This window comes from Artemia sp. Qi Xiang Cuo, chromosome 3 (assembly GCF_049724085.1).
Source record: "Artemia sp. Qi Xiang Cuo chromosome 3, ASM4972408v1, whole genome shotgun sequence".
Lineage (NCBI taxonomy): Eukaryota > Metazoa > Arthropoda > Branchiopoda > Anostraca > Artemiidae > Artemia > Artemia sp. Qi Xiang Cuo.
Window position 1 is genome coordinate 33,297,521 of NC_142796.1, and position 144,179 is coordinate 33,441,699.

At 35.2% G+C, this 144,179-nt stretch overlaps 2 protein-coding genes across 2 annotated transcripts in view; both read right to left on the bottom strand.

The window, feature by feature from the left end:
• Window positions 1-14,401, bottom strand: part of CSN7 (COP9 signalosome subunit 7) — a 23,367-nt gene extending 8,966 nt beyond the window's left edge. Inside the window, exons 1-3 of the mRNA XM_089086889.1 lie at window positions 14,261-14,401; window positions 3,197-3,346; window positions 244-402 (exon numbers count right to left, since the gene is read on the bottom strand). Of these exons, the coding sequence (XP_088943015.1) occupies window positions 244-402; window positions 3,197-3,346; window positions 14,261-14,266 (315 nt within the window). The 5' untranslated portion in view covers window positions 14,267-14,401. The remainder of the gene's footprint in view (window positions 1-243; window positions 403-3,196; window positions 3,347-14,260) is intronic.
• An 8,461-nt stretch (window positions 14,402-22,862) lies between these two features.
• On the bottom strand, window positions 22,863-93,653 carry LOC148954026 (caspase-2-like). Its single transcript, XM_089086890.1, has 8 exons — window positions 93,513-93,653; window positions 56,598-56,764; window positions 43,046-43,138; window positions 36,719-36,971; window positions 32,389-32,571; window positions 27,901-28,130; window positions 25,267-25,424; window positions 22,863-24,065 (listed from the first exon to the last, which is right to left on the bottom strand). The coding sequence occupies exons 1-8, from the start codon at window positions 93,645-93,647 to the stop codon at window positions 23,848-23,850; spliced, it is 1,437 nt and encodes a 478-aa protein (XP_088943016.1). The 5' UTR covers window positions 93,648-93,653; the 3' UTR covers window positions 22,863-23,847.
• Window positions 93,654-144,179: the final 50,526 nt, after the last annotated feature.

A 144,179-nucleotide genomic window follows, 5' to 3' on the forward strand; every position in this document is an offset into this window, starting at 1 on the left:
GAATACTCTTTGATCCCTTTTCAACCAGTAAAATTGTTAATCAGTTACTGACGACCACCACGCATTTTAGGAAACACGAGCGTATCCGCTTGATGTAATGCTGCAACATCGTCAAAGAAGTAGTGTTAGAACCATTTAACTCATTATGAATAAAAAATGACATAGTGACTTCTGATTCTAAATAATACGTGGAATTTGTAGTTGCTTATGACCTTTTTTTACACCTTAAAAAAACAAAATTACCTTCTGTTGACTAGCTATAGTTGCAATAGTAAGTTGTCTTAACTTCTTCGTCTGAGGGGATGACAGTTCGGGAAGCTTCATTTCTTTGTACTGGTTATAAGTGCCGTAAGCAAATACTTTCAAAGTGTCCAAAGCAGCTACATTTCCGCTACTTTCCAACTATTTATAAAAGAATAATGGATCATAATGGAGCTTTAACTGACGAATATAGGCATCAGTGTTGCCACAAGTACTTCAAATTCTTACTTAACTATTAAGTATCAATTACTTCGATACTTCCTATCTATAAAGTATTGAGTTCACGTACAAAAATATATTTGAGGAGCACTTGAGATTGGAGAATATGATCTGTCGCTAAGTGATCTTTGAAGTCCTTTATAAAATTGATAAATAAAATAAGAAGGTACATTTTTATTCATAAGCGTGTAGAAACACCCGAAACTACTAGAACATTATAAACAACAATAAACTACTCAATTTAGTTTAAATTACTGATAAATAACAACTGATTGTATGTAAGATTAACCATTGCATGTGCAATTTCCTGTTATAAAGGTATTTTTTAAAGGTAAGCAAACAGCCAGTATTCCAGATCGATTCATTTTTTAGATTTGTGATCGATGGTTGAACCTGGGACTACATGGATATGGCCACTATGAAGAGGGGTTTCCTAAGGCCTAAGGCCACTATGGCCACTATGAAGGGAAGTTTCCTAAAGTGCAAGGCATCGTTTGTGCTATTAATCTTTTACTGCTAAAGGAGATGTTTATCTAAGAGTTTCGTTATATATAAGTCGACTTTTTATATAAAATGAAGAAAATAGGTTAAAACGTGAAGGTGGTAGTACACTGGAATATTCAGTTATTAATATTTCCTAAAAGAAAAGTATTATGTTTCATTTTTTTCTATTTGTTTCACCAGTTTATTCAAAATTAATATACGAGGGAGTAAAAGATGCGTTTTAATGTGTTAGAGAGGAACGGAGGTGGGATTTATTTTTTTTTAAAAAGCGAAAATAGATAAGAGATTATTTTGCTTTCAAAGATTTTATAACTGTGTATGTATGTTCCATATTACTACAAATTATCTAAATAAAAAAATACACCATTAAGAGAAAACTGCGGGGAGAAATTTTGTTTGGAAATGCAGATGAAACACAAAAAGTTTGTAAACAGCATTAAATAGATAGATCCGGCAAACTAGGGTAGCGCACAAGAGGAAGTGTAGCAACTATTTGCAGTTACTTCAGTGAGAATATGTAATCAAACAGTTCGTGGTAACGAACTGTAAGTAAGGAGCGACCCGGCTCAACATGATAAAAGGTCGACGGCATTAAATTCATAAACATTCAGCCTTTGTATATTCTTAAACGTTAACAAAAGGCTACAATAGTTGCGCCAGTACCAACCATTAGATCATTAAGATAGTGGTTACAAATATATAGCCCTTTAGGACCTTTTTAGCAGTACCTCGAGATCTCTTGCCCTTGCTTGTTACAAAATATTGAAAATTTTTTAACATCACATTTATTTAAAATTCAAATATTTTCACCGAATTCAATTTTGGACTTCCCTTCCTTTTGTTTGAAGATTCTTTGCCAAGTCTGAACAAAATCAAAGCCAAGGTAGCATAAGCACAATACTTGTGGCATAATCATAGTACATTAAACAGTACTACAAGTACTGTGCGTGAAGTACCTCCCAACATTGATGGAAATATACACAAGAAATACTGCATAAAAAAGGATTTGTAGAATCTTTGATAAAAACGGATTTGTAGAATCAGAAAAATCTGAAAACATAAACCATAGACACAAATTTCAGAGGAAATAAGCCGCACGCGCTTTGCCCTTGGGAACTCGTGGCCTCTAAAAAAAATCCCAAAAAGCAGGTAATAAGCAAAGCTCCAAAAGAAAAAAGTAAATGTGCAACCCTAACTGGCCGATTGCACACCTTCCCCAGGAAAAATGATTAGCTAAGCCCATATTCGACGGCCAGAGACCCCCCCCCTAAAAAAATCCTTGGGGGGATGGAGTGCACAAACTAAAAGTTGAAAAGTATTCTACACAATACGTACAGTACTTAAGCATTTTAGAATCGAGTTAAGCTCAGTATATTCAACCCCAGCTTCTTAGAAAACAAAAAAAAGGGTATGCCTACGGCCATAACAGAAAGACAATGCAATAGTAACATGTATGCACACTGCACATGGGTGGATTAGGGGAAGTAGAATACCCTCCCTAAAAACTTACCAAAAGGCATTGAAAAAAAATTAAGATGATAATTTTGATTATTGGAACTATAAATACACTCTTTTCTTCAAGCATCAAAATCACTTACATTTTTGTAACTCATTATCTGAACATCAACATGAAAAGCCTGTTCTCCCAGTTGCCTTTTTATACTTTTAAATTGAATTTCATGAAATGTTTTTCTCTGTAGACCATTATTATTTATGAAAAACCAAAAAAGGAGCAATATTATTTCAATTTTCTACACATGTGGGGTGTATAAAAGTAGTCAGTAAGAGGAAAAATTGACTAAGTCTTTTTTTATATTCCATCATTTTCAATCAGAAACTAAGTTTCAGACGTTTATAAGATTCCCCAAACATAAGAATTAATAGAAAAAAAGAAAGATAATCATGTCTCTAAAATCTGTAAAAAATACAGTGTAAAGCGAATTAATAGGGTTTCAGATTAGTATTTCGATTTTGGGAGCATCTTTTGTAATTTTTAGCATTGCATTACTATAAATGCAAGTTCAATAATGTTTCCAGGTTACAGCCCTTTTAAGAGTAAAACTTAATCTTATAATATATTAAACTATATTAGATATTTTCTGAGCTAGAAATTCTGAAAAAAAAAAAATTTATATCAATTGTGACTAGTCTCTCCACCTCTTTATTGAAGTAAAAAAACTTCTGCGTATATGACAATTGGATAAAGCATTACCTCTTTGATATTGGGACTATCCAAGAGTTCTCCAAAAACAAAAATATTTGGAGCTTCTGTGACCTGCCTAATCAGTTCAGATATAGCAGAGCCTCGAGCAGATTTAGCGAGCAATAAAAACGGCTCTAACACACCAGCTTTTTCACTCACCTGCAAAATAAGACAGAGATTAAGAACAAATATTAAATATTTGGGAAAAGCTATTGGAATCCTTTTTTGAGCATTTAAAGCTAATTAGAAAAAAAAAATAATAAACAAGAACAGAACAACATCGAATAGTTTTGCATGAATCACAGCACAGGTAGTAATAGAAGTCCTCAATTAAAACAAATTACCCTAAAATTGCACTACTGATGCGTCAAGGTAAAAACATTAAAGCTTTTCTCAACATGCTCAGGGGCACTATCACAATTTCGGTTCAAATGCAACTTCTCCCTAAATTCTACAACCCTGGTTCAATACAATCAATCCTGCTGAAGAAAAAAGAACCAACCATTACAAGAAAAATGACTAATTTCGTGTTCTTGTAGATAGGGGTTCGAAAAACTGTCAATGGGTTCTTGAGCAACCACATTGTGATTGTGCAATTCGAATTTAAATGAATTCTCCTTTGTTTAAGTAGATTTTCCCTTTTTTCTAAAATTATGCAATTTTATTTATGCATAAATCTTAAAAGTTTGAAATGAGCATAGAACGGAGACTCTTGAATGTGTGTATTGTTTCCAAACTTCTGTTCCCTTTTGTTTACTAATGGCATGGGTTCAGCCTATTGTGACATGTTTGATTATACATTTGGAATCAGCATAAAATGCAGTTTTCTTTTATGTGGCCTATAATATGCTTTTAAACTTCTAGTTTTTAGAGTTTTGTTTACTACTGGTTGAGGCCATTCTTCACTTATAGTCTATTACCATTAAATGTTTAATTTAAAATGATCTATTTGTTCTTTACATGATGTCATGAACATTCATGGCAAGTGCTACTCACACAATTTTATTAAGTCCTTGATGTATCCAATTTATTTCTGTACTTAGTTTTAATGTAAACCATAGCCAAAAATTCAGCTGCAATAACTGTTTATGATTAAAACTATTCTTCAGTGACGTATCTTCTGATAAATCAATGAGTTCTTCACTTGCTTTTGTTGACGTACTAGTTGGTAAGTCGTTTTGATAGGGCTTATAAATCCAACTCAACGAATCAAATTTTTTCATCTCTTCCACAAAATAGTAGTCAAAATTATTATTCAATAGTGAAACATAACTGGAAATTTCAGACAGTATATTTATCTTAGGCTGCACTTGGTTTTCAATAATAAAAGTTTCAAGTGTTTCAAAACAATTGTACTTACCATTATCAATGCAATTTTTCCACAGGATAAGCTTTTTCATGAAAACTCGAGTTTCCTGGAACTCGAGTTTTTTCTTCCAAGTAAATTGTAACTTCATTATGCAATTCCACTAATTGTGTCAGTACTTTTCTCCTGGATAACCAGCAAACTTCTGTATACAGAAGAAGAGATGTATTGTGGCTACCCACTTCTTCACACAGTTTTTAAAGTACAAGTTTTTTTTAATATAATTATAATTTTCACAGCTGTATCAAGCACTGTTCAAGGACTACAATTTTTCAAGCTGTATTGAGGACAGAATATATTGATAAGAGATGGAAAGAATACTTCAACAAAGTACTAAATTTTCCTCCCCCTGTAAATCCCATGGGGCCTCTGCCTGGTGTTCTGATCTTCAATCTTGGAATCAACATTGATAATTGAAGAATTGAACAGGTGGCAAACTGAAATATTAATAGCGTTCATTGATTTCTTAAAGGCATTTGATTCAGTACATAGGGAATCACTTTGGAGAATACTGCAATATTATGAAATCCCAGACAAGATTATTAGTATTATTGTTGCTTTATATAACAACCATCTAACTGCTCTACAAACCAACAATGGAGACCTGGCAGAATGGTTCCAAATCAATTCTTCTGTATGATAAGGTTGTATCCTCTCTCCTGTGCTCTTCACTATTCTCATTGACTATTTACTTTGGTCCTGTCATTTTGTTGGAGGGATACAGTTGAACAAGAGGGGTACTGACTTTGATGGTGATTTTTCTGATGACATTGCGTTCCTCTCTCATCTAAGAGAAAACCTGCAACAGAACATCACCAAGCTCTTGAACAAAGCTGGGCGAGTTGGATTGTCAATTAGTACTCAAAAGACAAAGGTTATGTGTATCAATGTAAATACAACCCTGGCCTGGCCACTGAATGTTGATTCAGATGAGCTAGATGAGGTTACAGAATTTAAGTATCTGGGAAGCCTCATCACACCTGACAGAAGTCTTGAGCATGAAATTACTACATGCATTACTTGTGCAGGCAATGCTTTTACCAAATTAAGAATAGTTTGGAAAAATGCTGTATAATCTCTGAAGCTAAAACTCTGACTCCTAAATAATAATGTCCTCTCTATACTAACATATGGATGTGAGACATGAGCACTGACAAAACAGCTTGAAAAACGAATACAATGTTTCGAAAATAACTGTCTTCAGTGCACCCTGGGAATCCACTGGTCCGAAAGAATTACGAATGCCACCATACATGAAAGGATAGAACAACCACTAGTAGTTGAAAAAATCCTAAGTAGTAGATGGCGATATTGGGGTCATATGGTCCATATGGGTAATGGAAGGGCTCCCCCATGATGTTTGGTGTTGGGTCCCCCCAGCATTAGAAGACATGGACGACAGAGAATGACGCTTGGCCAATCTCTAGAGAAAGAGGCTACTTTGGCGAGGACATCTCTGGAAGATCTGTGGTCCCAACCTCTTCAGAGGTTGTCACGGAGAGGCACCATTGTCACCTTATGTTCCAAACGGCGTGAGAGCAACTAAGTCTAAGTAAGTAATGCTTTGGAAACCAGTGCTTCTCTATGAAGGCTACAATGTGTTCACAAAGCACATGGACTTTGTTCAAGAACTTCTGTAACCACACTGTTGTTTTTCCCACACATAGCCTATGCACTGTCAATATACATACTGACACAGTTCTTTCACTGGAAAGCTTTTTCTTTCATATGGGAATCAGCTGAAAAAGACAACATCAAGGTTTACCTGAAGAAGTTCAGAGACTATGCAGCCCCCAAGAAGAATCAAGTATTCTCTTGCTATACATTTCAGAACCAAGACTAGAAGGATGCTGATAATACTGACAGATACATAACAGAGCTTAAGATCCTAGTTAAAGCATGTGGATACTCCAGTGAAAGTGAAATACTAAGAGACAAAATAGTGTGTGGAGTCAGAAATCTTAAAGTACATGAACAACTAGTAGCCACTGGTGACAGCCTTACACTAGCCCAGGCTGTCACCATATGCAGAGCTCATGAGTCAACCCAAGCACAGCTCAAAACTTTTAACAAAAGGAAATTAAACAAGAAGTGGATGCAATTGCACATAATAGATTGAGATCCACATAGAAGAAGACAGAGTGCTACTTCTGTGGTGGAAACTACCCACCCCAGCATGTATGTCCTGCAAAAGGAAAAACGTGAGCCAAGTGCAAAAAACAGAACCATTTTGCAAGAGTATTCAAAAGTAATGCTGTACACGCTGTTGGAAATGAAGCCACAAATATTCTATCATCCATCAATGATATGCAAAACCAAGAAGAAACAGAGGTGTTCCTATATGTCATCAATGATGACTCCAACAAAGATGAAATTTTTGCTGAGAAATTTCAGCAAAAAATCAGTGCGGACAAATCCATATCAACTTCAAAATATACACAGGTGCTAAGGTCAACATCCTGCCTTCCCAATACCTGAAAAAAATGTTTGCCAAAGCTGCAGCCGCTAAAATCCACACAGCAACTCACCGGCTACTGTGAGTTAACCATACCTCATCTAGGAGTCTGCAACATCCCTTGTTGCTACAAAAATGGACCAGTGCAGTCACTTGCCTTCTATGTGGTTGAATCAAACACCACTCCCATAATTGGTTTCAAGGCAAGCAAAGACATGAATCTGATCAAGCTTGTCCTGAACATCAAACAGTCACCAGTAACCAAATATTGCAATGTATTTAAGGGCATAGGGAAACTTGAAACAGAATGTGAAATACATCTGAAGGACAAAACAAAGCCCACAGTACATCCAGCTAGAAAAATACCACTAGCTCTGAAGCAGAAGCTCAAGGACTAGTTAGAACAACTAGAAAGTCTAGACATCATTGAAAAGGTCAGTGAACCAATGGATTGAGTTAATACCATGATAATGGTTGAATAAAAGGATGGAGGCATAAGACTCTGCATTGACCCTGTGGACCTGAACAAGGTGATAAAACGCCCCCACAAAACAGTCCCAACATTTGAAGATGCTGCTGCTGAGCTTGATGGTGCAGCAGTATTCAGCAAGCTAGATGACTGCTCAGGCTACTGGATACTCCCACTCTCCATGTGATCTTCCTACTACACAACCTTCAGCACCAAATGGAAGAGATACCCCTGTGGTCTGGTGTCTGCAAGTTCAAGAGGAAAATGGAAGAGGCATTTGAAGGATTAGAAGGTATTAGAATACTTGTGGATGATATTCTAATATATGGGAGGAGAAATCACAAAGAGCACAACCAAAGGCTTAAAGCCATTCTTAGAAGAGCTAGAGAAAAAGGAGTCTGATTTAACAGTATAAAATAAAAATTTGCCAAAGACAAAGTCAAACATTTTGGACACATTATTAGCAAGGACAGGATAAAGCCAGACCCAGAAAAGATCAGGGCCATAAAAGACATGCCCAATCCCCAGTCTAGAGACATTGTTAGGAATGCTCAACTTCCTATCAAAGTACATACCCAACCTATCCTCCAAAAATAAACCACTGAGAGATCTCACTAAAGCCATGGAATTCAGGTGGGAAGTTAATCAAAAATCCTGCATGAGAGAGATCAAGAGCTGTATATAAAAAAATCTAGCATTCTTTGACCATGAATGCAGAACAGTTGAGCTCATGGTTGATGCTTCAAAGCATGGACTTGGAGCCAAGTTATCCTCAAACGGGAAGATAGTTGGTTTTGCATCTAGAGCCCTTAACAAGCCAGAACAGAATTATTTGCAGCTGGAAAAAGAACTCTACACAATTGTGTTTGGGTGCCAAAACTTTCATCACTATATCTATGGGTGCAAATCCATCATAACAACAGATCATTGCCCACTAAAGACCATCCTGTCATGTCCACTCCATGATGTACTAGCACAATTGCAGAAAATGATGATCCAGATCCAGCTGTATGACCTAGAAGTAGACTACAGCTCTGGATCAGATATTCCGGGACCAGATGCACTCTCTCAACTTCACTTGCCAGATACTGATGCCCAAATGCAGAATGAAATCAAAGTCAATGTGCATGCAGTCATGAAATCTCTGCCAGTAACCAACTCCAAACTAGAGGAGATATGCCATGAGACAGAAAAAGATGTTCAACTCAAAACACTCATGGAACTCATACACAAAGGATGGCCTAACACACACCAGTCATGTCTAACAGAAGTTATCCCATTCTGGAATATCAGACACAAGTCAGCAATCCGTTATGGGCTAGCTCTAAAAGGCAAAAGAATTGTTATACCCCATCCTCTCAGACCCAACATACTTCACCAGCTCCACTTAACATGCCTGGGGATAAACAAAACCAAACAGCATGCCAGAATGATTGTGTACTGGCCAGGAATGAATACAGACATTGAAACCTTTGTCCAAAAATGTGAAGCATGTGCAAAATTTGCAATGAACAATCAGAAGTAACCATTGATTATTAACCAGCCACCCTTACTACCATGGCAGCATACTGGCATTGATCTATTTGAGTGGAACAAAACCTGTTATCTCATAACTGCTGACAATTACAGCAGATATTTTGAAATAGATGAACTACCAAGTCAGACATTGGCTGCAATCATTGACAAACTAAAAGTTAACTTTGCATGTTTTGGAATTCCTCAGTTGATAACTTCAGATAATGGCTCTCAACTTTTCTTTCAGGAGTTCCAAGACGTTGCACAAGTAGCCTACAGGGGATCAGTCTGAAAACCTCCAGTCCCATCTATCCAAGATCAAAATGTCTGGTGGAAAAATTAGCACAAACCTGCAAATGGATACTAAAAAAAGCAACAGAAAGTACAAGTGACCCATCTATTGCACTTCTAGAATATAGAAACAGCCCAGTTGATGGTCATGCCTCACCTGCCCAACTCCTAATGAGTTGCCAGCTTTGGTCTGTCCTACTATCAACATATCATAAGCTGAGACCCAAAACTATCCCTCTCCATACCTTTCTACAACAAAGGTCAAAGGTACAGGAAAGACAGAAATCCTATCATGATAAGTCCATGAAACCACTACCTGAGCCACAACTGAATGACCAAGTTTATGTCCACTAGAAAGCAAACAGCCCCTGGACAAAAGCAAAAATCATATCCCATCATAGAAACCCCAGATAATAAATAGTGGAGACAGAAGACAGTTCCAGACTAAAGCAAAACAGAGTCCACATCTCCTGGCATCCCTTTACCCTGGCTGAGGACACAGTCAGGATCCTACCAATAACAGGGGATGAAAGTAGCTACTCCTCCTTCATTCCCTCAGGCAAATCACCTCAACCAAACCCTGCAAAAATCAGAACTCCACCAAGAAGTCTCTCAATCCCAGGAGAAAAAAGCAAGCCATCTTTCCCTCCCTTCCCCCACCAAGCATTGTGTGTATATCCCAAAATTCAGCATCTACTTGCCCAGCCATAAAGACTAAACCCTCAACCACCACACCAAAGGTCATGCCACATACCTGCAGTAGCAGAGTGATTAGACTACCCTTAAGGCTGGACATGTAAGCAGATATTCTTAAATAAAAGGAAGGGAGATGCAGCATTATGAACTAATCTGCTTGCTTTTGCTATTATGCTTGTGCTTATATTATGCTTTGCTATTCGCTTTTGCCTATATTATACTTTGTTATTTGCTTGCATGTGCTTATATTATACTTTTGTTCTAGGTGTTTGGGTTTTAAGTAAATTATAAATCAAAGAATTCTACAGAGAACAAGATATCTTCATTGACAACATTTTGTGACATATAATGGACAAAAACAAGCAGTTATGATAGGCCTTGCATGTTGGTAGACTCATCTAGTTGTAGAGTATAATATATACTACCAACTAATCTCTGGATTAATTCAATTCATCTTCCACCCATTCAGCCATTTTGTCAATTTGTTTTGCAACAGTATAAATGGATAGTGGTATGCATAGCAAAGAACTCATGAGCAAGTGAAGAACTCATTGATTTACCAGAAGATACATTGCTGAAAAATAGTTTTAATCATAAAAAGTTATCAAAATTCAGGCTCTCATTTGCTGATAACTATCCTTGCCTGTTTTATGAAGCTATGAAAGTCCTCCACCTCTTTACTAGCTAATATCTATGTGAGGTCAGATTTTTGGCTATGTTTTAATTAAAACTAAGTACAGAGATAAATTGAATATACCAAATTCACTGCAATTACAAGTAATTAAAGTTGAAGTTGGTGCTGAAACTGTAATGAAGAAAAATTGGAAACAAATACATCCTTCCCACTGAAATAATTTTGTGAAAAAAAACTTGCAGGTGTAGCTATGTAAGTAATAAAAAAAAAAAAAATCTACATTGTGTTTCTTATATCAACAGTCTTTCATTCATGTTGATAAGACTTATAAATTTGTTGTTGATATGTTTTTCATTTCAATTAGAACAAACAAGTTCTACTATTTGCCTCTATGGAACCAGGGCATTGTCAATATCAATTCTTGCAACAACAACAACCCACTCAATCTTTGCTTGCAAACCTGTAGTTTAGGAACCCCTGAATTAGAAAATCCTTTATCTACCTAACAGGCTAGAAAATTTTTAACAAATGAATATATCTTATGAATTAAATATTGAAACAGAACTGATGGTAAAATCCTAGATGAAGAGTTTTTGGCTATCTTGGAAAATAGCCTAGTTGAGTTAGGCAAACTCTCAGGAATGTATCCAGAGCTTTGATGATTTTACTTTGTGACATTATGTTCAGCATTTCTATATTTTGTTTAGGCCTGTCTATTGGGCTCTATCCCATAACTCAACTACTTTCTAAGATAACAAAAAGCCCTTCATCCATAATTTTGGGTAAAATTCTAGTTGAGGGGCTTTTTGCTGTCTTGAAAAAGGTAAAGATGCAGAGTAGTGGCTCTCTAGAAGGAGGCATGCCAAAATAAAAAGAGAGACATTTTTACATTGCTTATTTTATACTCTGTTTTGGTTAACATTACATATTATACAATGGAAACAACAACAAAGAAATATATTATTAAGGTTATATATTGGTCCATCAGGGAGAAGGGGTACATTGTTGGGGTAATAACCATTATACTGGAAATGAGCATATAATAAGGAATCAAATGGTCCTAATTTTATTTTATTAAGATGTTTCCTCCTAGAAAACTGTCATTATGCACATTTACCTTGAAAACTTGTAGAGTTAAGTTAGTAAGACTTTCAGGAATGAATCCAGGACCATGTTAAAAGTAAAAGTCTACAATAATGGGTCTCTAGAAGGACACATGCTGGAACAAAAGCAGAGACATTTGTAGATTGCTAATTTTAAGGCTTTGTCTATGTTTTTAACAATCTGTCCCCACTCCTGTCTCACTATTGAGGGAGTTTATTAAAAACTCCTTAAATTAAAATGTCCCTCAACTAAGTAAGATCCTGTGATGGTGCTGTTGAGCAATAACAATGACTCAAATTGGCTGCAACCCACTCTGTCTTCCTTTTGTCTTAAATTGTTAAAAATTCAAACAAAACCATGGACTAAAAATTAAATAAAATTTGTTATCTAGAAGTGTCACTTTTTTCTGGCATATCTCTTTCTGAACAGTCACTATTCTAGACATTTACATTTTAAAGCAATATAGATTGGGATAAATCAAAGATATGAGGCTCAAAACCCATGGGTAAAATTATACTTTAGCTACTTTTGGCTATCTTGGAAAGGGGTTAGGTTAGGAAAATGAAACTTTCAGGGATGGGTCTACAGGCTAAAGTGTGTCCCCCACTCCTTCTCCCTCTAGAGGGTCCTGAAATTTGCCTACATGACAGGTCTAACCTATTGAAATTTTGACAAAACAAAATTTTACCTTAATTTTCAGTTATCAGTTTCTTTTTCTCTGGCTTTAGTTCTGCAAATTTAATGCTTGTTATTTGAGTAGAATTTTAAGCCATATCAATATTTTTTTTCAAAATTTAGAAAATGTATTTCCCTATCCTTAAAACCTTATAAATTGGGATTGAGAAAAGTTGTGAAGCTGAAAACAATTTTGTTGTACATCATTTAAACATAAGATCTATTTTTGCAAGGTTGCACTTTTATAACACACCTGTTTTTAAAGGTCATCAAAGGTCAGGACCCTTTAGAGGGAGAAGGAGTGGAGGTAGGTATTTAAAAATATCTTCCCGGGACATACTTTAGTCTGTAGACCCATCCCTGAAAGTTTCATTTTCCTAACTTATCCCCTTACTAAGATAGGTAAATTTTTACCAAATCATATTATTGATTTACAAATAAAGTGAATATACCACTCTATGTCTTTTTTTATGTTCTTTCCAAATATAATAATCATTTTTGTCAGAAATTAATTTTACCCCCACCCCTATATATACCAATTCAGGGTATATATTTGCACATTAGGGGGGGCAAATTTTATTTCTGATGTAAATGGGAGGTAAGTTTAAACTTTACCCCAACCCCCCTAATGTGCAAATATATACCCTGAATTGGTATACAGGGGTGGGGGTAGAATTCATTTCAAACAAAAATGATTATTATATTTGAAAAGAGCATAAAAAAAGGCATCAAGTGGTATATTCACTTTATTCGTAAGTCAATAATATGATTTGGTAAAAATTTACCCTAAGATAGCTAGCTAAAGTAGAATTTTACCTTCTTTTGTTTTTTTAATAGGCTACCCATGTATCCCAGATCTAATTCATAAGGTTTTACTTTTATAGTACAAGGATTACAAAAGTTCACCAAAAGTCAGTGCCCTTTGGAGGACAAAGGATTGGATATAAGTATGTCAAAATACAGTAATTTTTTACCAGATCATATTATTGAGTTAGGAATAAAGTGAAAACACCATTTGATGCCTTTTTTTATGCTGATTACGAATATAATAATCATTTCTATCGGAAATGAATTTCAGCCCCTCCTAACCTACCCCCCCCATATGTGCAAATATATATTCTGATTTGACATATATAGGGGGGGGGGGGCTAAAATTCATTTCTGATAAAAATGATTGTTATATTTGTAATAAGCATAAAAAAAGGCATTGAATGGTACATTCACTTTATTTAAAACTCAATAATATGATTTGGTAAAAATTTACCCGAAATACATCCTAGGCCTAGTGGATCATTAAGGCTCTAAATTTGTTCCTGGGAGTCTTATTCACCTAACTCAATTACTTTCCAAGATCAACAAAAGCCCAAAATTTTCAATTTGTATCAATATTACTAAACTATTTTACTTTCAGATTCGGAAAGTCAATTAGGCCTAGTTAATTTGGCCAGTTCTAGTAATGCCTTTGCTGTCTACTGATGAACCAGTCCAATAGCCATTGGCTAGTCCTAGGACAGCCATTGCTATTGATAAAAAATTAAAAAAATAACTAAGTATTTCTGGGCAAAGTCTACCATTATGGGTTTCAATGTTTTGTTCCCTTGATAGTAAAAAATAAAACAATGAGATTGATAGTTCAAATTTGCTGCTATTCGATTACCATTGCCTATTATAAAATTTTGTGACCAAAAATTACTCTTGGCAAGGCCTTTTGATTTTCTCTCTTGCACTCACAATTCATTTATAAGCCTGGACAGAATAGTGCTTTCACTATTCTGACATTTGTGTAAGAATTTTTTTACCTTCAATTTTTCACAGACGAAATATTATAGCATAGCTCAAAGCGATCATTTCAAAATAAAAAGTCCTACCTCCATCAATCCTTGCCTGTGCCAAATCTTTATTCTCTTACTGTGTCAGACAGAGGAACTAAATCTTCTTTGTCACTGTCAACTTTCTCTCTTTTCCTTTTGACCGTATTCAACCTCCCCCCTTATCTCCCTGTTCAGTTTTGTTCATTTTCATTTGCTCACCCATTACCCATACAAGCACAGTTGACATCTTTCAAAGTGGACATCGTGACAAACATCTTTCAAAGCTGTGCCAAACACAGACAAAATGTAACCTACGTAAAACAGACGTCCAATGGAAATAATTTTATGGTACCAACCAATTTGGTGCTTGTCTATCCTCAGTTTCTCAAGTTGATAGCATGCAATGAATGAACGTCATCATACAAAGCTTAAACGCATCTGGATACCTGACCCTTTGTCATTGTAAGATAGGGCACATTGACATCTGTATCATATACTTTTTGTGTTATCGAACTATAAAATTTATGGGATTCAACAAATTTCAGATCCAGTAGTAAAATTCTATATTGTATGCTATACTCTGAATCAGAAATCACACTTCATTATGTATGTCAATTTTGTAAATTAAACTGCACAATAAGAGAGCTTACCCTTTATTATCAGATTAACATGATTAATCCTATAAAACTTACAAAAAAATACTAATTTACATTAGGAAATAATTGTGTACAAACAAATGTGCATGTCTACTAAAATCCTCTAGACCTATGAATTAAAATCATAATATGAATCAATCAGGGCGGGAGGACGTCTTTAGGAAAGACTTAAGGGAAATGGGAACTTCCCGGGGGGGGGGGGGTGTAAAGAGGGAGACTATGAATAGGTTGAGATGGAGGAGCAACGTGCGTAGCTGTGTTGCCTTAGGCGGCTTGGTGCTGCGGTGAGTTGTTAGTAGTAATTTATGAAACATGAAAATATTCATTAATTTTTTTTTGCGGTTTTAACATTGCTGAAATGTGAGGCATTTGTTTAGTTGTCAAATAGTTGCAATAGCATCTTCGTCATCTTTCTGATTTATTATGTAGAACTAAAAATACCTTTTATAACCTCTATGCCAGATATTTTATAGAAAATATTTTCCTCTATATCCATTACACGACACCAGATTTCCAAACCTTCCGTTGTGTTTCAATAGAAACTGGCTCCAAAATTATGCTAATTTGTGGATCATCGCTAGAAGCAGTGATTATATCAGGCCATAACTTTTTCCAAGATGATGTAATAGTTAATTTAAGTAATAAATCCTTCGATTGACAAAGAGCAAAAACCAAATCTTTAATATTACGTTCTTTACAAGTTTTTTCTATTTGATGGTCTTTTGATACCTACTTCAGAAGCAGGCCACATCGCTATCACATGTAGTCAAATTCAAACTAAGCAACCAAAACCGAAAATCAATACTTTCACTTCGAGCACAATAGCACTGGCGCGCACAAGTAGTAAACTGCTCAATCATACATTATTTAGATAAGCGAAGATTGTCAAAAGTGTTCTATAATAATAGACATGTCGGATTATAGGGGGTTCCAGATTAGACAGGGGCCGGATTACTAGGAGTCCACTAAATGTGGAATTACAGAATTCCTACCTTAATAATCCCACCTCCCAAAAAAATATTGCGTCAATAGCAGCTGGGTTATTGATGCTCCCCCCTCGGGCGTGGTATTTTCAAGTAGGGCTTGTCTGTCTCTTTATTTTCCCTATATAGAGGAGCCTTGATTGGTAGTGTCAAGGTGTCCACTATTATGTTCCCCCACGCCCAGGACCCCTCCCGCTAATTTCAGAGCAGCTTGGACAGGCAGCATTCGTCCCTAAAAAAAGAAGGTTGAGTCACCTCCACTCACCAGCGATCAGCGGCAATTGATCCTCACAGTCAGTCCTAGCAAGAAAACTTCTTCCTCCCACCTCGGATTACTCCCTAAGGGTTCTTTCCTTGTGTAACGGTCGGCTCTTTACATATCCAGAAAAATTAACCCCTGTCCCCGGGCATGATTTTGACAGCTACCACAGGCTTCAGTTCATCCGATTTTAGCAGCGTAATGCAAAATATCCCGCCTCGTGGTCAAACGCTGGGTAGGACGCCCATTGGGTGGATAGTGACTGAAATTTAGGAAAGGTCGTATAATTACATTTCCAGAAGTTAAGTGTTAGCAGTAACTATCTTCTAAGAAGTTATGACAATGGTAGACTCTCCAAATAGTAGAATACTAAACTTGAGCATAAAATTTGACAAAGTAAAGGGTGGATGGAATAATCTTAGTACAATAGTTCGTGAAGTAGCATAATATGGTGTGTTTTAGGGTGGGAAGTTAGAAACGCGGCTACGAATATTACTGAAAACGCTTTAAGTTTAAAAGAAAAGACAAGGGGGTTTGTACAAAAAGTATTTGAGTGATAGATCATATGAGAATAAGAGGAATATCAGGAAAACTTTAAAATATGAATTAATGGGGTATAAAGTGGAGGCCATTGAAAAAACTGCTAAAGATCTGGAAGATGCAGCCAGACGCCATAATAGTAAAATATTGTATTGGCATGTTAAAAATTTGAGAGGGAATAGTGAATCTGGACTCGTACCACCTAAAGATAGTTCCAGGGCCTCAATAAGTGATAAGGAAAGAGCTAAACAAATAAGAAGAATATTTTGGGAATCCATTAAACCGTGATAAAGTTTCAAGAAATGATATAGAAAAAAATAAAAAAGTTTGAGACACTTTGGAAATGAAGAAAGATTTATATTGCGATGAAGAATTAGAGATAGTACAACACTAAAAGGATAAAAATTAATAAGGCCCAGGTGATGATAGTACAGTAACTGAGTTTTTAAATATGGCGTTAGTGGAGTTAGAGATAAATTACTGAAGATTATGGATATTAAAAAGCAGAAGTACCTAGCGATTTTAGGAAAAAATTAATTAAGCCCCACTATAAGAGAGGTGATAAAAGAGGGTGTGGTAATTGCAGAGGTATCAGCTTGGTTTATGTAAGAAGCAAATTACTTAGTATAATGATACTTTTTAGAGATGCTGAATATATAGTTTTAAGATAAGAATGGCGTGCTTTTAGGAAGGGGAGAGGATGTGGCGAAAAAAATTTCACTCTTAGATTAATAATTGAGAATTGCCCGAGTCATCAAACCCCCATAGTCCTCTGTTTTATAAATTATGAACAAGCGTTTGATTCAGCCGATAGAAGAGCTTTAGCAAAGGTCCTATTCTTGAATGATATACTAGATAAATACGTTAAAATGATTAGTGCTATGTACTAGAACAATATCGCGGCTAAGGTAGGAAATGCGGTTAGAAGCTGGTTTCGTGTTGAATCAGGAGCAGGGGCGTCGTTTGGGCGGGGGGGGGAGGGGGCAGTTGCCCCCCCCCCTCCCCCAATAATGTAGAGAAAAAATTTATTATATGTCCCATGCCCCTTGACTATCCGGATCTTCTCCCCTCCCATTAAAAATACTGGAGATTCGCCCCTGAACAGGAGTTAAGCAGGGTCCAGTATTATCCTTATTTATATGGTTTTGAAATGGGGAATTTCAAAAGACGGCGAATTCGTTAGATGTTTTCCAGAGGAATTGCCTATTGATCCTTTTGGGTACTCGTGGGACTGGCCGTATTGCAAACAGTAAGCTGTGTGAAAAATGTGAATCTATCCCACTTTGTAGGGCAATAATAAGAGTGAGGCTGAGATGACTAGGACACATTCTGCAGATGAAGAATGAGAGACTGCCAAAGATGTTTTTTGTGGGGGAAGGGGGATTTCAAGAGGGAAACATGGCATAAATCTTGAGTGGAGGGATGACACTTACTGGAACTCTCTTAACTGCCTGGCGCCAAAGCAACTTAATTCCTATAAACGTATTTGGTAAAATGTTCAGATATTACCTGAACAACAAACTAGCTCAATTTTAAAGATGAGATAGGCGATACTTATGATGGTAGGAGTATTTAACTCATAGCTAAATTCTGCCACAATATTTGTTTGGAGCAAGAAAATAAGCTCTGGCCGAAATTAGAAAAAAATCAGCTGGTTCAGAAAAGCTCGAAACATAAAACAAGTAATATAATATTGACATATTTTATTGAAACCCTTCAAATTGTATAACATTAAGAAATAAGATATATGGTACGAACTGTACAAATATGAAGAAAACTTAACATGCTACATAACAGAATATATGCTTGATAATCCTAATATGGCCACCATAAGCTCACACATATGTAGGGGCGAGACTTAGACCCCATCGATAATTAAAAACCCTCCACCTTCTTTCCCCACTACGAGTGCAGCCATGGTGGTCACTATCCATAGTGAATAGTAAAACAGAGGATATATAAAGGGTGTTAGCTTACAAAACTTGAATATTAAGATTCCTTTCATTCCGGCCAAAAAAAAAAAATGTTTAAAAGAATACATTAGGACCAAAGAATACATTATTGGCTTAACCGTGGTTCCTGAGACCTCACTCAGTTAAGATACTTTAAAGTAAAACATTACAATCAGAAATAAACAAAAATAAATATTGGTATATTCGTAAAAGGTTAAACAGTCTTCAATTGTTTCTACTACGAGTATTTCCAAAGAAATTATTTTTCAAGGATTTTATAGCTACCAATAGTGTCACCACTGCAGAAAATGATTTAGTCGCAAGTTTTCAACAGGATCATCTACACACTTTCACAGCCCCCATCCCCTCAATTTTCTAATTTATGCATGGATAGTTTTATTAGAAATCATGTTTTTTTTTCTATCTTCTCGACCAATGTAATTTTCAGCTCAACTTAATCGTTTAGTGCGTGTCTAGGTAGTTTTACAGACTTTCCAAACTAGCCAAATAATAACAACACAACTCATACCGTACTTTATTAACCTAACTTCATTTAATGTTTTCTGTGAAAGTGCGTTGGAGTCCCACTCTCTTTAGTTAGTTAAAATTAGTTTCAAAGTTCGTTTTTTCATTCATTTTCGACGTGCATAACTTTAGACCATAAGGGAAAATGGGCAGAAGAATGTTAAACTCTATTAAAGTATTCAGAAATAATCAAGAAAAAGTAGATTAAACTACAGGCGCCTATAAAAAAAAACCTAACAATAATAAAGTTATGCTGGTAAGGACATATTTGTTTTATTGTTATTGTAGCTAGTTCTGAAGGGGAGCGCGTCTGTAAGATAATTCAAGTTTACACAAAACAGGGTCAAACAGCATTCACTCTGTGATCCTTGGAGTCTTTCACAAAAAAAGAATACAAAATTGAGATAAAAAAGTTATATTGTTCCATTAAGCTTTAAAATCTCACACTCCGAATATACAGAAAACTAAAGTAGAGTTTTGATTTACTTTTCAAGTATAAATAGTCATAAGCTCCAATGCAGCATTTTTTAAAGGGTACCGTTGATGTTCCAGACGTGGCATTGATATTCACAACACATGGCTCTTAAGAACGTTTTCCCTACTGCATTTCTGTATTTTTTTCGAAATTACCGTGTATGCAACATTTTTTTATATCTTTTGTTGCTTGTTATTTGTTTTCGAAATCAATACCATGCATTTACGTAGGTCGCTTTACAATAATCTACAAAGGAATTTCCAAGGGCAAACAATAATAATGGTAAGAAAGCAATATTGAACAAAACAGGCATATCCTGTACCATGCCCCCCTCTCGTTAATTGTAATTCTATTTCTTTCCTTACAGTAATTCAAGCTGATCGGACTATGTTTAGCATACCACAAATTTATGTCAAGGACTATCAAAACGTACTTTTAGAAGATTTGAAACGCAAAATGGGTCGTTAAGAAACCAAATCCATTAGATCAACTTATTAATTTTTTTAAATTTGAGCCAAAGCAAAGAAGGAAAGGAAAACTTCAACTTCAAAAGGGTTTCTAAAAGAATAATCTTTCATATTTAAACCTTCGAAATTGCTATTTGTGTTTAGATAAATGAGAGGGTAGATTCACTTTCATTTGTAGAAGAATACAAGATTCAAGAAATCTAAGGACATTTGAGTTTGGGTTTTCCTCAATGCACCAGACTTCACCAGTTTTTTTTAAAAAGGTTTATGCATCATCAGGGTTCATCAACTTGATAAATTCTGCTATAGAAATTTTCAAACAGCTATACATTATCATAGTTGAAACTCTCTCATTTTTAATACTTTTTCATTCTTCTCTGAAACTACTCGAAGGCCGTCGAAATTAGTCTAAAAATTTAGCTTTATAATCTTGTTTTATGGTCCTACTTAATTACAAGCAAAAGCAAGAAATAAGTTTTATTATCTTGATGTCAGAAGCCTGCAAGTCAAAGATACTTTTCTCGTCTTAAATCCTTTTAATACAGAGCCGAACAACTATTAAGAAAGAGCTATGTTTTATGGAAACACTAAAAAAAAAAAAAAAAAAAAAAAAAAAAAAAAAAAGCTATAAGTCCTCTCCATTACCCCCCTACCATCCTGGCAGCATCACAACGCAGTTTTTAAGGTACAAACGGAAAGCAGCTCCAAAACGATAAGCTAAATATTTCACAGATATTCCCTAAGAGTAAGGCAATGCAATTTTTATATTCAATCACTTGCTATATGTGCCAAAACACAAACTGCTTTCAAAAAACTAAACTAGCAATAAACTTCTAGGGAAGAACATTCCCAAAGATTCCACTCACTTCCAAAAATAATTAGCGATCTCTAAAACTTGTAGTCAGACTCTTTCGAAAAACATAAAAAAAATTACAAAATCATGTTCAAACAGTGAAAAACCACGTTCAAACGATTGAAAATTACGATTGATATGAACAAATACCTTGAAAACAAACTTAATGTAATTTCAGCACTCGAACAAAGGCAGCTACTTTTCAAATAACTTTAGAGAAAACATTCAAAAGTTCGAAATCAAAACTAGCGCCAGGAATTGACATTTTTGATGATAAGATAAAATCCGTCATCGTTTTCTTAACACAAAGAGCAGCTTCTAAACTTTATTTTAAACTTCATTTAGTCCATCCTTACCTGGCAATAGTACTTACACTAAATTAGAACTGGAGAACAAACGTTATTTCAAAGTATTATAAAAAAAAACACTGTTTAGGTTCTACTGCTAGATTTCAATTTCATTTATCATTGACTCAGCCTTGCAACAAATAATATCTCTGGGTTCAAAAACACACAAAACTTTTTTGTGTGTTTTGCACCTTCAACTTCTATGTTTTGCACCAGACTTCACCAGTTTTATTTTAAAAGGTTTATGCATCATCAGGGTTCATCGACTATGATAAAATATTTTAGTATAGTCACAAAAAATGATATCCAAATCAAATTCTAGAAAATCCTTCCATGCTAGTGAAAAGTGGAAAATAAGAAAAAATTAAAAGGTCATCTAAAAATCACATAATATGTTTATTTTTGATGAAATAAAACTATCTAATATTTTTCATGTTGTTTTCTTCTTCATTGAAAATATAATCCATTACAACTATGCACAAAATGAAATATTATCTTAATATTCATTATAAGAATGTTGGGAAGCATCAATTAAGTTTTTTAATTTTCAATGATTTTTCATCAGTGTTTGAAATCTTTAGTGGTATTTAACATATTTCGAATCGTCATATAAATTAAATTTCCAAATCCTGAAAGATAACAGCATGAACATCATTCTTGAAAAAAAAAGTTTAGTATTTACCCAGAAAGGTTTACCCAGAAATTATGCATTTTGGTCAAAGTGAAGTCACTAAAACCGATATTCTTCGGTGCGAACTTGTAACAACACCGTAACTATGAATGGTTAACGATACTACTCAAAGTTAAGCGACATTTATGGCCAGAATTGAACCATTTTTATGGACCCATATATATTTTCAGATGAAGAGAGGTTATAAGGTAAACTGGCCACTCAAGTAAATATGATTAAGATATATGGACAAGAGCTTAGAACTGCAATCTCACGACGTAATTCAGGCCCGTGAATCCATTCTTGAAAATTTGATTAACCTAGGAAAACTGAAGAAAGACTTCTTCAGGAGTCGTTCGCCCTTACTAGTACCATCTTTTCCAGTTGCAAGAATTCAACCCCTTATATCCAGGTGCAAAACCATGGTCTCTTGAGACGTTATATGTAAGTATACAAATGTTGACTGCCGAAAGAGAGCGGCAATATTCTTGTACACTATTATTAAAACACTAGAGCCCTTTCTTCACAGGTACTTTGGACATGCAGTAAGAATGAATTTTGAACAGTACTATTTAAGGTTAAGAGCCTCTATGACCACCATTGAGCCATACCGATGGGTTTTACGTTAAGTTTCACAAACATTAAAAAAAAATACTTGTACAATCCAAATAATCTCAGCACAAAATTTAGGTTCGGACTTTCTTTTTCAGAAAGCTCAAGTAAATTTTAAAGCACATTTAAGTCGAGATTCATATAACTAATAACCCGAAAAGAAACACAAGTTTTTCTTAGCATAATTTTAATAGATCATACTCTCAACTAAAGTACACATTGACGACATCCCGGACAATTTTCACCTTAAAAATAGACACCTTATGTGACCTTTGAACAACCATGAAGCTGGTATATCGTCTATTACAAAATATCAAAGACAGTTTCAACACAAGTTTAATCTGTATCTGCTTAAATAGTTCATGTATTCCGACAGATATGATATAATACACTCATATATCATTACAGCTTCTTGAGGACTATCTTTTGGGAAGAGTTTGAAGTCTAGACGTACCCCAAAGGCCAGCCCTGTCCCCTCTTACATACTGTCAGGTACCTTACTAATAATAGATCAATAGAGAAATGCCAAAAACTACAGGGGCTACGAAAGCCATGTGGTCACTTACAAAAACATTAATTATAAACCGTTTAGACCTATATAAGTGTCCAAATCAACCTAGCTATTCGACTCCGTAGAAGTGGGACAGATCATACAAGTATAATCCCTCTGCAACAGTACCTTTACTTTGAAGCCATTTTTAAAAATGATTTATTCAGGAGATTGAGCTTAGCCAATAATGCCTCTTTGTCCTCAAAGTCTGGAGATGAGATTAGAGTATACACTACGTAGGTGAATAGCAACATCCCCTCCAAAGGTCATATCAATGGGCTAATCACGCCTAAGGGGGGTTTATCCCTACATTGTAATGTTAGTACTCCGTATCTCTTGGTCGGAATTAGTCTTGGTGATGCACATTATGATCAAATCAAAATAAACTACTATTCAAACTTCAACCAGAAACCTCGTATACTAAACAACCGTAAATAGGTTTATTTTCGCAGTTAGGGGATAAGTGGAAGATCGTTTCTAAGAGAGCCGTCTACTCTTAGTTTTAGTTTGATGTACCAGCTAGATGAAAAGAATGCATTGGAAAGGTTGGCAGGAATCATTAGCCATCGTTATAAGTCTTCCAATACAAACCAACCCATCAACCCATCTTTGCTGTTTACTTTAATGAATGGAACGGATAGAGGGGGTTTTGAAAATTTTCCCGGTCTTGCTGAACTTTTTACACATGAGCCATTATATCTTAGTCAAAAAATACAGGTGAATGAACCCAGGATATTACAGCCTTTTCAGCTCCCTCATAAGCCCGGATAGAGAAACAGCTCTTTATTCATTCCTCTGCTGATAATTTCTGCTGTTTGTCGTTGATTTTCTGAGCCTTTTATACTTTTAATTTTTTCATCTGTTAATTTGAAAAGAGTATAGACATCTTTGTCACAGGCTTTTTGAGCGAACACGTGACACAGTGCCATGACCAACCATGATCCATATTTTTCTTCACGGTGTGAAGCGAATCCTGAAAAATAATTATAGTTATAACTAGAGTTACCCTAAAAATTCGCCGTATAATTACAAATAATATTTCAATTTACAATTTTGTCACGCACAAAACGTAAGCTAATCCGCTAGAGGCATTTATAAAGACATATCAATTTCATCGGAGGTAGGCCACATTATTCAGCTACACACTTTGAGCTAAAAAAAAAACAAACTAAATTATGACCTGAATGAAATGTTGGTTTTAAATTTATTGTTAGATACGTTGTTTCCTTTCGAAACAACACAGATGACCACCATATTCTCCTTGTGAGTCAATGATTTTTTACAAGTACTGCCACTTGCTTCTGAGAAATTTCTAGTTTTTAAACTGAGTAAAGGACAACAGGCATGTCTGGCACTTGATGCGCCGGGCGCTACGATGCATCTAAGTTATCATTTTCATGGAGATTAGATGACAGTAGTTTGTTTCATAGGAAATAAAAAACCAGAGTAAAAGTAGAATCCCGCACACCAAAGCAACATTAATATGCTATAGAAATGTTGCTCCACATAGAGAAGCGACCTTTAGTATTTTTCAAACTTTTCTTCATTTTTTAGTTTTTGCTATCTTGTTTGAAAAACCTCAAGCAAAACATTATTTTCCTGTTTATATTTTTAAGCTTTAAAGGTTCGTGAAAATCAAATCAAAGTGCTAGTTTACTTTGGTGATTAGTTTTAGTTCCAAGGTTTTGGTACTATCTCTTTTCCAAGACTCATTCGTCAATGCCAGGAGACTGTCATGGAGGTATTTGAGATATTTAGGAGAAGAAAATAAGAAAGTATGCGCAACACCGCCATGAGAGACAGAGAGAGAGAGAGAGAGAGAGAGAGAGAGAGAGAGAGAGAGAGAGAGAGAGAGAGAGAGAGAGAGAGAGAGAGAGAGAGAGAGAGAGAGAGAGAGAGAGAGAGAGAGAGAGAGAGAGAGAGAGAGAGAGAGAGAGAGAGAGAGAGAGAGAGAGAGAGAGAGAGAGAGAGAGAGAGAGAGAGAGAGAGAGAGAAAGAGAGACAGAGAGAGAGAGAGATAGACAGAGAGATTTAGAGAGATAGAGAGAGAGAGAGAGAGAGAGAGAGAGAGAGAGAGAGAGAGAGAGAGAGAGAGACAGAGAGACAGACAGAGACAGAGACAGAGAAAGAAACTAACATTGACACGTGAGGCATAAATAGAACGAGAAATATACCTGGTACAGTAGATTTGAATATAGTCATATCATCCACAGCTCTATGTAGTTCATCAGCACTTTCATTGTTGCCGTCTTTATACAGTCGGGGCTTTTTGTACGCACCTTCCGGAACATAGGGTATTGGATGTGCAACGCCTCTATCAGAAGTATCGCCCCTGTCAATTCCAATTAAACTCGTTAAACAATGTTACAGGTACTTCCTTTAAATTTATGAAACAGCAAAAAATAACTCATAAGTTCAGGGGAAGCCAAACAGAAAAGGCTAACTTCAGCTATGTCACGGATCTCCCAAGAATAATACAATTGGATAGTAAAATTTAACATTCAGATTAAAATTTTTGTACCAATCAGATTAAATTTTGTAACATTCACATTTAAATTTTAATTTGAAAATTCTTTTATTTTTTTGCAGTTGTTCTTTTACAGTAAACATTAGTTTCAAATTTTCATTGTTTTAACCATTCTTTTTTGTATGCACAAAATACGCCTCATTACTTATGTAGGCAAAATATTTGCAACACCAGTTTGAATTTAAATCTTTTAGAAATTGTTATGAGACGGCAATCGCTAATGTATCTGCGGCAAACATAAAATTTTGCCTAAAACTATCTCATATTTTCTTTCGAAAATGAATTAGAAAGTGCGAAAAAAAATAGAAGGAAAGAAGGACCCAAAAGGATTTGGACGAAAAATGTTTCAGGAATCCTCCTCTGGCTCAAAGACTGACAAATACAATTTCGTATTACTCAACTATAATTTCTTTTTTCTTTTATTTATACCCTCGGCAACAAAGAAACTGCTCCTATCAAACACTAAAAAGGAATTTTCGCTCACACTTGAAGGGGACCAAACACCATTATGCTGAGTGGTATGGAAAGTATGCCCTGATAATAATTAGTTAAAAGCACTGAAAGACTTTTTTGTGTCACGAATCACAAAAGCATACTTAGTAGTACTATTTAGCCTCGACCGTATTTACCTTAAACAAGTTAACAGAAATTTTTAGGTGGAAACACTGCCCCAGATAAGCATATACAGTTGAGTCTTTCAGTTTCACCCAGCCCCTGCTATTCAAACCTACTACAACTTCTACTGTTAACAACTCACCGCAGTACCAAGCCGCCTGAGGCCAATACAGCTACTTAAGCTCCTCTTCCATCCCAATCTTTCCTTACATCCTGTCACCCCAACCGACAACGACCTGCTTTTCGTTTAGCCCTAGACGGTTGGCCGAAAAGGACAATCTTTGGCAATCTGTCATCCTTCATCCACAGAACGTACTCTAGCCATCTCAACCTTTCTCTCATTATAGCCCTAAAAAGCGGGATTGAACTACACTTTTCGCACAGTCTACTATTTGAAATACGGTCAGTCAGTCGGGTAGACAAAGCCATCCGTAGGCGATTTCTCTGCATAATACCTAGCGAATCTTCATCTGTTGTTCAGAGCGCCCATGCTTCAGAACCATGCTTGACCACTGCCATCATTGTAGCTTCCAATATTCTAATCTTGATTCACAGACTTATCTTCTTATTCTTCCAAACTTTTTTCAACTGTGGAAAAATACCCTAGGCCTTGGCTATTCTATTTCTAACATCTTCGCTTCATCCACCATCTTTACTAATAATACTACCTAGGTAAGTGAAGCTGTCCACTTGATCGATCCTTTTGTTACCCGACGTCACCTTTTCATTTTTATTAATTCCTAACCTTAACGACTTAGTCCCTTTAACATTAATTTTTAAACCTATTCTAGTACCTGAACTCGTAAAACCTTTAAAATCTCATTTATTTTGCTCACACTTTCATCTAGAATCTTAAATCATCGAAGTCCAGAAAAGTTTTACTTCCCCATTTGATTCCGTGTTCTCCCATTGCCTTTGCTGTGCTTTTCAAAACAAAGTCCATCAAAATGATCCATATAAGTGGGGATAGAACACTGTCCTTCTTAACCCTTGATTTAATACGAAACCAGTTAGTAACTTTATTTCCTACCGTAACCGCAGCAATTGTATTCTCGTACATAACACTAATCACTTTAATGTAGTTGTATGGTATACCTGACAAGGATAAGATCTTCGCTGAAGGTCTTCTATCAGACGAATAAAACGCTTGCTCATAATCTATAAAATTGAGGACTAAATTCTCAATTATTAATCTAAGAGTGAAAATTTGGTCGACACGTTCTCTACCCTCTTCTCTTAAAACTTTGTCTACATCATCTCTAATCATACTAAGTACCCTAAGTACCGTATCATCATACTAAGTACCCTGGAAAACCAAAATTCATATACGAAAAATCCTAAGTGTTATAGTATTCGGAAGGAAATTACACCTTTACAGCACAAAATAAGATGTTTTCGAACTAATGCCCCCCCCGCTCCAACAATAATTTATGTGGACACACTGGCCACTCTAGAAATAGAATTATATACAAAATAAAGTATGCAACAAAGCTTTGATGCTCGGTTCTTTCCCCCTTTACATGTCATCATGTGCAATCTCTTAACGAATTCAATAGAGTAAAGTGTCTTTTCCGAGGAAGAGGAGAGCATGAAAAAAAAGGCGCCTTCAAAGCTATGACGGCTACAGTGACATAAATCTGAAATAGATAATCAAAAATTAATATACCTGCAAGCATTTATCACGATGATCTTGGGTTTTTCAATCAGACTTTTCGCTTTTTGATTTGAAAATTTGGCAATTATTTCTTCAACATCAATTTTGATTCCATCTTTAGCAACAATACCCCAGTGGCCATTTCCCAGATCAGCCCCGTGAGACATTAGGAATACGAAACAGGAACTATATTCCTTATGGTCTTCTCTCTGAGCAAAAGATTCAATTTCCATTATAAATTGCTAAAAATAGAATCATTATTAGAAAAAAGACTTCCTTGGAGACAAAAAGGAGGAAAAAAGGGAAAGAAAAAACATAAATATCCTGAAGTTATACGACGTTTTTCTTTTTTACATTCAATAATGTTTTTTTAATATTAATACTTATTAAATATTATAATTTTAATGCTTTTTATATGAACGTAAATTTTGCGAGCCACCAACATTAATGCGACAATTATCATTAGACTTAGTATATCCCTTTAAATTAGGTGGATCACGGCGGAAAATATTATTTTCTTTATTAAATATAAAATATTTCTTTATTAAATATTATTATTTTATAGAGTTTATAAAAAATAAAAATTTTGCATGCCTTAGGTCGTCACATATTAGCACTATAGCATATTTTACAAAAATTGAAGGTCTTTAATAATAATAATTTATTTTTGACCCACAATACAGGAAATGAAGTGGAGTAACACAAGAAAAAAAAGCACAAAAATACAAATTATAATTTTTTCCATATTTTTATACATACATTTATATTACTAAATATATGTATTTTTAATACTATGTTTTTTTTATATATATTTTAAATATATATATTTTTATATATATTTTTATGTTTTTATAAAACATAAAAAAAAAAATACAATTTACTTTATTACTTAAATAATAAATATAAATAGTATTCTAATAAAAATATATAATATTTAATTAAGAAAAAAGCACAAGCCTCTTACAATTCTCTACTAAATGAGAAACTAGGGAACATATCAAGTCCATGAAAATTATCAAGTTCTTTCTTTAATGAATCCGCATCAGGACTATTTACAATTTCGGAGGGCAGACTATCGCACTTGCTGATGACTCGGCTGGAGAAGGCCCATCTTTCGGGGTCCTTGAAGAAGCGTCTATCTTGCAGTTGAAACTGCCGACATCGTAGACTTGAAGTACTAAATTTTAGAACGTCGGTGGGTGCAACGTTATCATAAAAGGTTCCTTTTGTAGATATTGAAAGCTTCAATCATGTCGCCACGATAAAGAAAAAAGCAAGCCAAAGTTGGTAAAACAGTTGAAGCCTCCAAAGCCTCGCGGACGAAATTTAATCCTCTAAGGTAGATGTCACAAGAGTAGCTATTATCCAACTAGTAAATTTGCTGATTGTTTGTTGTTCGTATAAAAAGTATGACTCCGAGCATGTTGAAAGTATTATAGAGAAACGTCTATCCTTAGAGACACGCCAGAAAAATTCTAAAGAATAAAAACCAGCAAGGTGAAAATCATCTAGATGGCTTTATTATGATAGCTATCAAGCTAAATAGTATAGGCGAGAGGCCCCTGCCCAACCAAGACAAAATTATTAGCTATTAATCTGAAAAATGAGTGTCTGAAAAATGTGCCTCATAAGCATGCGAATCTTTGTTCTACTTCTGTCAATTTTAGTATAAACGTAACAAAAAAGGATATATTTTTTTTTTATTTTTTTTTTGTGTACCCCCCCCCCAAAAAAAAAATCCTGGTGTAAAACACATCCCGAAAAAAAAATCCTGCATACGGCCCTGGCTACAGGTGAAACATTGGTTACATTCTTGTCGCTGTTGATCAAGCTGGTCACAGTGCTGTCTTTCCATTTTAGTTGTTATAGAAACAAGTTCCTGTGCGATTTTCGTGTCGGAAAAACTAAATTGCAAAATGTCTTTTTGAATTATAATATAAAGTACTTAGTTTGTTTGCTATGTATTCCTAAACAGATGCACAAGTAAGCTGAAACTTGGCACATTTGGCCATCTCTGGAAAAAGAAGGGCCAGAGGGAAGGGGAGTTTTTCGGAGGGGGGGTAATCAGTGGTAGAATTATGTTGACACTGATCAATATGTTGGTAATTGGCCAATGTGAAAGGGAGGAGAATTGGAGTGGACCATAATCAAAGGAAGAGGACAAGGACCTACCCGGAGGATTTCATACGATTGTTTAACACATGGACTGACTTGGCTGAAATATTGCAGGCCAAAAATTATTTAATTGATTTTTTAATGAGAACAGCTTTACGACGAGAAATGAAGTATATGAAAATGTGAATAGCTCATTTCAGCACAAAGCTAGTCCGACGCGAGGACAAAGCAGTGCTTTTTTGGCTATATTTACCTAAAGGGTCGACAATTCTTGAGGGAGATGACCCTGTGAGAGGCTGTTTTAAGCTGCAGTCCTCTGAGTCTCCATATATGCCTGCATCTGCTACCCATTGGGTATTACAAGCACATATGCCTAATTTTGGCTGCATATTAATTTTGATATGATATTAATTTACGTTACACCTCAAGATTTTCTACAACTTTCATTCAAGATTTTCTACAATTTTTATGAAAAATTCGACATATCATAAGTACCCTATATCTTATAGATAATATTTTTCATCAGATTTGCGAGCCAAAACTAGAGCCAGTTTTAGCCTTCGCCACTTGGGACCAAAACATGGAACTATTTACCATTACCAATTCGAGAGTGCACTGATAGGATTAATTTTTTTAGTGTATTAAATAAAAGAAACTTTATTTTAACTGAAAGTAAGGAGCAGCATTAAAACTCAAAACGAGCAGAGATTATATATGAAGGGGTTGCCCCCCTCCTCAATGCCTAGCTCTTCACGCAGAAATTTTTAGCACCTTTAAAAAAGATTCCTATTCTAATTAACGGTCCTAGTGTTTCAGAAATCGTTCTTAATAAATTGGGACAAATAGTCAAACCTTAGCATAAAGAGTTAGGTATTGAGGAGGGGGGCAGCCCCTTCATATACGGAATAATTTCTCTTCATTTTAGTGTTAATGTTGCTCCTTACTTTCAGTAGAAAAACCTTTTTTTAATTTAATTTCTGACTTAATTTAATTTCTAATTTAATTTAGTTTTTCAAATAATGCCGGTAAATCTGGCTCACCCTTCATGAAAAAATTCCCTCTTCTCACGGGGAAACTTCTCTGTGGAAAGTTCCTCCCAAATAAAACACACGAAATTTCCCTCCTCACGGTAACGTATCCCCATGGAAACCCAATCCCAGCAGAACCCCCCCCCCCAAAAAAAAATGTCTGAATACTTCCCAAAAACAAATACTACAAGTAAACAATGGGCAAATCTTATAACTTGAAGGCCTATACTTAACGACTATAACTTATACTTAAAGACCTCCAAGGAAATGGAGGGGGGGTCATGTTGTCTCCAAAGGCATAGTCTTGAGAATTTTTAACTATGCTGAACAAAATGGCTGTCTCAAAATTTTGAACGGACGGTTTTGGATAAAATAGGGACGTGGGAGGGGGCTAGTTGCCCTCCAATCTTTTTGGTCACTTAAAAAGGACACTAGAATTTTAAATTTCCGTTCAAATGGGCCCTTTCCCGATGTTCTAGGACCATTGGCTCAATACGGTCACTCTGAAAAAAAAACAACAAAAAACATCCATGATCTTTGACAAAAAATACAAAATTTAACATTTTCGCAGATAGGAAATTGAAACCTCTTAAGTAGGGTTCTCTGATACGCTGAATATGACGGTGTGATTATACGCTGAATACAACGGTGCCTAAAATTCTTTGACTTTTAGCGGGTGTTCCCCCTTTTTTTCAAAAATTAGGCAAATTGTCTCAGGTTCGTAGTCTTTATGGGTAGCACTAAGCTTACTGAATCTTATATATTTAGAATCAGCATAATAAGCCGATGCTTTTGATACACTTATTGATATCAAAATTCTGTTTTTTCAAGTTTCGATTACTATTAAGCCGTGTCGTTCCTTACTTACAGTTCGTTACCACGAACGGTTTGATTAAAGAAATACGTTGCGACTTTTTAGTGTCAGGTTGTTTTTGTTTTTCTTGTTTTATTTTGGTAAGATTTACAAGTTTAAATCATTAAAAATGTAGTCTGCATGATGATTTTTCCTGTTCTTTGTATAAGGTAATGCGCTCAATTATACTATAAGACATTTGCGTTTTCGTTGATTAACAGTGTTTATGTTTTGTTGTAAATGAAAAGTTACTCTACTCTCTACTCTACCTGCGTCTTATACAAGGTCTATAAAGTAATTAATAATAGTTCCTTACAAATTTGATTGGATAAGTAAGACACTTATTTCCGATTTTTCACTAATCAATAGGATTAGTGAAAATTTCAATCAGATTAGTAAAATAAGACTAGTAAAAATTTCCTTAACCAGTGGCAATATTAAGATCATTTGAACATTAATACAAAAACTAGTAAAAGTCTTGAAATATTCAGAGGATTAACTCACTTCGGCATTGACATCTTGTTTCAGGGTAACAATAAAGTTCAACTGCTGGAAGAGCTTGTCCAAGTTACAAACGTCCGTTTCTGAGCCGGCTCGTGCATCGTAGAGATTGTTGTCAAACGAATTGATATTGATGATAAGTACTCGACCTCTTTTCTTATTTAGAGTAACGGGGTAGCATTTCATCTGTCAAAAAAATCAATGGCTTTGTTAACCTTAGGGTCATGTCAAACTTATATAAATCACTCTTCTTGGCAATTTTATTTTGTTTTACTTTAGCCTCAACCACGGAAACATAGTTTGGGGAACCAAGTATTAAGAGAGGAAGGACGGGGAAGCTTCAGACCAATAACAAGCTCTAACAACGAAGAAACCGTACTGATGTGGCTTATTCTTCAGACCAATAACAAGCTCTAACAACGAAGAAACCGTACTGATGTGGCTTATTCTTCAGACCAATAACAAGCTCTAACAACGAAGAAACCGTACTGATGTGGCTTATTCTTCAGACCAATAACAAGCTCTAACAACGAAGAAACCGTACTGATGTGGCTTATTCACAATCGACACTGAAAGGAACAAGGTCACCTTTTTTTCTTCTATTCAAAATGCAAGGCAGCTGGCAGCAGAGCTAGCATCAGAACCTATCGGACGACAGGCGTAAAAAAGAAACAAAAAATGTAGCGTATACTCTTTTGTCAGGAAGCCTAACCCTTTGACTATAATGATAAATACGTGCTAAGTAAGAAGGCTTCAGGAAATAGCTATATAGTGCCACACAATTATTCACAAAGCTGAGAGCTGCCTACCATAGCCAAATATGTTGATAATTCGGTTCACTTACCAAAAATATATACATCAATAATTATGCCCAGAGACAAGAACAATTCAATTGAACTAAAGGTAAATAAAGACTAAGAAGCTGACTTTACTCTATTTTCAGACACTAAAACCACACAAACACACTGCCAGCCGTTTCCCACCCCCCACCAAAAGAATAATAGGTCAAACGACTTCAAATCCACGCAATTTGAATAATTTGCGAAATTCAGGTAGAGCATTATAAAATTTACCAGTAGATTGCACGTACATACATCTAATACATGGAAATTTGTTTTGTTTTTTTCCTTTGAATAGCCAGAGGATAATAATAACTGAGGCATGAGGTGTAACTAGAAAAAGGTAAATCCTGTGAAATTTGCAAGTTAGATTTAACTTTCGGTAAAGGGGAAATTACTAATAATGTTAAACCTATAGATCGAATGGGAAATCGGGCCTACAAACGAAAAATTCTTTTGATTAGAGTTTTCCTTTGGGTATCTTTCGATAGCTAAATAATACCGATACCTGTTGTTTTACATATCTTCTTTTCTTACAGTAGAAGCAGTATTTGAACTAACTAACATTCAACTAAGCAGGTTATGCTATTGCGAATAAGCCAAAATGGATCTAATATACAGGTACTCAGAAAGAGACCTTTGGACCCCTCGCAATATTTTTTACACTGTTTCCAATAATTCCTATCTTTTACAATGCATTTCGTTTTTTTGGCCTTTTTTCAAATATGTTCCCCTTCCGTTTATTACGAAATAAATTTATGCATAGAAAGGCCTTTTTGTAGGCTGTATAAACCATGTCGAGGAATCTTTGAGTAAGAATATAAGAAAAAAAAATTATGTATAAAAAACAAAACAAAAAAAAAACTGCTGAACCACGACGCATTAAGTTTTTCTTCCATGGGGAATTGGGTGAGTAGGGAGTTGAATGGGAGCCATGTAGGAATGTTCACCAGACTGTCGTTCTCTGGTGGCTTAACGAAGTAATGATTTTGAACAAGTAGTATTTCCAACAGAAGTAAGAAAGACACTAAAATGCTGGACTTGAAGAACTTCTATTTTTGTTTCAGCTGATCATCGTGATTCTAACAACAGATTTAGTCCAATTCCAATTTACAACACTAAAAACTAGCTAGTTCAAGTTGAGGAAATCACTCATTTTAGGCTTTTGTTGATCATTTAGGCTTAAATGTCTCAATCTTCGTTTATTTTAACGAGCTATTCCAGAAGTTCCCCCTTGAGGGATTCAGCGTTTAAAAGTTAGAATCCCTTAGGGATAACTCTGGAATATACTTTTTAGGATAACTAAAGGAAAACTTTGGTGATGAGTTTATCTATCCTTACCTTTTGTAAGTGGCGGGAGGAGGGGTTGGATGAGCCAAAAAAGGATCTCGTCTTTACAAAGTATTTTAAATTTTCGGTTACTAAGGTTACTATAATCGCTTTGGGAAAATCCCTTTGGAATAACTCAATGATAACTTTGGTGATGAGTTTATCTATCCTTACATTTTGTAAGTGGCGGGAGGAGGATGAGCCAAAAAAGGATCTCGTCTTTGCAAAGTATTTTAAATTTTCGGTTACTAAGGTTGCTATAATCACTTTGGGAAAATCTCTTTGGAATAACTCAATGATAACTTTGGTGATGAGTTTATCTATCCTTACATTTTGTAAGTGGCGGGAGGAGGATGAGCCAAAAAAGGATCTCGTCTTTGCAAAGTATTTTAAATTTTCGGTTACTAAGGTTGCTATAATCACTTTGGGAAAATCCCATTGGAATAACTCAATGATAACTTTGCTGATGAGTTTATCTATCCTTACATTTTGTAAGTGGCGGGAGGAGGATGAGCCAAAACAGGATCTCGTCTTTGCAAAGTATTTTAAATTTTCGGTTACTAAGGTTGCTATAATCACTTTGGGAATATCCCTTTGGAATAACTAAATGATAACTTTGCTGATGAGTTTATCTATCCTTACATTTTGTAAGTGGCGGGAGGAGGATGAGCCAAAAAAGGATCTCGTCTTTGCAAAGTATTTTAAATTTTCGGTTACTAAGGTTGCTATAATCACTTTGGGAAAATCCCTTTGGAATAACTAAATGATAACTTTGCTGATGAGTTTATCTATCCTTACATTTTGCAAGTGGCGGGAGGAGGATGAGCCAAAAAAGGATCTCGTCTTTGCAAAGTATTTTAAATTTTCGGTTACTAAGGTTGCTATAATCACTTTGTGAAAATCCCTTTGGAATAACTAAATGATAACTTTGCTGATGAGTTTATCTATCCTTACATTTTGCAAGTGGCGGGAGGAGGATGAGCCAAAAAAGGATCTCGTCTTTGCAAAGTATTTTAAATTTTCGGTTACTAAGGTTGCTATAATCACTTTGGGAAAATCCCTTTGGAATAACTAAATGATAACTTTGCTGATGAGTTTATCTATCCTTACATTTTGTAAGTGGCGGGAGGAGGATGAGCCAAAAAAAGGATCTCGTCTTTACAAAGTATTTTAAATTTTCGGTTACTAAGGTTGCTATAATCGCTTTGGGAAAATCCCTTTGGAATAACTCAATGATAACTTTGCTGATGAGTTTATCTATCCTTACATTTTGTAAGTGGCGGGAGGAGGATGAGCCAAAAAAGGATCTCGTCTTTGCAAAGTATTTTAAATTTTCGGTTACTAAGGTTGCTATAATCACTTTGGGAAAATCCCTTTGGAATAACTAAATGATAACTTTGTTGATGAGTTTATCTATCCTTACATTTTGTAAGTGGCGGGAGGAGGATGAGCCAAAAAAGGATCTCGTCTTTGCAAAGTATTTTAAATTTTCGGTTACTAAGGTTGCTATAATCACTTTGGGAAAATCCCTTTGGAATAACTAAATGATAACTTTGCTGATGAGTTTATCTATCCTTACATTTTGTAAGTGGCGGGAGGAGGATGAGCCAAAAAAGGATCTCGTCTTTACAAAGTATTTTAAATTTTCGGTTACTAAGGTTACTATAATCGCTTTGGGAAAATCCCTTTGGAATAACTCAATGATAACTTTGGTGATGAGTTTATCTATCCTTACATTTTGTAAGTGGCGGGAGGAGGATGAGCCAAAAAGGATCTCGTCTTTGCAAAGTATTTTAAATTTTCGGTTACTAAGGTTGCTATAATCACTTTGGGAAAATCCCTTTGGAATAACTAAATGATAACTTTGCTGATGAGTTTATCTATCCTTACATTTTGTAAGTGGCGGGAGGAGGATGAGCCAAAAAAGGATCTCGTCTTTGCAAAGTATTTTAAATTTTCGGTTACTAAGGTTGCTATAATCACTTTGGGAAAATCCCTTTGGAATAACTAAATGATAACTTTGCTGATGAGTTTATCTATCCTTACCTTTTGTAAGTTTCGGGAGGAGGGGTTGGGTGAGCCAAAAAAGGATCTTGTCTTTACAAAGTATTTTAAATTTTCGGTTACTAAGCACTAGGGTTCGATCAACGTCAATTAGTACTTACACTTTTATTTTTCTTGGAATAAAAATCTTGAGAGGCAGGTTTTACTTGGAAAATCAGGACTCCATTATCTTCATGTTGTAAATCTTCATTTTGTTCGCTATACCTCGGTTCAACAGCCAATGCTGGTTGACACAGGGGAAATTGGTTGACATAAGGAGAGGCAGCTGTGTGAATACCACTTGTTAAACCATAGCTCGTCATTGGAGTGTCTAAACTGCTCGGGCTATTGCGAGGCCTTGGAGGATGATATAGTCTGCAATATTTGGTGAAACTATTATCATATTCTTAAAATCGAATATAATGTACACCTTTATCATAGTCTTTCATTCTGTACAAACATTTTATAGAATACATGGACAAAACATCACCAAAGTGCAGAACAGTGAGACTAGAGGAGCCTTTTTTTCTAACTAAGGAATTTGTTCCACGAAATAAATAAAATTAAAGGACAAATACTTTTCAGATTACCTCCAACCATCCCCTAATTGTAAGGCTTGAAAGATTAATAAGAAGACTTGAACGATTCTAAACTTAAAAATCTTGATTTTCTTTTATATAGGTCTTAGATTAACTTCTGCAACGTAATATTTTTCCGGGTGTGGGGTGGGATGGTTGGATTTTGAAAACACGATGGTTTTTTACGTCAAAATATCTTCGGGGAGGATATTTTTGAATATATCTTGAGGAGGGGGTCTGTTGTCATTCTGGCCTTTCCATTCAACAGCTCATTCTCTGCAAAATGGAAGTCTCAAGGTAAATAACCTATGAGGCTTTTCTCTGTACAATTTTTGTATGGACCTCGTCAACCATAAAGGTTATAACTGGGGTAAAAGCGAAATATGGATCATTCCCAGTTAGCTTTTCTTAATTTTCAGATGAACCATAAGATTAAGGGAAGAATTACCTGTAATAATGTCTTTAGAATAGATTTAAATAGAAAAACACGTTTTTTCAGCTGAAAGTAAGGAGCAACGTTAAAACTTCATACGAAAAAAAATTATTCTGTATATAAAAGGGACTGCTCCCTTCTCAATACCCCGTTCTTTACGCTAAAGTTTGATCTTTTGTCTCAATTCTTTAACAACGGCCCCTGAAACACAAGGGCCGTTTTATTAGAATCAGAGGCTTTTCTAAAACTACAAAAAAACTTTAGCGTAGAAAGCAAGGTATAGAGGAGGGGGATGTCCCTTTCGTATACGGAAAAATTTCTGTTCGTTTTAAGTTTTAACGTAGCTCCTTACTTTCAGTTGAAAAAAACTTTTTTTTTATTTCTGACTGTTTTTCAATTAATGCTGGGAAAGCCGCCTCGCTCTTCATGGAAAATTTCCCTCGTCCCCCACAAAAGTTTCCTCCATGTAAAGTTCTTCCCGTGTAAAGTCCTCACCCCCCCCCCACCGGGAGAAAATTACCCCGGAAAATTCAATCCTCGCTGCAAATTCCTCCCAGAAAATTTCTTGTGGACGATTCCGCCTGAAAAATTCTCCTTAGCATACTTTCTCTTGAAAAAAGACGGTTATTTATGTTATTTCTGATCTTTTTTCAAGTCATGCCGAAAATACCCTCTATGTGGAACATTTCCCCCTTAAATACCCCCCCCCCCATGTAAAGTTGCTCCCAGGGAAAATTTCCGCAAGGAGAATTTCTTCTGGTGATAATTCCCCCATGGAGAATGGATGCCACGGAATAACCCCTGACCCAACCCCTCAATAGCAAAATCTCCAAGAGAAATCCAACCCCGCTGAAAATTTTCCCAGGACAGTTCCCCCAGAACATCTCCACATGTAAAATTAAGTCACCAAAGAGAAAAGTGAGATAAATAAAACGAATTTCGTATATGAATTCAAGGAAATCTCCCCCCCCCCATGTAAAATTTCACCTTTAAAGCTCAACCCCAAGAAACTCCCCCCAAACAATAATTTGTCCCCGTTGAAGATCCTTCTGAAAATTGTCTATATACTTCCCAATAACAAATAGGCAACTCTACGTAAACAATGGGCTAATTTCATATCTTGCAGCCCTTTCACTGGGGGCTGGGAGGGTCATGTCATCCCAGGGGCCTATTAATTGGACCTCTCAACTATGTTGAACAAAATGGCTATTTCAAAATTTTGACAAGATAAATTTAGGGAAAAAAGGCATGAGGGGGGATAGTTACCTTCCAATCATTTTGGTCACTTAAAAAGGGCACTAGAACTTATAATTTCTATTAAAATGAGCCCTCTCCTGATGTTCTAGTACTATTGGTTTGATACGATCACCCCTGGGAAGAATACAAAAAAATAAAATAAATAAACACGCATGCGCTTTCTTCTGGCAGAAAATTCAAAATTTCCCATTTTTGCAGACGGTAGCTTGAAACCTCTACAGTAGTACTCTCTAATATACTGAATCTGATGGTGTGATATACAATAACATTCCCTGATTTTTTGGGAATGTTTTCCCACTTTTTCAAAAATTAGGCAAATTTTCTCAAACGCGTAGCTTTTGAAGGTTAACATTAAAATTAATGAATTTTATATATTTGGAATCAGCCTAAAAATCCTATTCGTTTTATGTATCTTTTGTTATTAGAATTCTGTTTTTAAGAGTTTTGGTTACTATTGGGCCGAATCATTCCTTACTTACAGTTCGTTACCACGAATTGATAAAAAAAAGGAGTACCCCCAATCGCTTCACGGGTTCCAACAGCCCATTTAACGGTGAGAATAACCATAGATAGAATGTTTAACTCAAAAACATGCAAGAAATAGGCTGAGAAATGAAAGGATATCCCTGTATAAAGATTTATTAGTAATCTGCTATTCGTATACGATAATATTTGCCCCTTTCTTATTTGTTTGTATTTCTGACAGCAATCATTCAGTAGACTTCCGTTTTAAACTGGAGCACTATACCAATGGAAGGATAAGTCAAAATTATAATTTTCTATAAATTAAGAAGACGTTGTTACTAGCAAAGGCATATGAAATCTGCAAAGCATGCTTAGCAGTAGAACCCAAGTAAATCACAGAAAGCATTTTTTAATCTCAGTAATTATTTGGTTGCCTTACGTACATATATAGCTTTGTTTCTAAAGATCTTTCATAGAAACATAGACCTCTAGGTGGATTTATATATCTGTAAGCTAGATAGGCGTTTTTTTATAGGACCCCTACTACTAACAGCTCACGTCAGAACCAAGCCGCTTGAGGCCAACACAGCTACGTACGCTCCACCTCCATACCAATCAATTCAAAGCCTTCCTCTTTACACCCTCCCAGGAAATACCCATTCCCCTTAAATCTTTCGTTGTGACATCCTCCCACTCGATTCGGAAGTGACCTGCTTTTCATATGGTCCTAGACGGTTGGCCGAAAAGGACAATCTTTGGCAATTTGTCATTCTTCATCCACAGAACGTATCCTAGCTATCTCAACCTTTCTCTTATTATAGCCATAGAAAGCAGGGTTGAACTACATTTTTTATACATCGTACTGTTTGGAAATCTTTGGGATACGGTCAGTTAGTCGGATACCCAAATCAATCCGTAGGCAATTTCTCTGGAAAACATCTAGCATATCCTCCTTCGTTTTTCCTATCGCTCACGCTTCAGAACTATACTTGATCGCTTGATTTCAATGCTGCAGCGATAAGCGTTGATTCAATGCTTTTCCAAACATAAAGAAACAGAGGACTTTATGACAATAAACTGTAGCCTGTATCACTGAGACACGATCCCTCGAAGAAACCAGAATCATATCAGCTGTGTAAGAGATAATATGAACATTAAAGTACAAACTGCAAGAGATTTTTGACGAGTTACTCGCTTTTATAAAGGCTGAGAACTCGCCCGACAAATATATTAACTAGGCTATGAATGACCAAAGACCTTGGAATACTATAGACATCAAATTACACTATTTTAAGTGATATCTATGCATCATTTCTTTGTGGGTAGGAAAGACCTTAGTAAAGCCGTCATAACATATGATACAGCAGTATGTCTATACGTAATGTACTATACAGTAAACGCTTATATAGGAGATGCTACCCATTTAAGAACCAATTCATCTTGGGATTATTAGTGTATCGACGTTATGTATATAGTTAAAATAGTGTATTTGGTTTAGACATGCGGTAGCCAAAAAAACAGCTTCCCAGCCTGAAAAAAAACGCTGTTGAGCTTTTTTTCGGTAAGGAAAAACATAGGTGACCGTTTTTCCACCTCATTTATGCTTTGCGAACAGTCGTTTAGATCATTTCTTTCTAGAAGAAAATATAGAATATGTGGTGGGGTTGTTTTATAGCACCCAAGGGAATTAAAATTCATCCACTACAAAATACATCAGAATCAAATATAGAAGCCACTGTACAGTAAAAAATAGTATCATTATGGGGTGGACACTATGCCGTTGTCCCTTGTCAGTTTTCAAAAGTTGACAGACTGCATTGCCAGTGTGTCCGAAAATATCGTAAATGAATTAGGTTTTATCATTACTAGTGGTACTTATTTCCCTTCATTTATTTTTAAACATTGGGATAAATTTGTCTTTTGTAAAGTTGATGAGTTTTAAGAACCGTTTTTCTCGTATTCATGTAAAGTGGAAGAATGCTATTTCACGTTCAAAACCACAACGATGGAGCGTTCTGGAAGAAGGGGTATTTTATCCTTCCACCTCTTCGAACAAAAGGGTTTAAAGAGGAACTTCGTGAAAAATGTTTTAAGAATAAGTTCAACCACTTTCTTCAGCTTGATCCGACATTTCTTTAGCCTAAACATAGCTGGCTAGATTCATCATTCACGAGCTTCATGTCCACCATCTACTCTGTAATTTTTAGTCACTGTTTTAATATCTGCGTATTGTAGCTGACCAAACCTCTCTAAATCAAAGCTCTTTGGAAACAGAGATAAAGGATTAATTACTTCAAATACACAGTTTCGTAATGGATATCTAACCAACAATCACTATATTAATGATGCACCATTGGCTTTACCTAACCACCTTGAGAAGACGTATAAAAGGTTGCAAAGCTTGAGGTATAGTCACCATGTGTTCTGTTTTTCTTAGTCTCTTAGTTTCTTTTTTTGTTTATGATTAAATTTGTTTTCCATGCAGTGTTTTTAGTATTTACATTGCAGCCTTACATGGTAAGTTCATTTGCTATATTTTGTTTATTACTGTTTATCGTGCTCCAATATGTTTTTAATACTCTATAAGTGGGTAACAAGTGATATTATCTTAGATTGCAAAGAATAGAGCTTAGACATGAACCCTTAGAAAAAAGAAGGAATATAAGCCAGTCGTACCAAGTTTCAACGCTCTTTCAAGAGAGAGAAAAAAAAAAAAATCTACATTGTTCAAACACTACTGCAAGCGCGGAAAGGAAACATAATGAGGGATATTAAGCCGAACTGGCCAGCCGTGACAAAAACCAACAAAGAGAAAATCTAAAAAAAAAACAAAAACAAACAAGACTGTGGCCAGTGGAGAGAAAAGAAAAGACAAATGCAAAACAACGCGGATATTTCACCTGTATCCAAACAAGGCGTCTTCAGCACGAAAGAAACACAAGAAAAAAACGATAAAAAAAAAAAAAAAAAAACAAAAAAACAAAAAAAAACGGTGGTGGTAGTTTTATTGGTTTTTAGTTTTATCTTGTTTTTTTTTATCCTGTTCTTCTTGTGTTTCTTTCGTGCTGAAGACGCCTTGTTTGGATACAGGCGAAATATCCGCGTTGTTTTGCATTTGTCTTTTCTTTCCTCTCCACTGGCTACAGTCTCGTTTGTTTTTTTTTGTTTTTTTAGATTTTTATCTTTTTTGGTTTTTGAAAGGAAACATAACACTGCTTTATGGGCTCCAGCATCAATTTCAATTTAACAGAAAAGACCATGTCTTTTGGGTCTGTGCATCTCGTCAAAAAGTGACAGCAGCTTGCTATGTACCAATCAAGACCCAGTTGGTTTGCTTGAATTCTATAGTTCACTATTATAGGTAAATAATCAATAGAAAATAGGTTCAATTTAAAAGATAATGAAGTCATTTCCACGAAAACTCTGTGACTACTGCATATGTATTACTGGAACCATCAATGATGTGAAAAAAGGATCCAAACCCAAGAATCACTAATTAAAAAAGTTAGGCTTATAAATTTTACAGAGAACTGATTCTAGGAGGATTGAAATCAGTTTAAGGACTGATTTCATCGAGAATTAAAATAGATTTTTACTATAGAGTGCGCCCTTTTTTTCTTTTTTTTTTCCTAGAGAATATTTCTCTAGTCAGAGTAAGCTGACTTATCAATAGTTGACCCTAATTTTCAAGACAATCAAATGATTCATTTCCTTACTTTTCAGTTTCAGCAAAAGAATCTCCCGTATAACGTGTGATCATACTTGTCGAGGGAATTAGTTCTTGTACTGGTACATTCCTCATAGATACCCTAAAATAAAGAGAAGAAGAATACATATAAATGAAAAAAGTACAAAAAACAATCAGAATAAATAGAATTAAAATAGAAGATAGGTCTAAAAATACTCAAGGGTATAATTAAGTTAATAATAAACCCAACTCAATAATTAAAAGGTATTAAAGCCCAAATTTATAGTATAAAATACACCTGTCCCTCTGAAACGCCGTTTGGTGTGAGCACCGCATTTTACAGGCGGTTTTTAGTAGACGAGAGATACAAAAAAGGAATACAAAGAAACATAGCTGAAAGGTTTTCATAGCCAAGCCCCATAAAATGTGTTGGTCAAAGGGCATATCCAGGATTTTTGTATGAGGGGTGGGGGGATACAAAAAAAACTTGTAAAAACACATCAAATATTTGTTAATATGCATTTGTTACGTTTTTAAAGAGTTGAACAAAATTTACAAAGGGAGGGGGGGGGGGTCAACACCAACATTATTGTACAAAAAACAAATTAACAAGATGTAAAAAAAATAAGATAGATCAAAGGCTTAATGCAAATGCAGTCAGAATAAAAATATAGCAAAACTTTCATAATGGAATATAATTTTAAAATTCTTCATCAGTTCATCTAAAGCCGTTACTGATATCAAGATGTTCAATTTATCACACTATCCTCGTTCAATATTTAAGGGTTCATTTAATCGTTGCTGAGACGAAATTACGAAAGATTGCTTCCACGTGTTTAAGGCCTTTTCTGGCCAAAACATTGTTGATCAGCAATCACAAGCCCAGTTCTGTTGATGGACAACAGTGAATAAACAGTAATCCCCACAGGAGCACGGGTTCTAGCCAAGAGGGTTGGGAGAGGAGGGGGGGGATTATCAAACCTGGAGCCATAGTTATTTGACCTTCGGACCTTTTTGAACCAAAAGGCTATCTCAAAATTTTGATCGAAAGTATTTGGGGGAAAGGGAAGTTGGTTACCTTCTGATCAGTTTTGACTCTTAAAGAGGGAACTAGAACTTTCAATCCCCAATCGAATAATACTCCTCCGATACTGATACGACCAAACTTTCCATACAAACCTTATATATTAACAATGGGCAACATGCGGAACTTGCATTCCTTGCCCTTGGGGCTATGGGGGCTTTTGTCAACTCAGGAGGCACAGTTATTTGACCTCTGGACTATTTTGAACCAAATGGCTATCTCAAAATTTTCATCGCATGCATTTGGGGAAAAGAGGACGTGGGGATGCTAGTTGCCCTTTGATCACTCTTGACTCTTATTAACTAAATAAACAAGTTTTTTTTCACTGAAAGTAAGGAGCGACATTAAAACTTAAAATGAACAGAAATTATTCCGTATATAAAAGGGGCTGTCCCCTCCTCAACGCCTCGCTCTTTACGCTAAAGTCTTTTGTTGTTTTAAAAAATAAAGTTGTGAGACAGAGTTAAACTTTAGCACAAAGAGCGAGGGGTTGAGGCGGAATAATTTCTGTTTGTTTTAAGTTTTAATGTCGCTCCTTACTTTCAGTTAAAAAAAAACTTGTTTTTTTTTTAGTTAATTTCTGAACGTTTTGAATTAATGCAGGTTTTGATTTTGGCCCACCTTATATGAATAATTAAAACGAAATTTGCATAATAATTTTCCTTTTTTTGGTTCATTGGCTTTCTTGAAATTTTGTTCTGACGTAACTTACGAATTAACTTACGTAACGAATTTCTATATTCGTATGTTTTTATTACGTATATTAGGGAGTTCGCTCCCTATTCAATACCTCGCTCTTTACGCTAAAGTTCGAATTTTGTTCGAATCACGAACCCCTGAATTACAAAGGCCGGTTAATTAGAATAGATAGGTCTTTTGAAAGAACTTAAAAAAAACTTTAGCGTAAAGAGCGAGGTATTGACTAGGGGGCGAACCCCCTCGTATACGCAATAATTTCTGTTCGTTTTAAGTTTTAATGTTGCTGCTTACTTTCAGTTGAAAAAAACTTTTTTTTTATTTAATTTCTGATCATTTTTTAAATAATGCTGGGAAATCTGGCCCCCTAGGAAATGTCCCTTCCCCAAAAGAAATATCCTCCATGGAAAGGTCCTCCCCCGTAACCCCTAGTCCGACCCCGACCCCCCACTAGAGAAAAATTACTCCTGAAAACGCCTGTATACTTCCCAATAACCAATACTATATGTAAACAATGGGCAAAGTTTATAACTTGTAGGCCTTTCCCCGAGAACTGTGGGGGATTAAGTCATCCTCAAAGGCATATCAATTAGATTTTCAACTATGCTGAATAAAATGACTATCTCAAAATTTTGATTGGGTGACTTCGGGGAAAAAATGAGCGTGGGAGGGGGCCAAGTTGCGTAGGAGGAGACAGAGTTAAACTTTAGCACAAAGAGCGAGGGGTTGAGGCGGAATAATTTCTGTTCTTTTTAATTTTTAATGTCGCTCCTTCCTTTCAGTTAAAAAAAAACTTGTTTTTTTTTTAGTTAATTTCTGAACGTTTTTGAATTAATGCAGCTTTGATTTTGGCTCACCGTACATGAATAATTAAAACGAAATTCGCATATTAATTTTCCATTTTTTGGTTAATTGGCTTTCTCGAAATTTTGTTCTGACGTAACTTACGAATTAACTTACGTAACAAATTTCTATATTCGTATGTTTCTATTACGAATATTAGGGAGTTCGCTCCCTATTCAATACCTCGCTCTTTACGCTAAAGTTCGAATTTTGTTCGAATCACGAACCCCTGAATTACAACGGCCGGTTAATTAGAATAGATAGGTCTTTTGAAAGTACTTAAAAAAAACTTTAGCGTAAAGAGCGAGGTATTGACACGGGGGCTAACCCCCCCGTATACGTAATGATTTCTATTCGTTTTAAGTTCTAAGGTTGCTCCTTAGTTTCAGCAGAACAAAACTTTTTTTTTTATTTAATTTCTGATCGTTTTTTAAATAATGCTGGGAAATCTGGCCCCCTAGGAAATGTCCCTTCCCCAAAAGAAATATCCTCCATGGAAAGGTCCTCCCCCCTAACCCCTAGTCCGACCCCGACCCCCCACTATAGAAAAATTCCTCCTGAAAACGCCCGTATACTTCCCAATAACCAATACTATATGTAAACAATGGGCAAAGTTTATAACTTGTAGCCCTTCCCCCGGGAACTGTGGGGGATTAAGTCATCTTCAAAGACATATTAATTAGATTTTCAACTATGCTGAACAAAATGACTATCTCAAAATTTTGATTGGGTGACTTCGGGGAAAAAATGAGCGTAGGAGGGGGCCAAGTTGCCCTCCAAATTTTTTGGTCACTTAAAAAGGGATCTAGAACTTCTAATTTCCGTTCAAATGAGCCCTCTCACGATATTCTAGGACTACTGGATCGGTACGATCACCCCTGAAAAAAAACCAAAAAAACACGCATCCGTGATCTTTCTTCTGGCAAAAAATACAAAATTCCACATTTTTGCAGATAGGAGGTTGAAACTTCTATTGTAAGATTTTCTGATACGCTGAATTTGATGGTGTGATTTTCATTAAAGTTCTATGACTTTTAGGGGTTGTTTCCCCTTTTTTTCAAAAATAAGGCAAATTTTCTTAGGTGCTTAACTTTTGATGGGTTAGACTAAACTTGATGAAACTTATATATTTGAAATCAGCATAAAAATATGATTCTTCAGATGTATCTATTGGTATCAAAATTCCGCTTTTTAGAGTTTCGTTTACTATTGAGCTGGGTCGCTCCTTACTTACAATTTATTACCACGAACTGTTTGAAAAAGAACATTAGAATCCCCAATCTCGAATCGAATGAGCCCCCCCCCCCCCAAATTTATACGACCATCCACTCCACAAAAATATGATATACCCTTGGGCCATACTTAAAACCCTTGCCACAAAGCTCTGGAGGGCTGTGTCAACCCTGGAGGCCTTGTTAGATAATCTTTGGACCATTTTGAACAAAATGGCTATCTCAAAATTTTCGATCAGATGCATTAAGGGGAAAGAGGGCTTGAAAGGAAGGGGGTTTAGTTGCCCTCCGATCACTTTTGACCCATAAAAAGGGCACTAGAACTTCCGCTTTCCAATTGAATGAGCTCCTCCAAAGTATATAGGCCAACATTTCCATAAAACCGTGTGTTAATAATAGGCAACTAGCATAATGAATGGCCCTTGCCCTGAGAGCTGTGGGTGGGGGGGAGGTTGATGTCCCCAAAGACATAATTACTTGACCTTTCAACTATGCAGAACAAAATGACTACCACCAAATTTTGATTGAATGTGCTTGGAAAAACATTGGACTTGAGAGGGGGGGGGGGGGGTTCTGGTTGCCCTCCAATCACTGATTTATAGCTATTTGACTTCTGAACTACTCTGAACAAAGTTGATATCTCAAAATTTTGATCAGATGGATTTGGGAAAAAAGGGTGTAAGGAGGGATGGGGGAATCTTCCGATAACTTCTGATTCTTAAACAAGGCACTAGAACTTTTGATTTCAAATCGAATGAGTCCTTTCCAAAGTTTACACTTACACCCTTTCCATAAAAAAACTCATTTGTTAATAATGAGCAACTAGCATAAATCATAGCCCTTGTCCCGAGGGCTGGGGAATTATCAAAATCGGAACCATAGTTATTTGCCCTTTGGCCTATTTAAAACAAAATGGCCGTCTTAGCTTTTGATCTGAAGCTTACAGCCCTCCCTGGGGCTCTGTCTGTGTGTGTGGGGGGGGGGGGGGTTGTCAACACAGAAGGCATAGTTATTTGACCTTTGGACTATTTTGAACAAAATGGCTATCTTAAAACTTCGATCAGATGCATTTGGGGAAAAGAGGGCGTAGGCGGGGGGCTGGTTACCATCCGATCACTTTTCACTCTTAAAAGGGAACTAGGACTTTCATTTTCCGATGAAATGAGCCTCCTCCAAAGTTTATATAAACACCCCTTCTATAAAAACCTTATATAACCCCGGGGCATAACTTACCATCCTTGTCCCCAGGCTCTGGGGGGTTGTGTCAAACCTGAAGGTAGGGAGGGGGTGGACTGGTTACCCTGCGATCACTTTCGACTCTTAAAAAGGGCACAATAATGAGCCTCCTCCAAAGTTTATACGGCCATCCCTTACGTAAAAACTTTATATGTTAACGTTGGGAAGCTAGCATAACTTATAGCCCTTGCCTCAAGGGCTGGGGGGTTCATACCCAGAACAAAAGTTATTTGATAGTTGGACTATTTTGAACAAAATGGCTATCTCAATATTTTGATCGGAAGCATTTGGGGAAAAAAGAACATGGGGGAAGGGGCCGATTGCCGTCCAATCCCTCTTGACTTTTAAAAAGGGAGCTAGAACTTTCGATTTTAAATCGAATAAGCTTTCTACGAAGTCAATACTACCACCCCTTCCATAAAAACCTTATATGTTAACAATGGACAGCTTGCATAATTTGCAGCCTTTGTCCTGAGGGCTTTGTCAACTCTGGAGGCAAAATTATTTGACCTCCAGACTATTTTGAACATAACAACTATCTCAAAGTATTGATCAGATACATTTAGGGAAAAAAGGGCGTGGGGGGAGGCTAGTTGCCCTCCGATCACTTTAGACTCTACGAAAGATAAATATAGGTATTTAAAATATAGGTGATAAATAAGGTATTTCAAATCAATGAATCAACAGAGTATGTGGAACATTAGCCTATGATATTATCTTCAGGAAGCATTGAAAGAATAACCAATGAATAGGATCAACGCCAGATTTCAGAACAATCATAGTATTTAAAAACTCATTTCATTTTTGACATTCATAGCTATCGTTCTGTTATAAATTTAAACAATGAAATTTATGGAACGTAAGTTAATTTTCTATTATATCCTAGGCTCCCAATATCACCAAGGAATATTTCTCTCTGGAAAATAATTATCGGGGAAAATATTTTGTAACAAGAAAATACTTTCTATCGAAAGGATTTAACTATATATTGCCAAGGGTACGGGTTCGACCAATCACAACCTTGTTTGACCACCCCCCCTACCCCACAAAGAAAAGACCTTTTATTCAGTTTAACCCTTCTATAAATTGCAATTTATGAAAACTTCTGTAACAAGCGAAATTTATATATCTATATAATCTCTCAGACCACACTGTTTTTCCATTTACGAAAACTTTAAGAGAGAAAAAAGGTTTAATATAAATAATGCCCCCCACAAAAAAAAACGAAAAAAAAATTTAAATAATAAAAAAAATCTAATATTTCGGCTCCACGTCCGGGATCCTTCTTCAAAGAATAAAAAATTAATAAAAAGAAACATTTATTTTTTTAAAATAAAACCATCTAAGAAAAAAACGACAACTAACACTCAAGAGAGAGAGAGAGAAAAAAAAAACAAGTAACCACAAAATAAACAAATAAATATAACTCACATTTTATACACTTCCAGAACTGCAGTTACTGTAATCACTGACAAGATAAAACGAATGTCTACAGTACACAACAGATAATTCTCCTCTTTACAGTCAAATGGAAGCGTTTAAAATATATCATTTGTCAATTTGACTGTAAAGAGTATTAACTGCTGTGTACTATAGACATTCGTTTTGTCTTGTCAGTGATTAAAGTAACTGCAGTTGTGGAAGTATTTAAAATGTGAGTCATATATATTTGTCTTTTTTGTGGTTGTTTTTTTTTTTCTCTTGTGTCTTAGTTGTCGTTTTTTTTTTAGATAGTTTTATTTTAAAAAATTGTGTTTCTTTTTCCCTAAAACTTTACTTTCCGTTGAAAAAGACCCCGGACCCTGGAGCCAAAATATTCGGATTTTTTTTTGTGTGTGCGTGTGTTTCCTTTCCACTGCTTTATTTAAATTAAACCCGTTTTTCTCTCTTAAATTTTGTGTTTATATAACTAGCTTGTCTGTGCTAATGACAATTAATAGCAATTAATTAAAAAAAAACTTTTTCTACAAAATAAATTTTTCAAAGAAAAGTAAAGAACTCCATTAAACCAAAAATGGGCAAAAATAAAATCAGATAATCTACCAAGCGTGAAACTACCACAAATCAGCGTCGATAAATAAATGAAACCCAAAACGAACAGAAATTACAATAAATAATTGAGTCAAACTCAAAACGAGCGGAAATGAACATGAGCAGGGCTCAAAACCCCTATGCCTTCCCAAGGCCACAACATAATTTGCACTATACTGAAATAAATATAGATGTTTTTGCCTTTATAACTTTAACAAATCAAACAATATTAACATTTTGTTTAATAAATATTAGTATATGTATATTAAACTGACAATGCACAATCATTTGTATTTTTTTCAGTAATGTGCTAATTATGTTCTGGCCTTGGGAAGGCATCGGTGATCTGCGCCATATTCGTGTTAATTTCTGCTTGTTTTGAGTTTGACTCGGTTAATTATTGTAATTTCTGTTCGTTTTGGGTTTCATTTATTTATCGACGCCGATTTGTGGTAGTTTCACGCTTGGTAGATTATCTGATTTTATTTTTGCCCATTTTTGGTTTAATGGAGTTCTTTACTTTTCTTTGAAAAACTTATCTGTAGGAAAAAGCTTTTTAAATAATTTCTGTTCGTTTTATATTGACATAGTCTTTCAGGGATAAAGAAAATAATAGTTTAAATCTTTTCGTTTTTTTAAGACTTTATAGTTTGGCCTGCTATTTGTATGCTGGAGAAATTTTTCCGCTATTTTTAACAACATACACCCTTTTAAAAATCTGGACACAAATGGTAGTGTTTAATTTAGTGTCACAGCTCCTCTAGTTGACCTGAAATACAAAAATTGATACCCTTAACAAAAGAATCTGTTTCCTATCTTTGATAGCCTGGATACACTTACACTATTTTGATTTGGTGACATTTTAAGAGCAGAAGTAGCCCCGAAAGTTTGAGTAAAATACTCTCAGTCGTTCTTGGGATACTGCTGAGATGCCTTATTGGGAATTAGAATTAACACAGTGCATTTTGATTTAATCTTAAGGCAACATTTAGTTTTTAAACATAATGGGCAAATGGGAGGGTGGGCGTGGGACGGGGATTAGTTGCCCTCCAATAACTTTAAACTGTTAAAAAGGGCACCGGCCTTTTCTATTTTCAGTCGAATGAGCCCTTTTCGAAGTTTCTACACAACTCCTTCGATAAGAAGTGCCCTGGTCTAAAAAAAAAAAAAAAAAAAAAAAAAAAAAAAAAAAAAAAAAACACTGTACCCACATCGCTCTTTACTATAAAAATGTAAAGCCTACCAATCACTTTCGACTATTAAAAAGGGCACAAAAAGGGCACACAAGATGGCTATGTCAAAATTTCGATCAAATGCATTTGGGGAAGAGGGCATGGTGGGGTTTAGATGCTCTCTAATCACTTTTGACTCTTAAAAACGAACAAGAACTTTCAATTTCTAATCAAATGAGCTTCCTCCCAGGTTTATACGACTATCACTTCCATAAAAACCTCATATACCTCTGGGTTATAACTTAAAACCCATACCCTGGTCTCTGTGGAGTTGTGTCAACCCCGGAGGCATTGTTATAAGATTTTTGGACAATTTTAAACCAAACATCACTCACAAAATTTCGGTCGGATGCTTCTGTTGTCGGATGACTCTTAGTTGGAACCAAAACTTTCAATTTCCAATCAAATAAGCCTCCTACAAAGTTTATGCGACTACACCTTGTCGTATATGCACATTAGGGTTTATGCCCCTTAGGCATAGCTTATAACCCTTGCCCAGCTCTGGGGGGGGGGGGGGTGATGTCAACTTCAAAGGCACTGTTGTATGATCTTTGGGCTTCAAAAAAAAAAATGGCAATGTTAAAAGTTTGCTCGGATATATTTGGGGAAAAGCGTGCGCGGTGGAGCCAGCCAGTATAGCTCTTTCGATTTCCAATCGAATGAGCCATTTTTGAAGTTTCTACAACAACACTTTCTATAAAAACCTAATATGCCCCCAGTACTTACAACCCTTACCCTAAGGTCTGTTGGGGGGGGGGGGGGTCATCCTCAAAGCCAAAATTTCCAGAACTTTCAACTATGTTGAAAAAAATGACCAGCTCAAAATTTTGATTGGATTTGTTTGGGAAAATGGCGGGCGTAAGAGGGTGTTAGTTGCCCTCCAATCCCTTTCTACTATTACAAAGGGCACTAGCCCTTTCAATTTCCAATCGAATGATCCCTTTTTGAAGTTTCTACAACAACCCTTTCTATAAAAACCATATATGCCCTCAGGGTACAACTTACAACCCTTGCCCTGAGGGCTGTGGGGGGTTGTCACCCTCAAAGACATAATTTCCAGAACTTTCAACTACGTTGAACAAAATGGCTATCTCAAAATTTTGATAATATGTGTTTGGGGAAATGGCGAGCGTGAGAGGGGGGTTAGTTGACCTCCAATCACTTTCGACTATTAAAAAGGGCACTAGCCCTTTCAATTTCCAATCGAATAAACCCTTTTCTAAGTTTCTACAACACTTTCTATAAAAAACTTATATGCCCCCAGGGCATAACTTACAACCCTTGCCTTAGGGTTGCGGGGGGGGAGAGGAGAGGTCATCCTCAAAGACCTAATTTCCAGAAGTTTAAACTACGTTGAACAAAATGGCTATCTCCAAATTTTATTGGATGTGTTTGGGGAAATGGTAGGCGTGCGAGGGGGGTTAGTTGCCCTTCAATCACTTCCAACTATTAAAAAGGGCACTAGCCCTTTCATTTTCCAATCGAATGAGCCCTTTTTGAAGTTTCTGAAAAACACTTTCTATAAAAACCTTAGATGCCCCCAGGGCATTACTTACAACCCTTACCCTAAGGTCTGTGGAGGGGTTGTCATCCTCAAAGACAAAATTTCCAGAACTTTCAACTACGTTGAAAAAAATGGCTATCTCAAAATTTTGATTGGATTTGTTTGGGAAAATGGCGGGCGTAAGAGGGTGTTAGTTGCCCTCCAATCCCTTTCTACTATTATAAAGGGCACTAGCCCTTACAATTTCCAATCGAATGATCCCTTTTTGAAGTTTCTACAACAACCCTTTCTATAAAAACCTTATATGCCTTCACGGCATAACTTACAACCCTTGCCCTGAGGGCTGTGGGGGGTTGTCATTCTCAAAGACATAATTTCCAGAACTTTCAACTACGTTGAACAAAATGGCTATCTCAAAGTTTTGATTAGATGTGTTTGGGAAAATGGCGAGCATGAGAGGGGAGTAGTTGCCCTCCAACCACTTTCGACTATTAAAAAGGGAACTAGCCCTTTCAATTTCCAATCGAATAAACCCTTTTTGAAGTTTCCACAACACTTTCTATAAAAAACTTATATGTCCCCAGGGCATAACTTACAACCCTTGCCTTAGGGTTGCGGGGAGGGTGGAGGTCATCCTCAAAGACCTAATTTCCAGAAGTTTTCCCAGAGGGTGTTAGTTACCTTCCAATCCCTTTCTACTATTACTAAGGACACTAGTCCTTACAATTTCAAATCGAATGAGCCCTTTTTGAAGCTTCTAACACAACCCTTTCTATAAAAACCTTATATGCCTCCACGGCATAACTAACAACCCTTGCCCTGAGGGCTGTGGGGGATTGTCATTCTCAAATACAAAATTTCCAGCTTTCAACTACGTTGAACAAAATGGATATCTCAAAATCTTTATGGGATGTGTTTTAGGAAATGGCGGGCGTGAGAGGGAGGTTAGCTGCCCTCCAATTATTTTCGACTATTAAAAAGGACACTAGCCCTTTCAATTTCCAATTGAATGAACCCTTTTTGAAGTTTCTACTACAACGCTATCTATAAAAACCTTATATGCCCCCAGGGCACAGCTTAAAACCCTTCCCCTTGGGGCGTGGGAGGTTTGTCATCCTCATAGACATAATTTCCAGAACTTTCAACTATGTTGAACAAAATGGCTATCTCACAATTTTAATTGGGCGTCTTTGGGGAAATGGTGGACTTGAGAGGGGGGTTAGTTGCTCTCCAACCACTTTCGACTATTATAAAGAGCACTAGCCCTTTCAATTTACAATCAAATGAACCCTTTTTGATGTTTTCTTCAACAACGCTTTCTACAAAAACCTTATATGCCCCGATGGCATAACTTACAGCGCTTGCCCTGAGGGCTCTGAGGGGGTTATTATCCTCAAATACCTAATTTCCAGACCTTTCAACAACGTAGAACAAATAGCTATCTCAAGATTTTGATTGAAAAACTTTATGACCACAGGGCATAACTTACAACCTTTACCCTGAGGACTGTGGGGGGGGGGGGTGTCATCTACAAAGACCTAATTTCTAGAACTGCCAACTACGTTGAAAAAAGGCTATATAAAAATTTTGATTGCATGTATTTGGGAAAATGCTGGGCGTGAGAGGGGGGTTAGTTTCCCTTCAATCACTTTCGACTATTAAAAAGGGTACTAGCCCTTTGAGTTTCCAATTGAACGAGCCTTTCTGAAGTTTCTATGACAGCGCTTTCTATAAAAAAACAACTTATATGCCCCCAGGGCATAACCTACAACCCTTGCCTTGAGGGCTGTAGAGGAAGTATCCTCCTCAAAGACATAATTTCCAGATCTTTAAACTATGTTGAACAAAATGGCTATCTCAAAAATTTTGATTAGATGTGTTTGGGGAAATGGTAGGCGTGGAAGGGGTGTTAGTTGCCCTCCAATCACTTTCGGCTATTAGAAAGGGCACAAGCACTTCCAATTTGCAATCGAATTAGCCCCTTTCGAAGTTTCTACAACAACTCCATCGATGCAAAGTGAGCTGGTCTAAAGCCAAAAAAAAAGACATTGTTCTTTACTTAGACAGCGCTATTGCGCTGCCTAGGATAAGAGGTGCAGAGTTGGGCTTAACCTCCATACCTTCACCTGAAATATATCCACAATATCTGGAAATCCCCCACAATTCCTCTCAACAGATTTTTCCAAAATGAAGGGAGACTGTTGGCCATATTTTGACACAAATTAGTGTTTCAGAGCAACAACCCAACAGCCTTTGTCAACATATATTACTAACATTTAAAAATGTGAATCTTTCAATAGCAAATTGAAAGTTCATGCATGACCGTTCAGGGGGGAGGGGGGCACCAGGGCAAGCTGCCCTGAGCACCATGGCTGGGAAAAGGGGCACAGCTGTTTTTTTTTTACATATATGTTTGTGTTGGATGATGTGTACCATTATTAATTTTTCCTTAGGCGCCATCAACCCTAGTAACAGCCCTAAGTTCATGTATCCAGAACTAAACAAGTAAAAGGAATTACTTATATGGTTTCAACTGATTTTCTTGCTGTCTACAAGACCCAGTATAAGAGACTCCTTCTGATTCGAATTCTCTTGGTTAAAACCTTTTGGCACCATCATTTGGCAATACCATTGCTAAGATTGCATCTAAGCGAATATGATAAATAAAGAAGGACGAAATACAAAATTAGTGTTGATTCCAATTTTCTGATGCAGACTGAAGATAAACATCAATAACAGAATAAACATAAACCCAATGGAAAGTATGACAGTAATGTAGCAATCTGTATGCCTACTTTCTGTGAGAACAGAAAAGGCCTAAATGGGCTGGTAACTAAAGGTCTCTTTTGAACAAAGAACAAAACCAATCACAAATCCAACTCAAAAATTAAACCTACACAGCGTTTTTATAAAGTTTGCTCCAAAACAAAATCATAAGAGATACATAAAGACAAGATGATGAATCAGGTATTTGTTGTAAATGAAGAGGAAGGACTGTTTTCATTTATTCCAAGCCTTTCTTTAGTGTCTATAACTAATATTTCAGCTAAATCAATCAACATTAGATATGAGGAGTCCATTAACAAAGAGATTGAAGACCATCTTAAAAGGCTCAATGTGGGTCATAGAAGTTTCTGAGCCTCACTGATGCTTAAAAAAAGAAGTATTTCAAACGGAACAGAGAGATACGATTTTTGAAAGAAATACTATTCATACAGCAGTAGGTTTTCAGTGATTTTTTTTTTTTTTTACAAAATTAAACCTTATTTTTTAATGGACTTCGTGGGTATGTGATTAGCATTCACTACCTAATGGGTTTTAAACTTTTGAGACAATTCTTTAAGATTTTGATTAGTTTCCAGCTATCTTATTTAAGGTAATTTTCCAATTATTTTCAAAGCACATTGTTATTCTTGATACTATGACTTCAATTACAATTATTTCAAAAAGATAAAAAATATTACAAATTAAAAGTAAATGATAGACATGATAGTCATTGTTATTCTTGATACTATGACTTCAATTACAATTATTTCAAAAAGATAAAAATATTACACATTAATAGTAAATTATAGACATGATAGTCATAGTAAAGTCGTATAGAAGATTCTATTCCCTAAATTTTCTATTTTGGAAACTCTAGTTGCTCTTTGGATAGAGGGCGCATAAGTTATTCGTCTTGTATACTGAATTGATTATTCAAAAAGAATTAAAGGATATACCCCAATGCATTAGATCCACTGAAACTCCTTACATCTATGTTAGGTGCCAGCAAACGAACAATGTCATTTTGTCCTGTTTCAATTAGTGCATCAATGAAGCGGCTAAATGCTTTAGGACCCCGAAGCATAAGCTTCATACAATAGTCAAGGGTTGGAGAATCTTCTTCCTAAAAAAAAAAACACATAAAAAGAGATACAGTTACTTAGAACTTCTCATTTGGCTATAAATAATTAAAGACAAATAATGACATAACTCTTGCAGGATTGTCTTACTAGCTAAATCAATTAAGTTCAAAAAACATGCACCCAAGAAAGATATAGCTGCCAACTTTATGCTGGGGCTTCCAAAACTCTTGGTATCATTGCAGAGGGTCCAAAATTTAGCTAGTGGGGCAGATTGGGTCATTAATAAAGATGTAATTGCTATACTTTAAAGACAAAGCTTCATTTGGCACTGTCTGTCTTTTCTAAATGTAAAATACGTGCCTCCTTCCAAGGGGCTTTCTCTCCTTGTGGTGCCATTTGACAAAACAAACACGTTGGCTCAATGCTCACTCTGACAGGCTTCAGGAGAAAACGGCTATGCCAGAGTAACTAAAAACAGTTTTGTCTGGTGTCATTTATCAAATTGAAACTGACTCTCTGAGGGTATTGTTTCATCTCTGTCATTTGCAGATTCCTTCAAGCAAAAGCTCAACAGATATCTGGAGACATAGTGATCCAATTAAGAAGGACCAGTGGGTACTTACTTTAGCCAGCATTGCAAAGCTGTTATAAAAGCAATAAAAAAGAGAGAAGGAGGATAAACTGCTGATTTTCGTTAAATTATACCAATTATATAGAGAAGAAATGGTTGGGATTTTTCTTCTTTTTTTTTTGCATTTGAGTGTGGACAGTGCAAGAAAGCCTTGGACCAAGTCAAATATTATCTTTTATTAGATGGCGTTTATGGAGGGAGAAAAATCAATAACTGGTCATATCTCTCAGTTTTGGGGCATGACTAAAAACTCATACATTATAACTAGAAGCAGACAGCAAATTCTTTATCACTTGAATACTTTCTTTTTTCAATTGGCAAAATAGAATTCAAAATTAAGATATCCACCAGCATTGTGTCATATTCAAGACACATTATTTTGGTGAATACACTTTTGGTGGCAGGCATCAGCCCTATCCCTAAGCTTGAAAATAATTTTATTGACATTGGCATGATGTAAAAAAGAAAGAAAAAAACATGTTATGCACATAAGCTGAAAACTTATCCAAGAGCCTTCCCTAACCTAAATATCAAGATTACTTTAATTTTCCCCATGATTCCCTTTAGCTTTCATATAATTAACTGTTTTTGTTTTCTTTTATTAATAAAAAGGATAAAATACAACTTATCTTCCTGTGGCCCATGACATCAGACTAAATGGTTTCCAAATTCTGATGGTTTCTAGTATTCATTAATATTCTCATTTTTTCACAAAATAAAGTTATGCATAATGATCAACCACGTTCTTGTTGTATTGATGAATGCTTTAAATATGTTGATGATTTGTCTGCCTTGCTCAAATTTCTCATGGATAAATCCCAAGCAATACCTCAGTTCCAAGGTGAATTGAAATACAGTTTCACTGATGAGTGGAGGAATAATGGACTTCAAATTAACGTCAATAAAACAAAAGTTGTGCGTTTTTATCTGCTTAAAAGGGATGTAGCTTGCCCTGAACCCTGGTTCCCTACCACTTCAACTGCAATTATTCTTGGTATGACTTTCAGTACTAACTGTTCTTTCAGCTACCATATTTCTAACCTTATCAAAAAAGGCAACTATGCTTTGCGATCTCTGACAGCACTCAAACGACTAGGTATCCCAGTGAACCAGTTATGACTAGCATATATCTACTATATATGTCCCTTGCTAGAATGCACGTGCCCTGTTTGGGGACCACAGGTGTCCAACATTGACTACTTAAGTGACGATCTCGAGGCTGTTCAAAAACTTGCGACAGAAATCATACTGAGCCCCAAATATGACACGTATGTGACTGCGATTGCAACGTTGAAAATACCAACGCTGAGAGAATGGAGATTCCATCTCATGTGCAAATTTGGACAGTCCCTCCTTACTAGTGAAAAACGCAGTACAATGTTGCCTCCTCTTATTGCTCCTATAGCCAATACTCAACACACAAACAAGTTCAAGCCAATAAGATGCAGAACAATTCCAATCAGCAATTCTTTTGTTCCATTTTACACAAGTGTCATTAATCATGCTTAGTTTTTTTTCTTTTTTTTGTTGTAAGAGATAGCTCATTTAGTTGAAGTTCTTGCTAATACTATGAAAGCTGTTTTTGAATATATGAATCTTTAATTGAATGAGTTGCTCAGATCCAGGACCCAATAGGCATAACATTGCTCTCTGTGCCTGCTAAACTGCTTGCAATGACCCTCCTTGACAGATGCTCCTGCATACTTCAAAGAAATCAAAGAATGGAGCAAACAGGATTAATGCCTAACTGTTCCACAAGCAAATAGATATTCCCTCTGCAGCAGGTAATAGAAAAGATCTAAGAGTTTTGATAGAAGGCATACTTTGCCTTTGTTGACTTCAATGCTGCTTTTGAACGTAGATAAGAAGTTGCTGTGGCTTATACTCTTAATAATCAGTCTGCCCATGGGCGCTGACAGGGGGGGGGGGGGCAGGGGCCATGGCCCCCTGGAAATTCGGGTCTATAAAGTAATTAGAAGGAAAAATAATTATAAGCAAAAACCATAGAAAAAATGTGTGTTGCCCCATTGTTGACTGCCTGCCAATAGTTTGACCCTAAAATGAAAGTGTAAGAGCCTATCTATTGATAACGTTTGATGAAAGAATCAGTTCTTTATGGCGATCCTAAATATGTATTTGTTTATTAGTAATTAGTGCTGTTATTAATACCCAAGAAAGCTGGTATCATTAAAGAAAAACACAAGGAAAACAACTTAATAAGGGGCAATTTCGGTAAAAATATGCCATCAACTTTTGCTTGCATTGCCAGAGTACCCATGAGCTGATATATGAAGTAACTATAATCAGAAATGTTTTCCCTGAACAGAATGCTGGGAATTTTAACATTTTCCCCCTGAACAGATCCGTTTTTTGTGTTTTATTTTCATTTCTTTATTTTTCAAGGAGTGATTGTATTTATCTAGCTGTCGCTTTGAAAAACGATTTAATTTCTTACATTTATGAAGAATAAAGGTGTCAAATATATTGGCTTTTGGTGTTCAAAATTAAATCAAAAATATTGAATTAAAAAATTTTATTTGATTTTTCTAATCTTAGTTTTAATGTTTTACTTTGAACAAAATACTTTGATAATGCAATAATGTTTATAAACAATTGAGTCTAAAGGCATGAAATATTGTGGTGTTTGATAACAAAGTTCAAAGGTCGAAACTGTCAATATTGTTAACAAATATCCATCCAATGCTTCAGCATTGCTCAACAGAACTGGAGACTGGGAGTTAATATCTCAGTTTTTGTAAGTAGGCTATTGTTTTGTGTAACTTTATAAATTAATTACTTTTTCCATTTTTATATACTTGTACTTCAATTGACATACTTTTTTCATTGCCTTGAGAAATTTTTTTATCTCTAAGCTTCATTAAATAATTTTGTTTTCCAACTGAAAGCAAGGAGCAACATTAAAACTTAAAATGAACAGAAATTATTACTTATATGTGGGGGGTTGCCCCCCCCCCCTCAGTATCTTGCTCTTCACACTACAATTTTTCAGCACGTCAAAAAAGTTACTTATTGTTCTAATTATACAACCCTTGTGTTTCAGTAGTTGTCTTTAAAGAATTGGGACAAAATTTAAACTTTAGCATAAAGAGCAAGGTGTTGAGAAGGGGGCACCCTCCCTCTTATACATAATAATTTTTGTTCGTTCTAAGTTTTTATGTCGCCCCTTGCTTTCAGTTGAAAAAACTTTTTTTTTTATTTAATATCTGATCATTTTTCTAATAATGCCAGGATACCTGGCTCAACCTCCACGGAAAAATCCCGCTCCTCACAGAAATATCCTGTGGACAATTCAATCCTGGCAAAAATTTAACCAGGACAATTACCCTTAACATCTCCACGCCTAAAATTGAATCGGTAAAGAAAAAGCAAGGCATAAAGAACTTTCGTAAAGGAATTCTGGCAAATTCACCAAGTGTAAAATTTTCCCTGAAAAGTTCACCCCCTGTAAACTTCCCTCTCCATGTAAAATTTGCCCAGTGTAAAATCCACCCAGCAGAAAATTCTTCCTCCCCTCCCCACCCAAAAAATGTATGCATATTCCCAACAACAGGTCAAACTTCATATCCATTTTACAACTTAAAAACCTTTCCCCAGTGGCTGTAGGGGATCATTTTTTCTATAGAGACATAGTTATCGGGCCTTTAAAGTATACTGAAGAAAAAATGTATCTAAAAATTCTGATTGGATAATTTTTGGAAAAAGGTGGTATGGGAGAGGGCCTAGTTACTTTCCAATTATTTTGGTCACTTAAAAAGGGCACTAGAACCTTTCATTCCCATTAGAATGAACCGTCTCTCAACAGTCTAGGCCCACTGGGTCAATACAATCACCACTAGGGAAAAAAACAAACAAAGAAACAAATACACATGCATCTGTGAACTTTCTTCTGGCAAAAATTACAAAATTCCACATTTTTGCAGATATGAGCTTGAAACCTCCTCAGTGGGATTCTTTGATATGCTGAATTTGATGGTGTGATCATTTTTACTGCCTGCCAATAGATTTTAACCCTATAATGAAAGTGTAAGAGCCTATCTATTGATAACATTTGATGAAAGAATCAGTTCTTTATGGTGATCTCTACAGTAGGGTTCTTTGATAGGCTGAATTTGATGGTGTGATTTTCATTAAATATTCTATGACTTTGAGGGGGTCCTTCCCCTTTTTTTTTTAAGAAAATCAGGCAAATTTTCTCAGGCTTGTAGCTTTTGATGGGTAAAACTAAACTTAATTAAACTTGTATATTTGGAATCTGCATAAGAAGCCAATTCTTTTAGTATATCAATTGGTATCAAAATTCTGTTTTTTAGAGTTTTGGTTACTACTGAGCCAGGTTGCTCCATACTTATAGCCTAGATTATTACCACAAACTGCTGTGGCCATCAAAAATCCAAACAGGATTTTGATTGCCCTTCAAAATCCAAACAGAGATTATTAAAATATGAAAAATTTTGTTTTTCTTTTGCTATTGTTTTTTTTTTTTAATGTCTGAATATATAAGAGATTTAAGTTCGAGGGGGAGAATTGTCCTGTTGTGAAAGAGGTACATTTTACATGACTGTTATAAAATCAAAACACAGTATCTGTGCAGGCAGGATGATTTTTGGGGGTATCTCTACTCCTTGTGTAAACTGTTCTAAGGTGTGGGAAATTGCATAAAGACAAGTCTACATCTGTTATAATCTATGGAAGCAATCTTTCTGCAATTTTGGTTTGAGTTTGATTTTCTTTTAAGATTAAATGCATAATAATTAATTATATTATTGATTAATCAAATTGATCCCTTTGCCAGGAATCCTTGCGGTTTAAAATTTACTATATTTTGTTTAATTTTACATGCAAATTAATTGTTCTTTTTATTTGAGACTGTTTTCCTAAAAGTATTTAGAAAAAAACTTATTCTAACATAAAAATTCCCGAAATATATTCCTTGTCACCCAACCAACACTGATATTTTGGCATTTGGCCCTCCCCCCTGGAAAATTTTCTGCCGATGCCCTTGAGTCTGTCCCAGAAGTACTGATCTCTCTTTGAGAGACTGCATGAACAAATGTCAAGCTGTATCCTTGTCAAAAAGAAGTGTAGCCAGACATTCAGCATTTGTACAGGAATTTGGCAGGGATGTGCCACAGTCCCCAAACTATTTAGTTGCATCATTGACCATATGATGTTGAGGACACTTACCAAACCAAAGTTCACCCTGAAGTGAAACACTTTTGAGCAATGCTGACAACTTGGCACTCACATGGAACTTGGTGCACTGCTGACAGTCATAACAGAAGAAGCTAGCAAAGTTGGGCTCAACATCAGCTGGAGCAAAACAAAATCCTGTTTGGACTAAATATATCTTGGCTCCATTCTGTCAAGTGATGGATAAGTCAAGAGTAAAGTAAATACACAAATCCTCAAAGCAGCTTCTATCCTAGAGAGACTCAACAAATTTTGAAAAAAACCCTGTTGTCAGCCACCTGACAAAGATGAGAATATTTAAGAGTTCTCTAGACTCAGTTATACAATATGGCACAGAAACTTGGCCAAAAGCCACAACGACTTTGACGATGCTTGATACAACCCAATCCAAAGGACTCCAAAAGATAGAGGGACTTCACTGGTAGAATTTTATCAGCAATACCAACCACTTGTCCTGTGCAATGCAGATTCTATTCTCCCTACAAGTTATACAACACAGACTGGGATGGTACAGCCATCTCTTCAAATGCCAGAAGAAACCCTCTGTTGCATCACCTACAATTTCAACCCCATGGCTGCCAGGTGGAAACAACCATGTAGTTGTCTAAGAATTAGATGGTTCATTAAGTCTACATAAATTCCTCAGCAAGACAGGAATAAGACCTGAAGGTCTTACTGAAGGAATGTACCCATAGCTGCTCAAGACCAGGAATACCAGAGATGGATGGCATTTACTCTCTCCATACTAGCACCAAGTCACCAGGAGAATTAAGTCAAGTAAGTCAAGTCAAGGGTTTATTCCTGAATTAAAAAAAAAGACAGAATTGCAGATTGTTTAGACCTTATAAATTTGGACGAGGAAAGATATGAGATCTAAAATACTTTTCTTGTGCCTTATTTGATCAGAAGATCTAATTTTAAATATTTACTTTTATAACACAATGATTGTTAAAGATCATTGCCATCTGGAGTGAAAGAGTGGAGGTGGGTGCTTCAAAATATATCCCCAGGAATTATTAAGGCCCTGGATGTATCCCTGACAGTTGCATTCACCTAACTCAACTACTTTTAAAGATAACAAAAAGCACCTGAACTAGAATTGGCAAATATTTACATTTTCATATAGTTTAAATAGAATGAAACTGAATACATCTCTTGATGCCTTTTTTATGCTCTTCCCAAATTATTGTCTCTGAAGGAAATCATATTTTCAGCCCTTAAAGCAGCTAAATGGCTCAAGATAGCCAGTAGTAATCAAATATTTAAGAATATTTTTCAAAAATAACTGTCTGGTGATAAAAAAAAATGTCATTTTCAGCTGGTTGAGGAACAGTAATTATTATTTACATTAGTCTTAATACTAAAATGTCATTTTTAAAACAAAACTTGCAGGAATTTTTAAAGAGCATAAAACTCCTCAAAAATAATGTCACAGCAACAAATTAATGTAATTTTCAAGATGTTCTAGGCTCTTTTCAAAAATTTCTGTAAGTTTGCTTTCAAGATTAAATTTTATATTTAAGACTAGTGAAAATAATAATTACCATTTCTGAATCAGCTAAAAACGGCAATTTTTTTCTCAGCAAACAGCCTTTTTAGAATTATATTTTTAAACTTTTGTTACTATGGGTTGTTTAGAGCAAATCTAAGAATTCAAAATGCTTTTACCCCCAGAAGAAAACTCACCACAACATCAAGCTGCCTGAGGCTAACAGAGCTATGCATGCTCCTCCTCCATTCCAATCTACTCAAAACCCTTTACACTCTCCCAGGAAGTTCCTATTTCCCTTAAATCTTTCTTTACAACATCCTCCCACCCAAACTGCAGACAACTTGTTGTCTTTTTAGTCCCAGACAGTTGGCCAAAAAGTATAATCTTTAGCAATCAGTCATCCTTCATCTGTAGAACATGTCCTAGCCATATCAACCTATAGCTGATTATAGACCTAGAAAGCAGGATTGAACCACAATTTTTGTACAGCCTACTTTTTGAAATACTGTCTGTCAGCCCGGTATCCAAAACAATCCACAGACAATTTCTCTGGAAAACATCAAGCAAATCTTTGTCTGTTTTTTGGAGAGCCCATGCTTCAGAAGAATATTTGATGTCTTCTCAAGACCAGAACATAATTTGCATTTTACTGAAAAATAAACAAATGACTGTAGATTGTCAGTTTAATATACACATAGCCTACTGATATTTATTCCTTAAAGTTTCAACAATTTTTTTATTGATTAAAGTATAAAATCGAAAATATTTTAAATGTATTTTGTTTTCAGTAAAGTGCAAATTATGTTCTGGTCTTGAGAAGTCATGGGGGTTTTCAGCATGGTAAAATTCTACTTCAGCTACTTATGACTTAGAAAGGGGTTAGGTTAGGAAAATGAAACTCTCAGGGATGGGTCTACAGTCTAAAGTATGTCCCGGGAAGGTATTTTGAAGTACCTACCTCCACTCCTTTTCTCTCTAGAGGGTCCTGACCTTTGATGACCTTTAAAAATATATGAGTTATAGAAGTGAAACCTTGCAAAATAGATCTTCTACTTAAATGAAGTACAACAAAATTATTTTCAGCTTCACAACTTTGCTCAACCCTAATTTATAAGGTTTCAAAGATATGCAAATACATTTCTTAAATTTTGAAAATAAAACATTGATATGGCTTAAATTTCTGCTCAAATAACTGAAATTGCATTTTCAGAGCTGAAGCCAGAGAAAAAGAAACTGATAACTGAAAATTAAGGTAAAATGTTGTTTTGTCAAAATTTCAATGGGTTCAAAATTTCAAAGACCTGTCATGTAGGCAAATTTCAGGACAACAAAATTGTTTTCAGCTTCACAACTTTGCTCAATCCTAATTTATAAAGCTTTAAAGATATGCAAATACATTTCCTAAAATTTGGAAATAAAACATTGATATGGCTTAAAATTCTGCTCAAATAACTGAAATTGCATTTTCAGAGCTAAAGCCACCGAAAAAGAAACTGATAACTGAAAATTAAGGTAAAATGTTGTTTTGTCAAAATTTCAATGGGTTCAAAATTTCAAAGACCTGTCATGTAGGCAAATTTCAGGACCCTCTAGAGGGAGAAGGAGTGGGGGTATTACTTCAATAGGGTGAACTTGGGTAAGTCCGACACCGGGGTAACTCCGTCACCCCCGTCTTATCTGATTCAGTGAAGACAGAAATCTGTGGTTCTGTACTTCATTTTCTTCCTTTGGCTTGGTACTTGACAACAGTGTTCAGTAGTGCCGCCATTTTTTAACCTCTCTTGTGTTGACAAAATTTTGAAATTTCGAGGAGAGCATCTTTGCTGGCCACAAGGTGGGTACAAATTTTTAACTGATAGTGCGGAAACCTAAAGAAAGGATGGAATGATTGTAAATAGCTGATGAGTTAATAGGATAGTTGAAGTATTTACTGTAATTTATTATTATTTTATCCTCAAGCCAGTCAGGAGATACAAGGGGTGTCGGACTTACCCCGGAAAACCCCCCGTTCGGGGTAACTTCCACATGTCGGACTTGCCCCGTACAGGGTAAATTCCGACAGGGGGGGGGGCCGGACTTTCCCCGTGTATACGATTGGCTAGTCTTCTGCAGTTCTAGCCTAGATCTCAGTGAATTGTATTTGTCAACTATTCTTTGATCCCAAGATCTTGACGAAAAGGAGTTATATCAACTGAAAAATGAAACTGGAAAAGAAGGATTGCGACAAAAATATACTTATAGTTATGAGAAAACCTTAAATAAATTCCTTTTTTGATTTTAATTTGATCAAAAATACTTTTTTCAGATTTGAGTGTCTTAATTTTTTGCATAAGATTTTGCTTTCATATTTTTTCCTTTTTATGTAATTTTCTTGCATCTTCCAGTTATTATGTTTTTTTCCAATAATAAAGGTTTCCAGACATGAAAATTATAGATAGAAGTATTTTTTAGTTTAGTTTATTCACTGTCTTTACCCATGTTAATATTGTGATGAAGTTTTATCAACTGCTTTTTCCATACCATCTGGTTTTCAGACATATCTAATGTAATTTTTATGGGCTAATGGGGGGAGGGCAGCTGCCCCCCTCCCTACACCCAAGAAAGTAAAAAAAAACAATAAAAGCTAAATCTGTCAAAGTTGAAAGTAGACATTGAAGAATCGCATTGTGTCAAGTGAATATTAGACCTAGTATCATCGGATTGCTTTCCAATGAAATACTAGATAACATCGTATTTTTTTTTCTAACAGAAAAGCACATTCATGGTAGACACGTTTAGGGGAATATATTTGAGTGCGAAGGGGGTTGGGGTCGAAAAAACCAAAATACTGCCTGTGATTGATATGAATTTTTTCGAAACTTTGTCAATCAGTAACAAGATAGCTGAATCCATGAGCACCCATAGGGAATAAACACAATTTCTGATGTTTCTCAGGATGCAAAGGCCAGCAATTTTCTCATGAGATAATATTTGTTGCTCCCCATCTTGAAGAGATTTCCCTCCCCAACAAGGCCAGGTGATAAGTGGAAAATAAAAATTGAGTTTTTTTAATGTGGTTTAGAACAAAAAAAAGGTAAATTGTCTAACTGAGGCTCTAAAATTGTTTTCTGTAGGTTTTGGCTAATAAAAAACCTTGATGAGGATATCTGATAAACTTGTACAGATATTAAAAAAAAAACGTTAAGTCTGGACAGCTTTTCCTGCTTCCAATTTTCCGTCCCATTTTTCCAGAAAACGGATAGTCTGGACGCGCTATAAGCTTGAATTTGTCAATATGGCTTGTCGTTTCTTATACAATAGCTACGCTTTACTATTGTTACTATAAACCTGCATTTTTTTCAGATGCCACGCAAGTACAACCGAAAAACCAACAAGGGGGCAGGAGGACGATATACTGCTGAACAGCTTAAACAAGCCAAAGATGAAGTACTATCATGTCGAATGTCTTTTAAAAAAAGCTGCGAAATTTTACAACATACCGAGGACAACACGGATGAATCAGACGAAGAAGCAAATGGCTTTCCGCGAATTGCCCACTGTTTCTCTTGGGAGAGCTCCGGACCTACCTCCTGATGTCGAGCAGAGTATGGCCAATACACTGAAGGACATAGAAAAGTAGGGCATGGGGCTTACCAAACAACAGTTCCTAGACGAAGTGCAAAAATATGTCTGCATGAACAAAATTAGTACTCGTTTCACGAACAACCGGCCAGGTGAGGACTGGTGGTTTGGGTTTAAGAAAAGAAACAACATCTCGCTTAAGAAACCTGAGCGTCTTGAAAACCTGAGGGCTGTGCAACAAGCAGATCCTTTTATTATTCTAGGATTTTATGACCTGCTACAAAAAACAGCAGAAGAGCTTGAAATCTTAGACAAACCAGAATGTTGGTTCAACTTGGACGAAACTTCGTTTTGTCGCGATCCCGGTAGCCTTAAAATCGCTGGCGCGAAAGGATCCCCAGCAACGCGGCGAACTGGTGGCAATGGGCGTGATAACACAACTGTGCTTGTATGTGTTAATGCATGAAGTGAGAAGCTGCCACCACTGGTAGTCTTCTCGGGAAAAAACGGTTGGAGTTCATGGCTACTCGTTCAGGACCATCCAGATGCATGTTATTCAGCTACTAAGAAAGGATGGATGACTGCGGACCTTTTCTATAACCGGTTTAGAGATGTGTTTCCTGCCTCAGGTGAAAGAAAAAGCACTTCTTATTCTTGATGGCCATGGCTCCCATTTATCCTTGGCCCTTGCAAAGCTCGCTTCAGAGAAAAACGTTACCATCCTCAAGTTGCCAGCCCATGCATCCTATGTTCTGCAGCCTCTTGACAGGGTTATTTTCAAAGGGTTGAAATCATCATCTGAGCAGAAGCTCGTGGACTGGCAAAAAGCACACCCAGGTGACGTCTTGTCACGACCAGGCCTCGTGAAAATTTTATGTCAGATCTGGGAGACTTACTTAACCCCTTCACTGATTCAAAAATCATTTCAAGCAACAGGAATTTACGATTCCGCTATTCCAGCGCGTATCAACCGCGACGTGGTCGACAACGCGAAGTTTGATCCAGCCAAGTTCAAACAATATGTTGAGAGTAAGAAATCGGAGACTCAGAATTTAACAAGAGTGACTACCAGGGTGAATACTGCAACTGAACAGATTACCATTTCGGTGTTGGTTAGTCCGAAAAAGAATCATACGCATGACAAAACCTTAGAAGAACTTCTCTTGGACTCAGTACGTTGCCCTTCTCTTGATGTCTCAGCATCTGGGACATCCAGTAGGCAGAGAGTTGCCCGGGAAGCTGAAGTAATCACATCTGCAGAGGCTTTGAGAGGGCTTGAACAAAGAGAGAAAGAGAAAAAAGAAAAGCTAGAGAACAAAAAAGGGAAAGTACAAAAGAACACGCTCAAGCCAAAACTGAAAAAGAAAAAGAAAGATGATCTTTCCAGTGAAGACTCTGACGTTGATGTCTCATCGGGTTCCTCAACTGACGAAATGGATATCCGTGATACTGTTGGCAGTGAGCATGAAGAGGAGGAGGAAAAGAAGCTAAATATACAGCTTATGAGTACTATACTGTAGCATACGATACCAAACGTGATCAACAAGGTTTGTATATCGGAAGGGTGCTTGATTTTCCCGATGAAAATCTTGTTTGCATAAAATATCTTTGCTGTCTGAGCCTAGCCGATTATTCATACGATTGGCCGTTAAAAGATGACATTGACGAAGTCGAAGAAAACTACATCTTTGCCGGACCATTGAGGCTCTCTGGAGCTGGTCCCTTCACTCTACCACCATTCCAAATTCGGCACATCATCAGCCTTTACAAGAAGCACATTAGTGCCTGCAAGTGATCAAAAGTTTGCTTTTTCAAATCTCTGATACTAATTGAAACTGCTTTTTTTTATCCCATTATTTGAAGTACGTCGTTACCTTTTTCATATTTACAATAAAAAATTTGAAAAAATACCTTTCTCAGAGACTTCTCTTATGTACGGGGTAAAACCAGCACTGTCGGAGTTACCCCATAATAAGCAGAAAGCTGATGTTCCACTGTGGCACATACAAACCATTAACGAGAGTTTTTGGTTTGTACGGTTTTTCTTTACATAGAGGGACCCTCTATCATGGCTTAGTGTAAAATAATTTATATCTCTACGTACATAAGATTTACCTGGGAGGTGCCGGATTTACCCCCAGACTTGGGGTAAGTTTGGCCTCCCTGAGATGGGTTACTTTGGTGTAGCAACTCATGGAAACAACAAAACTTGGGGACTTTCTGGATTGTGCGGAATATTACTAGTATGATCAACAGCAACATCAAATAGTTTTTATTGTGGAAGAAACTCCAAAACAATCTTGGGACCAGATTAAGCTGAAAAAAACTCGATAAAGGGCCGGAATTACCCAAGTTCACCCTATACCTTCCCAGGACATACTTTAGCCTGTAGACCCACCCTGAAAATTTCATTTTCCTAACCTAACCCCTTTCCAAGATGGCCAAAAGTAGCTAAAGTAGAATTTTGCCTTTCATTTAAATAATGATGGTGATTTGTGGTAGTTTCATGCTTGGAAAATTATTTGACATTATTTTTGCTCATTCTTTGGTTTAATGGAGCTCTTTAGGCCTACTTTTCTTTGAAAAATTTGTTTTCTTGAAAGTTTTTTAAATTAAAAAAAGACATCAAGTAATAAATTCACTTGCAACCTAGCTAGATCATGTGGAAATGTAAACATTTACCCTGGACATTCTAGCCTGGACTAAAGTGAGCATTAAAAGAAAACTGTCTAAAATACATATTTGACAGTCTATACTAAGAACAGGTAATTTTTTTGCAAATCAGATTATTGACTTACAAATAAAGTGAATGTACCACTCAATGCCTTTTTTATGCTCTTTAAAAATATATTAATCACTTCTATCAGAAATTCAAATTTAAGCCCTTTTTGAGCTATTGAAAATGACAAAACTATAAAAACCTAACCTAACCTAGGTACCTTCCCCCCCCCCAAAAAAAAACCCAAAACAACACTTTAAATATTGTATAGGGGAGAATGGGGCGAACTTGGACACTTTTTAGTTTTCCATGCATAACTAGGTACTGGATTGACATAAAACAATTTAGTGTGGGTCGTTAGAAAGGTAAAAGTCTGGCAAATAATGGTGAATTTTTTTCAGATTTTTTAAAGATCACCCTGAAGCGTGAGTACCATGAGAGTAGGACCATGTCAAGTGTCCAGTTTCGCCCCTTACACGGGGTGAAATTGGACAGGCATGGGGCGACCTTGGACAAGACAGTTTTAAGCAGTTAAACTTTATCCAAATACAGAATATTCGTGTAAAATGATACATAATCACTCAAAATCATATGAAAACGCAAAATCGCATAAAAAAATCAGCCAGGAACATTGCACGGGCATCCGGGTTTCAACTAGGATTGTCATTTTAAAGCGTACATTGAAAGATCACAACCAAAGACAAGCCCCTGAACTGCACGACTGGTTCCACCAGCTGGAGAGGGGACATGAAGCTTCAGTTCTATGTCGGTAACGTCTATCTCAGCAATATCAGGAAGCTGTGGAAACATGAATTTGTCCCCTTGTTTCCAAAGAAAGTTAACCCTCGCAAACTGCTTTTCTACAACATCAAGAACTTCGCCAACATAATACACAAGGGCTTTCTTCTTTCCATACTCGAACTTGACAAGAACAAAGTCTCCGGCTTAAATGTCCTTGTCTACGTCATCCTTATCAGCCTCAGGGAGGTGCAGAGAATCGTCGGATGAATTGTCGTCAAGTTCAAGGTCATCACCACTACTTTCCACTGGAGATTCAATTTGCTTTCTTTTCTTGGCAGTGGGCTGCTTGGCCTGCTTGGGCATAGGCTTTTTACTCTGCTTTTCCTTTCTTGCTCGTGCTTCAGCTTCTAAAGCATCTTTTTCGGTTGTTTCGGTAAGAATACAAGTTCGACCTTGTTTTCTCGCATTCCTTCTGGGCTTTGTCATATCTGCTCTTGGATAGGGTGTTACTGCTTCAGGAGTCTGTTTTCCTAGCTTGCTTTGGGGACGAGAAGGTGAAGGAGGAGAGGGGGAGGGTATTGGCTCCATATCGAGTAACAAATCGTCCGGGGGTGGACGATTTGTCACATCAGCAGGTAGAAAGTCTACCTCAGAAAATACACTTCTGTTAAAGGGCCAAATTCCAGCTTTCGTGAAACCAACCGTTATATTTTCCCGGTTGAACTTGCGAATGAATAGTTCCTTGCAGAGCTGGGCAGTCTCGTGAATCGTAATTCGTTGACCTGGATGGATCTGCAACCAAGTGTTCAGTGATTCTCTCATCGCAAACTTGAACGGTCCGTAGACAGAGACGTCCAATGGCTGTAAGCGGTGGGAACAATGGGGAGGAAAGGTCAGGAGGTGGGCTCATTTGTCTTTGCACAGCCGCACTAATTCCACCGAAACATGGCTAGCGTGGTTGTCAAATAACAATAGCACAGAGTATTCTTTTGATGGCTTCACCCGCTTGATGAAGTGCTCAATAGAAGCTACAAAGTTGATGAAAGTCATCCAACCACTAGGGTGAGAAAGCCCGAGACATCCTGGGGGGCCTTCTCGAAAAAACTGGTCGTTCACCTTCACCCGTGGGAATATAAAAACGAGGGGAAGAGCTTGACCAGTGGTTGAAATAAACCCGAGCATTGTAACATTTTCCCCTCTCTCTGCTGACACTGTCTGGGAAACTTGCTTCGATCCTTTCCTTGCGATTACTTTTGGAGCTGGCAATACAGTAGGAACCCCAGTTTCATCACAGTTCCAGATACGGTTTGGTGGGAACTTGAATTTTTCGTAGAGTTTCTGCAGGTTGTCGAAGAACAGATTCACAACAACTGGATTGAAGCCAGCAGCCATTGCCTGGCTGGTATTTTCAGGCTTACGAATAGATGGCTCTTGGTTTCGTTTCATAAAGCCTGAGATCCAGTCAACCCCAGCTATGTCGTCTCGCACCCAACTCTCCGGCGTTTCGACGCCAATCAATTTACCCCAGTCAAAGGCAATTTTCCTCGCTTCTTTCGGAGTGAGGCCGTGATTCATCAGCTGACATTTTAGGAGATACTCTACAAACTCTTTTTCTTGTTTGTTAGAGAAAACAGTTTTTCTCTTCAGGTTGGGCGATGGGCTTGGGCGACATGGGGGTGTAACTGGATTCGCTCGAGGTTCTTCAGTAACTCCTTGTCGATTTTTCAGAGCATAGGCGACGGTTGATTTCTTCAGTCCATAGGTTGTTGCGGCATTTCTAATAGATAGTCTACGCTCTAAGACTGCATTCACTGCCTGCTCCATGGATTTGCCATCTGGTAGATCGTGTTTCCTGATGTAGTTGCGAACCATTGTCCAACTAGAAAGAACAAACAGTAAATGCACGGGAAAAAACCTGGAAATAGCTTTAAGAAGCAATGATATGAACTGGGTCCCTCCTTACTTACAGTTCGTTACCATGAATTGTTTGATCATGTAATTAAAAAAAAATTATATTAAAAATTAAAAAAAAAATTTAACGGCTTTTGTGATTAAGGGGTCATTCTTAAAGCATTGGAACAAAATTTGAACTTTAGCGTAGAGTGAGGTATTGACTAGGGGGTGAACCCCCTAAAATACGTAATAAAAATATACGAATATAGTTTGTTACATGAGTGAATTCATAAGTTACGTCAGAACAAAATTTCGAGAAAGCCATTTAGCCAAAAAATAAATAAAATTGATATACAAATTTTTTTTGAATTATTCATGTACGATGAGCCAAAATTGAAGCTGCATTAATTCAAAAACGTCCTGAAATTATATTACAAAAGACTAGTTTTTTTAACTGAAAGTAAGGAGCATAATTAAAACTTAAAACAAACAGAAATTATTCCTTATATGAAAGGGGTTGCCCCCTCCTCAACGCCTCGCTCTTTACGCTAAAATTTTTTATTTTTTAATAAAAGAGAGCTGTGAGAACGAGTCAAACTTTAGCGTAGTAAAGAGTAAGGCGTTGAGGAGGGGATATACGGAATAATTTCTGTTCATTTTAAGTTTTAATGTTGCTCCTTTCATTAAGCTAATGAAACAGCCAACTTAACCTCGTTGTGTTGTGCGAAAAAAAAACACATCTACACACAAGCAACGCCATCTAGCATCATCGATCAAACTCCAAATATTAGTTAAGAAATTCTCTAAAAATTGCCTCCAAAGAGGCAAAGACATTCTCTAAAATGATAAACAAAAATAGCACGGGGTGAAGTTGGACACACGGGGCGACCTTGGACAGTGTCCAAAGTCGCCCCCGAATTTCTGTCCAATCTCGCCCCTATCGAACCAATTTTAGAAAATGGCGTCCTGAAAAAGAAGTACTTGGAATAGACAAATCAAACTCAGGGCATAGATAGAGGATGTATCTAGCAACTGTACAACATCAACAACACAGAAAAACTACCACCTTTTGTTACCGCAAATCGAACTGATGTTGCGACTCCCAAATTTTTTTTAAGCATCTAAAAACTTTCTTACCTCTTATCCTGGTGTTAACAGTTCCGTTAGATTTCAAACTTCCCGCCAATGTAGACATACATAAGCCCCATCAACCCTATTTTTGGTGGATTGATAGAAGCAATAGGCTAGTTGTCAGGTTCGACGTCCAAGTTTGCCCCTGTCCAATTTCGCCCCGTTCTCCCCTACACAATTAAAACCACACTATACATTGTATTTCTCTACAGTGGTGTCTTGCATCATCCTGTCAAAATGGGTTTTTCATTTAGTCTTCAGTTTGAGATATATAAAAGAGTTGGTAAATATTTACCAAATCATATTATTGAGTTACAACTAAAGTGAATATACCATTTAAAGCCTTTTTTTATGCTGATTACAAATAGCCTATAACAATCCTTTCTATCAGAAATTAATTTTAGCCCCCCCTCCCTATATATGTCAATTCAGGATATATATTTGCACATATGGGGGTGGGGGTTAGGGGATGGGGCTGAAATTCATATCTGATATAAATGATTAGGCCCCTATTATATTTGTAATCAGCATAAAAAAAAGCATCAAATGGTGTAGGCCTATTCACTTTATTCCTAACTCAATAATATGATTTGGTAAATATTTACCAAAGAGTGGGTAAATTGAAGGAGTACCTCCAATATTTATTGTTAGGGTAAGACACCCAGTAGTCAGCCACCTGCCTATTCTTGGACAGAATGTAACTAACAGGGAACCAACCTCTAGACACCTGCCTATTCTTGGACAGAAAATACTCTTTTGTCTTCTAAAAACTTTCTAAGCACATTAGCCTAGAGGTAGGTTCCCTGTTAGTTACATTCTGTCCGAGAATAGGCAGGTGGCCGACTACTGGGTGTCTTACCCTACAATTTTCATTTATCCAACTTAATTGTGGAAAGTCAGAGCTTGTGGATTAAAATAAGGATTTATTATGAAACAGTAAGTTTAAAACAAATGTTTTAAGCCTTTTTACACCCTATATATTTTTGTCATTTTCAAGAGCTCAAAAAAGGGCTTAAATTTGAATTTCCAATTCACTTTATTTGTAAGTCAATAATATGATTTGCAAAAAAATTTACCAGAAAACCAGGTAAAATTCTACTTTAGTTACTTTTGGCTATCTTGGAAAGGGGTTGGGTTAGGAAAATGAAACTTTCAGGGATGGATGTACATGCTAAGGTTTGTCCCGGGAAGGTACTTTGAAGTACCTACCTCCACTCATCCCCCTCTATATAATGGTAAATTACTGCACATTACTAGTTGTTTTTAACTCATATTTCATCCTATATTACTATCATAAATATAAATCACTGCTTACCTTACACAACTTCTGCTTTTAACCTTGTTCATTAAAATATATTCCAGGTTAAATCCTATTTAAATCCTAAGCCATTTAATTTTCAACCCATGCCAACTTTCTTTATGGTATATGAAACCAGGTTTGTTGTGATGTCACACTTGGCTTATCAGAAACTCTTACCCTTAAGGGTAGCAGGCCCATGCCAAACAACTCTGTTGATAAGACCATTTAAACTGTATTAATTAGGGAAAGGATCTGACAAGAGAGACCAGTAAAAATAACCCAATCCTTTTTAGAGGACAAATTATGTCATGGGAAGATGTCTTTGAAATTCCCCTTCCATCCAAACTTAAAATTTTCTAAAATTCTACTTTAGAGGCTTTTAAAATATTTCTAAACTACTAAAAGATAGAGTGCTAAAAACATCAGAATCAACTTCAGAGGACACTTTATCTCATAGGAAGAGGTTTTTTAAATCCCCCTTCCCCCCAAACTCAAAATTTTCCAAAATTCTACTTTAGAAGATTTTTATATATTTCTAAAGCACTAATAGATAGAGTGCTAAAAACATCAGAATGGACTTCAGTGGACAAGTTATTTTAAGGGAATAGGTTTTTAAAATACCCCGTACCCCCAAACTCAAAATTTTCTAAAATTATACTTTAGAATCTTTTAAAATATTTCTAAAGCAATAATAGTGCTAAAAACATCAGAATATACTTCACAGGACAAATATTGTTACAGGACGATATTTTTGAAATCCCCCTTCCCCCCAAACTCAAAATTTTCAAAAATTCTACTTTAGAAGCTTTTTAAATATTTCCAAATCACTAATAGAAAGAGTACTAAAAAGATCTGAATCGACTTCAGAGGACAAATTATTTTATAGGAAGATGTTTTTGAAATCCCCTTTCCCCCAAACTCAAAATTTTAAAAAATTTTACTTTCGAAGTTTTTTTTAAATATTTCTAAAGCGCTAAGACATAGAGCGCTACAAACATCAGAATCAACTGTAGAGGATAAATTATGTTATGGGAAGATGTTTTTAAAATCCCCCGTCCCCCCAAACTCAAAATTTTCTAAAATTCTACTTTATTAGCTTTTTAAATATTTCAACAGCTCTAAGACATTGAGTGCTAAAACATCAGAATTAACATCAGAGGACACATTATCTTACGGGAAGAGGTTTTTAAAATCCTCCTTCCCCAAAAACTCGAAATTTTATAAAATTCTAATTTAGAAGCCGTTTAAATATTTCTAAATAACTAATAGATAGAGTGCTAAAAACATCAGAATCAACTTCAGAGGACAAATATTGTTACGGGAAGATGTTATTGAAATCCCCCTTCCCCCCAAAATAAAAAATTTCAAAAATTATAATTTAGAATATATTTAAATATTTCTAAATCACTTATAGAAAGAGATGTACAAACATCGGAATCGACTTTAGAGGACAAATTATGTTATGGGAAGATGTTTTTGAAATCCCCCTTCCCCCAAACTCAAAATTTTCCAAAATTTTACTTTCGAAGTTTTTTTTAAATATTTCTAAAGCGCTAAGACATAGAGCGCTACAAACATCAGAATCAACTGTAGAGGATAAATTATGTTATGGGAAGATGTTTTTGAAATCCCCCTTCCCCCCAAACTCAAAATTTTCTAGAATTCTACTTTAGGAGCTTTTTAAATATTTCTAAAGCGCTAAAACATAGAGTGCTAAAACATCAGAATCGACTTCAGAGGACAAATATTGTTAGAGGAAGATGTTTTTGAAATCCCCCTTCCCCCCAAACTCAAAATGTTCCAAAATTCTACTTTAGAAGATTTTTAAATATTTCAAAACCACTAATAGATAGAGCGCTACACATATCTGAATCAACTTCAGGGGACAAATTATGTTATGGCAAGATGTTTTTGAAATCCCCCTTCCCCCAAACTCAAAATTTTCCAAAATTTTACTTTAGAAGTTTTTTTAAATATTTCTAAAGCGCTAAGACATAGAGCGCTACAAACAACAGAATCAACTGTAGAGGAAAAATTATGTTATGGGAAGATGTTTTTGAAATCCCCCTTCCCCCAAAACTCAAAATTTTCTAAAATTCTACTTTAGGAGCTTTTTAAATATTTCTACAGCACTAAGACATGGAGCGCTAAAAACATCAGACTTTACTTAAGAGGAAAAGTTATATCACGGGAATATTTTTTTTAAATTCCCTGTACTCACACACTAAAAAGTTTCACTAATTATAATTTAGAGGCTTTTTTACATATTTCTAAAGCGATAAGACATAGAGCGCTACAGCAACCAGACTCATCTGGCTAGTATAACTTATAACATCGGGCTATGTTTTTGATTTAAAATTTACACCAGATCAAGAAATATAACAAAATTATACTTATTTAGATTAGTAGATATTTCTACAGACCTAATAGATATAGAGCTTAAAACAACAGAATAGACTTCAGAGGACATTTTATATCACGGGAAGAGGATTTCAAAATCCCCCTTCCCCCCTAACTCAAAATTTTCCAAAATTCTTCTTTAGAAACTTTTAAAATATATATAAAGCACATATAGATAGAGTGCTAAAAACATCAGAATCGACTTCAGAGGACACGTTATATCACTGGAAGAGGTTTTTAAAATCCCCCTTCCCCCCAAACTCAAAATTTTCCAAAATTCTACTTTAGAAGCTTTTTAAAATATTTCTAAAGCGCTAAGACATAGAGCGCTACAAACATCACAATCATCTTTAGAGGACAAATTATATTATGGGAAGATGTTTTTGAAATCCCCCTTCCCCCCAAACTCAAAATTTTCCAAAATTCTACTTTAGAAGCTTTTAAAATATTTCTAAAGCACTAATAGATAGAGTGTTAAAAACATCAGAATCAACTTCAGGGGACACGTTATATCACGGGAAGAGGCTTTTAAAATCCCCCTTCCCCCCAAACTCAAAATTTTATAAAATTCTACTTTAGGAGCTTTTCAAATATTTCTAAAGCGCAAAGACATAGAGCACTACAAACCTCAGACTCAACTTGAGAGGATAAATTTTGTTTTGGGAAGATGTTTTTGAAATTCCCCTTCCCCCCAAACTCAAAATTTTCAAAAATTCTAGAAGAGAAGATATTAAAATATTTCTATAGATCTAATACATGGACCGTTACAAACATCAGAATCGACATCAGATGACACGTTATATCACGCGAAGATGATTTGTAAATCCCCCGTCCCCCCAAACTTGAAATTTTCAAAAATTCTACTTTAGAAGCTTTTAAAATATTTCTAAAGCGCTAAGACATAGAGCGCTACAAACATCAGAATCATCTTTAGAGAACAAATTATATTATGGGAAGATGTTTTTGAAATCCCCCTTCCCCCCAAGCTCAAAATTTTCTAAACATCTACTTTAGAAGCTTTTAAAATATTTTTAAAGCACTAATAGATAGAGTGCTAAAAGCATCAGAATCGACTTCAGAGGACAAATTTTGTTATGGGAAGAGGTTTCTGGAATCCCCCGTCTCCCCACACTCAAAATTTTTAAAAATTCTACTTTAGAAGCTTTTAAAATATTTCTAAAGCACTAATATATAAGAGTGCTAAAAACATCAGAATTGACTTCAGATGACACGTTATATCACAGCAAGAGGTTTTTAAAATCCCCCTTCCCCCCAACTCAAAATTTTTCAAAATCCTACTTAAGAAGCTTTTTAAATATTTCTTAAGCAATAATATAGAGAGTGCTAAAAACATCAGAATCGACTTCAGAGGACACGTTATATCACAGGAAGAGGTTATTAATATCCCCCGTCACCCCAAACTAAAAAATTTCAAAAATTTTACTTAATAATCTTTTTTAAATATTTCTAAAGCACTAATAGATAGAGTGCTAAAAACATCAGAATTAACTTCAGAGGACAAATTATGTTACGGGAAGATGTTTTTGGAATCCCCTTCCCCCCAAACTCAAAATTTTCCAAAATTCTACTTCAGAAGCTTTTTTAAATATTTCTAAAGCGCTAAAACATATAATGCTACAAACAGCAGAATCAACTTTAGAGGACAATTTGTGTCATGGGAAGATGTTTTTGAAATTCCCCTTCCCCCCAAACTCAAAATTTTCCAAAATTCTACTATAGAAGCTTTTCAAATATTTCTAAAGTACTAAAAGATAGAGTGCTAAAAACATCAGTATCAACCTCAGAGGAGACGTTATGTCACGGGAAGATGTTTTTAAAACCCCCCTTCCCCCCAAACTCAAAAATTTCCAAAATTCTACTTTAGAAGCTTTTTAAATATTTCTAAAGCACAAATAGATAGAGTGCTAAAAACATCAGAATCGACTTCAGAGGACACGTTATATCACGGGAAGAGGTTTTTGAAATCCCCCTTCGCCCCAAACTCAAAAATTTCAAAAATTCTACTTTAGAATCTTTTCAAAGATTTCTAAAGCACTTATAGATAGAGCGCTACAAATATCAAAATCAACTTTAGAGGACAAATTATGTTATGGGAATATGTACTTGAAATCCCCCTTCCCCCCAAACTCAAAATTTTACAAAATTCTACTTCAGAAGCTTTTTTAAATATTTCTAAAGCTCTAATACATAGAACACTACAAACAGCAGAATCGACTTCAGAGGACAATTTATATCATGGGAAGATGTTTTTGAAATCCCCCTTCCCCCCAAACTCAAAATTTTCCAAAATTCTACTTTAGAAACTTTTTAAATATTTCAAAAGCACTAATACATAGAGCACTACAAAAAACAGAATCGACTTCAGAGGACAAATTATGTTACGGGAAGATGTTTTTGTAATCCCCCTTCCCCCCAAACTCAAAATTTTCAAAAATTCTACTTTAGAAGCTTTTTAAATATTTCTAAAGCATTAATAGATAGAGTGCTAAAAACATCAGAATCGACTTCAGAGGACACGTTATATCACGGGAAGAGGTTTTTAAAATCCCCACTCCCCCCAAACTCAAAAATTTCCAAAATTTTATTTTAGAAGCTTTTTTAAATATTTCTAAAGCACTAATACATAGATTGCTACAATTTTCAGAATCAACTTCAGAGGACACGTTATATCACGGGAAGAGGGTTTTAAAATCCCCCCCCCCTAACTCAAAATTTTCCAAAATGTTATTTTAAAACCTTTTTAAACATTTCGATATCATTAATAGATAGATTTCTAAAAACATTATAATCGACTTTTGAGGACAACTTCTTTGACGAGAAGATGTTTTTTGAATCCCCCTTCCCCCCAAACTCTAAATTTTCAAAAATTCTCCTTCAAAAGCTTTTTTAATTTTTTCTAAAGCGCTAAAACATAGAACGCTACAAACAGCAGAATCGACTTTAGAGGACAATTTGTGTCATGGGAAGATGTTTTTGAAATCCCCCTTCCCCCCAAACTCAAAATTTTCCAAAATTCTACTTTAGAAGCTTTTCAAATATTTGTAAGGCACTAATAGATAGAGTGCTAAAAACATTAGAATCGACTTGAGAGGACACTTTATCTCATGGGAAGATGTTTATAAAATCCCCCTTCCCCCCAACCTCTAAAATTTTCAAAAATTCTACTTTAGAAGCCTTTTAAATATTTCTAAAGCACTAATATAAAGAGCACTACAAATATCAGAATTGACTTCAGAGAACAAATTTTATTACGGGAAGATGTTTTTGGAATCCCCCTTCCCCCCAAACTCAAAATTTTCCAAAATTCTACTTTAGAAGCTTTTTAAATATTTATAAAGCAGTAATAGATAGAGTGCTAAAAACATCAGAATCGACTTCAGATGACACTTTATCTCACGGGAAGATGTTTTTAAAATCCCCCTTCCCCCCAAACTCAAAATTTTTTAAAATTCTACTTAAGAAGCTTTTTAAATATTACTAAAGCACTAATAGATAGAGTGCTAAAAATATCAGAATAAACTTCAGAGTACACTTTATATCAGAGGAAGAGGTTTTTAAAATACCCCTTCCCCCCAAACTCAAAAATTTCCAAAATTTTACTTAAGAAGCTTTTTTAAATATTTCTAAAGCACTAATAGATAGAGTGCTAAAAACATCAGAATCGACTTCTGAGGACAAATTATGTTACGGGAAGATGTTTTTGGAATCCCCCTTCCCCCCAAACTCAAAATTTTCCAAAATTCTACTTTAGAAGCTTTTTTAAATATTTCTAAAGCGCTAAGACACAGAACGCTACAAACAGCAGAATCAACTTTAGAGGACAATTTGTGTCATGGGAAGATGTTTTTGAAATCCCCCTTCCCCCCAAACTCAAAATTTTCCAAAATTCTACTATAGAAGCTTTTCAAATATTTCTAAAGTACTAAAAGATAGAGTGCTAAAAACATCAGAATCAACCTCAGAGGAGACGTTATATGATGGGAATAGTTAATTAATATCCCCCTTCCCCCCTCCCACCAAAATGTTCAAAATTACTATTTTGAATCATTTTAAATATTTACAGAGTATTATTGTTTATAGTGTTAAAAACTTCAAACTTGCAGAACATTGAACTGGTATATCTCTTCACTTTGTGTTTCAAACCTCCCTTCCCCCCAAACTCAAAATTGTCCAAAATTCTACTTTAGAAGAGGGGTCGGCGCCGTTTCTGTTTATGTTTTTTTTTTCTACCGTTTTATGTTCTGTTTTTTTTTTGGAAAACGGAAAAAACAGAAAAAAAGTAGCCGTTTTTTTAGTACTGTTCCTGTTTCTGTTTTGTTTTTTTTATGGCCGTTTTTGCCGTTTCTGTTTTTTTAAACCCGTTTTTCTTCATTTTCCGTGTTTTTATTAAGAATAGCACCATATCGCAGTCTAGCGACTTTTATTTGATTATCGATACTTGCCATCAATCGAAAAGCGCTGTCTTTACGTCTTCCGAAGAAAAGATTTGCAATTGAAGAAAACATTCGCCATAGTAAAAATTAATCTAAAGCAGTCTATTTGGATTTACACCCTTTGGTTAGTCTTGGTAAGTAGATGGTTACCTGGTTGGGTAAAGGTGCAGATTAGCTACCCCAGTACCGTAGGGTGCAGAGGGCCTGTAAATAGAACCAGGATATACACTAAAAAGTGATTTGTTTACATCCAGATTCGACTGAACCCTATCTGTGCAAATTTACAGCCCAATTGACTGAATAATATACAGTAAGTAATAAGTTGTTTTATCAGGGGTTGCTAAACAGCAGCTTCACCCAGATTAGTTCCCCCTGTAGTGTAGGGCACAGAGGCCCTGCCAACAGAACCAAGATATACAGGGTGAGTTCCAACCATTTAATTTTCATTACCCTAGTAAGCCCTGTAGCACTAGCAGAAGCGGAACTACAGAAAATTTTTGATATCCAATGGTCAGATATAGGAGCTACTCAACGAATCTTGCTGATTTTGCCTCTGCTAGTGCTGCAGGGCTTACTAGGCTTACGAAAAGTAAAAGGTTGGAACCCAGCCATAGTAAGAGATTTGTTTTTATCCTGTTTCTACTGGACAGTATATGTGCAACTTCACAGCCCAATTGACTGAATAATATACAGAAAGAAATAAGTTGTTTCATCAGTGGGAACTAATCTGCACCTTTACTCCTGGTTTCTCACATCAACATAATTGAATTAGTTGATTGAAATTTATAATCAAGGGACTGTTAAACAAAGAAGTAGGCTGAACATGTTGATGATCTATTCTTCAGCATGAGGGTATAAAATTTCCAATGACATGTTGATTTTAGGCATGTTCACTTGCAGCACCCAGGAAGGAATTGTGAATAGCCTCGATATTCTTTACCCTGCAATTGTCATATACTTTAGTAAATATTTGGAGCAGCTTATTTCCAATGGTCTAATTAGTCAATCTATTATCTGCATTATAAAATCTTCTAGCTACATCAGAGAGTCCTGGGTCTACGCTTTACTATTTCCTGCTATTATTAATATTATACTTTTATTTCCCTTAATATACCATATGAGGAGTATTCACAAATACAGAAAAAAGATACTTGCTTATGGAATAAAATTATGCTCTCTCCTACAGAGAAGTGTCTTTTTTCCTTGAATTGTTCTTCTTTCATACTCTTATTTGCAATCAGAGGAGTAACTAGACCTGCACTGCTCCATGCACGTAGTAATGATATTCTTTGCAGGTACCGATACACATGCTGTCATAAATGGCATCAAATCTGGCATCAAATATTTCATCAAGTTCTGACTCAGAACTTGGAGAGGGCCCTCCATCAAAGAAAGTCAAGTTCTGGGAGCAACATGGGACCAGGAATAAGGGAACAGCTGTAATTACCTGCAATAACTGCAAAAAAGATGTGAAGTCAACAAAGGGGTCTGCAACATCGTTTAAAAATCACCTTGTGGCTAAGCACAAAATTGCTGAACAACCTAAACCAAGTACTGTTCCAAAGAAGTCATATTCTACAGCCTTGTCTCAGCTCAGCATGCCGAGGAATCCTGTGAAACTAACCCAACTAGATTTGAAGGCACTGGAAAGAAAAGGGATATAAGAAATTTTTTGAAGTCAACAAAGCAGCAGCAGCTGAAGCTGAACAAGTTGTGTAGCAAAACGGTTTGCATTGACAAGCTTCCTAGTTCAATATTTGAAAAACCAGGAGTAAAGGCTCTAATCACTAAACTTACGGGAGGTCTTACTGGATCCTCAGCTTGTACTCCTGCAAGACATCTAATTACAGCAAAGAAAAGGAAGGTCAAGCAGCTCAATGCTGAACTCCAGAAAGTCCAGAAAGTGAATTTGACTCTAGACTGCTGGTCTTCAAGAACGGGGTCTGGCTTTCTAGGTATTACAGCTCATTATGTGATGAAAAGCACTGATGGCAAGCTCACTCTGGTGCATAGAATCCTTGATTTTAAGAGACTAAAAGTTGCTCAAACTAGCGCCAACATTCTTCATGCAATCCGTAGTAGCCTCCAGAAGTTCAGAATTCTACGGAAAGTCTACTTTATAATTACTGATTCGGGAGCTAATATAGTAAAGGCTCTCAGAGACGGTGACATTATGCGAAGCTCTTGCTTTGCACACAACCTGCATAATGTGGTGACTTATGCCCTTGAGCTGTGGGAATGCAGAAACCCGGCAGATTTAGTGAGTGTTCCCCACCTAAATGATTCAGGATCCGGTTCAGAATCTGATGACAACGTTGATACTGCTGAACAAGATGACTTTCCTGACCTGATTGTAGGAGATGATGACATTGAAGAAACTGGACATACCGACTGCAGTAATGATGATGATAGTAGCTCCGAATTAAATGATCCAGACCTTGACAGCGATAGTGAGAGCTCAATACCTAGACAAAGAGGCGTCTCTAGTGAAGTATTGACGCTGGGACCAGCACTGGTAAAAACGAAAGCTGGTTAGAATCCTGAAAGTATCTTCCAAATCCCACGATCTTTTTGAAGGTATCTGCAAGACATATAATCTTAGTCCATCCATCACAAAAGACACGAATGTTCGATGGAATAGCACACTTACCATGATAGAAATGTATTGTGCCCGAAAAGAGCCACTGCACGACTTCTTCAACCAAAACCTACGTGACGCTAAGATTAGAGAGCTCGAACTTCACAGCAATGAGTGGTCCATCATGGAGCTGTCATTGAGGTTCTTCGCCCGTTCAAACAGGCAACAGTGATAGCAAGTGGATACAATTATGTTTCGGCCAGCAAAGTCGTGCTGATGATTAAGGGATTACTGTTGTTTTGTCAGACTCCAGATACTAGTATTATGGCTGAGTCAATCAATGGGCTGAAGGAACTTCAAGTTGTTCAGCTCAGGAGATATTTTTCAGCCAGTCGTAAGTTTGATATGATGCTCTTCACAAGAGCTGGTTTTTTGGACCCTGCAATTTATGAAAAAATAACACATGTAGACAGAGAGTCAGCTCGTCAGTCCATCTCCTCGCTTCTCCAGCAATTTATCTCCGAGCAGAGAAGCACAGAAGAACTCGATCCAATCCAATTGAACTCCACATCTTTCCCTATTGACGTCGCTCCTACTAAGGCAGGGACTAACCGAAAAGGGTCACCAGAGACTCTTGATCAAGAAGACAGCTTGTTTTCTAAGTTTCTCTACACGACTGGGTTACGGATGAACTCTACGAGGCAAAATGCCAACAGTATGAGCATTGACCGCGTGGCAGCAAATATTATCAGGGCATATGAGGAGAGAGTTCCTGTGTTTTTGAGAGAGAGACGAAGATCAGGACAAAATAATTCTGATCCACTAGAATTTTGGTCTGATTACTTTTACACTTACCCGGAGTTAAGTGAAATTGCATGTATGCATCTATCAGTCCCTGCAACTTCAGTACCCAGTGAGAGTGCATTTAGTATTGCTGGGTACTGTACGCGAAAGCAGTGCTCACGAATGACTGCAAAGTCATTTGAACTCCGAATGTTTTTAAGTGACAAATTTTAATTTATGTGGTCTTTTCATATATTTGGTCTTTTTGTATATTTAGTCTTTTTTATTAATCTATATTAATAAATATTCACTTTACTCTCGTAAATCTAAAGAAACTGAAAAAAAAAAAGAAAAATCTGTTAAAAAGGCCGTTTTTTAAGTAAAAAAAGTTCGTTTCTGTTTTTCGATAAAAAAAACCGAAAAACAGAAACGGATTTACGTTTTTTTTCTCCGTTTTTTCATTGCCGTTTTTTACCGTTTCTGTTTTAGCCAAAAACAGAAACGGTGCCGACCGCTACTTTAGAAGCCTTTAAAATATTTCTAAAGCACTAATAGATAGAGTGCTACAAAAACCAGAATCAACTTCAGAGGACAAATTATGTTATGGGAAGATGTTTTTGAAATCCCCCTTTCCCCCAAACTCAAAATTTTCCAATATTCTACTTTAGAAGCTTTTTAAATATTTGTAAAGCGCTAATACATAGAGTGCTACTAACATCAGAATCAACTTTAGAGTACAATTTATGTCATGGGAAGATCTTTTTGAAATCCCCCGCCCCCCCAAACTCACAATTTTACAAAATTGTTACTTATGAAACTTGTTTAAATACTTCTATAGCGCTAAGACATAGAGCAGTACAAACATCAGAATCGACTTTAGAAGACAATTTGTGTCAGGGGACGATGTAGAGGACAAATTATATTATGGGAAGATGTTTTTGAAATCCCCCTTCCCCCAAACTCAAAATTTTCCAAAATTCTACTGGATAAGCTTTTTAAATATTTCTAAAGCACTAATAGATAGAGCGCTACAAATATCAGAATCGACTTCAGAGGACAAATTATGTTATGGGAAGATGATTTTGAAATCCCCCTGACCTTTCATCCCATTCCCCCTTCATACTCTAAAATCTGGTTGATAATTTGAAATTCGAAAAGCCTTATTTTCCACGGGGTCATTTTTATTGGAGGCGAGGGCGATTTTAAAAACCTTGTCCTGTGATATAACGCGGCCTCTTAAGTCGATTCTGATGTTTTTAGCACTCTCTGTCTTAGAGCTTTAGAAATATTTATAAAGATCCTAAAGTAGAATTTTAGAAAATTTTGAGTTTGGGGGGAAGGGGGATTTCAAAAAACATCTTCCCATAACATAATTTATCCTCTAAAGTCGATTCTGATGTTTGTAGCGCTCTATGTCTTAGCGCTTTAGAAATATTTAAAAAAGCTACTAAAGTAAAATTTTGGAAAATTTTGAGTTTGGGGAAAAAGGGGGTTTCAAACATCTTCCTATGACATAACTTGTCCTCTTAAGTTGATTCTGATGTTTGTAGCGCTCTGTGTCTTACCTAGACCCCAGCACCACGCCGGCGCATCAACCAAACGCTGCCAACGAGAGGCTCGGCTGACCGCCACTGAAGTGTCACAACGTCGCTGGCGTGCCGCGGGAAGAGGAGGTGGTGTTTGGTTGACTTTGAATTAATTTTGCGGCAATTCTTTATTGCGTCAACCGCAAAGTCAAAGCTTTTCTTTTCTCGTGTGGTTTAAGTATTTTGATTTTCCTGATTAGAAATCAAGCTGGGCTTGCACAATTCCCAATTTTTAGAGATTCCCCCGAAAATCTTTGTACCAACCCAACAAAAATTTGGTTCCGAAAATCATCCAATCATGTTGCCACCTCTTGTGATTTATCACTAGTGACTATCCCTGCCAAATATTACTTTGTATACCATAATTCTTCGCTACTCTCCTGTATTTTAATTTTCGTCTCTTGTGTTACTTTGCATATAAACCAGACATATATCGTTTCAATATACACGGTTCTACATATGCTGACAAAAGTATCATCTTTATAAGATTAAATAATAAAAAAAAGTTTTTTTTTAACTTAAAGTAAGGAGCAACATTAAAACTTAAACCGAACTGCAATTATACCGTATATGAAAGGGACTGTCCCCTCCTTCACACCTTGCACTTTACGTTACTTTAGCGTAAAGAGCTAGGGATTGAGGAGGGGACAGCCCCTTTCATATACGGACTAATTATTGTTCATTTTAAGTTTTAACGTCGCTCCTTACTTTCAGTTAATAAAACTTGTTTTTATTTAATTTCTGAACGTTTTCCAACTAATACTGGTTTGATTTTGGCTCCCAGTGCATGAAAAATTAAAACACAATTGGCTTATTGGTTTTGGCAGATTTATTCCGGATATGAAGGGTCGCCCCTCCTCAATACGTTGCTCTTTACGCTAAAGCTGTTAGCACTTTTAAAAAAGCTTCCTATTCTAATTAAAAAGCCCCTTTTTTCAATTTTAGTAAACAGTCTAACTTTAGGGTAAAGAATAAGGTACTGAGGAGGGGCAATCCTTCATATATGGCATAATTTCTGTTTGTTTTTTTGAATAATTCTGCTAAATCTGGCTCACCTTCTATGAAATATACCCCTCCCCCTCACGGAACTCCTCCGTGGAAATTTCATCCACTGTAAAATGCACCTGCCCCCGTCAAATTCCCTTCAGAAAATTCTTTCCTCGCTGAGAATTCTCCCTCTCTGTAAAATTGCGTGTGGACGATTCATCCTGAAAAATTCTCCTTACCATTTTTTCATTGGAATAAGATTTTAATCTATATATTGGTTTCTCGGTCACTCCAGAAATTCCCCCTTCCATGGAAATTATTTCTCAAAAAATAAAACGCACAGAAAAAAGCCTCCAGAACATTTCCAAATAAAAAATTTGGCAAAGAGAATGTAAAACAATTAAAAAGAATTTCATATAGTAATTCTGTCAATACCCCCAGTGTAACATTTCCCCCAGAATATTCACTCATCTGAAATTTCCCTCCCAAAGGAAAATTCTTCCCTTAGAAATCCACCCCAAGCACAACTTTCCCCCTCGCTAAGGTGCATCTTTGCACTTTTAAACGTTTTATGGAGAGTCCGTAACTACAGGAATTCCATGCTAGTGTTTCAATAGACTCAACAGAAACTTTATGAGCGCATGGACCTGTAAAAATAAAAACATCTTCTCGTAACATAAATTGTCCTCTAAAAACAATTTGGATTTTTTTTACTGGTCAAGGCTATCTCTTGGCAAATCCTTTCCCTAAGTAATACAGTTTAAATGGCTTGGCTTATCAACACACTCTTCAACCCCATGGCATTTGCATGATATGATAAGCAAAGTTGTGACATCACAAACCGGTTTCCTAAGCAGGTCAGTTATATAGTAAACAAGTTTAAATGGATGAAAAAGGAATGTTAAAGGAACTTTAGAAGCTTTTCAAATATTTCTAAAGCACTAATAGATAGAGCGCTACAAATATCAGAATCAACTTTAGAGGACAATTTTTGCCATGGAAAGATGTTTTTGAAATCCCCCTTCCCCCCAAACTCAAAATTCTACTATATAAGCTTTTTAAATATTTGTAAATCGCTAAGACATAGAGCGCTACAAACATAAGAATCGACTTTAGAGACCAAATTATATTATGGGAAGAAGTTTTTGAAATCCCCCTTCCCCCAAACTCAAGATTTTTCAAAATTCTACTTTAGAAGCTTTTTAAATATTTGTAAAGCGCTAAGACATAGAGCGCTACAAACATAACAATCAACTTTAGAGACCAAATTATATTATGGGAAGATGTTTTTGAAATCCCCCTTCGCCCCAAACTCAAAATTTTGTAAAGTTTTAGCCTTCTTTTCCATGGGGGGGGGGGGGTATTTTCCCCGGGGGGTAAAGTATTTGGACAGTTTGAAGTCAGAAAATAATTATTTCTAGGTAATAGGGCCACTAAAAAATTACTGAAGAATAGCTAGGTATCTGGAAATGTTGTTAACTAAAAAAAAAAAAAAAAAGAAAGAACATCCTTGTATAAAGTAAATTTAATATTTCATTTAATTTTTTTTTTTGAACAGATATCAGTGCCGACTCGAAAGCATTACGGTTTCTGCCAAAGTTAAATTTCTGCAACCTGGGACTAAACAAGCAAAATGATTCAATTTTCTACTGTCGAGGCAGTCTTAGAGTTGTATTATAACCAAAGCATGTTATTGAGAAGCAGGAATTGTGATAACTGTGGCCAGATTTGCGTAAAATATAGAAATTCGTTTTGTTGCCAGAAGTATAGGCTTATACCTATCCGAGGTGGCCGAGAATATTCTCAGGTAAAGTGTAATTTTTAAAAATCAGTCTATGACAAAACATGGATGGCTGGTTCACACATTTCTCTGCAAAAAAATTTCTGTTTTTTGATGATTTGGCTTCAAATACCGCCTCCAAGGGAGAATTTCATGATCAAAAATGTTATTTGTTGTAAAAAAAACGTTTGCGGATTGGAGCCAGTTCTGCACAGAGGTTTGTATGTACATATGTCATTCAAACTCTGCTCCTTTGGGAGGAGAAGGAGTCATGGTTGAGATAGATGAAGCCAAATTTGGGAAGCGTAAATATAATCGTGGTTGGATTGTTGCGGGTGCTTGGGTACTTGGTGGAATAGAGCAAGGAACTGGTAATTCATTCATGGTTTATGTGCTGGATAGAAGTAGTGCCACGCTGTTGGGAATTATCCAAAACCAAATCTTGCCAGGGACAACAATTATCAGTGACTGTTGGAGGGCCTACAATTGCCTGGCTAGCCAGGGCTATCAGCATTTACACGTCAACCACAGCATAAATTTTGCTGACCCTGCAACAGGTGCTCACACAAAACATTGAAAGACACTGGCTTGAAGTTCAAGAAAATATACCCACATATGGCAGAAGAGAAGAACATATGGAAGGATATCTAGCAGAGCACTATTTCAAAAAAAATATTCAATCTCCTCGAGAATGCACCATTTCATGAAACATATATCGGAGCTTTATAACCCCAACTAATTTGTTTTTTATAGGTATTATTTACTAGTTCATTTTTAAAATGTTGTAACAGAAAATATGGCACTTTACGATATCTAACCCCATTTGTTCTTAAAGCAATCCAAATAATGTTTTCCAAATAGTTTAGCGTAGCAATCTTCATTCTTGAATCTATGAGACGTTATTGAAGTGTAAATAGTGAGGGGGAGAGAGGGGGCGGAAGTAAATATTTAACTATAGAATAATCGGTACTTGTGGATTATAAATAACCCACCACCATACACGAAAGAAGTTAAGTTTGGTTACTACTAATGAAATAAAATAAAATAGGATGAATATACTAGTTTAGAAACAAATTTGGGCTACATATTTGCACATTAGGGGGTGGGGGTAAATTATAGCATATATTAAATACGTAACCTAACCTATGTACCTTTTTCCCTCTCTAAACCCAAAAAAACAACAGTTTAAATATTGTAAACGCAATAAGAAATCACGCTTTTTGATCCATTAGTCTAACAAATACCCGGTTGTCTGGTTTCCTTGTAAAGTCTATAGTGGTGGGTTATTTATAATGCACAAGTACCGAATAATCTATATGCGTTTTGATTAGTTTTTTTAGAAACCCCTGAACATTTTGAGTTGGGTAACCACATAAAACATATTCAAATAGCTTAATCCTATAATGTTGAAAAATTTTGCTTTTCTTTTTTACATCTGCAATTCAAAATATGTAGAAAATGCTGGAACTTATATAAAAATTTTCTTTTGAGGGTGGAGAGGTTAGCTGCCAGGGGATTTGATAGCAGGGGGAGGGGGGACTAAATAGGTTGAGTCACAAGTTCGAACCTTAAAACATACAGGGGTTAGGAGGTACTATTTTTGTTAAACAATAAAAAACTTTAGCGTAAAGAGCGAGGCGTTGAAGAGGGGACAGCCCCTTTCATATACGGAATAATTTCTGTTTATTTTAAGTTTTAATGTCGCTCCTTACTTTCAGTTTAAAAAACTTGTTTTTTTTTATCTAAAGGATGCAAAAGCGGGAGTTTGGGGGGCGGCAGGCCCCCAACTGTACCTCCTAACCCCTGTCCGTTTTATTGTTTGAACTTGTGACTCAGCCTGTTTAAAGTAAAACATAGTAACGTTAAAAACGTAGTTTTTTTTAAAATAATTTCTGCACGTTTTGTGTCTTAGCGCTTTACAAATATTAAAAAAAAGCTTCTAAAGAAGAATTTTGGAAAATTTTTAGTTTGGGGGGAAGGAGGATTTCAAAAACATTTTCCAATAACATAATTTGTCCTCTGAAGTCGATTCTGATATTTGTAGCACTCTATCTATTAGTGCTTTAGAAATATTTAAAAAGCTTCTAAAGTAGAATTTTGGAAAATTTTGAGTTTAGTGCTTTAGAAATATTTTAAAAGCTTCTAAAGTAGAATTTTGGAAACGTAGTTTTTTTTAAATAATTTCTGCACGTTTTGTGTCTTAGCGCTTTACAAATATTTAAAAAAGCTTCTAAAGTAGAATTTTGGAAAATTTTTAGTTTGGGGGGAAGGAGGATTTCAAAAACTTCTTCCAATAACATAATTTGTCCTCTGAAGTCGATTCTGATCTTTGTAGCGCTCTATCTATTAGTGCTTTAGAAATATTTAAAAAGCTTCTAAAGTAGAATTTTGGAAAATTTTGAGTTTAGTGCTTTAGAAATATTTTAAAAGCTTCTAAAGTAGAATTTTGGAAAATTTTGAGTTTGGGGGGAAGGGGGATTTTAAAAACCTCTTCCCGTGATATAATGTCTCCTCTGAAGTTGATTCTGATGTTCTTAGCACTCTATCTTTTAGTACTTTAGAAATACTTTAAAAGCTTCTAAAGTAGAATTTTAGAAAATTTTGAGTTTGGGTGAAAGAGGGATTTCAAAAACATCTTCCCATGACATAATTTGTCCTCTAAAAACGATTAGGTTATTTTTGGATCTATTAGTGCTTTAGAAATATTTTAAAATCTTCTAAAGTAGAATTTTGGAAAATTTTGAGTTTGGGGGGAAGGGGAATTTAAAAAACATCTTCCCGTGACATAATGTCTCCTCTGATGTTGATTCTGATGTTTTTAGCACTCTATCTTTTAGTACTTTAGAAATAATTTAAAAGCTTCTAAAGTAGAATTTTAGAAAATTTTGAGTTTGGGTGGAAGAGGGATTTCAAAAACATCTTCCCATGACATAATTTGTCCTCTAAAAACAATTAGGTTATTTTTACTGGTCTCTCTTGTCAAATCCTTTCCCTAATTAATACAGTTTAAATGGTCTTATCAACACAGAGGTGTTTGGCATGTGCCTGCTACCCTCAAGGGTAAGGGTTTCTGATAAGGCAAGTGTGACATCACAACAAGCCTGGTTTCATATACCATAAAGAAAGTCAGCATGGGTTGAAAATTAAATGGCTTAGGATTAAAAATAGGATTTTGGAATATATTTTAATGAACAAGGTTAAAAGCAGAAGTTGTGTAAGGTAAGCAGTGATTTATATTTATGATGGTAATATAGGGTGAAATAGGAGTTAAAAACAACTAGTAATATGCAGTAATTTATCATTATATAGAGGGGGGGATGAGTGGAGGTAGGTACTTCAAAGTACCTTCCCGGGACAAACCTTAGCATGTACATCCATCCCTGAAGGTTTCATTTTCCTAACCCAACCCCTTTCCAAGATAGCCAAAAGTAACTAAAGTAGAATTTTACCGAAAACAATATACTACTCTTATATTAGAATATTTTGAATAGGTTCTATGCACACAACAAGAATAAAATACTAAATGCATAGGCTTAGCCTACCATGATATCATCCATCATTTCCTGGCTGAACATCCTTTTCTGCACTGATAGCCTTTGAAAGCGGTCGTCTAACTTTAACTTCTTTTCCAAGGCAACAAGATTTCGTTTTATTTTCTTCTTGTCTTCTTCGTTCATTGTCTGAGAAAGTCTTCTTCTTCTATTTAACAGCAGGCGGGCTTTTCAGTAAAACTATTTAGACCTTTTCCTTTTGCTTCACTCTGTGGGCTACAGAGCTACTGGCTTGATTGCCTCATATTTATTAGATATATTCAGATATCTTTCAGCAGATCTTTTGACTCTAGGAGTTCAAATATAAGATGATAGATGTCGATTTCTATTGTCTGTGTGCAGGTATAGTTAGCTAGGCTCTTGGCTGATAGTGGGATTTTGTGGTGTTTGAAGTATTTTAACAGTTTACAAAGCACGGTATGTTGTGCAGACGTCAGCATATTACATTCAAATAGGCAATGATCAATTGTTTCATTATTCATATTACAATGCCTGCAAAGAGGGGACAGGGGAATTGAGACACTTGAATTAGAAAGCTTATATGAGAATGCAAGGAAATTTAGTCCATTTGTTCCAGAACGAATTCTATGATAAATTTTAGAAAGATGCTTATTGGGAAAGGGGGAAAGGATAGGATTAATCTTATTAAAATTAATATCTGATAGCCTCCATCGGTAAATATCTCTAATTGGGATTGGTCTCCCACTTGGCTGGTCAATATTTATAGAATTTTTTGCTATTTCATCAACCTGATGATTACCACTTATGCCAGAGTGGCTAGGAATGTACTGAAAGTAAGTTTTTATGCCACTTGAAGCAAGATTATCAATAATACTGAGACAATGATAAGTGTCAATGTCCAACTTATATTGAGGAGCTGAGGCCAGCAACTCAAGGCTTGATAAAGAGTCGGAATAGATGATAATATTATTCGAATTTTCAATCAAAGGTTGGTTTTACTTAAGGTGTTCTAATGCCATGATTATGGCATTTAACTCAGCAGACATTATAGATAAATTATTAAACAATCTCTCTCCCATCGCAATTTTCAGGTGAGGAAGGAAAACACCACTTGCAACCTTCTCATCCATTTTTGACCCATCAACAAATATTTGGAAGTGATTTTTATAGGTAATTGTATTAAGGTCTGCAAATTTTTTCTGGACAAAAGCAATGGGGGTTAAATCTTTATTCCATTTTGAAAATTCAGTATTTATTATGGGAAATGACCAATTCCATGGAGGGATTGTGGGAAAGCAGGTGCAATAGATTTTTCTGGTACAGGGAACTTCTTTTGAATATTGGCATACTCATCTGCAATACCTCTATACATGGCTGGATTTCTTAACCAATTATGTAATGTGTGTGAGCTATTTGATTCTATTTTTGTAAGATGTTTTATCGAGAGAAAGCTACGTCTCTCCCTTATTGTTGTTAATCCACTCTCCATAAGCAGAGACTTGGTGCTTGTGGGTTTCCTAAGACCAAATATGAGACGTATTATATCATTTTGTGTTGTTTCAATTTTTTGCATCTGGGTCTTTGCACATGCACCATAGACAATGAGCCCATAGTCAATATGGGGTCTTATAGGTGATTTAAAAAACTGGAGTAAGGTTTTCTCCTTACAACCCCAGGGTGTGGAAAGAAGTCTTTTTAGTATATTTGCTTTTCTATAACATTTTTTTATTGTGTTTGAAATGTGGAGGTGGAAATTAAGTTTTTGGTCAAGCATGAGACCTAGGTAATTAATATTATTATCTTCTGGAATAGTTGTTTTATTTAGAGTTAGTTTTGCATTAACATGGTTTCGCTTCCGGTGAAATTGGATTATTTTTGACTTGGTGGGTGCAATGGGTAAATCTGAATGTTGAGAGAATTTTTCAAACTGGAAAAGTGACTTTTGCAGATTTGACTGTGCTATCTGAAAGGTGTTGCCAGATGACCATAGCACCAGATCATCAGCATATTGTAGATTCGTGTGGGGTAGGTTCATGTCCCAGAGATATAGGGCAAATAGGAGGCAACTGAGGACTGCTCCCTGAGGTAGGCTTTTGGATATTGTCTTTTGGGGTGAAGAGGCTGAACCAACACAAACAATGAAACTTCGCACTTCTATGAAGGATTTAATAAAGGATACTAGCTTAGGAGGTACTCCAAGGTTTGCAAGTTTATTTAAAAGGATTTGGTGGTTCACATTGTCATAAGCTCCTTCAAAATCTAGGAAAGCTGCCACTAGGATATTATTTTTTGAGAAAGATTCATTTATTGCATTTGTTAGCAAAATGAAAGCATCTGTTGAGGAGTGGTATTTCCTGAATCCAGTTTGAGTGTGTGGGATCATGTTATTTTTCTCAACAAACCAGAGGAGTCTGTGATAAATCATTTTCTCCATTATTTTCCCCATCACAGGTGTAATCATTATGGGCCTATAAGACTCAGGGTTATCTTTTGGTTTATTTTTCTTTAGGATTGGTAGGAGGGACGAACATTTCCATATATTGAGGAACCTAGAAGATGCCCAAGCGTGATTATAACAATTTAGCAGTTCTTGTTTGTATGAAGGTGTGAGATTCTTTATCCATGTAGGGTGTATATTGTCATAGCTACTGCTAGTTTTGGACCTAATATGATGTATTGCATTATTCAATTCCTGGATTGAAAATGGATTATTTATGTACTCGGATCCTGGGCGTCGTTGGTAACTAGGGTTCATAGGAATTGTGGACAGCTTGCTTTGATTATTTGATGTTAGCTTATTAACAAAAAGAATTGCAAATAGGTTAGCCTTTTCATTATCATTGTCATAATTGGTATTATTATGTATAAGCTCATACAGGAGTGGGTTGGGAGAAGTCTTTTTCCCACATATGTGGCTTATGACTTTTTGTATAATTGGCTCATTTGTTTCTCTGGAGAGATTATTTGCAAAATTATTCCAGTATTTATATTTAGCATCTATTATAGTCCTTTTTAGATTAGATTCTGCTTATAATTTTTTAAAATATGTGGTAGGTGTTGGTTTTTTTTATGAATTCTGTCCTAGCTGCCTTTTTTATCCTCCATTTATTTAGGCACTCATTTGTCCACCATGCTTTAGGAATTTGGTTTGGGAATGTTTTCTTAGGTGTTGTCCTGGGGATAGCATGATTAGCTGTATTTATTAGTAAAAATGTCAATGCTTCAGCATGTGTGTCAACTGTTGTCTTAGAAATGCATGAACTTTGGGTGAAACTTGTAATTTGATCATTTAGCTTATTTTGGAAAATAGACCAATTTGCTTTAGTGTTGATATATTTGGATGTATGAGATAAAGTTTCAGCAGGTTCATTTAGGGAGCAAACTATAGCAAAGTGGTCTGTACATAGACTATCAATTTTATTTATGTAAATTTTGTTCAAAAAATTTAAAGACACAATTTGTAGGTCAATTGTGGAGAAATTGCCACTTTTGGGGTTGAAATAAGTATTCAGGTTTGGAGGGGTAGCAACAACTAATTCATTATTATTTGAAGTCATATGCTCAACAAATTTACCAGCTTTATTTGCTGGTTTATTCCCCCACAAAAGGCTTTGGGCATTGAAATCTCCACAAATAATGATATTTTTTAACATATTAGAATTATTTATATAATTAAAGAAATCCTTGGCATCTATAGTTTGGCCATTAGGGTTATAAAAGCTTATTATGTAGGTTTTTAAATTATTCAGCCAAACACTTATACCAATTTCAAAATCATTTTCTAAATCTGGAAAATTGATGCCACAAAATTTTGTATTATTATTAACTAATAAAACTACACAACCTCCTTTTCTCTCTGAAGATCTATCCTTTCTCTGGATAGTATATCCCAGAGACTTAATTTGTTTATTTTGGGTTAAATGAGTTTCTTGGAGGCAAGCAATATTAATTGAATTATTATTCATAAATGATGTTAGTTCATTTAGCTTATTTTCTGTGAGTGATCTTACATTCCATTGGAGTATTGATAAATGTTGTGTTGTTGATTTATTCTTCATATGGATGTGTATCAATGTTCAGCTTTGTTAAGAGTAAAGCAAGATCTTTTTTTGCTTGAATGAGCATATCATCTGGGATGTAAATTTTTACCAATTCTGCAATAATTTTTGTTTTCTGTAGTTGATGTATGTTCATGGCCTGAACTGCATTACAGTTTAGAATGAATAAGCATATATTTGGGGATTGCATTTTTGGTAGTGCATCCTGTTTGTTGGTTAATGGATTAATTCCTGGTAGTGTTTCTGGTTTGTTTCTTCTTGGGAGGGAGGGACAGGCTGGCCTCATCTCACCGGACAAGGAGGCTTGTTGGCTTGGTGATTGCTTCTGATAGGGATATGAGCTAGGGGGCTTAGAGAAAGTTTCTGTGGCTGCTAAAATTTCTTCTTCTTCTTCTATTTAACAGCAGGCGGGCTTTTCAGTAAAACTATTTGGCCCTTTTCCTTTTGCTTCACTCTGTGGGCTACAGAGCTACTGGCTTGATTGCCTCATATTTATTAGATATATTCAGATATCTTTCACCAGATCTTTCGACTCTAGGAGTTCAAATATAAGTTGATAGATGTCGATTTGTATGCTCTGTGTACAGGTATAGTTGGCTAGGCTCTTGGCTGATAGTGGGAATTTGTGGTGTTTGAAGTATTTTAACAGTTAACAAAGCAAGGTATGTTGTGCAGACGTCAGCATATTACATTCAAATAGGCAATGGTCAATTGTTGCATTATTCATATTACAATGCCTGCAAAGAGAGGACAGGGGAATTGAACCACTTGAATTAGAAAGCTTATATGAGAATGCAAGGAAATTTAGTCCATTTGTTCCAGAACGAATTCTACGATAAATTTTAGAAATATACTTATTGGGAAAGGGGGAAAGGATACGATTAATCTTATTAAAATTAATATCTGATAGCCTCCATCGATAAATATCTCTAATCGGGATTGGTCTCCCACTTGGCTGGTCAATATTTATAGCATTTTTTGGTATTTCATCAACCTGATGATCACCACTTATGCCAGAGTGGCTAGGAATGTACTGAAAGTAAGTTTTTATGCCACTTGAAGCAAGATTTTCAATAATACTGAGACAATGATAAGTGTCAATGTCCAACTTATATTGAGGAGCTGAGGCCAGCAGCTCAAGGCTTGATAAAGAGTCGGAATAGATGATAATATTTTTCGAATTTTCAATCAAAGGTTGGTTTTGCTTAAGGTGTTCTAATGCCATGATTATGGCATTTAACTCAGGAGACATTATAGATAAATTATTAAATAATCTCTCGCCCATTGCAATTTTCAAGTGAGGAAGGAAAACACCACTTGCAACCTTCTCATTCATTTTTGACCCATCAACAAATATTTGGAAGTGATTTTTATAGGTAATTGTATTAAGTTCTGCAAATTTTTTCTGGACAAAAGCAATGGGGGTTAAATCTTTATTCCATTTTGAAAATTCAGTATTTATTATGGGAAATGACCAATTACATGGAGGGGATTGGGGGAAAGTAGGTGCAATAGAATTTGCTGATACAGGGAACTTCTTTTGAATATTGGCATACTCATCTGCAATACCTCTATACATGGCTGGATTTCTTAACCAATTATGTAATGTGTGTGAGCTATTTGAATCAATTTTTGTAAGATATTTTATCAAGAGAAACCTACGTCTCTCCCTTATTGTTGTTAATCCACTCTCCATAAGCAGAAACTTGGTGCTTGTGGGTTTCCTAAGACCAAATATGAGACGTATTATATCATTTTGTGTTGTTTAAATTTTTTGCATCTGGGTCTTTGCACATGCACCATAGACGATGAGACCATAGTCAATATGGGGTCTTATATGTGATTTCTAAAACTGGAGTAAGGTTTTCTCCTTACAACTCCAGGGTGTGGAAAGAAGTCTTTTTAGTATATTTGCTTTTTTATAGCATTTTCTTATTGTGTTTGAAATGTGGAGGTGTAAATTATGTTTTTGGTCAAGCATTAGACCTAGGTAATTAATATTATTATCTTCTGGAATAGTTGTTTTATTTAGAGTTACTTTTGCATTAACATGGTTTCGCTTCCGGTGAAATTGAATTATTTTTAACTTGGTGGGTGCAGTGGGTAAATCTGAATGTTGAGAGAATTTTTCAAACTGGAAAAGTGACTTTTGCAGATTTGACTGTGCTATCTGAAAGGTGTTGCCAGATGACCATAGCACCAGATCATCAGCATATTGAAGATTTGTATGAGGTAGGTTCATGTCCCAGAGATATAGGGCAAATAGGGGGCAACTAAGGACTGCTCCCTGAGGTAGGGCTTTGGTTATTGTTTTTCGGGGTGAAGAGGCTGAACCAAAACAAACAATTAAACTTCTCACTTCTATGAAGGATTTAATAAAAGATACTAGCTTAGGGGGAGCTCCAAGGCTTGCAAGTTTATTTAAAAGGATTTGGTGGTTCACATTGTCATATGCCCCTTCAAAATCTAGGAAAGCTGCCACTAGGATATTATTTCTTGAGAAAGATTCTTTTATTGCATTTGTTAGCGAAATGAAAGCATCTGTTGAGGAGTGGTAAACTCCTCAAAAATTTCAAAAAATTTTTGTGGGTATTTCTTCTGTTTCTTCCAATAAAGCAAATAGATTCAATATCGAGTGTGTCCAGTACGGATTTCCTAAGAATTCCTACTAGAATTTCTGGAGATTCTGAAAACCGCGCTCCAAAAGTCTAAGATGCTACAATACTGCAAAATATTAAGAGCGTTCCAATGAACAAGTATAGGACCTACTTAACTGTGCTAATTTCAAATTTACCATTTTCACTGCGCTTATTACAGTACGAAATTGAATAAAAAGCCAAGTTTTTTCCAACTAAAAGTGAAGAGCAAAATTAAATCACAAAAAGAAAAGAAATTATTATACATATGAAAGGGGTTGCTCCGTCTTCAACCTTTATAATTCAATTGTACGGTCCTTATGTTTCAGCTGTCCTTCCTAAAGAATTGGGACAAAAACTAAAAACATTAGCGTAAAAAGGGAGGGATTGAGAAAGAGGTGCAGCCCTCATGCATGGATTAATATCTGTTTATTTTTACGTCTAAATCTTGCTCTTTGCCTTCAGTAGAATTTTTTTTAAATAATGCCCAGACCTTATTTAAATTGATTAAAATTACCAAGTTTTCCCGAGGGAAGTAAAGAACGAAGTTGAAATTGAAAACGAACAAAAATTATTTCACAGCTTATCTAATATATATCAATAAAACTAGTACAAATAAACCAACTAATTATGTTTCCCCATGTTTCTAGGATTATAAAAAATTCGCGCTTTACTGAAAACACAAAATGATATAGGGATTTAGGTACAGTAAAAGTAAACCATTTAAGTATAAAGTTAAAGCATTGTAAAACGTGTTTCTTACGATTTAAGATTATATATAACTCACTATTGGTATTATAGCTTGCGAGACCAAAATGTTACCTGATAAATCAAACCAGTAATTCTGCATGCTGTTCAATGACTGCTGTTAATACACAAATATTTAATTTTATGCTTATGGTTTTAACATAATTGTAATTATATACTGATAGTTACTGATGTCACAACTGGTGTAAGACTATGAAAAGCTCTATAGATTAATTTATTGCTGTCGGGCTACGTACTCACTTTTGACTCCCAAGTCAATACTCCCGTTTTATTTTCCCAAGTTAATTTTATCCTTATGTTTTTAAGATAATTGTAATTGGATACTCATAGTTACTGATGTCGAAACTGGTGTAGGACTATGCAAAACTTTATAGATTAGTTTATGGTTGTCAGACTACGTACTCACTTTTGATCCACTAGTCAATAATCCTGTTTAATTTTTTCAAGTCAATTTTATACTTGCGGTTTTAAGATAATTGTAATTGTATACTGATAGCTACTGATTTCACATCAGCTGTAAGACTAGGAAGAGCTTTATAGATTAATTTATTGATGTCAGGCTACGTACTCACTTTTGACTCCCAAGTTACTTTTCCTGTTTTATTTTCCCAAGTCAATTTTATGCTTGTGTTTGTAAGATGATTGCAATTGTATACTGATAGCTGCTGATGTTACAATTGGTGTAAGACTATAAAAGCTTTATAGATTAGTTTATTGCTGTCAGGCTACGTACTCACTTTTGACTTCCAAGGCAATATTCCTGTTTTTTATGCTTGGTTTTTGTGTCTTCAGTAAATTGCTAGTTTTCTATAATCCTAGAAACACAGGGAAACATATTTAGCTGGTTTATTTGTACTAGCTTTATTGATTATATTAGATAACCTATGAATTAATACTTTTTGTTCGTTTTAAGTTTAAAATTCGCTCTATACTTCCATCGGAAAAAATTGTTTTTTTTAAAATTAATCTATGCTTGTTTTTGATTAAAATTTAATTTAGAGAAAATACTGCTATGACCTCTTTTATTTATACGGAATAATTTCGGTTCGTTTTAAGTTTTAATGTTGGTCCTTAGTATCAGTTGAAAACCTATTTTTTACATAATTTCTAATCATCTCCAATCTAGGGGAGATAAAACACTTCAACCCTTATTAAGGAGCTAAATTAAGAAGCCGTACAAGAATTGAAGAAAAAATAAGTTTAGAGTGAAAAACATCAAAACAGTGTCGTTTCTTTTGTTAAAAAAAATAAAAAAGAAAAAATATATATTTAATTATTTGTTTAAAAAAATATATTTAGTAGCATTTAAGAAAGTTGCTCCAGGCGAGTAGCTCCGACACAAAAGGTTAACTGAGCAGACCAGTTTGTGTATTGACTTACTTGCGGAAAACTTTGCTAGCTCAACAGAAATGTGCCTTTTGGCTTAGGGATTTATTTGACCTGTCCCTAAATAAAAAGCACTGATTATTCATAAATGAACGGAAATTTCAAAAGACATTATTTTTCGTGTAAGTACAATATATGGTATTATAAACTAAGTTAGGTTTCATTTCAAAAATTTTAGGAATAATTACCTGAATTCTCCTACAGAAATATTTTCATTTGTCTTTCTTCCTCTTTGGATGCACAATCATACGCATGGAGAGAATATTACGGTGTGATTGTCAAATAAATAATTTGAATAAGTAAATATAACAATAAGTAACCCTTCTTTTAACATACAACTTTGAGTGGTTCCATAACCATATGCCTACACTTCTACAACCACCAAGCGGCAGGGAGTTGGGGTTAGGGGAGTAATTTTCTATGGGGCCGAGGGGTCCACTTCCCCTCCCAGACCTCAGTTTTCCTCCAAAACCCAGTTTACCCCCACTCCCTCCCAGCTGAAATTTAGTTTCTCTAAAATGTTGTCAAAACTAATGAAGCCTGCATAATTCAAGCATCCACTGAAACAGGTCATTTTTCTTTAGTAAGTCTTTACCCTTTTTATTACTATACGGCTTTTTTCAGTTTTCTCTGTCATTTTCACTTTATTTGGGAAAATTGGCTCCAACGTTGACCCCCCGTCCAGAGGATTTTGAAAAATTGCGCCACTCGTTGGGGTATTGATTTAGTGATCTACTCAGAATGTCAATGTAAACCATGGACTGGACGACGTTGACCCCCCGTCCAGAGGATTTTGAAAAGTTACGCCACTCGTTGGGGTATGGATTTAGTGATTTACTCAGAATGTTAATCTAAACCATGGACTGGATGACCTCTATTCCCTTTTGAATCAAAATGCTTGACCAAATACCTTCCTGGGACATGCGTTTAATAATGAGTGCATCACATTTACAAAAACCGCGAAATTATCTGAAAATGATCGTATAGAAGGGAGAAAACCATAATTGAAAAACCAGCCAAGCAGGAGTCGAACACAAGCCACTCTAATTTGAAGTCGAACGCTGTACCAGCAGAACCACGATTCTAATAATCTAATTGGATATATTACCGCGTGTACCTTAATTGCGTAGCTTATTAAGGGGGCTTGGAGGAGGAACGTACGGGAGGTTTTCTTGTAAACCTCCGGTTAGGGTTTTGGCCCATAATTATTATAATGATGATATTGTTCCATACTTTCAAGTTTTTCCATACTTCCAAAAGTGTCGTTATTGTGCCATTTCGAACTTGATGATGGTTGAATTTATAGGAAGGACGTAGATGTGAGCAAAATCTTTTATAAGAGCTATCAAAAATTTGTCTAGATACCTGTGATACCAATACGCTCAATAACAATACGCTCATATCGATACATGTGATATAAATAGGTCCAATACCAATACAGTGTGCATCCCTTTACCCAGGGACTATGGAGGATTATGTGGCAAAGCTTCTAATTTAGTCAATTTGGAATTTAATAAAGTATATTAAGACGCAAATACAAAGTTTAGAAATACAACTTTTTAATAAGATAAGGAACATATCCTGCCAAGTTTCTGCTTAACGGGAAATTGAGAAATTGACACTTCCTAGCTATTACGTGGGTTGGGTAAAGGAAGGTGGGGTTCATAAAAATGTAAAAAAGATACATTTAACGGGAAGGGGAGAATATAGACTGATACTTACTTTATGCCGGACTGACCTCTGGTCCGTTGCTTTTAGAAATACTTTGGAACCTCGTCTTGTCATTGTAAGTGTCTAAGTATCTTATTATATATTATTATTGTTTCTGATACTTGTGGTCTACTTGGGATAGTCAGTTCCAGTAGAATATCTATATCTGGAATTATTATATGTTAATTGAATAAAAGTATTGTATTTTAGACAACCTCTCTACGATCTACCTTTAGCCCCTCGAAAATACCCAGTCGGTACGCCTCATTAGTTCGGTCATAGCCTAAGGCACGCTACCAAAGTTTAATTACCTTAGGGCCATAGTTTATCTCCCCTATAAAGGGAGAATAAAGGCATCTACAACAACATCACCCAAATACAATAAAATACACTTCACCACAACTGGTGGCCGTTGGAAAAACTGGGTCGAGGAGACTAAATAAGGTTGCAAAATAATAAAAAAAAAAATCGAAATGACTTTATCAGAAGGGTTAAGCAAATTGACTTTTTTTAGCGGCACTCAAATTAGCAAAACTTCGAGCAGCTTTGCTCAAACTTTTGCTATTAGAAATAGATTTTTGTCCCATAAAAGATTTGGGAAAATAGAAAAAATGGAAAAAAGGCTCAATCAAGAATTGTAAAAAAAAAAAAATTCAGTATCTAATTTTTAGCAAGTAGAAGTAAGTGTATAATCAGTAGTTTTCTTAGTGTTAGTAATAACTCTAGTTTAGTAATGCCGCATATCACCAAATAATAAAGTATTTGTACCACGAATTAAAAGAATAAAATAAAAGATAATACGTAAAGAAAAACAAAATCTAGCTGGACCGATTAAATGTTGGTAGAAACAGAAGAATCTTAGGCATAATAGTAGCAAATAGGGTCCTAATTCAGCCTTACTACAGGTACAGGCTATAGACTTGTTGTTCAAGGATAACATTGCTACAATTTAGCAAAGGAAGCACATAAATTATGGTCCAAACAATTATAGGTTAGAAGCTGCCATTTCCGAGTGTTTTAGGAGTATTGATGCTTCGAAAATATGGCATTTTACGACGTAATAAGCAATAGAATTAACTTTGTTAAAGCTAACAAATACTAGGTTAGTTGTGTAGTTTCACAAGCAAAGGGAAGGAAAAGATCTATAAATATATAATTAAAGTACTTGAGGAAAGGGATGAAAAGAAAAACGAGAAAAGTAACCTTATAAGTAAGAAAACAAATGTGGAAGATTAAAATTTGGCCGAAGGAAGAAAAAAAAAGAGTTGTTACACAGCTGTGATGGGAACTCTGCATAAGGCAAGAAGTTCGGTGAAAGAAACCGTTAATCACAGAAAATGGAGGCATAGGGATAGGTCTTAAAAAGGGTCTCCTTTACCTACACAGAGGACCTTCATTTGAATAATGGTGTTAGAAAAAGTTCAAATTCTGAATTAGCTCCGCGAAATGAGTCACAAGAAAGTTCAAATTTGAATTTTAAACCATGGCTGCTTTTGAGCCATGTAGATGTAAAACAAGCCAGTGTTTGAAAACTGTCATGCTTGTTTACAAAGAATATAAGCCCACATTAGGACAAACAGAGAAGGCAATGCATCATTTTGGGATAGCTAGTATTGATAATTCTGGTCCGCTCTTACAGTTACTCAATGACGAATCATCCTCAAGTCTAGTCTGATTATAAATCAGTAGAGTTTAGTCGAATATCAGGTAGTGTATATCAGATAAAACACGGTCTGATAGTAGAAATCAAATAGAGTGAAGCCAATAGTCCCTTAAATTCAAATTAGCCTACAAGTAGATTGTATCCAGGAACTAAATAGAAATAATATTACGGAAACAATTACACAGGACGTTACAGTTTATATTAAAATAATTAACGTTCAAACTCCTAACTTTATACGGGTTAGGGTAAACTTAATAAACAGTATATATTTAGAATCAGCATTAAAAGGGGTGCTTGAAAAATTTGGGGTGCTTGAAAAAAAAAATCGTTTGTTTTTGACGGGAATTAAAAAAATAATAATAGGAAAATACAGCGAGAGTTTACATGAATCCGGACATGTATAAGCTAGCTGTAATCTTATTATAATAAGTTATAGTCTAATATAATAATTTTTGGTAAAAAGAAAAAAAAAATTAAATTAAAGACAATAATTAGGCACTATAAAGATTTAAGCGAAACTTAGAATAAGCTTAGAAAGCAAAAAAAGTGCGAGGTAAAAGAAACGAAAAGCAATATAAAAATAAATTATAACCTAATAACTTACCAGGAGATAAAAGCCAACGACAAAATCCATTAAAAATAAGCCAAAAATTAACCCCATCATCACAAGCAAACCACAGTAGTTCAAGGTTATAATTTTAACTCTAGCGATGTATTGGATCTGAGAAAACGAACTGGCACTGGAAAATCCTAGTTTAAACAGTTCGTTTTCACTTGTGCCAACCCAAACACCCAAATCCCAATCCATTGAACCCTAACACAAACTAAATGTATTCACTTTTTCTTTGAAAATAAAATATAAAATTACACAACAAAAAAACTCGCAGTAATGAACAGAATTTCATCCTTGTAATTCTCCCAGATTCAAGCTTATCAATAAACTGCAGATAATGAGCATCGAATTCAAAGTAATTTAGCCTTGCAAGGGAATTATTGCCTCTCTTTCTTTGGCAAATAAAATAGTAATTAAAGCTGGGAAAAATTGGCAACCAGTATATCGTAAAAATTGCATTTTTAGGAAGAAATGAGAACTAGCAAATGCGGGGCAAAACTTAATTAAAAGTGTTCTAAAAATCAACTGAAGAATACAGTACTTTTCTAACACAAACACTTTTGGACAGAAAAAATTGAATAATGTCAAAAAAAATGCAGGTTGCAAAGATTAGACACCCCCCCACCTCTCAAAAATAAGGAGATAATGAATTTGACCATAGAAGGGCAATTAGCATAAACACTTGTAAAAGTTATTGAATAAAACATGAAACATATAAATATAAGCTTAGAAAAGACCTATATTACTGAAAAAAAAACGGAATAAAAACTTGAAAAAAACCCTTAGGCTTCATTGAAGTAAAGAATCGAAAAAAAGAGAAGGGTTCAAGTTGAAAATATAGTAGACAAAATTAAATGAAAAGAAACTGAATGGAGTCAGTGAAACTCTGTTATACGCACTTATTGAACTTGTCGAACGAAACTAGTATGAAAATTGTACTAAATAAGTACATAATAAGTAGCATTAATTGTACTAAAATTGAAAATTGTACTAAATAAGCACACAATAAGTAGCATTAATACTATGGAGCCACCAGTACAGTGGTTAACGTGAGCTGAGATTAATAGAAATATTGGAGAAATGCTCCAAGTAGACAGATAATTTTTTTTCTCTCTTATGTGGGAGTCGTTTTCAGAAAAAAGACCAACATGGCATGAAAAATTAAAAGAAAGCACATAATATACGTAAGGATTTAGGTTGAATTTGAAACGTAAGAAAAGACCACCAAAAGTTGGGAAGTTTAAGTGAAAATAGTCATTGTCACTTGTATGTCTAAGAATGAATTACTGTGTGACATGAACGCCAGGTATTTTCTGCAGAAGAGCCACTTTTCTGAAAAAAAAGAAAAGCCCAAGAGAAAATTGTGGCCAAAAATCAATAAGTGTTTCAATAATATAAATAATTAATTATTGTGTGTGCATGTTCATAATACTCCTTTTAGCTGTAGCTGATGACAAGATGACCTGGAAACGTTATAAAGAGTTACCTGAAAGCAGCCCTTGTAATCAAACCTTCAGAGAAAAGGCACGAGTTAATTGAAAATAGCTATAGAGATAAAAAACGAACAGCAAAAATTTTTAGCTTAGCAGATTTATTCTGTAAATAAAACTTTAGCCCAAAACCACACTAAGCCTGAAAAAAAGAGAGATTACAGGCATAAACATTATAAAACTGTCTAAAGTACCAAAAATTCGAAAAGAAATTAAAAAGCTCAAAAGTATGAATAAACAAACAGGCATACAGTAAGCTAATGACAGTTAATGAAACAAGTGGGTTCGAAATAGAACCAAAGTTGTAAAACAAAGATAAGAAAATATATATAGTCGTATACGGAAAAGATATATAAATTTATTTTAATGCAATTGGGGAAATATATACAATTATAAATGTATTTTGAAAACTTTTATAAATATGGAATTATTATCGTAAATTTTTTTTTTTATTTTATAGAAATGTAAATAGCAAAGTCATGTTATATGAACTATTTCCAAGCCCTATAGAGGCTAATCACAGTTATCAGTTATAGTGCATAAATTCTATTTGTTGGAGTTGCTTTTGTTTTGTAAATATTTTAATTGCAGTCAGGACTTATCATATAAAAGTCTTGACGAACTTATTTAAAAATTGTACAAAAAAAAATATTGCAGTGATTAAATAAAGTACTAGAGTACATAATTATTATTTGTTTTTAACAATTAAGTTATGTATCAACATAACTTCTGTTAATATATATATATATATATATATATATATATATATATATATATATATATATATATATATATATATATATATATATATATATATATATATATATATATATATATATATATATATATATATATATATATATATATATATATATATATATATATATATATATATATATATATATATATATATATATATATATATATATATATATATATATATATATATATATATATATATATATATATATATATATATATATATATATATATATGTATATAACCTAAACTATCCATGTAAATATAGTGAATTAATATGTTGAGTATTTGTGTTTTTTATTTTATATCATTCAAGAAGTATTCTACATAAATACTTCATAAGTAATTTATAAAACACTAATTGGAATTAATTCCAATGCTAGTCTATACCGTGTTTTATTTTTTAAATAATGCTTTAAGTTTTAACCAGTAGTTCAATATCCTATCTAGTTTTGCGAATAAAAACAATACTTGTGTAAGTTATGACACATTGCTTGTATATATATGCTCTGTTTTAATTTACTTTAAATTTTAACTAGTGATTTAATGTATATGTAAAGGTTTGACTTCGAGTCAACATATAAATAATTTTTATTGTGAAATAATCCGTAAAGTATTAAATTTGAAAGAATAATCAAGCAAGAAACATAATGTTTCGATTTAAGCAGCATATTATTTTTGGAGTAATTAAAAAAGGAGAAAGTAATTAAAAGTAATTAACTTTCGTTAAAAAAAACAAAAAAAATGCAGTGATATATACAAATTTTGAATGGTTCTTTTTACTATATATAGGTAACAAACTATGCTTTATGTGTATACTAATGTGAATATTTATTTTAGATACAGCCTTAGCTTTTTTTTGGAAATCAAATTTTTCGTAGCATTCTTTCGGATCCATTTTTTTTTCAATCATATTTTGACACATTTTTGGAAAGCATCTCATACCATCGGAAACCAAACCATACCTGATCAACTGATATTTTGGAAACTATAGTAGTATTACAGACTTTACTACAAGTTCATCAGAAAGTAAGATAAAATCAGAACTTAATTTAGGCCTAGATAATGTTCTACATAGCCCAAATGGCTTATGTTATTGAAATATGTGAAAATACTTTGTGCTGGAAAAATATGTGAAAATTTAAAAATCAAAAATGTTATGTGTAATTTATCCAAGGTATTTCTAAAACGAAAAATAAACGGTATATCAACCACATCACACGGATAAATTAATGGGAATTAAATTTAAACTCAAATAATTCATAAGCTTTTCTAATATAACTTGAAATCTAAATTAAGCAAAACCACTAATATAATGTTTAAGCTGCTTGGGGTCAAGTTAAAGCATAAGATGCATATGAAGAAGGATAAAAAAAGTATTTTTCAGTCCTAGAGACAGAGAAAAAGAGAAACAAGGATGAATTTCAAATAGAAATCCTTCGAAAACGAAATAAAAGAATATGGCCTATATCGAACCAGAAACATGACCCTAAGGAAACCCATTAAAGGTATATGCATATAATGACCCAAAGATGGCAGCATAATAGCTGTAAACAAAATTAAGTTGTTCTAAAAGTAAAATATTGAGAATTGGGACAATTCTTCTGTAAATGGGGAGTACTGTGGTAAAGCTTCGAATTTATTCAATTTGGAATTTAGTAAACATATGTTATGCCACAAATACAAAGTTTAGAAATACCACTTTTTATTAAGATAAGTAATATATCCTGCCAAGTTTCTGCTTAACGTGAAATTGAGAAATTACCACTTCCTAGCTATTACGTGGACTGGTTAAAGGAAGGTGGGGTTCATAAAAATGTAAAAAAGATACTTTTAATGGGCAAGGCAGAAAATGGATTTATACTAACTTTAATACAGACTGATCTTTGGTCCGCTGCTTTAAAAAATACTTTGGAGCCTCGTCCTATTATTGTAAGTGTCTTTGTTTACTATTTTATGTTACTGCAGTTTCTAAAAGTTGTGATCTACTTGGGAAAGTCAGTTCCAGTAGAATATCTATATCTGGAATTATTATATGTTAATTGAATAAAAGTATTGAATTTTAGACAACCTCTCTACGATCTACTTTTAGCCCCTCGAACTTACCCAGTCGGTACGCCTCATTAGTTCGGTCATAGCCTAAGGCACGCTACCAAAGTTTAATTACCTTAGGGCCATAGTTTATCTCCCCTATAAAGGGAGAATAAAGGCATCTATGACTACAACCCCCAAATAACATAAATAACACCTTACAACAATTATATCATCACCAAAATCAAAGATGTTTGACCTTTGAACTAAGTTGAAAAAAATGGCAATCTCAAAATTGGGATTGGATGACTTTGGGGGGAGGGGCCTTTAGGGTGGGGGGCTAGTTGCCCTTGTATATTTTTGTTCACTTAAAAGGTGCACTAGAAAATTTAATTTCCGTTTGAATGAGCTAATAAACCTCTCTCTATGATGTTATGGCCGTCTCGTAGCCCTGCTAGAAAAAAGAAAAAAAAAAACAAAAAAACGGGAGACAGATCGGTGCTACCCATGCAAAAAAGCCATTTTTCTTGTTTTTCAAGGGGGGGGGTTGAAACTTCCCATACCTAGATTTTTGCATGCCCTCCCTTTTTCCATAGGATTTCAAAACAATAATAATAATTTATTTTTAACCCACTATACAGGAAAATGAAGTGAAGTAACACAAGAAAAGAGAAAAAAAAACAAAATACATTTAACATCAACACAAATAAATAAATATTACACTCAATGCGCCTTGGCGATCCGGATAAGAAGGTGGTTAACACCCAAGATAGCATAAATAATTTCTTGAAGACGGCTACTTTGTCTGACAAAACAACTTACAATATCTGGAGCGCCAAGAAACCGTATAATCTTTTAATATTGTATTTGTGAGGCAGATACAATTAAAACTTGCAATATCAGAAATACACAATTCCAACATCGCTAATAACCCCTGGTCGAAGGAGGATTTGAAGGCCAGCTTGGTACAAAACCGCATGGTCACAAGAACTCGAGTACAATTTAGCAAGTGCTTTTCTTTTATATCTTCTCCTTTTGGGGAAAATTTTCGCGTACCCCAGTTTCAAATTCTCTTTAATATAACTCAATGCCCGGAAATTAAATAACGTAAGCGATTTGCAAATATTGATCCCAAGCCATCGGAAAGATTCGATACATTTTACAGAAAAGAAACTGCAATCAAGCGGCATGGCTAAAGATTTTGAATTGAACACTAAATATTCGCATTTATCAGTGTTAAGGCTTAAACCAATTTCCCCGAAGAGCCGCGATACTAGTAGCACACACTTCATTAAAGTAAACTTTGACCTGCTAACAAGCAGAAGATCATCTGCATATGCAATATAGGAGACATTTGACGGAATTTTACCAAAGGCCCGGGAACCCTGCCTCAATCGAATAAATGAATTCTAGTACCAAAATCGAAGTACAAAAATAACTGAACTATTCATACCGAAACATGCCAGAGAAAACCATGCCTGAGAGTGGCAAACAGTATCGAATGCTTTATATAGGTCTAACACACAAAAATTAACTTCAGTTTTTAAACGTGTGCTTCTTGTAACACTGTTGCAAGTATACGGTGAGCATTCTGGTATCCTATGCGTGACTTAAAACCGGACTGATTTGCATCATAATCCACCTTATCTTGAATAAATGGGAGTAATACATATTCAAATAGTATACATAAGTTACACACTGCAGTGATAGGAAGGTAGGATCCAAAATCAAGCGGATTCTTCCCTCGCTTCAGAACAGAGATAATGGTGCCACACAGGAAAGAGTCAGGTACTAGTGAGCTACTAACACACATCTGACAAAGTAGTTGCAGATGGCCAGTCAACTCGGGAGAATCAATTCTTAAATGTTCAACACAAATTTTATCCAAATCAAACAACTTAGATTTTAGTCTTCTTTTAATACTTTTCACAACAGACTCAACACTAATAGGGATACTATTTTTCTGGCGCAGCCTACGTGGAATAACTGAATCAAGCAGTCTAGAAAACCCGGAACGGGCTGCATAATTTACTGTACTGAAAATTGTCGAGTAATGACTAACTCATGAATCACCAGAAATTAAACTGGACGAAGCAGTCGGGTTTAGCTTACTAAAATTCACCACTCCACACCCTTACCGAGGACTTTTCGGAATATCCTTACCCATATACCGGACACTTCACAAGTAAGATTTGAATTCAGACTTAGTTGTTCTTTTAATATTAAATACATGACTCGAAGTGGGCAATCCCACGCATTCCAAATCCATTGCTACATTTTTGCTCCATTTTTAACAATTTTTAACTGAGGATCCTCTTTCCATAAGGAACTTCTAGTTTTCAAACAAATTCGCGGAACTGGGACGGCAATGGCCTCGACTTGTTTGAGGCAGGCAACAATCTCAGAATAGTAAGAATTGGGTTGTTATCGAGCATTAGGTGAGAAGACACTGGTACAAAGTAAATGGTAGGAAACTGTCACACATGAGAGCAGAGTTGCCAAGTACCGATATATAAACTCCAGTTAGCTTTATTCCATTCACGCTTATTATACCATTTCATACTCCGCACAGAAGAATCACACTGATTCGGGCCAGAAGAATGAGAAACAGGGACGGTAAAAGATAGGGGGGAGTAATGAAAATCTCTTTTTTTATCATGAACCTCGACACTCAAGCATATCACACCAGCCAAGAAAACACAGTGGTCTATATCTGACAAACTTCCACTAAGAGTGCATGCACCGGGGATAAAAGCACGAAAGTCTATTACTCAAAAGACATGCAAGCCCTCTGGAAGGTCTGCCCCTCGTACGTCTAGCATTGGTTGTATAAACTACATGTTCGTTACTTCTGTTTAGTGAACTGACACTTATAGCCGGTAAGAGAGGTTCCTGTAGCAACACGATGTAAAAATCGTTCATTTTCTGATTAATTGAATAATCTTTGTCTTTGGTGCCATTTATGTTGAAAGAACACCCAGAAAACGTTACTTTCCCAGACATTTCTTGTTTGATGCACGCTTGGCTATGGCATTGTGAATTACGTGGCAATTTAGACTGAATGCAACATGGCCTTCACCACATAGCGCAGACTTTCGTTCAGCCAAGCATGGTGCATCTTTTGTCGATAAATGCACGCCTCTGCAGCGGGAACAGTGGAGAGGGCTGGTGCAATTGACCTTTACATGATCAGGCTATTGACATTTATAACAGCAACTGGGAGGACTGAGGCACTCAAATACTCGGAAAATTTCATATTCTACCTTATCTCCGAGATTAAGTGCATTTGAAAGTCCAGCAACCTCGGAGAAGAATACCTTAACAGTCAAGGACTGTCCGATGCGCTTAGCGTCAACGACTCCTTCACGCCCCATGAACAAACTGACATCAAAATCTAACGGTATGCCTTTAACTAACCCAACGATTTTTCGCACTTGAAGTTTTGCATCGCACTTCAGAACATTAGGTACCGCATCACAAAAGTCCTTTGCAGCAACTGGGTCAACATGCACTAAAAGTTTATTGCCCGACGGCTTAAGAGAATGAATGGCCTGGTGTCCTTGATCTGGTCAATGACATCGCGGCGTTTCACAGAACTGTTAAGCTCGGGAGAAACTCTAGAGATCACTACAGTAGTGTTGGATGTGTTTACATTTGGCTTCAACGATACACTGGGCAAGGAGTGAAAATTCAGATCATAAGATATCACTTTTTCGTTTATCTGTTTAAGGGTTTGGTCTAGGGAGCTAATCCTACGGGCTAACCGGGAATAAGCTACAGCGGGGATAACTGGCACTTTAGTAGGTGAGACAATGAAAAAAGTAGGCAGCAGGGAATCATCAGAGTCACATTGATGCAGCAAGTCCAAAATATCTTTTAAATTTCTCTGCGAAGCTAGGTCACCCTGCCGCCTTGGAACAGCTTAATTTGGATATGCTATTCCTCAAAACTCAGCTTTGACATCTTTAATGTCTTTATTATCAAAAAATTCCAGTGCATGAATAATTATCGTCACTTCATCGATTCCTTCACGAAAATTTGATTGGAGAAAATTCAGAACTAGTGAATATGCGTATTCCACTAACATCTTGCTCACGTCACAGCAATAATAACGGCAATACCTTCCCCAGATTTCCACGACATGCCCTGTGATATCACGACATACCCGGTAAGATTCTCATGATAGCCTTGGCAAGATTCCCACGACACACTCTCGCGCTTTAAATAGGTCCATAGGAAAATAGTATGGAATTTTAACAACATCTTTAGGAAACTAACATGGGATTCCGATGAGAAACCCAGATTTACATTACATGCCCTGTAACTTTATGACATCGCTGGCAAGATTCCTCGACAGCCCGAGTAAGATTCCCACGACACACACTCGCGCTTTAAATAGTTCCATAGGAAAATAGCATGGGATTTTATGGATGTCCCTAGGAAATTAACATGGGATTTCCATGGCGCCCTGTATTCCATGACGTCCCTGGCAAGATACCGACGACATACCCTAGTAAGATTCCCGGGATTCCGGTCTTTTTATATGAGAAATCGGAGTTGGGTTGGGATAATACACCATGAGTGATAATAGGAGTCATTAGCCTATGTCTAATACGGTCACCGGTTCCATTAAAGGGATAACAGCTAGCGATACACACTTGCCTTTTAAATGGTCAGATAGGGGTAATATGGCGCATATCTTACGCAATGGGGGCGTGTACATCACTGTCACATAATACTTATTTGACATTTTATTTTTCGCCCAAAACATTCAACGCATTTTTCTTTCTTTTAACTTAATGACGGCGCACACTTTGTAAGGTCAGAACATAAGTTACATTAATACGGCGCACTTTTATGTAATGGCAGCGCGCATGTCATTGTCACATAATACTTCTTTGGCATTTTATTTTTCGCTGAAATGTACTACGTTTTTTTCTTTCTTTCTATTTTGCTTTCTTTAGTTCATTGTCCTCGCTGGGTCGAAAGGTCAATTTCATTCGAATGGGACGGTGCCTCGAGCATCAGAACCAACAAGTTATTTAAAAGATTCTGTATCAAGAACTACATTATAAAAATAATTTATTACAAGCAAGGAGATTTTCAATTTTCCAAGAATGCTAGAACAACGTGTTTACTGCCAAAATTTGGCATGCAGTTGGAAAAATATTGCTCTTAATGTATTTTTAGCGATAAAAGAGAAATGGGTGCTTCAATTACGTAAACACCTTGGTCGTGCTAAACAGCATACTTAAAGGATTTGGATTGTTTTGATAAAGTTTCATTGTTTAAAAAAAATTTACAACAATATTAAAACAATGAAAAACCAGTTAAAAACACAAAAAAAATAAAACGTGAAAAACATGAAAAATGGAAAAAAAAGATGACAAAGGAACAACAAAACACGAAAAAACCTGACATAAGATAAAATAAAAACAGTAACATACGTAAATTAAAGAAAAACGGGGGGGGGGATTTCAAGCAAGTTATTCCAAAGGAGGGGGTGTGTAATCAGAGGTACTTTTTAGGCCCTTGAAGGTATCTCTGAGAACCCTTAATTAAAATACAGTGTTTTTTAAGATAAGACTACGGAAACGTAAAATCAAGGACATGAAAAAACCTGACATAGGATAAAATATAAACAATATCATCCGTAGATAAAAGAAGGATGGAAGGTCAGGGATCCAAGCAAGCAATTTCAGAGGAGGGGGTTGATATCGGATCTAAATTTTTAGGCTCTTTTGATGTATTTTCAAGAACCCTTAACGAAATACAGCGTTTCTGCGACAAGACTATGCGAATTGAAAAAAAATATGAAATAACCTAACATAAGATAAAATGTAAACAATAACATGCGTAAATTAAAGAAAGGTGGGGGGAGGGGAGGGTGTCCAAGCAAGTGATTCCAGTGGAGTGGAGTTGATATTAGAGCTACATTTTTAGGCTCTATTGAGGCATTTTCGAGAGCCTTTAGCGAAATACAGCGTTTTTGAGACAGGACTATGCGAATGAAAAAAAACATGAAAAAGCTTATAAAAGGGTGGAATATAAACAATAACATACGTAAATTAAAGAAAGACGGGGGGGGGGGGTTCCTAGCAAGCAATTCAATCAGGACCCAATCATCCAATTCAACCAGTGCCCTAGCAAGTAATTCCAACGGAGGGTCCTGTTCTAACCATCGGAGGAACCTAGCCAGCAATTCCAACAGGGCACAGCAAGCAATTTCACTGACAAGACGTTTCAAGATGTTTCAATCATTTCAAGACGTTTTCTAAGACATTTTTATTAGAGATATACAATGACATTCCAAAACGTTTTTTTTAGATTTCCTTGCTTGATATGCTAAAAAACCTAAGGATGTGGGGGGAAACCTTCAAGGAGCCACTACTGGGGGGGGGGGGAACTTCAAGACAACGAACCTTAATAAGAAATTCTAACGGGACCCGAGCATCTCATTTTGTCGGGGCCCAACCTAACCTACCATCCTAGCCACCGGAGTACCCTAGCATCCAAATCAACCGGGACCAAAGAATCCAACTCAACATGGCCCCTAGCCAGCAATACCATTGCCCCCTCTCTAACCTAACCACCGGAGAACCCTAGCATGCAATTCAACCCCCCCCCCCCTAGCGAGCATTTACAACGGAGAACCCTAACCTAAGTAATGGTGGAGGGCATTTTTCCAGAAAAAATATTCATTTACACTAGAATTGATAGTTTAAACTTAATAGGAAAAAACCTCCATTAGCGTTTCTTCTGATGAATCCTAAGAATTGAGGCCAGCGTGGCACAATATACCAGTATGACTAAGAATGTTTTTGTAAACAAGTTGACTGTTAGAAGTAGCAAGTTTTTTCTTAACACTAACAAATTTTCACTACGAAATAACAACTTTTTCGTTAATACTAACGAAGTTTTACTTCATACAACCAAATTTCTTCTGGAAGTAACAGGTTTTTTCTTAATATTAAGAAATTTTTCTAATTGCAACAAGTTCTCCATCGAAGATAAGAAATTTCTCTTAGAAGTAGCACTTTTCTGTTGAAGCTAACAAGTTATCTGTTAGAAAATATTAAGTTTTCTAACTTAATGTAAACACAAGTTATCTGTTCTTAACTACATTAAGTTAACTACGTTTAAGTAATGTTGAGTTCACTTAGGTTAACATGACCGCTCATGCTAAAATAAGTTAGATAAACCTTATTTAAATGTTATTAACTTAATGTAACTAAGAAGTTTTCTAACAGTTAACTTGTTAGCGTAAACAGAAAACTGTTACTTATAAGAGAAATTTCTTATCTTTGATGGAGAACTTGCTGCTATTAGAAAAATGTATAACTATTGAGAAAAAACCTGATTCTTCCAAGAGAAATTTGATAGTAGTAAGTAAGAATTTGTTAGTACTAAGGACAAAGTTATTTCTTCGAAGTAAAAATTTGTTAGTGTTAATAAAAAACTTGCTACTTCTAACAGAAAACCTGTTAGCATAATCAGAAAATTGTTATTTATAAAAGAAATTTGCTAGCTTTGACGGAAAACTTACTGCTATTAGATAAAAACTTGTTACAATTAAGAAAAAACCTGTTACTTCTAAGAGAACTTTGATAATATTAGGTAAAAGTTTGTTAGTATTAAGGGAAAAGTAGTTACTTTGAAGAAAAATTTGGTAGCATTAAGAAAATATTTGTTACACTGACAGGATAAACCACGACGCAACGCTGCTACAATATCTTGTCACATGTTTGAAACTAAAAAATTTCTAAAAATCCCTTTGAAAAAATCAAGAGAGGTAACACTGACAAGACAAACCACGACAAAACACTACAAAATTATCTTGAGTTATACGTTACAAATGAGAAAACTTCCAATATACAATCTAAAACATCAACAGAGGTAACACTGAAAAGATAATTCCACAACACAACACTATAAATACATCCTGGGTAATAAGATTCAAACTAGAAATTTTCAAAATGCACTTTGAAAACATCAAGAGAGGTCACACTGTCAAGATAAACCATACCACAACAATACAAAAATATTTTGAGTCATACGTTTCAAACAAAAAACTGCCAAAATGTCCTTTGAAAGCATCAACAGAGGTTAAAAAAACAAGATAGCGCACGACACAATATACAATAACATCTTGAGTCATACGTTTCAAACAAAAAAATTTCAGAAATGAACTTTGAAACATCTACAGATGTAACAAAGACAAGATAAAGCACGATACAACAAAAGATAAATGTCAAGATAAACCACGACACAACACTACAAAAAAAATATCTCGAGTCATACGTTTCAAACAATAAAACTTCCAAAATGCACTTTGAAAACAGCAAGAGATGTAACACTGACCAGATAAGCCATGACAAAACACTACAAAAATTTCTTGAGTCATGCGTTTCAAACGAAAAAACGGCCAAAATGTCCTTGGAATACATCAATAGAGGTTAAAGAAACAAGATAAAGCACGAAACAACACTACAAAAACATCTTGATTCATACGTTACAAACAAAAAAAAACTTTCATGATGCACTTTGAATACATCAACAGGCAAGGTAAAACAGGCAAAATGAGCTATAACACTACAAACATATCTTGAGTCATATGTTTTAAAAAAAAAACTTCCAAGATGTACATTGAAAGCATCAAAAGATATAATACTGGCATGACAAAGAGTGACATAACAAAACAATAAAATCTTGAGTCACATGTTTCAAAGAAAAAACATACAAAGTACTTTGAAAGCATGAAGAGAGGTAAAACTGACAAGATAAGCAATGACACAACACTACAAAAACATTCTGAGTTATACATTTCAAACGAAAAACTTCCAAATGCACTTTGAAACATCAAGTGACACTGACAAGATAAACCTCGACACAACAATATAAAAATAACTTATCACACGTTTCAACAAGAAAAGTTCCAAATGAACTTTGAACCATCTACAGATATAATACAGACAAGATAAACATGAAACAAGAGTACAAAAACATCTTGAGCCTTATGATTCAAACGAAAAAAAACTTTCATAATGCACTTTCAACATCAAGTGAGGTAACACTGAAAAGATAAAGCAAAACACTAAAAAAATACCTTGAGTCATATTTTTCAAACCAAAAATTTCAAAAATGCTCTATAAAACATCAACTGGGGTAACACTGACAAAATAAGCCACGACGAAACACTATTAAAGCATCCAGTTTTCAAACAGTTGTCAAACAGTTCAAACAGTTTGTCTCGTCATTGTTACCTCAGTTGATGTTTCAAAGTTCATTTTGGAAGTTTCTCGTTTGAAACGTACGATTGAAGATGTTTTTCTAGTATCGTGTCGGGGTTTTTCTTGTCACTTTTACCTCAGTTGATCTTTCAAAGCTCATTTTGGAAGTTTTTCGTTTGAAATTATGACTCAAGATGTTTTTCTAGTATTGTGTCGGGGTTTATCTTGTCACTGTTACTTCAGTTGACGTTTCAAAGTGCATTATGGAAGTTTCTCGTTTGAAACGTATGACTCTAAATGTTTTGATAGTTTTATGTCGGGGTTTATCTTGTCAGTGTTACCTCAGTTGATGTTTTCAAAGTTTGTTTTGGAAGTTTCTCGTTGGTAACGTATGACTTGGGTCATCTTTTTAGTGTCGTTTCGTGGTTTATCTTGTCAGTGTTACTTCTGTTAGTGATTCAAAGTCCATCTTGGAAGTTTACACGTTGGAAACATATGACTCAAGATATCTTTTCTAGCGTTGCTTCACAATATATATAGTCCATGTTACCTCAGTGGATGTTCCAAAGTTCATTTAGGAAAGTTATTCGTTTGAAACGTATGACTCAAAATATTTTTGTAGTGTTGTGTCGTGGTTTGTCTTGCGACTGTTACCTCGCTTGATGTTTCAAAGTGCGTTTTACAATTATTCAATGTCCGGTCTCATCACGAAAAAACTTCTGTAACTGTTGTGCTCTATAATCTTTTTCATCAGAGCAAATGTATAAGAATACTTGCTTTGAATTGTACTTACTATATTATCTATAGAATTGTCGCTATCATGACGTTGAAAAAGCTACATGAACATTTGCATTTATTTTTCATGCTAGCCAATCCAAAACTGCGGCTTAGGAATGCAATGCTCAAACATGGCATTGACAAGGAATATATTAATCTCTTAATGGAACTTTGTTTAAATTTAACGGAAGGTCACTTGACAAAGCAACATCGGTCACTTGTTCGTGAGTGGGTTGTAATTTCTTTTCATCGTTAATACAGATAATTGCCAGACTTGTAAACACTATTCTCTAGAAATGGCTAAGCCCTGTAAGTTGATGGCATTTGAACTTGCTGATTCATCGAGAGAGCATTTGAAATACAATCTTTATAAAATCGTTAACAATAAAAAAATTGACTATGATGAAAAATTAATTTTACTTCAAAATGCCCTTCGACGTGTCAACTAACATAAACCTTATCGTGAAAAACCACTCAATGTCAATGTCATTGATCAACCTTCTGAAAGTACTGAAACTTTGAAAACAATGAAAAAAGAAGATTTATTAACAAGTGTTATAGACTAGTTGCCTCCATCCTATCGTGAACAAAGTAAATGACTCTTGACATACCTCGCCAAAAATGAAGAGATTGACGACAAAAAGATTGAAGTTATAATCCAGGGCAAGAGTTGCAATTTATTGGATTCGCCATCGGATCTGATTACAAATCATAAAAGAGTTGATTCATTTGATAGTCATCTATATAATTTTTTAAAGTCGTCAAAAGAAACATTTTTGAAAAGGGAAATTACTTTTGGATATCTGAACTTTTTAAAGTGTCAATAGTCTTGGACATTAAACCTATAACATATCGACTTCGTGATATGAAAGATGAAGAGATTCTAGGCGGTTCTTATGACTATGAATTACAAATAGTTAAAAACACTCGTACTCGTACTCGCAAGGGTAAGCAACAGTTGCTTGTTCGCTGGCTAGGATACAGCTCTGATTTTGATTCGTGGATTCCTGCTGAAGACGTTCATAATGTCTGAAGGTTCTTATGTTGCTTTCATGTCCAATGTTTCCGATCATCTTTATGACGATTTGAATGAAACGAGCAATTTTTGGACAAAATTTTCTCCTACCATTAAATTTGAGGGAAGGTATGAAGTTGCTCTAGTAGATTGTATTCTTATAAATACATATGATATCTTAAGAAAGGATCATGCATATGATATAAAAATCAGACCAATCGATTGGCCAATTGTTAACGATCAGTATGTAATTGAAAATATGAATTCATTTGAAAACTCCTTTGTCACATTATCATATAAAGAGTTTGGGACTATGAACGAATTGTGTCGTGCTATTAACGAAAAAACTTCATATCGTAAAAATGGTGCCTTTTAATTCAGTTATTCAAAGGAAGAGGGTAAAATCTACATTAGTTCACCCTTTGACCATAAAAAGGTTATTCTCAACGATAATCTAAGAGAAGTTCTTGGTTTTAAACATAATGTAATCAATGGTAAAAGTGCAGGAAGTGATAGTGGTATGAATCTTGTCATTTTTGCTGAGTATCAACCCTCCTTCTCCTTGGACAGTTGTATATCTCTTTACGCATCCTTTGTCGAGAGATCAAGAGTTGGTAATACCAATATCCCCCTCCAACGTGTTCTTGAACGAAAAATATCTTATAATCATATTCATCACTATAATATAAAGCAACTTCAATATATTCCAGTCAACACTAATATTTGGAGCTCTGTCAGTTAAAATTAAGAAGTGAATTGGGTGATCATCTAGCAACAACAAAAGGTTTGACTGTAATTACATGTCTTTTTTGACCCATTCAGTGAAATGGCTAATAGAACTCAGTTTGTATTTCCTGATATTGATTGCTATGTTCCTACTCTTGGACTATGGCAGCTGGGCCATGGAATGGACTATTATAGGGGTCGTTTGTCAATCTCCGGGCACGGTCTCGGAAATTGGGTTGCAAAGTTATTTCTCTCTACACTACCCTTGGCTAAAAAATATATTGCACCGGTTGCAAAGGATTTTCCGTCCTCTACATTACATGATTGGGGCTCTGGTAGAGATATTCAAGAAAGTGTGTCGCAAAATCTCAGGTCGAGCACACGATCCCTTGGAGAGCGATTGAAACAACGCGGAAAATATTTAAAAAGAGTGCGAAAGGCCCCATCACTAATCAGTCTCAAGTGAGCCAGAAAGCGTATAGCATCAAAGAAAATAAAAAGATCCAAAAAGGATTTCTTTTCCTAGAAAAAATGGCATATCTACCACATAAAGATTCTCACCCTTCAGTCACCTCATCTCTAAATGTTTTCAATGCAAAAAATGTAGATGTCAGTGTAGAACATGGATACTATGAACAATTTTATCCGCAACAACTGCTCTCTGAAAATGTTCATTTTCAAATTTATTCCAATGAAGACTACTTCATCAATTTGAATTTGAAATTTATAGTTTTAAATGTCATTGTTAAAAAATCGAACAATGAAAAACCAACCAAGTGCAGCTGAGTGATTATCCTACGAAAATTGTGTTCTACACAATTTATTTGGACAAATAGGGGTCTACATAAATGGAACATTGGTGAGAACGAGCAATAATATTTCAAATCATGCAAGTTCCAAATTATATACAATTCATGTTGATGACTCCAATTTTTTACAAACGGTTGAGAGGACAAGCATTGGGTTATGAATATAAAACAGATACTGTTACTACCGATAATCTTAGAGAGGCGAGAACTAAAGATTTACATTTAGTTGCGAAACTAAATCATGAAATATCTAATATACCTCAATGGCTGCCTCCTAATGTAGGGATTGATATAAAACTACAACTTGCACCGTCGAATTATACTATGCGAAAAGTACTGGACTCTGCGCATGATGTAACTGTCTCTCTCACATCGGCAATACTCAATGTATGGATACAAAAAGTTATGAGTTCTGTTGATTTGGCAACTGAAAAATTAAAAACTGCTGGAAATAATTTGCTCGTGCCTCATACAATCATGAATCAACGCCATATTGCTACAGGAACGCGTACCGACACCGATTCATCGTTAATCAATGGCGAAATTCCTTCAAATTTGGCATTGTCTTTTTATAAAAAGTGCTAGTGTTGTTGGATCATGGACAGATTCCCCGCATAAACTTGAACTGTTTGGACTTTCATCAATGTTATGTAAAGAAAATGGAATCCCGCTGTACAATTTATTCTTTGATAAATGCTACAGGACCCTTTATGAATTGACAACGTAATCCTTAGTTCGTGATTCTCAATTATTCGAAAATGGTATAAGTGAAGAAACGTTTGCGAAAACTCATGGCATTAATGTATTGGATTTGTCCGGTACTCAATATTTGAATATTGTGCGGACGGAGAATAAGCAGTTAGAGTGTACCTTTGTCAAGCCATTGGAGAAAAGTATTGCATTAATCTCGCTGAATGAATTCGAAACCTATCGCAAAATTACCCCTGACGGCAGTTTTTTATTAGACTTCGCGCCATGAACAAGAATCAAATAATCACCGTTTTCAATATGGACCCATAAATTTAGAAATATCAAATCCTATTGCATACCTTCAGATTTCCTAGAGCATATTAAACATGTTGACAATAACATTATTATTGTTAATAGCAGTTCATCAACGGTAAAGACGGGACATTGGTTTTGCATATTTCAAACAAGAAGCAATACAGAATTTTTTGATTCGCTTGATCTACCATATATATTCTATACATCCCCCATTAAAAAATATCTTGAGCAGAGCGGAAAATCTATTATCTAAAATAGGAAGCGGGTACAAGATCTATCAACGAAAAGCTGTGGTTTTCATGCCCTATTATATTTTATTCTTCGAAATTGCGGACATACTTACATACAATTTCTCAAGATTTATGGTGACAATTCACGAATGAACGATTTTATAGTTTAAAATACCCTTTCTACCGTATATTATACAATTTTCGATTCTCTAAAATTCCTATACTTCAGGCAGAAGGCTAAATTTGTTTATTCATAAAATTTGTATATACAAAACACTGTGTCCTTTGGATTTCTTCTTCTACATGTAATCATCAGAAACGAAATGTGGTAACAGCTCATCATGATTCAACTTGTATTCACCTTGACGTGCAAAGTCAGGGTCACATTTTCTACAATATATTGTAACTTCATTTTTATTATATCTTTTTGTAAATTCAATAATACTATTCTAATTTATATTAAAAAATTTACGTCGTTCAACTTGTTTATTTGAATCAATGTCGCTTAACAAACTCTCCTATGAAGAATTAATTTCTGTAATAAGTAAATGATAGTCAAAAGGTCTATAGTCATAGTAGCCGGTGTCTTAATAGTAACGTCGTAAAAAGAAGACTCTTTTATTATTCTAGCAATTGTACCGTGGACTAGGTTCTTCTTCCCAAAACAATTTAATGCCACGACAATAACAGTGTCTTAAAAATCAACTGAACTCACGGTTAGGGTTTTTCGCAATCATGCCTGGGTAAGTATTTTCTCATTGATCGCATTTATCATAGTGACAGTTGGAACATAAGAATATTCTAGGGTGAGAGTCACAAATTTCTTCAAGACATGAATTACAGCCTTTAATTTGCACTGCATATCCTCTATACAATTTACACGGATTGCATACTTTACATTTTTCATTATAGTCACAAGGAAAAGTATAATTCTCACAGGATGACCAACTGGCCAAAGTATAAAAGCATAATGGGAATGTGTTAAACATTTTTCGATGTTCACTGTCTCACTTCCAAAACGAAACCGACACGGGGGTCAATAAAAATGTCTTCTTGGAGCGTCACAAAATGGCCGTCTAAGTAGTAGTTAAGAGCAAAACCACAATATCATTTTGTTTTGTCTCAATTAGAATATCGATGGATTTAGTAAAAGCTTGGGATCCACGACGACAAAGTTTCATACAAGAGTCCAAAAATCGGGAATCAGTTCCCATTATATCTTTAAAAATTTCTCGAGAAGCTTTCTTTGAAGAGATAATTCCAGAAAGTCATCATCTAAAACTAACCATTTTTCTAATTTTACTAGATAACGTAAGGTTTTCTGGTTCTTAAATCTATCCCTTTTAGCATACTCACCACAGAATACAAACAAGCTGTTTTCTATAAATTGGCTTTTTTGGAGTAATTTGCCAGCGCATTTAATCCGTATTGCTGCATATTTATGTGGGCTTAATCGTCATTAGCCGCAAGACACATCGTTTCATTCGACTTTTATGTGCCCAGAGTTTCAGAATTCGCGTTATACGTAGTATTAAATTTTAGGATCAACCAGGAGCCCATTGTAATTACTATCGCCATCTTAGGCCCTCTAGGTCCCGTTTCATCAACACTTTCAATATTTAGCAATTTATAAGTATCCATTTCAATGTTGACTGCCCTACTTCCAGAATGAAAATGATTCTCGCTCAATAAAATGGCTTCTACCAACTCGAAATTCGTCTAGATATGTTCAGTGGAATTTTGCCTTGAAACAAGGTATGATCGGAAGGGGTGTGTGCCGTTACGTCAGAGGGTTGCGGTAGAAATTCAATACTATTTTCTCTAGGGATCACGTGACGTCAGAGGGCCGCAGTAGAGATCCAGTACTATTTTTCCTAGGGATGACGTGACGTCAGAGGGTTGCGGTAGAAATCCTGGGAGGGCTGCGTTTGAACCTGAAGATAGGGTACTACTAATGCACTATGTTCTTGATAGTTGTCAAAAGGTAATTTCGGCAATATATATATAGAACGGCTGAAGGTATTAAGTTGTAACTTTCAATGTATGTATAAAAGTGAATGGTGGGAAAGCTCCTCCCCTCTCCTCCTTGCCCTTCGTCAATAATAATAAAATTTCGTAGTTGTTACCTTGATCAAAGTAGTCAAAAGGTCAAATCACTTTTTTTCCAGGGCAGGGATCCCATACCCAGCCCCTCCCCCCCCCCTCCCCAAAGCAAGGGATTGTAAAATTTTCAATTTGTCCATTGTTTACACGTAGGACTTATCATGAGGAAAAAGGGAAAGGTTTCATTTTGGGTGTATTTGAAAAGGCTGAGGGTATTAAGGTAAAACTTTGGAAAATGCTTAGGTATTTGAACCTAAATAGAAAGGTACTACACTATGTGCATCCTAATTATCAAAAAGATAGATTTGCAGTTGAAACGGCCGAGAGTATTAAGCTGAAAATTTCAGGACATTTTGAAGGAAAAGAGGGTTTTAGTGGTTGTAAAACTGTCAGCCCCTTCCCATGCCCTTTTTAGCTACCCTTGCTTCAAAAGTTTTGGATTAAAAGTTTAGAATAGCCATCTTGTTCAAAATAATTAAGGTCAAATATATATGCCTATGGGGATGACATAATCCCCCACTGCTTTGGAGTGGAATGCCGAACACAATCAAAACGTATAATGTGTATGCTGGTTTTCAAAAGGACGTTAAAAAGGCTTAGGAACTATGCCTTGGGATTTAATGCCCCACACAGGCTCCAGGACAAGGATTGTAATGCTTTTTTTTTGTAGAATTTATAGTTTTGAAAAGAGGATATTTTTTATTCTGGGTGTATTTAAAAAGGCTAGAGGTATTAAGGTGAACGTTTGAAAAATGTTAAGCGGCATGTAAAACTAAATCAAAAGAGACTAAGTGCATCCGGTTTATTAAACAGGCGTATCTGCAACATCTCAAGAACAGCTGAGGGTATTAAATTAAAATTTTCAGGGCATTAAAGTAAAGCTTTTAGAAAATGTGGAGGGAGACCTCAAACAAACTCAAAACACACTGTATGCAGGATGGCTGTGAAAAGGGCACAGTTGCAGTATTTAAGAAATGGCTTAGGGAAACTTTAAAATCATGTTAAGCGTGAAGTTAAAAAAGAAATTCAGAGCAGCCCCCCCCCCTTTTTGCCCTTTTGTATGTCCCCTTTACAATGATATGAATCTTAAAAAGCCTTTTGATTCTAAATAGGGATAAGGCCTAATAGTCATGCCTCCGGGAATGCCAAGTCCCCACATCCCTCGGGGTAGAGGTTTTAAATTATCCAGTTTTACATGCAGGATTTATCATTGGGAAAGGGGAAAATGTTTTATTATAGGTTGTGTCTGAAAAGACTAAGGGTATTGAGGTGGAAATTCAGGGAATGTAATTCAGGAAATTAAAATACACTATATGTATCCAAGTTATCATAAAGGTGCATCTACAATATCTTAGGAAAGGATAAGGGTATTAACTTGAAACTTCTAGGGCCTATATTACTAGGGCTGCGCATACAACTGGTTACGACTTTGATTGTGACTATTTCTGACTGCAAAAACTTGCAACTGTGACAGCAACTACTGGCAACTGCTACTACATCTGCTTGCGACTACTTTCGGGAAATATTTAGAGGGGTGTTGGACAAAATCAAACATACCATCAGCAATATCTCAGGAACTGTTGTGGGCCATAAGTTGAAACTTTCAGGGCAATCTTAATAATGCTTGAACCTTCAATGAATGCTGAGGGGGATGTTAAACTAAACAAAAGGACACTATGTGCGTCAAACTTATCAAATTCCTATATTTGCAATGTCTTATGAGTGGCTATGGGTAAAAATATTTTATCGAAAGATACTAAGTACATCAATAAAAAGCATACTTGTCAGAAGTAGGACCCCATATTTACATACAGATGGGGCACCTCTGCTGCCATCTATAACCAGTCTAACTGTACAAGATCACGTTTCTCTTTCTAGGCCAATCAGGGACTTAGAATACTGCAGGGAAAATGCACATGCGCACTGAATACTAAGAGTACAATGTTATTGATCCACTAACGGTATGACCTATTGTTTCTAAGAAATTTTTATCTAGATTTACGTAATAGGCTATGATGGAAATCAAGTTAGACAATTCTATTTTTAAATATGGCTTCTCTGGAAACATTTCTATAACTACATGGTTTATCTGCGATATTATAACAGTTCATTTTAAGCTTTTGAACAATAAGCACCATGGAAAATCTTGACAATATTGTTAACCAATTATATTCCTAAAGTTTATTTTATAAATAATTAATTGAGATGTTTCGATACTGATGCATTATACAGAGACCTCTTAAAAAGGCAAGTTTGGTTAATAAAATGAAAATGGATGAATAATAGTTTAGAAACAATTCGGGGTATATATATTTGCACATTGTGGGGGGCGGGAGGGTAAAGCATAGCATACATTAAATGTAACCCAGGTAGCATTTTTCTTTGATGATATTAATTTATTTGGGGCCTAGACTAGCCTATCAATGAAAATGTTTCTTGATGTAAATTTTAGGCCTATAAGATGACGATGTATTTGCATGTTTTGGTTTGGGGGGAGGGTGGTTGGGTAAAGCATAAAATATATTAAATGTAACCCTGGTAGTATTTTTTCTTTGATCATATTAATTAATTTGGACTTGTTCGCAGTCAAATGTCACTCGATGCAAATTTTATGCCTATTTGCTGCGGGTGTTTGTTAACGATATTTTTTTTTATCCAATTTAAAGCCTATATGCCAGAACTGTGTTAACAATTTGATATATAAATACCCCCCCCCCCTTTCAACTTATTTCAGCTTGTTTCAGTTTTAGACCTAATATCTGATAGTATATGAATGGCTTCCTTCAACTCTGATAAACTTGTTATCATTCAAAAACATGAAAAAAATTGTTTTACACATAATCATCGAATCTTTAAAAAACAAACCTCACCAAATTTTAATAACAAAGTCTCTTTGCTTGAACTGTACAAGAGTTCAAAATATTTTTTACGCTCCATAATATAAAAATATTTGTCTTCCTTAGAGAGGGATTGACTTTTAAAATTAGTTAGCCCTTTTGAACTTCAGATGTGCTATTGACATTTCGTTTTCATTAGAGTAGAATTTTTTTTACATTAATATAGAAGCGGGGGAGGGGTGGGCTGTGTAAAAAGGGAGTTTTTTTTCACTATGGCTTTTTCACTACATGAAAAACTATATTTTAATTTCTTTTTAAGGACAATTTTGAGCAATGTTCCCCACCCAACAAGAGGGCGAGAACCACTGATAAAACCCCTGTGAGGGCATCAGTTGTCAAGTATGGCCGTTGGCCAAGACCTTCAGCTTCTTCCAGACCAGCTCTGCCTGCACAAGCCGTGCAAGGTCATGACCTCACTGCTCAGTATACACCAACTATACACGGCTGCGACGTTGCTGCTCCATCCACCCCCTATCAAGCGTTGCCGGGGGCTTCAAGAACAGCACCCTCTATACAAGGCGAGAATGTTCCCCCTACAACCCTTCACATGCAAGCTGTAGACCTTAATGTGAGTTTTAAATTTATTGATACATTCCGCTAATAATTTTTCTCCCAAAGGGGAATATATATGACTCTCCTTTGACCCTAATACTTTGACGCGAATCCTGACAAGTATACGCATCCAGCCTGCTAAATTCTCGTGAATTAGGTTAGCGAAGCCAAAAAGGGCACTATATTCCGGTCATAATTTCCAATAGTAAGTACCGAAATCTATTGCGATGTTGTTTCTCAAGTAAAAACTGCTTTATTAACGAATGGTTGATCTTGCCTCTACGGTCGTCATAAAAACAACTTTCTATCAAAATGAGTTGTGTACCATGACAGGAGATGATCTGAAGAGTTAGACTATGCCTTTCAAACCAAGTAAAGAACCCGGTTTTTTCCAAAGCATATCAAGAGCATTAAAAAGAAATTTTTGGGGGTTGCTTCAACAACACAAAAATCTTCTTTGTCTCTCTTAGATTGTTAATATTCTACAACACTCATGTTTATGGGGGAGTGACTAATAAATTGGAAATTTCAGGTTATATAGAGCAGGGACTAGTACATTCACCAAATGGCACTATACGCACACAGATGGCGTTATTGCTACAATAAGTGAGTTTTATGTTTGTTTTGATGCTTATGTTTTACATAATATGAAGATATAGCTTGCTATTGATCCAATTTTCGACCTTCTTAAAAAATAGGGTGATTTAAACACGTTGAAATTAAGTGGCTGTTTTTTATAGGCTACAAAGGTTCCGTACGCACTACCTTCTCACCCATCTGAACAAACAAGTCATGAAATGATCCAAATTGAAGTGCCAATGGAGTTTCGTGATATTCAGGTACGGGAATGCTATGAAGGTAGTGTTAATTAAGACGATATATATATACATATATATATATATATATATATATATATATATATATATATATATATATATATATATATATATATATATATATATATATATATATATATATATATATATATATATATATATATATATATATATATATATATATATATATATATATATATATATATATATATATATAGGGTTACCATATAGATCTTATGGTAGAGGCTCCACCGTGCCGGGTAAAGAAAGTAAAGCCTCGAAACCCGTTAAGGCAGGTGGTATTTCTTCTGATGAGCCCTAAATGGAAGGTTCTACTTGGAAATATTTTGCTAGATTTAAGGTGCTTTTGCTTGTAAATTTACAACGACTTACATTTATTGATGACGACTTTGCATGAATTTGGACATTTCTATTTGGTTGACGGTTCGGGTATACTGTTTCGTCCTAGGTAGTTGGATAGATGGGTAAGGTGAAAGCCTCGTTCAAGTGCACATTTGTCTCAATTGCTGGATTAGGACGACAGTTTTTTTTTTTTTTTTTTTTTTTTTTTTTTTTTTTTTGCCAAGTAATTACCTCTTAAACATAATATATATATATATATATATATATATATATATATATATATATATATATATATATATACATATATATATATATATATATATATATATACTCTCTCTCTCATATATATATATATATATATATATACTACTACTACTACTACTCTCTCTCTCTATATATATATATATATATATATATATATATATATATATATATATATATATATATATATATATATATATATATATATATATATATATATATATATATATATATATATATATATATATATATATATATATATATATATATATATATATATATATATATATATATATATATATATATATATATATATATATATATATATATATATATATATATATATATATATATATATATATATATATATATATATATATATATATCGTCTAAATTAACACTACCTTCATAGCATTCCCGTACCTGAATATCATGAAAATCCATCGGCACTTCAATTTGGATCATTTCATGACTTGTTTTGTCAGATGGGTGAGAAGGTAGTGTGTACGGAACCTTTGTAGCCTATAAAGAAAAACCACTTAATTTCAACGTGTCTAAATCACCCTATTTCTTAAGAAGGTCGAAAATTGGATCAATAGCAAGCTATATCTTCATATTATTTAAAACATAAGCATTAAAACAAACATAAAACACACTTATTGCAGCAATAATGCCATTTGTCTGCGTATAGTGACATTTGGTTAGTTCACTGTTTCCCACTCTAACTACTCTATATATCCTGAAAGTTCCAATTTAATAGCCACCTCATATGCATTAGTGATATAACGTATTTACAACGAGATATAGTAGGTTTTGATTTTGTTCAAAAACCCCAAAAAATTTCATATTAATACTCTTGATCTGCTTTGGAAAAAAAGAGATCTTTACATGGTCTGAAAGGGATAGTCTAACTTCTTCAGTTCATCTCCTGTCATGGTACATAACTCATTCTGATAGAAAGTTGTTTTTATGACGAGCGTAGTGGCAAGATGGACCATTCGTTAATAAAGCAGTTTTTACTTGAGAAAAAACATCGCAATAGATTTTGGTGCTTACTATTGGAAATTATGATCGGAATATAGTGCTTTTTTTGGCTTCGCTAACCTAATTCACGAGAATTTAGCAGGCTAGATGCGTATACTTGTCAGGATTCGCGTCAAAGTATTAGCGTCAAAGGAGAGCGGTATATATTTCCCTTTGTGAGAAAAATCATCTGCGGAAAATATCAATAAATTTAAAACTCAAATTAAGGTCTACAGCTTGCATGTGAAGGGCAGTAGGGGGCATATTCTCGCCTTGTATAGAGGGCACTGGTCTTGAAGGCCCCGGCAACGCTTGATAGGGGGTGGACGGAGCAGCAACGTCACAGCCATGTATAGGTGGGGTACACTGAGCAGTGATGTCAAGACCTTGCACGGCTTGTGCGGGTAGAGCTGGTCTGGAAAGAGCTGAAGGTCTTGGCCAACGGCCATACTGAACAACTGATGCCCTCACAGGGGTTTTATCAGTGGTTCTCACCCTCTTGTTGGGTGGTGAACATTGCTCAAAATTGTCCTTAAAAATAAATTAAAATATAGATTTACATGTAGTGAAAAAGCCATAGTGAAAAAAACTCTCCCTTTTATACAGAAAACCCCCTCCCCTTTCTTCTATATTAATGAAAAAAAATTCTACTCTAATGAAAACGAAATGTCTATAGCACATCTGAAGTTCAAAAGGGCGAACTGATTTTAAAAGTTAATCTCTCTCTAAGGAAGATATATGTTCTTATATTATGGAGCGTAAAAAATTTGAAATCTTGTACAGTTCAAGCAAAGAGACTTTGTTATTAAGATTCGGTGAGGTTTTTTAAAAATTCGATGATTATGTTAAAAAAAAAATTTCCATGTTTTTGGATAATAACGAGTTTATCAAAGTTGAAAGAAGCCATTCATATACTATCAGATATTAGGTCTAAAACTGAAATATGTGAAAATAAGTTGAAAGGGGGGGTATTTAGATATCAAATTGTTAACACAGTTCTAGCATATAGGCTTTAAATTGGATAAAAAAAGATCGTTAACACCCACCCGCAGGCATAAAATTTGCATCGATTGACATTTCACTGCGAACAAGTCCAAATAAATTAATATGATCAAAGAAAAAATGCTACCAGGGTTACATTTAATATATTTATGCTTTACCCAACCGCCCCCCCCCAACACAATGTGCAAATACATCCTCAGCTTATAGGCCTAAAATTTACATCAAGAAACATTTTCATTGATAGGCTAGTCTAGGCCCCAAATAAATTAATATCATCAAAGAAAAATGCTTCCAGGGCTACAGTTAATATATACTACGCTTTACCTCCCATCTGACCCCCACAGAGTGCCAATAAGTATAACCCAAATTTGTTTCTAAACTATTATTCATCCATTTTCATTTTATTAACCAAACTTGACTTTTTAAGAAGGCTCCGTATAATGCATCAGTATCGAAACATCTCAATTAATTGTTTATAAAATAAACTTACGGCATATGAATGGTTAACAATATTGTCAAGATTTTCCATGGTGCTTATTGTTCAACAGCTTAAAATGGACTGTTACAATATCACAGATATACAATGTAGTTACAGAAATGTTTCCAGAGAAGTCATATTTAAAAATAGAATTGTCTAACTTGAGTTCCATCATAGCCTATTACCTAAATCTTGGTAAAAATTTCTTTGAAACAATAGGTCGTACTGTTTGTGGATCAATAACATTGTCCCGTTAGTATTCAGTGCGCATGTGCATTTTCCCCGCAGTATTTCCAAGTCCCTGATTGGCCTAGAAAGAAACACGTGATCTTGTAAAGTTAGACTGGTTATAGATGGCAGCAGAGGTGCCCCATCTGTATTTAAATATGGGGCCCTACTGTCAGAAGGACGTATCATTTCGTATCTGTCTTAAACACCCCAAGAACCGATAGAGACATTTAGTTGAAAATTTCAGGGAATAATGAAAGGGGTGGTGAAATAAATCAAACGGCACTAATTAGTATTATTAAAAAAGACTTCAATATTCTAATTCTTACGCCAAATACTTGAAAAACTAGAGAGATATTTGTTATAATAACCAGTAACAGACTTTGACAATTAAAACGGAACAAAAATTAATTATAAACTTTCTGATAAAATTTGTTTTTCAAAGAAAATTAAGACCAGCAGAAACAAGCTACTATAATAGTTCGAAATCAAAACGACCAGAAGTTATGAATAAATGAAACTCAACAATAATAGAAATTAAATGCGCTGTAATTTTAGGGGTGCAAATTTAAAAAAAAAATTCTAACGGTTATAACTATTTTGTTATTTTTGATTTTTTTTTATTAAAATCAAGTAGAGTGAGCAGTTGGCAGTAAGGATAGGCAGATTGAATCCAAAATTTTGCTTCATATAGAAGAATTATATCAAGATTGAACGAATGTTGATGATTTCATAGCGAATTGCGTCGAAATTGGTGAAACACATTGCGATTATAGTAGTGGTGGGATAATACGTCCAGCCGGGACATAATTTATTGTGTAATACAGACGATACACTCATATTTGGACCAAAATACATCTGTCTCTAACTCTAAAATGAATGTGATTCATCTAAAGCTAATTCACCTATTTCGGGCTCTAGTATACCCCTTGTAAGCTGATAGTAGTGTCTGTGTCTGACTGCATCTTGATAAATTCCCCCTCATATGTCTATAATTTTAAAAAAATTTATCATGATTCAGTAAGACACAGACACTACTATCAGCTCGCAAGTGGTATACTATAGTCTGAAAGAGGTGAATTAGGTTTGATGAATCGGATTCTTTTTTAGAGTAAACAGCATATGAAGTATGAATGCAGAAACAGTCACTACTATCAGCTCGATAGTGGTATACTAGAGTCTGAAAAAGCTGAATTAGATTTAGATGAATCGGATTGTTTCTTAGACTTAGATACATATGAATTGGGAGTTTATCAAGATTCAATAAGACACAGACACTACTATCAGCTCACAAGCGGTATACCAAAGTCTGAAATAGATGAATTAGCTTTAGATGAATGGGATTCTCTTTAGAGTTAAAGACATAAGAAGTGGGAATTTATCAAAATTCAGTCTGAGAAAGTCTGATTCTTTTTAGAAATAGAGACATATGAAATGAGATTTTATCAAGATTTACTCAGATACATACAATACTATCAGCTCACAAGTGGTATACTACAATCTGAAACAGGTGAATTAGGTTAAGATGTAACAAATTCCTTCTAGAGTTAAAGACATATGAAGTGGGAGTTTGTCAATATTCAGTCAGACACAGACATTACTATCAGCTCAAAAGTGGTACACTAGAGTCTAAAATAAGTAAATTAGGTTCAAATGAATCGAATTTCCTTTTGAGTTAAAAACATATGAGGTGGGAATTTATCAAGATTCAGTCATACACATACACTACTATCAGCTCACATGTAGTATACTAAAGTCTGAAGTAGATGATTTAGATTTGGATGAATCGTATTCTTTTTAGAGTTAGAGACATATGAAATGGGAATGTATCCAGATTCAGTCAGACACAGACACTACTATCAGCTGACAAGTGGTATACTATGTTCTAAAACAGGTTATTTAGGTTAAGATGAGTCACATTCTAGTGTTAGAGACATATGAGTTGGGACTTTATCAAAATTCAGTCATAAATATACACTACTATCAGCTCGCAAGTGGTATACCAGAGTCTGAAATAGCTGAACTAGATTTAGATTAATCGGATGTTTTTTAGAGTTAGAGACATATGAAGGGAGAATTTACCAAGATTCAATCATACACAGACACTACTATTAGCTCACAAGGGTTATACTAGAGTCTGAAATAGATAAATTAGATTTAAACGAATCGGATTCCTTTTAGAGTTAAGGACATATGAAATCGGAATTTAACAAAATTCAGTCAGACACAGTCAATAAATTTAAACGAATCGGACTCTTTTTAGAGTTAGAGATATATGAAGTCGCAATTATATCAAAATTCAGTCAGACACAGACACTACAATCCGCTCACAATTTGTACACTAGAGTCTGAAATAGATGATTTAAATTTAGATGAGTCAGATTCTTTTAGAGTTAAAGATATAAGAAGTGGGAATTTATCAAGATTCAGTAACACACAGACACTACTAGCAGCTCACAAGTGGTGTATTGCAGTCTGAAACAGGTGAATTAGGCTAAGATGAATCAAATTCTTTTTAAAGGTAGAGACATATGAAATGGGAATATATCAATATTCAGTCGAACATAGACACTAATATGAGCTCACAAGTTGTATGCTAGAGTCTGGAATGGATGAAGTGGCTGTAGATAAATCGGATTCTTTTTAAAGTTAGAGACATATGAAGTGGGAATTTATCAAGATTCAGTCAGACACAGACACTACTATCAACTCGCAAGTGGTATACTACAGTCTGAAATAGATGAACTAGATTTAAATAAATCAAATTTTTGTTAAAGTTAGTGACAAATGAAGTCAGAATTTCACAAGATTCAGTCGAACATAGACACTACTATTAGCTCAAAAGTGGTATACTAGCGTCTAAAGTAGGTGAATTAGTTTTAGAAGAGTTTGATTCCTTTTAAAGTTAGAGACATATGAAGTGGGAATTTACCAAGAATCAGTCAGACATATACACTGCTATAAGCTCACAAGTGGTTTACTCGAGGCTGAAAGAAGTGAACTAGGCTTAGATGGATCGGATTCTTTTTAGAGTTAGAGGCATATGAAGCGGTAATTAAAAAAAATTCAGTCAGACACAGTCGAATTCTTTTTAGAAATAGAAATATACGAAATGGAAATTAATCAAAATTTACCCAGACACAGACACTACTATCAACTCACAAGGGGTATACTACAGTCTGAAACAGGTGAATTAGGCTAAGATGTATCAAATTCTTTTTTGAGGTTGATATATATTAAGCGGGAATTCGTCAAGATTAAGTCAAATACAGACACTGCTATAAGTTCAAAAGTGGTATACTAGAGTCAGAAATAGGTGAATTAGGTTTAGATGAATCGGATTCCCTTTAGAGCTATAAACATATGAAGTGGGAATTTATTAAGATTCATTCATACACAAACACTACTATCAGCTCACAAGTGGTATGCTAGAGTCTGAAATAGATGAATTATATTTAAATGAATCGGATTCTCTTTAGAGTTAGAGACATATGAAGTAGGGATTTATCAAAATTAAATCAGACACAAACACTACTATCAGCTCACAAGTGGTATACTAGAGTCTGAAATAAACGAATTAGGTTTAGTTGAGTTGGATTCATTTTAGAGTTAGAGACATATGAAACGGGAATGTATCAACATTCAGTTAGAAACGGACACTACTATCAGCTCACAAGTGGTATATTAGAGTCTGAAATAGCAGAAATAGATTTAGATGAATCCGATAATTTTTAGAGCTAGAGACAAATGAAGAAGGAATTTATAAGGATTCAGTCAGACACAGACACTACTATAAGCTCAAAAGTGGTATACTAGAGTCTGAAATGGGTTAATTTGGTTTTGATGAATCGGCTTTCTTTTAGAGTTAAAAATATATGAAGTGGGAATTTATCAAGATTCAGTCATACATATACACTACTATCAGCTCAAAAGTGCTATACTAGATACTGAAATAGATGGAACAGATTTAGATTAATCGGATTCTTTTTAGGGTTAGAAACATATGAAGTGAGAATTTATCAAGATTCAAACAAACACAGACGCTACTATCAGCTCGCAAGTGGCATACTACAGTCTGAAACGGGTGAATTAGGTTAGGGTGAATCAAATTCTTTTTAGACTTAGAGACATATGAACTAGGAATTTATTAACTATATTAACTAGGAACAAGGAATTTATCAAGATTCAGTCACACACATACACTGCTATCAACTCAAAAGTGGTATACTAGAGTCTGAAATAGATGAATTAGATTTAAATAAATCGGATTCTTTTTAGACTTTGAGAAATATGAAGTCAGAATTTATCAAAATTCAGTCAGATACAGACACTATTATCAGTTCACAAGTGGTATACTAGAGTCTGAAATAGGTGAATTAGGTTTAGTTAAATTGGATTCTTTTTAGAATTAGAGACATATTAGGTGGGAATTTATCAAGTTTCAGTCAGAAACGGGGACTACTAAAGGCTCACGAGTGGTATACAATAGTCTGAAATTGATAAAATAGATCTAGATGAATCAGATTATTTTTAGAGTTAGAGACAAATGAAGTCGAGACTTAAATACTTTCTTAGATCACACTGGTTATACATGACATATGAAGCTAAGAGAGAAAGGAAATAATAAATGAAAAATAAGACCAAAAAAGGGTGAGAAAAACAAGTGAATATTTCGACAAGGACCACCGTCATGTCGTCCTCGGTGCTAAACAAAAAAAGAAAAAAAGAACAAAAATCTAAGCTTTTGGAGTTTAATGTACAAGATAGGAACAGACACTGAAGGACAAATCAAGCCGAAACGCAAAGACGAGGCAAAACATTCTTGCTCAATCTCTTTGGTAAATATTGTCTTTTATTGGTTACGGCTTGGTTTTTAGGTTTAATTTAGGCTAAAATGAATTTAAATTAGGTTCAAATCAATCTGATCCTTTTTAAAATTAGAGGCATATGAAGTGGGAATTTATAAAGAATCTGTCAAACATATACACTACTATCAGCTCAAAAGTGGTATACTAGAGTCTGCAACAGGTGGATTAGGTTTAGATGAATTGGATTCTTTTAATATTTTTTAAAAACACATGAATTAGGGATTTATCAAGCTTCAGTCAGACACAGACACAAATATTAGATCCTAAATAGTATACTTGAGTCAGAAATAGGTGAATTAGGGTTAGATGAATCAGATTATTTTTAGAGTTAGAGACTTATAAAGTGGGAACTTATCAAGATTCAGTCGAACACAGACGCTACTATCAGCTCATTAGTAATTAGCTCATTAGCTCATTAAGCTCATTAGCTTATTACTACAGTCTGAAAAAGGTGAATTAGGGTTAGATTAATCGGATTCTATTTAGAGTTAGAAACATATGAAGCAGAGATTTATCCAGATTCAGTCAAAACAGACATTACTATCAGCTCACAAGTGGTATATTAGAGTCTAAAATTGCTTAAATAGATTTAGATCAATCGGATACTTTTTAGAGTTATAGACAAATAAAGAGGGAATTTACATAGATTCAATTAGACACAGACACGACTATAACCTTAAAAATGGTATACTAGAGTCTGAAATAGGTGAATTAGCTTTAAATGAATCGGATTATCAATCAGACACAGACACTACTATAACCTTAAAAATGGTATACTAGAGTCTGAAACAGGTGAATTAGGTTTAAATGAATCGGATTCTTTTTAGAGTTAGAGATATATGAAGTGGGAATTTATCAAGATTCATTCAGACAAAGACACTACTATCAGCTCCTAAGTGGTATACTATAGTCTGAAACAGGTGATTTAGGTTAAGATAAATCAAAATCTTTTCAGAATTTGAGACATATGAAGCAGGAATTTATCAAGATTCAGTGTCAAATACACTACTATCAGCTCACAAGTGGTATACTAGAGATACTAGAGTCTGAAATAGGTGAATTAGATTTAGATGAATCGGAGTATTCTTAGAGTTAAAGACAAATGAAGTCAAGCTTATCAAGATTCCTTTAGACAGAGAAACTAATATTAGATAACATATGGTATATACTTGAGTCTAAAATAGGAGAATTAGGTTTAGATGAATTATTTTCTTTTGAGAGTTAGAGACTTTGGAAGTGGGAGTTTAACAAGATTCAGTCGAACAGAGACACTACTATCAGCTCACAAGTTATATACTAGAGTCTGAAATAGATGATTTCTGTTTAGATTAATCGAATTCTTTTTAGAGTTAGAGACATATCAAGTCGGGATTTAAAAAAAATAGTTCAGGCACAGACACTACTATCAGCACACACGTGGTATACTAGAGTCTGAAATAGATGAATCTGGAATCAAGATTCAGGCAGACACAGATTCTACTATCAGCTCGTAAGTAGTATAATACAGTCTGGAACAGGTGAATTAGTTTAAGGAAAATCAAATTCTTTTTAGAATTAGAGACATATGAACTAGAAATTTATCAAGAATCAGACACACACATACACTACTATCAGCTAACAAGTGGTATACTAGAGTCTGAAATAGATGAATTAGATTTAAATGAATCGGATTCCTTTTAGACTTAGAGAAATATAAAGTCAGACTCTATCAAAACTCAGTCAGACACAGACACTACTATCAGCTCACAAGTGGTATACTAGAGTCTGAAACAGGTAAATTAGGTTTAGTTGAATTGGATTCTTTTCAGAATTAGAGACATATTAGGTGGGAATTTTTCAAGATTCAGTCCCAAACGGACACTACTATCATTTCACAAGTGGTATACTATGGTCTGAAATAGGTAAATTAGATTTAGATGAATCAGATTATTTTTAGTGTTAGAGACCTATGAAATGGGAGTTTATCGAGATTCAGTCGAAAACAGACACTACTATGAGCTCACAAGTTGTATACTAGAATCTGGAATGGATGAACTGGCTGTAGATGAATCGGATTCTTTTTAAAGTTAGAAACTTATGAAGTGAGAATTTATCAAGATTCAGTCAGAAACCGAAACTACTATCAGCTCACAAGTGGTTTACTAGAGTCTGATATAGGTGAATTAGAATTAGATGAATTGGATTATTTTTAGAGTTAGAGAGAAATGAAGTAAGAACTTATCAAAATTCATTCCGACACAGAAACTAATATGAGCTCAAAAGTGGTATACTAGAGTCTGAAATAGGATAATTAGGTTTGAATGAATCTTATCCTTTTTAAAATTAGAGGCATATGAAGTGGGAATTTATAAGGAATCAGTCACACATATACACTACTATCAGCTCAAAAGTGGTAGACTAGAGTCTGAAATAGCTGAAATAGATCGAGATGAATCGGAAGAATTAGGTTTAGGTGAATTGGATACTTTTTAGAGTTAGAGACATATGAAGTGGGGATTTATCAAGATTCAGTCAGATACAGACACTACTATGAGCTCACAAGTTGTATACTAGAGTCTGGAATGGATGAAATGGCTGTAGATGAATCGGATTCTTTTTAAAGTTAGAAACATATGAAGTGAGAATTTATCAAGATTCAGTCAGAAACAGAAACTACTATCAGCTCACAAGTGGTATACTAGAGTCTGATATAGGTGAATTAGATTTAGATGAATTGGATTATTTTTAGAGTTAGAGAGAAATGAAGTCAGAACCTATCAAAATTCAATCAGACCCAGAAACTAATATCAGCTCAAAAGTGGTATACTAGAGTCTGAAATAGGATAATTAGGTTTGAATGAATCTTATCCTTTTTAAAGTTAGAGGCATATGAAGTAGGAATTTATAAGGAATCAGTCACACATATACACTACTATCAGCTCACAAGTGGTAGAATAGAGGCTGAAATAGCTGAAATAGATCTAGATGAACCGGAAACTTTTTAGAGTTTTCAGAGACAAATAAAGTGGGAATTTAAAAGCATTCAGTCAGACACAGACACTACTATAAGCTTAAAAATGGTATACTAGAGTCTGAAATAGGTGAATTAAGTTTAGATGAATCGGAATCCTTTTAGAATCTAAAATATATGAAGTGGGAATTTATCATAATTCAGTCATACACATACACTACTATTAGCTCAAAAGTGGTATACTAGAGCCTTAAATAGGCCTAGATGGAATAGATTTAGATGAATCGGATTCTTTGTAGGGTTAGAGAAATATGAAGTGGGAATTTATCAAGAATAGTGAGACAAAGACACTACTATCAGCTCCTAAGTCTGAAACAGGTGAATTTAGATGAATCGGTTTATTTTTAGAGTTAAAGACAAATGAAGTAAGAGCTTATTATGATTCAGTCAGACAGAGAAACTAATATTAGATGATACATGGTATACTTAAGTCTGAAATAGGTGAATTAGGCTTAGATGAATCAGATTCTTTTTAGGGTTAGAGACTTATGAAATGGGAGTTTATCAAGAACCAGTCAAACACATACACTACTATAGCTCACAAGTTATATGCTAGAGTCTAAAATAAGTAAATTCTGTTTAAATTCATCGGATTCTTTTTAGAGTTAAAGACATATGAAGTGGGAATTTATCAAGAGTCAGTCAGGCAGAGACACTACTATCAGCTCACAAGTGGTATACTAGAGTCTGAAATAGATGAACTAGCTGTAGATGAATCAGATTCTATTTAAAGTTTGAGACATGTGAAGTGGTAATTTATCAAGAGTCGGTCAGAAACGGACACTACTATCAGCTCACAAGTGGTATACTAGAGTCTGAAACAGGTGAATTAGGTTTAAAGGAATCGGATTATTTTTAGAGTTAGAGACAAATGGAGTCACAACTTATCAAAATTCAGTCAGACACAGACACTACTCTCAGCTAAAAAGTAGAGTCTGAAATAGGTTAAATAGCTTTAAATTAATATGATCCTTTTTAAAGTTTGAGACATATGAAGTATGAATTTATCAAGAATTAGTCACACATATACACTAACATCAGCTCACAACTGGTATACTATAGTCTGCAACTGGAGAATTAGGTTTAGGTGAATTGGATACTTTTTAGAGTTAGAGACATATGAAGTGGAGATTTATCAAGACTCGGTCAGATACAGACACTAATATTAGATCATAAATGGTATACTTGAATCTGAAACAGGAGAATTAGGTTTATATGAATCAGATTCTTTTGAGAGTTAGAGACCTATGAAGTGGGAATTTATCAAGATTCACTCGAACACAGACACTACTATCAGCTCATAAGTAATATACTACAGTCTGAAAAAGTTGAACTAGGTTTAGATGAATCGGATTCTTTTTAGAGTTAAAAGCATATGAAGTCGGAATTTATCAAGAATCAGTCATATGCATACACTACTATCAGCTCAAACGTTGTATACTAGAGTCGGAAATAAATGAATTAGATTTAGATGAATCGGATTCATTTTATAGTTAGATACATATGAAGTGGGAACTTATCAAGATTCCATCAGACACAGACACTACTATCAGGTCACAAGTTATATACTACATCCTGAAACAGGTGAATTAGGTTAAGATGAATCAAATTCTATTTAGAGTAAGAAACATATGAAGTGGGACTTTATCAACATTCAGTCATACACCTACATTATTATCAGCTCAAAAGGGTTATAGTAGATTCTGAAATAGATGAATTAGATTTAAATGAATCGGATTCTTTTTAGTGTTAAAGACATTAAAAGTCGGAATTAATCTAAATTCAGTCAGACACAGACAGTACTATCAGCTCACAAGTGGCATACTAGAGTCTTAAATAGGTGAATTAAGTTTAGTTCAAATGGATTCTTTTTAGAGTTAGAGCCTTTGCCTATTTTTAATAGGCAAAGCTTTTAAGTTATGCCCTGGGGGTATATAAGGCTTTTTTTAGACGAAGTTGCGGTACAGCTTCAAAAGGAGCTTATTCAACTGGCCACTGGAAGAGATGGTGCCATGTGTACTAATTAACAGGGATTTGAGGGCCACTACCCATTCTCTGGCGCCCACTATTCCTCCAAACACATCCAATCAAAATTTTCAGATAGCCATTATGCTCAACGTAGTAGAAAGTTCTGGAAATTAGGTCTTTGAGAATGACACCCCCCCCCCCC

Coding starts and splice junctions, on each gene's coding strand:
- LOC148954026 (XM_089086890.1), bottom strand. CDS start 93,647: ATGAACGAAGAAGACAAGAAGAAAATAAAACGAAATCTTGTTGCCTTG. Junction 56,765..93,512: donor AAATGATGGATGATATCATG/GTAGGCTAAGCC, acceptor TTTTTTTTTTAG/GAAGAAGATTCTCCAACCCT. Junction 28,131..32,388: donor AACAAGATGTCAATGCCGAA/GTGAGTTAATCC, acceptor TTCTATTTTTAG/CAATTTATAATGGAAATTGA.